The 140,899-nt window shown below is 39.6% G+C and overlaps 12 protein-coding genes and 1 long non-coding RNA gene across 21 annotated transcripts in view; 4 read left to right on the top strand and 9 right to left on the bottom strand.

Annotated features, from left to right (window-relative positions):
• The window catches only part of LOC106675993 (uncharacterized), a 3,149-nt gene extending 1,389 nt beyond the window's left edge, over positions 1 to 1,760 (bottom strand). Inside the window, exon 1 of the long non-coding RNA XR_003024197.2 lies at positions 711 to 1,760. This is a non-coding gene — a long non-coding RNA (uncharacterized LOC106675993). The remainder of the gene's footprint in view (positions 1 to 710) is intronic.
• Positions 1,761 to 5,075: 3,315 nt separating this feature from the next.
• Positions 5,076 to 11,149, top strand: sult5a1 (sulfotransferase family 5A, member 1). Of its 3 annotated transcripts, none has more exons than XM_076883466.1 (7): positions 5,076 to 5,383; positions 7,329 to 7,647; positions 7,919 to 8,130; positions 9,278 to 9,404; positions 9,501 to 9,592; positions 9,810 to 9,990; positions 10,800 to 11,149. In XM_076883466.1, exons 2-7 carry the CDS (start codon positions 7,509 to 7,511, stop codon positions 10,910 to 10,912), a joined length of 864 nt encoding a protein of 287 aa, XP_076739581.1. In that variant the 5' UTR covers positions 5,076 to 5,383; positions 7,329 to 7,508; the 3' UTR covers positions 10,913 to 11,149. The 3 variants fall into 3 exon arrangements, with proteins under 3 accessions (XP_076739581.1, XP_076739577.1, XP_004543335.2); XM_076883462.1 differs by lacking the exon at positions 5,076 to 5,383 and adding an exon at positions 6,897 to 7,034; XM_004543278.5 differs by lacking the exon at positions 5,076 to 5,383 and adding an exon at positions 6,914 to 7,034 and having other exon boundaries at positions 7,236 to 7,647.
• A 13,332-nt stretch (positions 11,150 to 24,481) lies between these two features.
• Positions 24,482 to 30,483, bottom strand: hp (haptoglobin). The gene is made up of 4 exons (XM_004543277.3): positions 30,389 to 30,483; positions 30,026 to 30,114; positions 25,826 to 26,109; positions 24,482 to 25,303 (listed from the first exon to the last, which is right to left on the bottom strand). The coding sequence occupies exons 1-4, from the start codon at positions 30,454 to 30,456 to the stop codon at positions 24,743 to 24,745; spliced, it is 1,002 nt and encodes a 333-aa protein (XP_004543334.3). The 5' UTR covers positions 30,457 to 30,483; the 3' UTR covers positions 24,482 to 24,742.
• Positions 30,484 to 34,095: 3,612 nt separating this feature from the next.
• Positions 34,096 to 52,227, top strand: LOC101482767 (trace amine-associated receptor 13c). The gene is made up of 3 exons (XM_004543529.2): positions 34,096 to 34,398; positions 46,464 to 46,831; positions 48,314 to 52,227. Exons 2-3 carry the CDS (start codon positions 46,549 to 46,551, stop codon positions 49,204 to 49,206), a joined length of 1,176 nt encoding a protein of 391 aa, XP_004543586.1. The 5' UTR covers positions 34,096 to 34,398; positions 46,464 to 46,548; the 3' UTR covers positions 49,207 to 52,227.
• A 12,578-nt stretch (positions 52,228 to 64,805) lies between these two features.
• dhodh (dihydroorotate dehydrogenase) lies at positions 64,806 to 72,155 on the bottom strand. Its single transcript, XM_004543275.3, has 9 exons — positions 72,029 to 72,155; positions 71,292 to 71,504; positions 71,010 to 71,209; positions 68,618 to 68,700; positions 68,100 to 68,287; positions 66,988 to 67,101; positions 66,485 to 66,638; positions 66,248 to 66,407; positions 64,806 to 65,301 (listed from the first exon to the last, which is right to left on the bottom strand). The coding sequence occupies exons 1-9, from the start codon at positions 72,092 to 72,094 to the stop codon at positions 65,241 to 65,243; spliced, it is 1,239 nt and encodes a 412-aa protein (XP_004543332.1). The 5' UTR covers positions 72,095 to 72,155; the 3' UTR covers positions 64,806 to 65,240.
• A 2,068-nt stretch (positions 72,156 to 74,223) lies between these two features.
• pkd1l3 (polycystic kidney disease 1-like 3) lies at positions 74,224 to 89,250 on the top strand. The gene is made up of 23 exons (XM_076883445.1): positions 74,224 to 74,602; positions 76,239 to 76,328; positions 76,427 to 76,452; positions 76,547 to 76,580; positions 76,723 to 76,832; positions 76,960 to 77,022; positions 77,672 to 77,830; positions 77,920 to 78,026; positions 78,106 to 78,229; positions 78,319 to 78,441; positions 79,445 to 79,664; positions 79,810 to 79,991; positions 80,095 to 80,325; positions 80,427 to 80,528; positions 83,434 to 83,612; positions 84,185 to 84,331; positions 84,417 to 84,619; positions 85,216 to 85,403; positions 85,600 to 85,732; positions 86,338 to 86,533; positions 86,646 to 86,874; positions 87,083 to 87,167; positions 88,311 to 89,250. The coding sequence occupies exons 1-23, from the start codon at positions 74,272 to 74,274 to the stop codon at positions 88,355 to 88,357; spliced, it is 3,309 nt and encodes a 1,102-aa protein (XP_076739560.1). The 5' UTR covers positions 74,224 to 74,271; the 3' UTR covers positions 88,358 to 89,250.
• Positions 89,251 to 91,440: 2,190 nt separating this feature from the next.
• ist1 (IST1 factor associated with ESCRT-III) lies at positions 91,441 to 96,500 on the bottom strand. Its single transcript, XM_004543272.5, has 10 exons — positions 96,346 to 96,500; positions 95,682 to 95,782; positions 95,395 to 95,575; positions 95,230 to 95,317; positions 95,039 to 95,122; positions 94,825 to 94,935; positions 94,553 to 94,732; positions 93,618 to 93,719; positions 93,080 to 93,125; positions 91,441 to 92,563 (listed from the first exon to the last, which is right to left on the bottom strand). Exons 2-10 carry the CDS (start codon positions 95,767 to 95,769, stop codon positions 92,397 to 92,399), a joined length of 1,047 nt encoding a protein of 348 aa, XP_004543329.1. The 5' UTR covers positions 95,770 to 95,782; positions 96,346 to 96,500; the 3' UTR covers positions 91,441 to 92,396.
• A 3,781-nt stretch (positions 96,501 to 100,281) lies between these two features.
• On the bottom strand, positions 100,282 to 107,854 carry mphosph10 (M-phase phosphoprotein 10 (U3 small nucleolar ribonucleoprotein)). Its single transcript, XM_004543270.5, has 11 exons — positions 107,671 to 107,854; positions 105,265 to 105,928; positions 104,999 to 105,171; positions 104,750 to 104,915; positions 103,502 to 103,643; positions 103,313 to 103,380; positions 103,079 to 103,216; positions 102,870 to 102,980; positions 102,550 to 102,657; positions 102,240 to 102,470; positions 100,282 to 100,555 (listed from the first exon to the last, which is right to left on the bottom strand). The coding sequence occupies exons 1-11, from the start codon at positions 107,754 to 107,756 to the stop codon at positions 100,403 to 100,405; spliced, it is 2,040 nt and encodes a 679-aa protein (XP_004543327.2). The 5' UTR covers positions 107,757 to 107,854; the 3' UTR covers positions 100,282 to 100,402.
• Positions 107,741 to 111,239, top strand: mcee (methylmalonyl CoA epimerase). The gene is made up of 3 exons (XM_004543271.3): positions 107,741 to 107,877; positions 109,605 to 109,945; positions 110,945 to 111,239. Exons 1-3 carry the CDS (start codon positions 107,850 to 107,852, stop codon positions 111,095 to 111,097), a joined length of 522 nt encoding a protein of 173 aa, XP_004543328.1. The 5' UTR covers positions 107,741 to 107,849; the 3' UTR covers positions 111,098 to 111,239.
• Positions 111,240 to 113,705: 2,466 nt separating this feature from the next.
• fth1a (ferritin, heavy polypeptide 1a) lies at positions 113,706 to 116,605 on the bottom strand. The gene is made up of 5 exons (XM_004543268.5): positions 116,331 to 116,605; positions 115,550 to 115,655; positions 114,851 to 114,997; positions 114,416 to 114,541; positions 113,706 to 114,124 (listed from the first exon to the last, which is right to left on the bottom strand). Exons 2-5 carry the CDS (start codon positions 115,649 to 115,651, stop codon positions 113,966 to 113,968), a joined length of 534 nt encoding a protein of 177 aa, XP_004543325.1. The 5' UTR covers positions 115,652 to 115,655; positions 116,331 to 116,605; the 3' UTR covers positions 113,706 to 113,965.
• A 3,081-nt stretch (positions 116,606 to 119,686) lies between these two features.
• Positions 119,687 to 124,038, bottom strand: rplp2b (ribosomal protein, large P2b). The gene is made up of 5 exons (XM_004543267.2): positions 123,884 to 124,038; positions 122,940 to 123,063; positions 122,772 to 122,820; positions 120,226 to 120,321; positions 119,687 to 119,799 (listed from the first exon to the last, which is right to left on the bottom strand). Exons 2-5 carry the CDS (start codon positions 123,060 to 123,062, stop codon positions 119,723 to 119,725), a joined length of 345 nt encoding a protein of 114 aa, XP_004543324.1. The 5' UTR covers position 123,063; positions 123,884 to 124,038; the 3' UTR covers positions 119,687 to 119,722.
• A 4,920-nt stretch (positions 124,039 to 128,958) lies between these two features.
• lin7c (lin-7 homolog C (C. elegans)) lies at positions 128,959 to 137,513 on the bottom strand. Its single transcript, XM_004543266.4, has 5 exons — positions 137,312 to 137,513; positions 136,350 to 136,468; positions 135,393 to 135,464; positions 135,034 to 135,243; positions 128,959 to 133,822 (listed from the first exon to the last, which is right to left on the bottom strand). The coding sequence occupies exons 1-5, from the start codon at positions 137,346 to 137,348 to the stop codon at positions 133,655 to 133,657; spliced, it is 606 nt and encodes a 201-aa protein (XP_004543323.1). The 5' UTR covers positions 137,349 to 137,513; the 3' UTR covers positions 128,959 to 133,654.
• A 2,925-nt stretch (positions 137,514 to 140,438) lies between these two features.
• The window catches only part of bdnf (brain-derived neurotrophic factor), a 14,700-nt gene continuing 14,239 nt past the window's right edge, over positions 140,439 to 140,899 (bottom strand). For all 7 annotated transcript variants that reach the window (XM_012916935.3, XM_076883421.1, XM_004543257.3 and 4 more), the window contains one exon: positions 140,439 to 140,899. This exon is cut by the window's right edge and continues 591 nt beyond it. In XM_012916935.3, coding sequence (XP_012772389.1) covers positions 140,660 to 140,899 — 240 coding nt within the window. In that variant the 3' untranslated portion in view covers positions 140,439 to 140,659.

The raw sequence follows: 140,899 nt of genomic DNA, 5'->3' as shown, positions 1-140,899 counted from the left end.
TAACATGACATACACATCCTTATAAAAAGCTAGTACTATAATTTGATTTAGGTTTACCAAACAGTCTACAGACCAGCCATTAGCGACTAAGTTTGGCATAGGGTCAATTTAATGCTGTTAAAATTAAAATTTCTTCAGAAAATGCACATTTTTCCGAGCCGCGCCTGAAAGTCAATTGAAGGAATTAGTCTTATGTCATTGATCTTATATGCTGGCGTGTTATTTCTGTCTCTAAATCATGCACATTAATAATTATCTTTTGCGCTCGGTGTACACACACATAACACACAGATATTTATATGAAGAGAGACAGAGACAAACGTGCGCGCACAAACACAAGCTTGTGTCTAGAAACCGCGCGCTCACCAGAAAAATTCAAACGAAGCGGAGCACGGAGTTATACTATGAATGTTATGAACTATGAACTTATGCTAGCTAGCTGTATCCACCACCGATGCATCGTGGTAACGCTAGCTAGTTAGTATACTGGTAAAAAACGGCTTTTTGCCTAACTTGCATTCCTGACTGTGATGGTCGGTTTCTGGTAACCAGTTCTAACGTCGCGCCGGATAGCTAGCTAGCTTGTAGCTAGCAGCTACAATCATGCAAAAATTAGGGGTGGCTGTCGACCCAGCTTAAATGGGGTTATTTTCTGCAATTTTGGCAATACAAATTATAAAAGCTTTTGTAACACACTTGGCTTTACTTACGTTTATTTTCAGATGAAATTAATCAAAGATGTGACACGATGTTTCCAGCAGCCATGCAGAATAAAAATGGGTCCCGGTCTATTTCTGGTGGGCGTGTTCAAGTGCAAATCACTTTGACTCAAATTAAAGATATTATCTGTTCAACATGAAAAGAAATATATGTTTTGAGAGAAATCAAAAACTTTGCGTTGTGTCCTTTGTACAGATATTTAGTTTCATCCAAATCAAAAGTGGTATTTTAAAATGCAAAAAGAAAGGGTTTCACAATCAAATCAATGATTTTATTCTGTTTTGAATGGCACTTATTAGATTGAATGAATGACTGCATGTTAGACTTTTTTCAGTGCAGCATCGCAATTCCATTACTTTACCTTGGTGTGGTTTGCAAAGTGCTTCAGAAAGATGAGGAAATCTGTTTCTTGCACCCATCCTGATTTATTTCCACTACCAGTACTTCCTACTGGTCCATCTCTGACACAGTGGTCTGCATAATGTATGTGTGGGAACACAAACAGTGGAGGAATTGTGTTGCCAATGGCATTAACCGCATGTACAAATGAAACCAGTGAACCTCTCTCTGCTGATGTCGTTGCCCCAACTTGTTTAATATAAGTTAAAGTAATAGTGCGGTAAGTTGTAACATCTGCATTATTGTTACAACTAACCCATACTGTTGCTGTTACAACTGACCCAGACTCCTATAGCCATGAACTAGCTAACATTACAGCCAACGGCTAAAACATTAGCACTAAAGACCTACACAGAATATATCCCCACAGACATACAAATAACACAATTTAAGTTTGATGAGTTTAACTGAAAAGCAAATAATGCTATTAGAAATTGAAATAAAGTAGAAAAACTTACTTTTTGCCATACAAATTACTTTTTTTCGTGTTAAATTGTCTGTGTTTGACAAAATGTGCTGATTTTTCACATGTGATAGCAGAACTGAGTTGGGCATGCACAGGATGAGTCACATCATTTGAAACTTAGCCCTGATTGGAGAAATTGGAAGTGTTACAACTGACCCACGTTACAACTATCCCCGGTCTCCCCTACTTCAAATGCATACTCCAAATGCGCCGTCGATTTCCCCAAATATCAAGCGTGGTCCGGTGCACGCTTCGTGGTCCCATATATCCCACAATTCATAGCGCGGTGGTGGGTGTGGATAATTTTTCCGCAAAATACGGCAGAAGGGAGCAGCCGAAGAGGGTTTTTTTTTCTCCAAACTTTATTGAACTTATAAAGCGAACAGTCAATCATTCCAGTTCAGTTTGTACAGTAGACATACAAGGCAAATAAGAGTAACAATATACAGTACAATGAAATAAGAAGGATAAATAAATAAAGGATAAAAAAAGAAAAAAGAAAAAAAAGGGGGGGGGAGGATGTGACAGACTTCATAACAACTTTTGACAGCTCATTCGTTAAACATTTCTGAATGAATTTCAATCAATGATAAACCTTTTATATTGGAAGTTAATTTAAGAGAGTTTAAGTAATATTCAATTTCAATCAAAACCAAATTAAATGATGGGGTTGAGTCTTGAAATTGACATTTATGTATATGGAATTAATAAGATGGAGCGGCCGAAGAGTGAACTGTCAAAAGTACTGAATATGACGTCACTTATTTATGTGCGAATGTTTAATAATTAAAGTCAGTCATATATCCACAAACACAACAAGCTGAAAGTCAGATATATATATATATATATATAGGGGTGGGAGTTAAAAAGCTTGTCTTCATCCCACTCCTTTTCGAGCTAAACTTGTTTTTTCTTTTTTTGTGTAATTGTACATTACAATAACCTTATTATTTGGTTGCTCGAATAAAAGACATTCATTCATTCATTCATATATATATATATATATATATATATATATATATATATAAACACCCAGCACGCCCCTGCGGGCGGTTTATCCTTCAAGCTCGGGTCCTCTACCAGAGGCCTGGGAGCTTGAGGGTCCTGCGCAGTATCTTAGCTGTTCCCAGGACTGCGCTCTTCTGGACAGAGATCTCCGATGTTGTTCCCGGGATCTGCTGGAGCCACTCGCCTAGCTTGGGAGTCACCGCACCTAGTGCTCCAATTACCACGGGGACCACCGTTACCTTCACCCTCCACATCCTCTCGAGCTCTTCTCTAAGCCCTTGGTATTTCTCCAGCTTCTCGTGTTCCTTCTTCCTGATATTGCTGTCATTCGGAACCGCTACATCGATCACTACGGCCGTCTTCTTCTGTTTGTCTACCACCACTATGTCCGGTTGGTTAGCCACCACCATTTTGTCCGTCTGTATCTGGAAGTCCCACAGGATCTTAGCTCGGTCATTCTCCACCACCCTTGGGGGCATCTCCCATTTTGACCTCAGGACTTCCAGGTTATACTCGGCACAGATGTTCCTGTACACTATGCCGGCCACTTGGTTATGGCGTTCCATGTATGCCTTGCCTGCTAGCATCTTGCACCCTGCTGTTATGTGCTGGATTGTCTCTGGGGTATCTTTACACAGCCTGCACCTGGGGTCTTGCCTGGTGTGATAGACCCCAGCCTCTATGGATCTTGTGCTCAGAGCTTGTTCTTGTGCTGCCATGATTAGTGCCTCTGTGCTGTCTTTCAGTCCAGCTTTGTCCAGCCACTGGTAGGATTTCTGGATATCAGCCACCTCCTCTATCTGCCGGTGGTACATACCGTGCAGGGGCCTGTCCTTCCATGATGGTTCCTCGTCTCCCTCCTCTTTCTTGGGTTTCTGCTGCCTGAGGTATTCACTGAGCACTCGGTCAGTTGGGGCCATCTTCCCAATGTATTCTTGGATGTTCGTTGTCTCATCCTGGACTGTGGTGCTGACACTCACCAGTCCCCGGCCCCCTTCCTTCCGCTTAGCGTACAGCCTCAGGGTGCTGGACTTGGGGTGAAACCCTCCATGCATGGTAAGGAGCTTTCTTGTCTTTATGTCAGTGGCTTCTATCTCCTCCTTTGGCCAGCCTATTACCCCAGCAGGGTACCTGATCACGTGTTGATGGCCCGGATCTTGTTCTTACCATTCAGCTGACTCCTCAGGACTTGCCTGACCCTCTGCAGGTACTTGGTGGTTGCAGCTTTTCTAGCGGCCTCTTCATGGTTCCCATTCGCCTGCGGGATCCCCAAGTACTTGTAACTGTCCTCTATGTCTGCAATGTTGCCTTCTGGTAGTTCAATCCCCTCAGTTCTGACTACCTTCCCTCTCTTTGTTACCATCCGGCTACACTTCTCCAGTCCGAACGACATTCCAATGTCATTGCTGTATAGCCTGGTAGTGTGGATCAGTGAATCGATGTCTCGTTCACTCTTGGCATACAGCTTGATGTCATCCATGTACAGGAGGTGGCTGACAACTGCTCCGTTCCGTAGTCTGTATCCGTAGCCAGTCTTGTTAATGATCTCACTGAGGGGGTTCAGGCCTATGCAGAACAGCAGTGGGGACAGAGCATCTCCTTGGTAGATCCCGCACTTGATGGTGACTTGTGCTATGGGCTTGGAGTTGGCCTCTAGTGTTGTACGCCACATCCCCATTGAGTTCCTGATGAAGGCTCTTAGGGTCCCATTGATCTTGTACAATTCTAGGCATTCCAGTATCCAGCTGTGGGGCATTGAGTCATAGGCCTTCTTGTAATCAATCCAGGCAGTGCACAGGTTGGTCAGTCTGGTCTTGCAGTCTCGGCTGATTGTTCTGTCTACCAGTAGCTGGTGTTTTGCGCCTCTGGTATTCTTGCCAATTCCTTTCTGTGTCCCGCTCATGTATTGACCCATGTGCCTGTTCATCTTAGCCGATATGATGCCTGACAGGAGCTTCCATGTAGTACTGAGGCAGGTTATTGGTTATATATATATATATATATATATATATATATATATATATATATATATATATATATATATATATCATAAAATTCAAATTCAAATTTTTTTATTTGTCACGTACACAGTCATACACAGTACGATATGTAGTGAAATGCTTGGACAACTGCTCGTGACCTAAAGAAAACAAAAAAGGAAAAGGCTATGAATAAGATAGGAAATAAATATGAAAAATTACAAAGGGTAAATTTAACTAGGAAGGAATAAAATATAAATTATGGTTAAAAATGAAATAACTGTACAACACAAATTAGAATGAAGGGTAAATTTAACTGGGAAAGGATAAGATAAAATATATAAATTAAAGTTGAAAATAAAATAACTGTACAACAAAATACACAATATAGAATAATAATCTGACAATACTATAATATTGGCCTAGAGCTGGGCGATAGAACGATAACGATATGTATCGCGATATAACTTTTACGCGATAGAGAAATTAAGCTATCGCGATAGACCTCGCCGCTCTCGTCCTCTTAAAAAAAAAAAAAAAAAGGTCAGCCAATCTAAATTAAGTAGCGCAGAGCCGAACCAATCACAGCCGCAGCGTCACGTCGCGTGACTTGTTACGTACAGCACAAGTGCCAAGCCGCACGTGTTTGTTTGGGAAGCAGCCAGCGGGTAATGGAGCCAGCGCGTAATGGAGGAAATGAGTGTGCCGACTAGAAAAATCAACCGAGCGTGACCGAAGAGAAAACAGATGATGGTTCCAATGCCGGAGAGATTGTTGAACGGAAGAGCCATAGAAGTTCCGTAGCGTGAAGGTATTTCGGCTATTTCAAGTCTGACAAAAAACAGAGTAGCGTGCACTGTAAATTGTGCCGAAAGCAAGTCTGGAAATACAATAAACTGGTGCATGCGTCACACTGTGCGCCACGTTATTGTTTCGGTGAAATGAATTTCTACAATACTGTTTCTGTTAATTGTACTCTCTGCAGTGTTTAAATGCTTACATATATACACACAGTTACTGTCCCTCCACACATACGACTCGGTTCTGCTTTTATTAGTGATGGGTCGTTCGCGAACGAAATGGCTCTTAGATCCGGCTCTTTGACGTGAACGACGCGAGCCGGCTCCTTATCGCGAGCCGTCACGTGGGTTTTTTTTTTTTCTTTCTCTCAGCCTCTCTCTCGCACTTTTTTTCCGCTTCACTCTGCACGCGAGCCTTGTGCTTTACGCTGGGCAGAGGGGGGAGGGGCGGTAGTTACACTCAGTAGCACAGGAACAGAGCCAGAGAGAGAGAAAGAGAGGCAGGGACAACAACATTAGAAAGGTATAGTAATCATCCACAACTAGATGATAAAGGATTGAGAAAGTTTATTCATGCAGGTCCATATGACAGAGAATATGCATGTTCTTTTAGTTTTCATATTATAATTTATATTTAATTGTGTTGTGGTTTGCAGTGTTTTGTGTTCTTTTCATTTTAAATTTGTGAAAGGAAAAAGCTGAAAATTTAAATAGTTAAAACTTGAAATGTGAATAGTTGATTTTTGTATTATATGATTTATTTATTACATTTTATGTGGAGTGAATAAATAAAAGTATATTTACGGTGGCCCCTAGAGACAAAGCACATACAAACTTCAAATCACGTACGAACTCTGAAGCATGTACAAACTCCAAAACACGTAAAAACACGTACAAACTCCAAAACACGTAAAAACTCGTAAAAAACACGTACAAACTCCGAAGCACGTAAAAACTCAGAAGCATATAAAAACTCAGAAGCACATAAAAACTCAAAACACGTACAAAAGACAACAGAAGTGCTCCAGGATGCTGGGCGCAGTGTTGAGCCTTTGTTATCTTGTGGCTACACAAGCCAGCAAGTACCAACGACCGGATTTGGTGTGTGGTAATAACAGGTGAATGAACTTTTTTTTAAAATTATTTGAATATATATATGAGTGCCTGTGTATAAATACACAAACAATACACACATGCTTTCAATTGTGTAATTTAAGTGATCTAGTAGCTCTGCTTTGGAAGTTCAGTTCATGCTAGAAATGTGTTTTGGAGTTTGTACGTGTTTTGTCTCTAGGGGCCACCGCATATATTTATATATAAACATATATAAATAAAACCACTTGTTTTTATGTTAGTAATTCCTTTTGTGCATAATTTTATATTATTGTTAATAATAAATTAATTAAAGCAACAAAACAACCTGAAGAGCCGGTTCGGAGCCGAAAGAGCCGGATCTCTAAAAAGAGCTGGAAATCCCATCACTAGCTTCTATGCCCCAGCTTTGTTTACTTTGTTTACTTACACAAAGAGGGAGAGAGAGAGAGAGAGAGAGAGAGAGAGAGAGGAACAGAGAGGGAGAGAGAGGAACAGAGAGGGACAGAGAGAGAGAGAGACTGAAAGACTGGAGGCCATTGATAGCAGCTTATGGAGTGTTTTTCAGTGGTGAGTAATACTATATAGTCTTTTGTGTCCAAGTAGTTCATACATTTAAAGCTATAAAAGAAACCCATTGTACATTTTGAAAGCAGTCATTGAGAAAATGTACCACTTGTACTACTTTCTTCTTTTGTCCAGTCAGTCTCTGTTTTTTAACATGTACAGATTTTCCCACGTTGCTGACTTAGCTGTTATTTCCTCTTTCAGTGTGAATACCTGCATACGATATTTGGAAATTACTGCAAGTAACCCCCACTGTCTGTGTGACACGTTAATTAGCGTTTCCTCTTTCTGCTTCAGTCTGTGTGGTCATTGTCTGTGTGTTCTCAACAAGAAAGACACACAACAGGAGAGCATAGAGGCAGAGAGGCAGGCGGAGCTACAGACAGACAGAGCTACAGAGCAGATCACAAAAAGGAGATTAGAGCAGAGGCAGCTGAAAGGATATCAAAAGCAGTAAATAGTTTGTTGAAGGTGGATATGGCCAGGTTAGATGTCACAGAGATGTTTCATGGCATTTCGTTTCCTGGACACCTGCACACTCAGGATTCCTTGAAATATGCTGTCAGCTTTCCATTTCTGGATACGGATATTCTCATAGTGTCTTATCCAAAGTCAGGTAAGAGAGAACAAACTTCCAAAGATACACACACACACACACACACACACACACACACACACACACACACACCAGTCTAACCAGATGAGCATGTTAAGCAACTCAGTGAAAACATGGTGACATAGATTGTGGTGAGTTTAGCAATTTACATAATAACTTCTTACTTTTCATTTTAAGCATTTCGCTGAGTTTGAGTAACTTTCTATGGTTTATATGACTGAATTTCATCAATGTGGGCTCATCAATGCCTCTCACTCATTCCTCTTAACAGGTACCACATGGCTACAGGAAGTTGTGACTCTCATACGCACCAGAGGGAACCCAGGGTTGTCCCAGACTGTTGAAAACTGGAAAAGAGCTCCTTGGTTGGAGCACTATTATAGCTCTGCTCTGCTGGAGGCCTTACCTACTACAGCTCGAGTCATCACTACACACTTGCCTCATCACCTGCTGGGCCCTGCCCTCCAGCACTCCAAAACCAAGGTCATTAAAGTGCACATTTAATTGATAGATTTATTCTAAACATTCGCCAATGTTGGAGGCTGTTACCCACTGAGCCCATGCCTGCTCTCTGCAGCCTGGCTGACGTTAGCAGTTTGCCACACCAAACTAGTCTAATAAGGGGATTTATAAAACTACCGACTCTACTGACTATTTAAGACCTAATACTGAAAGCATAACGTGCCGGCATCAGATCTTTAAAATGTGCATGTGTATTTTTAACACAATGAGACAAGTTAATACATTTATCAAGCCAAATAATGTCCAATTTGTAATATCATGCATTCATTTAAAAATAATTCCTACAGGACATTATTAATTATTTTGTGGTAGATCCGAACAACAAACAACACTTCTTTATCTGATCAGGCAGAGTGTCCAGTTGACTGTAGTGTGGAAGCTTAACTTAACTCCACTGGTTTGGCTGGTTTATATACTGATTTGACAGATACCCTATACTGATGTACACAGTAAGCTGAGTTTTGACTTTTATTTGTTGTTGTTGTTGTTTTTACTAGTTATGGTATTATTTACACTTTGTCTGTCAGATAACACAACTAGTTGATTTTTCTGCTGTAAATCTCATTATTAAGCTGTATCTCAGTAATTGTGTATTTTTTCTTTTAAAGCAAAAACACAAATCACAGAGAAACATTTCAAGATTGACAGCTTTTTCTGAGAAAGCACTGTCATCCAGACTTGACAGACTTTTAGGTGCCATGAATTTAACTGATAAATATTTGTGTTTTCTGTTTTTGTTTCCATTGTGGGAAAGCGTCTAATTCTACTTAACAATCTTGACTGCTGATAGAAGTCTAGGGATGATTTCTTGAGCGTAAAGGACAAAGCATAATTTCTTATTAAGTAAAGAGACCACACCCAGCTATGACACTGTGGGTCAGTTGTCCAGTTAAATTAAAATCTCTGAAAATGGGGGACTATGTTTAAAGGTCTCTGAAATTTCTACAGTTATTGCAAAACTTTTGTGAAACTCCTGGAGTAAAAGCACATAGTCTGATTTAAAATCCTCTGTGGTTGTGCACAGAGGGAAAGATTACCACAAAAAGGATCAACTAAATATTTATGGACATAACTGTGAGTAAACTTAACAACACATGTCATGTCACAGGTCATCTATGTGAGCAGAAATCCTAAAGATGTGGTCGTGTCCTTTTACCACTTCCACAAAATGGCCAACTTCCTCCCTGAGCCTCATTCATTTCCAGATTTTTTGGACCGATTCCTGGATGAAACAGGTGAGGGTGACTGTTTTGCTTGTTGTATCATTGTGCAGCTACAAGTTTCAATCTGATCAGATGTGCAGTATTTCTTCACACGCTTGTTTGTTTCAGTTTCTTTCGGTTCCTGGTTTGACCACATTAAAGGCTGGACCAGTCAGATTAATAGCAATCTGCTTCACATCACCTATGAAGAAATGTCGCTGGTAAATTATTGCATCACAGCTAAGCACACTATCCCCTGTAAAATATTCATTTGCTTTGTTCCCTGGTCACAAAGTCAGACGCAGGTCTGAAAAGTGGAAGTACACTTCTTCAAACTGAACCCTATGGCTCATTACATAATTATTTAGCATTTCAAGGAGGTCTCTCCACATCAGTGAAGTGAGGAAATTTAAATTGCACTCTTCTTCCTGCTGCCAGGATCTGCACGGCACCATAAAGAAAATAAGCTCGTTCCTTCAGTGTCCCCTGGTGGAGGACGAGGTCAACAACTGCGTGAAACACTGCAGCTTCAGCAGCATGAAGGAAAACAAGATGATCAACTACACTCTCGTCCCTCAGCAAATAATGGACCACAGCAAGGGCTCCTTCATGAGAAAAGGCAAGTTCTGCTGAACTGTAAGCAGATTAGATGTCTGAGAGTGTCTTAATGTGACCAAAATAGTAGCTGCAAAAATGCAACTTGCTGATAATCTACTGACAGACTTTTGGTAACCTATGACACATTGAGAGCTCTCATCAGTGTGTCATAGGGCATGATAGACGAATCTTAGAGGTCTCAAGAAAATAAAAGGAAATGGAGGAAAATTTATGTTCTCAGTAGCTTTGCTTTTTGCATCATTTCATCTTCATGATAATTATCTTCAAAATAAGTAATGAGAGAAAAACTGTCTGTTTGGTTTAGCTGCACAGTTCACCGTTCCTGTTCACACTAAACGGTCTAAGTGTTTTTAATTTCCTTTCAACTGAATAACAACTTCACCCAGCCTAACCGCAACCTGTTCACAATACCGCCATCTAGAAGGAGATATACAGAAATATCACCTTTGGTCTTCTGGCTGTGAAACTATTCAATTAATATTTAATGACTCAATTATAGACATTTGAATTTTTGAAATTGTCCCTTTTTTAGTAGCATAAAATGACGAGGTAATTATTCAGTCTTCAATAGTCCTATTCAGTCTTGTCATACATAAAGGTTCAACTGAATGATAACTCTTTAATATAAAACACAGTACTACCCAGTAAACTATAACCAAATCCCTTTTTAAAATACATTTCTGATTTATATTTGAAAATCACGTCTTTGTTGGCCTTCAGACAACAGTTTTGATGGCTAAGGAACCAAACAGGACAAAAAAAAAAAGATCATTTTGACTTTTCTCTCTGTCTTTCCTTTTTGCAATGCAGGTAAAGTGGGAGACTGGAAAAACATGTTCACAGAGGAGGACAGTAGAAAATTTGAAACCGTCTTCACCTCAAAGATGATGGAGAACAGCACTTTAGAGTTTGTGTGGGAGTAGTGGTCCTACAGACCACGAGAGTATAGATCACATCAACTGATCCCTTTCAAACTAGTTAATCATTTATGTGTGGATTACAGTATATGTTAACCCTTCACTTGTTTTGTGATAATTATGTTTTGAATTCTTTAATTATGTTGTTCATGTGAAACCTACAGTGATGCTTTTGAGGTTGTCTTCTTCTTCTTTTTCTCCTTTTTAAGTTATAAATAGATTAATAAAGCTTATATGCTTGAATGTGTCATGTCATTTTTGTTTCCTTGGTTCAAAACAAGTGGCACTTTACACTTCAGGCTAAGAAGTTGACAGTTACGTAACCATGACAACAAAGAGCAGAGGGAGAAGTCCAGGTGACAGGGTTTAACATAAAGCTCTTTGTCCCCATGGCTGAGTCGTCCTTGTGTGTCTTTTTACTTCAAACACCTCACCTCTGTTTAAGCAGATTTATATGCATAAAAAAGTAATTTTATTCAAACATCAGGTATCTGTTTGATTTGGATTTGAATTTTTGAAGCACAACCACGCTTTAGACTTTTTAAGCAGTCTCTTTAGTCTGTATGTATTTATGTCTGTGTAACAAGTGTGTGATGTTGAAACTCACAGCACTTAACATGAGCAGCCACTGAGCGTGCTTTTTATTTCACAGGTGATTGTCTGTGCAGTTCATGTTGATGTCATGGTCCTGGGCCATGTTGGCCCAGTATTCTTAGTTTTTGTGTGTTTTGTGTTTTGTTCCCTATTTATGCCTTGGTTCCTAGGTTATTTAGTTAAGATGTTCCTTATTTGGTTACCTCCTGTGTGCCCCTGTGTATCTGTGAGCCCTCGTCTCTCCTTGTGTTTTATTCCATGTTTTCCCCAGCCCGTTATGTCTGTGTTCTCCCCGTGCTCTCTCTCCTCCTGTCTGAACCTCCGTGTACTTCCTGTTTTACTTTGACAGTCTCTCGTCAGTATGCGTCATGTTGTGTTCACTCCTGCCCTGTCTCGTTATGGTTATCTGTGTCAGCTGTGTTCCCCGTGTGTTCCCACTTCCCTCGTTAACCCTCTGTGTATTTATGTCTGCATCTCCCTCAGTTCGGTGTCGCGTTCTCCCTCATGCTGTGTGTGATTCTCCCTGTGTTTCTTGGGGCGCTTTATATTTAGTTTTTCCCAGTTTAGTTTTGTATTACCTGTGATCTGCCTTTCCAGCAATAAAGCTGTGTTCTCTGAGTTTATTCCTCGTGTCCCCGTGAGTGTGCGTTTGGGTCCTCTCCTGCCTGCCACACAGCCGAATCATGACAGTTAGTGTGCAAGAATCTGCGTTTTGGCTACTTCATTGAGTGCGTGCACCTTTAAATCGAGACGTCATCTGGCCTGATTTGAAAGAAACCATTCAAACTCAAGCTTGAAAAACCTTGAAGCTGTGAAAGCCCCCTAATGAAAGAATCATCACTTCTGAATGCAGTTAAGGTTTGTTGGAGGTTTATTGGAAAGTGAGCCAAATGAGAGAAAGAAAACTATGCTTAGGCCTTCTGCCTTTGATTGTGAGATAAATATGTCTTGCAGAACATTCAATAAATTTTGGATTGATTTATCTTTACCATTTATTAGGGATACACATTTCCCTCTGTTTATAAAAGACGCTGGCCTCTTCTTCGTCTTTCACCTTCTGTCACTGATTATTTCGATTTTTGTCACAACGTCCTGAATATTCAAATTGACAAGGGCACACATGTGCTGCTATATCAGCTGCTGATAAAGCCCCATACACAGCCCCACATGCAAACACCGGTGATTGAAGCGCTCGAGCTGTTGTTGTGCACACAGGCTCACACATTTTGGTCATGTGAGAATTCACTTCACACCTCTCGTACCCCTCTCTGACTCTGCTGAGGGCAAGGAGGTTGAAGGGTAAAGCTGCTGCCAGTGTTAAACGGTTTAAACACAGCAGGACTTTTGAAAAATTGGATTTTTCTTCATTTAGCCTCATATTAATCATTATCAATGATGATGGCAGAGTGTTTTGGCAAGGACAAGATGTTTGGCTGATACAAAGGTTGCTGTAAGCTGTAATTAGCCCACACATTCTGAGATTTATATTTTGTTCTTAGATCAAAGATTTTATAGACACATTTATAGACAATCTACTTATATACAAGATGTTTAACATGAGTTATGGCCTGCTCTGGATGTTATGAGATGGACCATCTGTTTTTGAGTAGTTTGCCTCCATTCCTGGAGGAGTGCAGCATGCGGCTGTGCAATGCTGGTCGGTTGTGGCTTTCTTTAAACATGTTGACGCTGCATCTCCCAGGCATGTTCAGTAGGAGGCTTACTGAGAGTAAATCCTGGCCAAGGAAGTATTTGGATGTGCTCCTGATCCAGAAAGGTCTGTACTACTCTGGCAGTGTGGAAGTGGGGATTCTGCCTCACATGTTGATGTGGTAAACTGAACCAAGTCTCAGATGTGCAGGTGAGTTACTTTGTGTTTGGTAAATAAACGACTTCCTGACCTCTTCCTGACTTATTCTTCCTATTACCAGTTTTAGTGTAGACTAAATTACTACATTGTTGTCATACTATGACAACAATGTAGTAATTTAGTCTAAATTACTACATTGTTGTCATAGTATGACAACAATGTAGTAATTTAGTCTACACTAAAACCGGTAATAGGAAGAATAAGTCAGGAAGAGGTCGTACTCTATGTGGTAATGAATGGATTGATGATCCTGATATTTAAAAATTCATTATTAGACTAAACAGGTTCTTGTTGTTAAGCATCATCTCATATTGATTCTCTATATTTCGCTGTTTAGCTACAGTATCCTATAGATTTTGTGGCTATTAAAGGAAACACATATTACATCACACTGATACAAACAACATGTGCATCCTCCAGTCTGATAAAAGAAATATTCTCCTTCTTGGTCCTATGTGAATATCTCCCTAAAACTTGAATAACTGGTTGTGCCACATGCAGCAAAAACTACAAAAAGACATTTGTTATAATTGGCAATTAATCTTTCATCATGGTGGAATTTTGGCCCACTCTTCTTTGTAGAATTGTTTCAGTTCAGCCACACTGGAGGGTTTTTGTGCATTAACTTGCTTAAGGTCACCCCAAAGGATCTTGAAGAGACCACTTGTTGTTGTCCTGCATAAGTCAAGTGTGTTTGAGCTTCAGGGTATAAACTAATGGCTGCACATTCTCCTTCAGGATTTTCTGGTAGAAGATGCAAACTTACTTTTTCACACAGGGTCAGGTAGGTTTTTCTCTTATTAAATTAAATAATCTTTTAAAGACTGGAGTTTGCATTCACTTGGGTTATTGTTATCTAATATTAACAATTCTTTGATGGTCTGAAACATGTGGTGCAGGTGAAGAAGCAGACTGTGTTTCTGAAGAGAACTTTAATTCTGGGAAACAAACCATTTGTTTGTATTATGGGTTTGGAGATCTTTGATTTTTAAATCAATTCTGTTAATATAATATTTAATCACTGAAATATGACCTTAAGACAATTAAACAACAATGGCTCCAAAATGTACCTGTTATACTGTGCACATATACAGTTTGAAAGGCACAGTCAAATCATATTTAGCGTTTTAGGGTGTCACAGACTGCAGATTTATATTTCACTGCACAACGACTTGTGAAACTGAGGAGGAAAAAGCACAGTGGCACAGTTTTATGACAGTGGCAGTGGCGTACAGCTACAATAGTCACTTTGTTGTAATTGGTTGCAGAAGGAAGTGTACATCTTTGAAGTTTTGCACTTAAATGCATGTTGTCTTTTTGTGGCATGCTGTTGTTTTTCAAAAAACAACGAGAAGTTGCTTAAGATTCTGCGCAGAGTAAACTTCTCCCTGTTACTATTATCCTCGCTCTGCAAGCCTCTGCTAAAACCCTCCCTCAGGAAAAAAAGTGTTCTCTAAACACATGTCTAAGCTTTATATATGATTTTCGGTCTACAATGACTTAGTATCAACTTATTATCCAAACTTCAAAGGCAATACACAGCTGAGTCATGACAACTGGTTGTACTCTGGGCAGGAAGGCGTGACAGTCCTGGCATTTGCATGGCATTTAATACCCATTAGGTCCATCATCCCTCCCCATTGTGTCAGAACCTGAGAAGGCACAGCTGCAGAGGACTCAGAGTATTTCAGTTCCTCTCTAAACCACACAGTATTTTAAAGAAGAACATACTGGTTCCCGTCAAGAAGTAGAGTGTAAGTAAAAACAAAAATAACGGTGTGATGTGAAAGACTTTAGGCACCAGTGATTTGCATGGAGCCTTAAATACTTTTGTCTGGCCTAACCTATCTCTCTAACTTGAGCTCAAGCAGGCCTGTGGTTACAGCAGTTGCCCAATGATTTCTTCTTTTTCGCCCCTTGCACTGATAGTTGATGTTGCGTCTTTAATATTGGGCCACAGTCTTGCGCAAAGATGCTTTATCATGTGCAAGGGCCAGAAATCAAACTGCCAACCCTGCAAACAGTGAACAAATCACTTTACCCTTACATAACATTACTTTAGAGTGTTTTTCTTTATTTTACTATCATTAGTAGCAGTTTTTCAAAGATAACTGTATTGTTTAGCCTGTTTCCTAAATGCTTTTACATGAGAGCAATCCATATGTCACCAGTGACATAATGCCAGGACTGTTGATATTATTTAATAATTTGTTTATTTTATGATTTAAAAATGTTAGCTGTATGACCTTTAACCTATGGTACATTGTTATCTGGATTATTACATTCAAAATGGCATATGTTTAAACATAAATACATACAAGCATGAATAAATGTCACAATATTTGACTACAGTACCTGAGTGAAAATATGTAGTTACTTTCCTCCACTCAATAGAGGCATCATCAACGCATTAAAAAAGGGGCTACCCATGGTAATTTGATCTCTATAGCACAATTAAAAGCAACAAGGTTGACTACAAAGCAATAGAGTTTTAAGACAGAGTTTAAAAGACTGTAGAGACTTTTCAGTATGAATATTGAGCGGAAGGTTGTTCCACAGTCTCGTGGCTGTAACTGCAAAAGCCGGATCCCCTCCGCGCTTAATTTGAGACCTCAGCTCTATTAAGAGATTCAGGCTAGATGACATCACTCCAGCACTAAAATATCTATTTGATGAATTCAGTCGAGGTGTCAGTAAAGCATGATAATTATCACGTATAAGAATATATGTAAAAACTGAATACAGACATGGATACTCTTTAATGGATTTTAATGATTCTGAAAAAAAGAGAAATCAGGAGGATAGATACTGGCATTTCAGCACAAAGACTGGTTTATATTTTAATCTTACAGTTGTTTTGATGGCTGACTCTATTATTTCCTGATAAAATCTGAAGGGAAGTGTCCAAGCAAGCACGTCTACCACGAATAAGGCTATCTATGATTAACAAATGACAGGAAAAAAAATCCTGCTCTATTATTGCCTTATCGAAAAACGTGCAGTGCAGTGAATATGGCAATGGTCAGTGAAGCCTAAAAGGATTCTGTTTCCCAGTTACCCACGACAACAGAGTACACAAACCAGCAGCTGAGTACACAACGCACTTCTAACTGACTGACTGACTTAGAAAATAGCTTTATTTTGCAGAACTGGTGTCACAAAGACCCATTCGTTCCCATGAAGATTAAATTTACAGAGTAAATTTGCCTTGAAACTGAGTTCCTGTTTGTTGTGACAAATAAGCAGGACGGGAACTACAGGAACAGGGCTGTGTTGGGAAGTCTGAATAAAGAGCTTGAATAAAAATGACTAGACGACAACAATAATGACTTTCTGTCAAGATGAACCCATATGAGTTCAGGACCTGCTAAAACTTTGAACTGAATTTTACGTGTGACACCTCTTTTCGTTTGGCCTCATGCCCCACAGTTCATCAGATGTGACATATAAACCTCCAAAATCTTGTCTCATCTTTAAAAGTTTGGTGTTTTTACAGAACTTGGGTAACAAATATTCAGTAAAGTGGCAGTTGAGAGCAGTGAATATTTTAACATGAATGATAGTCTACTTCTGCTGTAGATGCAGTTAAAAAAACTGAATTCAGTTTAAGAACTAATGCATATGATTGTATAAACTAAACAAAAATGTAAGTATGCATTTAAAAAAAATGTCCATGTTAATTCTACAGCTGTGACCTATGCTGGTGCTTTCAGGGGTGATGGAGTCAGACAGAGCACTCCCTGACACTGGTAGAGAGTAATGGTGTTTGACAGGGATATTAATATTTTAACAGCCATGGAGAAGAACTCCTTGCACTCTGCTGCAGATCAGATTAAAAAAAAAAGTACTTTTTAACTCTCTGGATTTTTATTTCAGCTAAAAAAAGGTCAAAGCATTAAATGATTTTGCGCACACTTCAGCGAGCAGCTTAAGGGGTAGAACTTCTTTTTCTATTGTTCCTGCCCAGGACTGTCAGCATGCCAGACAAGTGAGCTGTTATAAGATCGTGAAGTGATTTACAGACGTGGAATTAGTATAAAAACAGTCAGACCACCAAAGAAAGGACTGTAAATTCATGTTTTCTTCTCTTAATCGTGAGCTTTCAAGGGAAAGTCCTGGCCATGGGAAGCTCCTTACATTTGTGGTACGATGAATGGTAGGTGTCAGTAATAAGGATAAATATCTTTGATGTCTCGTTTCAGGGGCAGTATGTTGGTACAGTGAGGCAGTTTGGTTTAAACCTCCTATCACCTGCAGTCTTTTAGAGCAGAGGTACCAAAGAGTTTGAGTTCTCTCCTGGTACCACGTCTTCACCTCCTACAGAATCAGAATCAGAATCAGAATGGGGTTTATTGCCAAATGTTGAGCAGGTTTACAACATTAGGAAATTGCTGCGGTGCTTCAGTGCAAACATAGTGTCATAAATAGCACTTAAATAGACATGGAAAAAAATAAAAGTAGGGATAAGAATTAAAAGTGCTACGTGGAAAGATATGTGCATGAGATATATACATGAGAATAAGAATTAAGAGTGCTACGTTGAAAGATATATACATGAGTGCAGGTGGTGATCAGTGCCAAACATGGAATGATGCAGTGACACAGCGTAGGGTCATGTGTTAGTGGCGGGTACAGTCATATGGTTAATGTTCATGTGTCCAACAGCAGAGGGGAAGAAACTGTTCTTATGGCGAGAGGTTCTGGTGCGAATGGACCGGAGCCTCCTGCCTGAGGGGAGCAGGTCAAACAGACTGTGTCCAGGGTAGAGATGGACCGATCCGATATTACGTATCGGTATCGGTCCGATACTGACCTAAATTACTGGATCGGATATCGGAGAAAAATAAAAAATGTAATCGATCCATTAAATATCACGAAAGCAGCTCACAAAACTTGCAACACGCCGTAACTCACCTCAGAACGTTAGCACGTCGGAGCAGTATGCATCACGTGATAGAGCGGCTGTGGCATGCGGGACCTGTCGGTGGTCTGGATAGCATTTGGAGCTTCGCTAGCAACCTGGCATTTCATCTCCGACAAAGTTATCCCCGAGAGAAGTAAAGCAAGTGTGTAAGTCCATCTCTGAATGTTTGTAAAGCATTCCTGCGTTAAGCTTAACAAGCGACTGCCTCTCCTGCTGCTACTTCAATCATGAAACTGCTTAACGATCAGCTGATCGGCTTTTCTGTCGCGAGTCCGTGTCTCTAGTTTGTTTTTGGCCCACTTTGCACCAGAAAGAGGAAACCAGCGGCTGAACAACAGCAGCACGTTTAAGCTTGATCAGCTGTTGTTAGAATTTATTTAATATTACTTTCTACTCCAGGATCTTTTTCTACGTAGCTGACGCTGGTAACTGTGCAGGGGCGGATCTAGCAAAGTTTAGCCAGGGGGGCCGATAGGGCATTAACAGGGAAAAGGGGGCACAAAGACATACTTTTCTTTCTTATTCTCATTTAAAATGTCTAGCTTTTAATGAATAATTATCCGAATCTTTCACCCAAAGTTTTAATTTAATGTAAAATGAATAGAAGTCAATTACTGTATATAGTAACTATTAAGTCTAATATATATATATATACCCTAGTAAGCTATAGTACTTTTTCCTTTGGGAAGGTACCATCTGTGCAGTCTGCAATTTTGTTGAAGAAAGATGTTGAATCTATTTAATATTTCTTGAAAAATAATTGATTTCTGTGCATTTTTTTTTCACACTGCATCAAATTAAGGTTGATTACGTCGATTAAGCATCATGAGGTGGAGCGTGAGGGGTGGTTCCCTATTTTTTATTTATTTATTTTTGTTGTTGCTGGGAGTTGGAACCCTATTAGTTAGGTTGCTTAATATTTATGCTAAGTACTCTTTAAAATACCAGAATAGGGAGGATGGTGTAGGTTTAAGTTTATTAGATTGATCAGTATTGCTGAACTATGAAATATTTTTTTTGCATACAGGTATAACAGAATAGCTTTAGTGTAGTTGTTGTTTTAAACTTGAGTATGAACTTATACAAAATGCAGCAAGATATTTAAAAAACAGTTTTGTTGATTAAAAAACACTATATCGGATTCATATCGGTATCGGCAGATATCCAAATTTATGATATCGGTATCGGACATAAAAAAGTGGTATCGTGCCATCTCTAGTCCAGGGTGAGAAGGGTCAGCTGAGATCCGAGCTGCACGCCGCAGTGTCCTGGAGGTGTACAGGTCCTGCAAAGATGGGAGTCTGCAGCCAATCACCTTCTCAGCAGAGCGCACAACACGCTGCAGTCTCTGTTTGTCCCTGATAGTGGCTCCAGCGTACCACACGGTGATGGAGGAGGTGAGGATGGACTCGATGATTGCAGTGTAGAACTGCATCATCGTCCGTGTTGGCAGGTTGAATTTCTTCAGCTGCCTCAGGAAGTACATCCTCTGCTGGGCTTTCTTGATGACGGAGGTGATGGTGGGCTCCCACTTCAGGTCCTGGGTGATGGTGGTACCCAGGAAGCGGAATGAGTCCACAGAGGTGATGGGGGTGTCAGTCAGGATGATGGGGGGGAGTGGGGCTGTGTGCTTCCTGAAGTCCACAATAATCTCCACTGTCTTCTGGGCATTCAGCACCAGGTTGTTGTGGCTGCACCAGGACACCAGACGTTCAACCTCCCTCCTGTAGGCAGACTCGTCCCCGTCCGAGATGAGTCCAATAACGGTGGTGTCATCTGCAAACTTGATTAGCTTGACAGACTGGTGGGTGGAGGTGCAGCAGTTGGTGTACAGGGAGAAGAGCAGAGGAGAAAGAACACAGCCCTGAGGGGAGCCGGTGCTGATGGTCCGGGACTCCGAGACATTCTTTCCCAGCCTCACATGCTGCTTCCTGTCTGTCAGGAAGTCAGTGATCCACCGGCAGATGGGATCAGGCACATTCATCTGGGAAAGCTTGTCTCGGAGATGGTCTGGAAGGATGGTGTTGAAGGCAGAGCTGAAGTCCACAAACAGGATCCTGGCGTAGGTTCCTGGGGAGTCCAGATGCTGCAGGATGAAGTGTAGGGCCATGTTGATGGCGTCGTCTACAGACCTGTTGGCTCTGTATGCAAACTGCAGGGGGTCCAGGAGGGGGGCCGTGAGGGTCCTGAGATGGGAGAGAACTAGGCGCTCAAAAGACTTCATGACCACAGATGTCAGAGCCACGGGTCTGTAGTCATTTAGTCCAGTGATCCTAGGTTTCTTGGGGACAGGGATTATGGTGGAGGACTTGAAGCAGGCAGGCACATGACATGCCTGCAGTGAGGAGTTGAAAATGCCAGAAAACACTGGGGCCAGCTCGTTTGCACAGTGTCTGAGGGTGGCAGGAGACACACCGTCTGGGCCGGGAGCTTTCCGAGCATTCAGGTTCTTAAACTGCTTCCTCACATCTGCTTCATGAATATGAAGAGTTGTGGTGGGAGGAGGTGGTGTGAAATCCTCTTTTGTGTGGGGTGAGGAGGGGGGTGTTGTAGGTGAACGGTTTGAAGGTGGTGATGGCTCTATGGAGGGGGGAGAGGTGGGGGAATTAGTGTCCAAAGTGCCTCTATTGTTGGGGCCGTTGGAGGTGTGAAGGCTGCCTGATGGCTCGTCAAAACGGCAGTAGAAGTCGTTAAGGGTATTGGCTAAGAGCAAGTCATCAGTGGAGTGGGGGGTTTTAGGCTTGTAGTTTGTGATATTCCTAAAACCTTTCCACACAGAGGCCGAGTCATTCTCTGAGATCTGCTGCTGCATCTTCTCAGAGTGCTGATGTTTAGCGATGTCCACTTCTTTAGTGAACCTGTACTTGGCCTCTCTGTAGCAGTCCCTGTCTCTGCTTCTGAACGCCTTTCTCTTTTCCAGCCACAGCTTTTTGAGTTTAGGAGTAAACCAGGGTTTGTCATTGTTATAACTCACCCTGGTGCGTGATGGCACAATGCTGTCCTCACAGAAGTGGATATAGGAGGTGACAGTGTCCGTAAACTCGTCCAAGCTGTTAGAAGCAGCCTTCAATGTGTCCCAGTCTGTGGTCTCCAAACACGTGCGAAGCTCCTCCACAGCCTCGTTGCTCCACAGTTTTTTAGTCCTCACGACAGGTTTGGAGAGCTTCAGCCTCTGTCTGTACGCGGGGATTAGGTGGATCATGACGTGGTCAGAAAGTCAAGCTCGGGGCACCGCGCGATAGGCCCCGCTGATCGTGCTGTAACAGTGGTCTAATGTCCTCTCCTCTCTGGTCGGGCATTTAATATACTGCTTATATTTTGGAAGCTCATGGCTCAGATTGGCTTTGTTAAAGTCCCCAAGAGCAATGATGAGAGAGTCCGGGAATGTCCGCTCCGTGTGGAGAATCTGCTCCGCGAGTGCGCACTGAGCTGCCTGCGCATCTGCGTCTGGCGGGATGTAAACAGCGGCCAGGATGAATGAAGCAAACTCCCGCGGAGAATAAAACGGTTTGCAGTGGATAAAAAGATATTCCAGAGAGGAAGAGCAGTGCTGAGCAATCACTGTCACATCTGTGCACCCAAAACATAAGAGTTAGTTTAGTTGTTGCTTTGATTTCAAACTGTTTAGACATCAAAGTGTTCAGCAGAAAAGGCCCCAAATGGATTTGTTAAATGAAAACGCATAGCTTGATGGGGAACTCAACAAAAAACAGAAGCAAACAGAGGGCTTAAAAACATGGGAGGATATAAGGGCAGTGTGGCAACACATGTATGTATTGGTATATTAGATGACAGGCTATCAAAATAAAACAGGAAGTAACAAACAAGGTAAAAAAAACATGGAGATTAGACTGACTTTTGCATCACTTCACGCTTCCTGGATGCCTCTATTGGAAATGTTGGAGAGAATATGATTTTTGACTGTCTTGGGTTGATTTATAAGTTTTTCTTTTCTTTTTTTTCCTGGTAAAATCCTGCTCTCCTCCTTTTTTAAGATAAAGTAACTAAAGAAAATCACCATAATTAGAAATGCATGGAGGAAGAAATGAGAAGAAGGAAGAGAATCACAGTATTTCATTTCTTGAGCAATTTTATAAAAGCCAGCAGCAGTTTCCATCGTGGAGGCTGGGGACTATGGCAAGCAGATGAAATGACTCACTTATATATTTGAGATGATAGTAATAAAGACCATCAGTCTCATTATGCCTGTCTCCTTGACCTAAACTTGTTTGTCTTTACAATACAATGAAAAAGATTCCAAGGTATAAAATCAATCATCTCTCCTCCACACTTTGATTTTTCCTTCTGTTTTATCTTTGCTATCACATTGAATCAACTAGACAGGCGGCTGTCGTCATATCACTGTTCAGGGCATTTGTTGTTGAGACAGTTCGTGATTTGTGGCAGAGTGAACACACCTGCCAGACAAAAATATCTTTGAAGTCTTGCTGCTCTAGGTGAAAGAAAAAAAATGTGGAGGCAACACTTAAAGTCCTCAAATTCTGAATTGGGTTATTTTCTTTTGATTTATTGTTAACTTTTGCTTTCACGCTGATGACTGCACATGATGAAATGTAGTCTCAACCTTTGAAGCTCTTAAGTCTCTTTTCAGAATGGGCAACAGGGAAACTTCACGTCTGCGCAGAGCAGTTCCTCATGAGGACACATTATTAATCTGACACCTGTATCAGCAATGATGTCTCACATCATTGTGTTTAAGGAAAGTAGACAAAATAAAATTCAGTTTTTGAAAGTCAGTAAAAGATGATACGGAGCAGTCTGAATACAACATAATTTTTCTTTCATAAGTTATGGCCCTTTTAGAAACATCAAGGAGGACAATAAAAGGTTATTGGTTTCACAAACAAATCTGACCCATGCTCATAATTTCTTTTTTTAAGAAGCTGAGATGGATCAGCAGGACTTGGTGGCTACATCCATATTTGCATAGTCACTGGTCCAAAGGTTGTGCACCCATTTGTCCTTTTACATCATTTCATAACTAGTTGATATTGGCAACATCTATTCACCACATAACCAGCCAAAAGTCTCAGACTGACAGCTTAGCTAAAAGGAAGCAGTTTTACCATTTTAGAGCTGTAATAGCAGCAGCATTCTCTTCCTTGACAGAACTCCTCACCAGTGTTGTGGAGTTGTGTTTCGCTTGCAAGTGTTAGTTCAAAATGTAAAATTGAGCCAAATGGGAACCTCCAAGGCTAAAAAATTATGCCAATGCCAATGTTTCTCAAATGGCCACTTGCAGCTCCAAAAGTAGGTCAGCCTTCTTTAAACTACCCACAGCCAGCTACAATATGCATGTGTATCAGTGGATGTATGGCCATTAATTAGAGTTACTGAGTAACTTGTGCTTTTGGAGGACTTAATATGATTAGCCTTCTAGTAGTATTGGTTATTGCCAAATACAAGAAATCCCATTTAAGAATAAGTTTATGCTTACATTTTGATGAATGAAGGTCTAGAGTCTCTTTCTTAACACTAACTAGCCAATAACTGAGCACAACACTCATCCAAATATGGTCCCAAAATAAAGAGTCAGATAGCAGTGGGTAATATTAATGTCACATCTTTATTATACCGTCTTTGAGTAGAGCTCCATAGCAGCTGATGGATTTCTGTTATAACCTTGGCACAACATAACGTGAACACTTCCATAATTTGATAACTGAGCTGTTGTATTTTATTAGACCTCACATCATCAGAGCTTTCTTTGTTAATGTATTAAATGAATTATTAACAATTTTTTCAAATTTTACATCGCACATGTTGGACAAAGTGGTTAGCAAGATGAAACTCCTTTGTTTACGATGCTATATCACTGAAGCTTGTTTACTTGCTAATGGTCATTGTGTTTCCATATGAAGCAGCAATCATAACTGATCCCAGAGCAGTAAAAGCTGAGACACTGGCAGCTTGCTTTGTATACTGGTCTTTCCTTAGTTAACGGTGAAATACTAGTGCTTTATCCACAAGGAACATGTGCAAACCACCAGAAAAAAAATCTGCTAGCATTTTAGCTTTAGCTCGAGTCTTAACGGGAGATAAACACACTGGTTTGACAGAGAAAGGTGCAGTTTCCTATGAGCATGAAACAAGCGCAACTTTCAGCGAGTTGCAAGAAGGCAGTATGTAAATGATGGATACACATATTAATTGACAGTTGAGATGATGATGATGATGAGATAGCCTTTATTTGAGGAGCTTTATGACATCACTGTCCAAGATGAAAGGAGAGAGATTGCTTTTACTGTGGTACATTTTAATGTCTGTTCCTTCTTCTTTTAAAAAAAAAAATATTCAGTGTATTTTTCCCTCTCTTCACAGATTTAAATGATACAAAACAACAGGTGTTACTTCACAAGCACTTTAAAAAAACAAAAACAAATCACAGATTAAACACCTCCTCAACACTTAAAGGACAGCCGAATTACTACTGCCTTTTGTACATCGCAGACATCGCTTCAAAGCGCACAGCAGTTGATGTGTCTGTATCTCCTCTCATAATGCTGTGGATCCAGGGCAAATACGAGGAAAGCTTCATATACACTGCATGCTTGTACCTAGTGCAGGATTTATCATAGGAAAGGATCCCTGCAGCATATATGTCCCCAGTTTCAGGGTCTGTGACAGCCAGAGCGCCACCTGCATCCCCAAAACAGACATTCTCCTGATATTCTGTGGCAGCAGTGCAGATCATGTCATCATCTACAGTTGGCGTGAGTGCAAGACTTTCATATTCAGCCCTACATTCAGAGTGATTGGCCAGTGGGACTACGATGTGTTTGAGAAAGGGAGAAGGGGTGAGAAGGGGTCCCCAGCCCCATCCAGTGATAATTCCTGACCCACGCACGGCCTTGGCCAGGTCCTGGCCTCTCTCTGGTAATGGGATGGGGGTCACTTTATCATTTATAACGACAGGCTGCTTCAGCTGGATCAGAGCCAGGTCGTTGTTCCAGTCAGACTGATTCTGAAAGCCTGGATGGAGAACAACCTGCAGGAGGGAAATGCAAAAGTTTGTTCTTAAGTTTGATGTTGCATTTAGCTTTGTATTTTTTTTTCACTTTCAAGCAGTGCTTCCTAACACAGAATAAATGTGTAATGAAGTATGAAGTAAGAGCCATTAAAATGATGACAAATTTCCCGTTGATAATAAATTTTAAGGTCTAAAGACACGTAAGTATGCCAGATTTCAAAGAAGTTCATAAAAAGTGATATATTTTCACATGAATCATTTGGTCTCATTCAGTAGAATTCACATCACTCACCCTGAAGGTTTGAACAAATTTCTTTAAGCTCAGAAATGCTAGCAACTATGTGGTGTTAAAAAGCAACCCTTTCATGACTTAACTTTGACTTTAATGAAAAAGATATCCACATACTTGATTATTTTATAAACTTGTGGAACCTTAAAAACATGGTGTGTATAGAAATGACAGAACAAGAAAACAAAAGAAAAACAAACATATAGTAAAATAATATAATTCTTGACTCTACAACAGTTTCCTTTCCTCACCTTCTCAACAGCAACCTCATTGGAAGATTTAGCATAATCCTTTTTTGTAATTCCCAGGTACACTTTAGGGATGACAGGCTCCTGTCCCTGAATGTCCTCCCGACTCTTCCTAACAAAAAGGTTTCTTCCAGCCGTCAACACCCAGCGGTCAGAGATGAGAGCACCGCCTGCATAACCTCCATCCAGCATGCTCTCAGCAATGTAGACCATGGCCTGCCAGGGCACATGAGGAGCCAGTTTCCCACCAACCATTCGCCTGGAGCGGACAGATGCTGTCCTGGAGGCTGGGAAGTTAACGCAGACATTCTTATTTATAATCCTGTCGATCCTGTCAAATATTGTCTTGGCCTACAGTTCAAGTTTACACAATTTAGTTCATCACAAAAAAGCTTCGCCATCCACATTTTACAAAAACTATTGACCTCTGGAGACCATTTATCCACATACTGGGACATTAGACGTTATACTCGACCGGCACCTCATACTTTAATTCTGCTCAGTAAAGTGTTTAAACTCATTATCAACCTCTTTAAAATACTTTGTGTTAAAAAAGGATACATTTTTTACCTGTGATGTCCGACTATAAGGCACTCTCAAAAATCGACAGTGCACCTTATAATCCCGTGTGCCTTATGTATGAATTCTGGTTGTGCTTACTGACCTCAAACCGATTTTATGTGGTACACGGCGCTCAGCAATCTGTCAAATGTTTTAGTACGACTTTGCTAAGCTACGAACCCGCAATGCTTGATGGACTGTTGGAGCATTACGGCTACCGTAGTCAGGAGCCTCCCGGAGTGATACGTACTGTGCTTCAACATAATATTACTGTATTGTGTGTGTATAAGGACCCCAAAATGGCACCTGTTAAGAGACATGCGTATTAAGCGGATTTTAAACTCAAGGCGTCACGCAGTACAACTTGGGAACAGAGCAGCTGCGAGAAAATTCAGCATTAATGAGTCAATGGTGCAGAAGTGGAGGAAGCAAGAAGAATGAGTTGAATAAAGTTAGACTGCTTTATTTTTGCTTAATGCGCCTTATAATCCCGTGCACCTTATGATCTGAAAAATACGTATTTGACTTATTTATTTGGCACACTGCAGTTTCATGTTGCAAAGCACCTCTTTTTAACTTTTGTGGATATTATACATGGTTATGCTCAGGATATGTCCATATATTCCACTGCAAATGCCTTTTGGTTAAACTGTCAGCAAGGCATTTGCACTGTTACATTTTTATATAGCTTTAATGCACATAAAAAACTGCTTGTTTAAGTGAAAATACATTGATGGAGGGTTTTTGCACTGTAAACTATTTTGTCTCGCATCAGTTACATCGTCAGTTATATCGTCATCGCAAATTTTCAAATATATCCATCCATTCAAATTGGTTGAAATTAAACATTTAAAGTAAACTACTGTGCTTTGCTGCAACTCTTAGCCCTACATAATTTGCACAAAAAACAACATTTATGCCCATAATGCTGACTTTAAGTAATGTGATCACATGTACATTTTCCATGTAATTTTGTCACATAAACACAATGTAAACCATTCAATTCAATGGCATCTGGTCAAATGCAAGTACAGAGTATAGATTTGTTGTCCTGTAGTATCTTTGTTTTCATTCATTTTATAGTATAAAGTGCTTTGAGATGACTTTTATTGTCATCTTAATTATTATCTTTTTTAATGAAGCACAAATTTTTTGGTATTCCCATAAATTCTAATTCATTTGTTGTTGTTGTTGTTGTTGTTGTTTTAAAAAACAGCTTGCAATTTTTTCATTGCCTGAAACTGTCACAAATGTTATGTTTGACTCGCTCATCCTGTTTTGCTGCTTTCTAATTTGTTCTCTCTCTGTCTTAATGAGACCTCCTGCATAAACGGATATTTAGAACATGTTTGTTTTAGGCGTAGACCTTAAGGACACTTTGTCAGTTTGAGCATTTCGGCTTTGTTAACAGCACTTTTGCTCTTTCCCATTTTCCCTCAAGTAGAACTTAAACCTAATTAATAAAACATGACCTGCTTGATGTCAGGCTTGTCACGTTTTACTTTGTGCCCTTCAGTCATTAAAGAATATTGTTATCTCTTCCTGCTTTTTCAGCAGAGCTTTTCCATCTGAATACGACACTTTCTTGCTCTAAAAAGCCTTTTCAAAAACAACAGACTTTAAATAATGTATCATGGAGCAAAATATGGAATCTGTTCTCTGTGCTTTTCATCCACTAGTCTTTTGTGTGGCTGAGATAATCATGAAGACCGCTTTGACTAATGTATTGATAGCTCCGTACAGCACTGAAAGACTATCATCAATTTTCTTCTAATTTTACATCCTTCTGGCAGAATTAATATACCAAGAATGAGTTCCAATATTTTGTTCATTTATTGTATTAAGTACAGCACATAATGTATTACAAGAAATGAACAACTTATTATTTTAACACATCACAGCAACAATGAATGGATTTAGTATCTGTGCTACATTTCTTGTTTTCTTTGTCTCATTATGTTAATATTTTTAGTAAACAATAGCATCCTTTGTCTTATTAAAAATGTCTTTTTCATCACGTCTCCAGTGGGTTCAGTTATCTTTCACTAAAAACTGATTGTTTGGATTATTGTAAAGTTTTTATCAGCTGTTTGGGGAGAAGCAGGGAAGCAGAAGATTTCCCTTTCAAAGGCAGTAGCCTCAGAGCCAAATGAAGGGAAAAAAAGTCACCAGTCCTCAGATCCCTCAGGAAAGCACGTGTCATTTAATGCAGGAGTTATCTGTCTGAACAGCAGCTGCAGAGGAGGTTTCGTTATAACCCAAGGGTGTCAAAGTCATTTTAGTTCAAGGAATACATGAAGCCCAATTTCATCTCAAGTGGGTTTGACCACTAAACTCATATTTAATAACCTGATATTTATAAATTCTTCCCTTTTAGTTTAAAGAAGTATAAGAGCTTTATTGCAGTAATCAAATTGAATGGTATACCCATTTACAGAACTGATGAACAGCCTGCATTTAAAAAAAGCAACTTTGGCAGCTCTCACACCACACTGTGGTATGCAAATGTGTTAGGTTGCAAAAATAGACCAACAATATAGGAAAAAAGTCTAAAAACAACAAACAATTTTTTGCAGCTGTTACTGTAATTTGCAAGCCCCCCCAACTGGCATAATTTGGAGCCCTTTCACAGCCCACTTCTACGTTTGACACAGCTGGGGAAAACTGTTTTTTTCACAGCTTTGAACTTTGTGGGTGGTTGAAGTGAAAAAGCGGCTGCTGCTGCTGATACTGAAGGAAGTGCAGTGGTAAATGTCACAGTAATCTGAGAGTATGGCAGTAAGTCAAAATACGGTTTGTTCCACACTCATTTATCGGAACAAAGCTGGAATGGATTACCATAAAATTTCATGTACACAACAATATCACAGGGGTATTCCCTGTATATTGTCATTTTGTTTTAGTTACGTTTCCGAATTTACAAAATCAGTTCAGTTAGTTACAGTTAATTATTTTTAAAAGTCATGTTTATATGTAATTAACAAAAATGTCTTTTGACATATAGTTGTAGTTTTTAGTTTAGTTTTGGTTAAACTTTACTGAACTTTACTGAGACCCATATTTAAACTGCAAGCGTTTTGATTTTGATTTTTTTAACTTGTGGTTTTTAGAAGCGATGAAATGCTTCTCCAACTGAAAACGCAACATTGAGATAAGAGAATCAGCTTTCAGGGTAACTTGATGATGCTTGAATACTTTTAACTATCCTTGTTTGAATTATTTGACTTTATGCTGTTATTTCTTATTTCGAGGCCAACTGAGCCTACTATACTGGCTGACTGATCTTTAGCTGTGATAACCTCTGATTATTCTGCTGACATTCAAAACAAGTTACTACAATCTGCAAAATGAATGACTTCTTTTTGTAGTAAGTGCTAATTAATGTCAATTGTTAGAATGCTTACATGGATATTTACATCACTGGCTTACTTATAAAGCAAGATATGACATGATAAACATATCTGTTAAATATCAGCTGTCACGGTGAGCCAGTTAGCGTGCTGACGTCTCAGTTTGACTGCATTGCTTTTTAAGGCTGTTTTTTAAATGCTTGGCTGGTCAAATACTATACCATGCAGAAACCTTTTTGTTACATGAAATATTGAAGTAAAAAGCTTATTTCGAATTAAGAGTATGTGTTACCTAACACAGAGGCTTTCATCCTTTCTTCAGCATGAGCCACATCTGCCAGGCAGGCCCACGCAGCCAGGACGACCACAGTCAGAGAAAACCTTCACACGACAACAAGAGAGAGAAATGATGAATAAAAATTAAATGCCTCTGCTTCTGTGGGTCGGTGGAGCTGGGAGCAGATAAAAAAATAGAATGAGAAACTGTAAGGAGTCAGTTATTTAATTACTGAGATCGATATATCAGCATTGGATTTACAGCATGTAGGAAATGATAGATGACGAATGGAAAACCTTTCATGGTAAAACAATGCTTTGATTTATGGATTGTAATTATTAAGAGATTTGATGAAAACCAAAAAATAATCCAACTTACGCCATTCTGTGGATCATATTCATCTTCTTCAACAATGCTAAGTCTCTTCTGTCGAGTGTGTTGTGCATTTTTCTGCTGGGAGTATTTATATCTGCTCAGAGGCAACACCTCTGCTCTGGAAATTTCTGTTTAGAACAAAAGCATCGATTCCTGAAATCTAAAATAAATAATTGTGCAATCTGACTTTTATTCCTCTATTCAGACGCTCTCTAAAGACTAGAGTCAGGGTGCATACAATCTGGGGCATATCCATCTTTTGTTAATATATATGATATATTTTGTTGTATAATAAACTGAATTAAATTAAGTATAAAAATGCACAATGGCAAAATACCACAGCACAGTGGTAAAACGTGTTAATTTCTGCTGGTTTAGTCTATTTTTTTATTTTTTGTATTTTAACACTTTAGCTCAGCAGTGGATCTAATGAACTGCAGGTTTTGTAATTCTGTGTTTTTTAATTTTGCAAAGTATAACAGTTTGTACTTTGGTCATAGATTTACTTCATAGTTTACTAAAGATAAACAGTGCTGACGGATTCTGACACACTGCTATCACTTGTGGATGAGAAGTATTTTGCAACACTGTGTTCTGTTTATTTTGTTATTACACAAAACGAGGTTCAGATGAATGGGTTTGTCTGTAGGGAACAAAAACGCAGCATTTCATCAGATTCATGGAAGTAAATAGTTACCTTGTGCTGGAACAATTTAGATGTGTTTCATGGTGGGAAGTCCAGAATTGAGGCTTTGGGCATTTATTTAACAGAGGCTGTGTAGAGGTTACTCAGACGTGCGATTAAAACACGTCTGTGTTCACTACAATGTTCTTATTAGTGATTATAACTTTATTTCGCATTGGGAGTGGTCTAACCAAGGTTGAAACTATCAAGAGGAAGAATCATACAGCCTTAATGCCTAAAATGTTGCGATGCGGTGTAAAATGAAATCAGAGTTTTTCAGAAGTAAAGATGGGCAAAGGGCCCAATAAGATAAAAAGACTCAGAGAGAAATCTCTCTGCACAAGAGACAAGGCCGAAAATCGATACTGAACGCCTATGATCTCTGGGCCCTCAGGCAGCACGGTATTATAAATAGTCATGGTTCTGTCATGGAAATCATTGCATGTGCTCAGGAACACAGTTAACTATGCTAGCCACAGACGCAGGTTAAAGCTCTATGACACAAGGAATAAGACATATGTGAACATATGTTTTAATTGCCACGATCTTCACTGGGCCAAAGCGCATCTAAAATGGACTGAATTGAAGTGGAAAAGTGTTCAGTGGTCAGATAAAACAAAATTCGTATTTATTTTTGGAAAACATGGAAGATGTGACCCTCTAAAGGGACTAACAGTGCTAGGTTCAAAAGCCTGCATCACTGATGGTATGGGGCTGTATTAGTTTGGAATTGGCAGTATTGGCACATGTGAAAAAGGCACCATCAGTATTGAAATGTATATACAGGTTTTACAGCAACATATGCTCTCACTATTTATTTTTAAGGGAAAGCGTTGCATATTTCAGCAAGACAATGGTAAACCACATACTGCATCTATTACAACAGCATGACCTGCGTGCAGTCCAGACCTTTCACCAGCTGAAAACAATTTGGAGCATCATCAAACAAAAATATGGCAAAGAAGGCCCAGGACTAGAATCCTATATCAGACGAGGCTGTCCTCAATTTCCTGACATTTATGGGCTGCTGTTAAAAGAAGAGGGAATGCTGCACAGTGGTAAACAGGCCCGGTCCCAAGTTTTTTGAGACATGTCAATGACATCAAATTCAAATTAGACTCAATATTTTCCTTAAAATGACACTTTTTAAAAAAAAAAAGTTTGATATGTAAATAAAATATGAGATTTGCATTGGATTCCGCTTTTATTTACATGCCACACAGAATTAGTCTTGTATGTTATAGTGTTTGCAACACGTATTGAGGATTTTTGGACCACTGCGATAGATCATCAAAAGACCAACTGAGGGAACTGCTTATGGACAAATCGTATTCTTCCCTCCAGTAAAGTTCAGACTTGCAGAATCAATGCCAAACTGAAGGGAAGCTGTTTTGGCAGCTTGTGCTGGCCTGACACATTTTATTTTGTGTTCATTTTTTTATGAGTACTGACAGAAAATGTGTGGAGGCCATTATGCTCTCATTCTCAGTCATGCATTAAAAACTATCAGTAACTGACTAGATAGATTTAATATTCATGCTCTGTACTTAAAATATAGTCTAATTGGGTGTGAAGATTTGACTTCTAGGGAGCCCTGAGAAACATTTTCTAAGGGTAATCAGTTTAAGAACATAACTTGGTAGCAAAACCCTAAAACTCTAACACTAATGTCAGGGTAAGTCACTTTATGGCGGCGGTGCTAAGGAGATGACACTCAGGCGAGTGCACTTTTAATTGGGTCAGACACAGAGCTGTTCATTTAGGAAGCCCTTCTGTTCTCTGAAAGTCCACATTTCAACCTCATCACCGTGTCAGTGGGTGCAAACTACTCAGATCATGCAAATATTTTTCTGGGACAGAAAATGTCACAAATGTTTGTTCTTTACCCAGCTTTGTTAGCGGCATTGCTCTGGAAGGCAAGGTTGAGTAAAGTTGCTATGAATCAATCCAGTATGTGGGAATGGCAGGAAAAATGTACACAGACAGAAGTTAAACCTGCATTCTTTATGATGACCAACAGAGGGCGACTCCTCTGATTGTGGAAACAAAGTAAAAAAGAAGGAAAGGAAGGGTTGACAAATCACTAACACATGTGTTGTCCCTGATCTTATAGGAACTTCATTCAGGTTAATACTGCATGTTTTATGTTGGATTATTCACAGTGTGACTCCCACCAGAGCTTGAGCCATTCAGTTTGTCTGCAGGCTTCACACAGCAATAGATACAGTATGTATAGCTGACAGTGCTGTACCATCAAAAGACCTGTCACTCAGGTTGGTAGGCCTCCAAATGTAATCAACCAGAACAGAAACCAGGCTATAGCTCCCTGACTATAACATGGGATATGTCCTATTTATTTGGCAGATTTACAAACCCCTTGAGGATTAAGTTACATAAAGCTGCTCAGCACGTACACAGCCGAATGCTTCAATTTCCATTTCAATCTCAGTGCATTTGCTGTTGAATGACTTCAGCCCGTCTCGTGGAGATTTTGTTAAGGCAAGAACAAATCAGTGCTGTGTACTTAAACCTGATGTTCAGTGTTTCCAATCATATTTGAAGGTAGGAGGTCTCACTTGAAAGCTGTAGTCTTTTCTCCCTGAGGAAAACAACAGAGGATGGATGTGACCCTCAAGCTAGACAAGCTTTGCACATGGGCCCAGACCACTAGGGGCAAACGATGGGTGCCATTGAAATGGAGCTAGAGATGATTTTCAGCAGCACAGGCATGTGAAAAGTTCAAAAGTGAAAGCATGTAAGAAAGCTACAATAAGCTTGAGGACAAAGAGTCTATGCAGATAATGAGGCGTGGACTGAAAGTGAGAATTCAACAGCAACAGAAGCTCTGAGACACAACAGCATGACAGATGTTCAGAGCACCGAGGACCAAAGAGAGAAGATGAGAGAGGGTGGGGGGAGACACATGAGAGGCCAAACATGGGAGGGAAACAAAAAGAGAAAGGGAGCAAAGTGCTGCTGTGGACTTTACCTTGAAGCTCTGGGAAAGACCGTGTGCATGTGATAAGCTGTAGAGAGGGGAAACAGTGAAGTAGTGGGGACTGGAGATTAAGCGCTCAATGCAAGGAGAGAGAGTGGGAGGAAGGAGAGGGGAGAGGCTGAATCACATGGACAGAGAGCCGGAGTGTGTGAGAGGCTTTGTGCTTAATGTGTGCTTCTCGGGAGAATGAATGATGAGGACTACAGCTCCACTTTCTTCTCCACTGGACGGTGTTTAACAGGAATTTATTTCCACTAAGTCAGCATCTAAATACTGGATTTTGTTCCTGCTCTCAACCTCTGTCTTGCCAAGTGCTCTGAGGAAATGCCGGTAAGATTGTCTCATTAGATTTCTTGTAAATTGTGTTTTGATTAAATGACAGCAGCTCTTTTATTTTGACACAATTTCTTGATAATATAAGGCTAAATCCCCACGCTGTATGCATTTAGCTCTGAATATTAACTCATAATTACTCACTTAACAGAATTAAATTGTAATGTGTAACATTCAGAAAAATACTATAATTATTTGAAGCATAAGACTTATATTTTCACTTTAAGTTTACCAAAATATTTATATTTTAAATAGTCCCATTGCATTTTTCTTTGCTGGTTGTTATTGGACACAAACATTGAGTAGTCTCTGCGGCCACACAGATACGTGTCTCGTTCAATTTCAATGATATTTTTCACAACAGTTGTTTTTAGTGTTTTTATTTTCTTCTGTTTTATTAAACAAGAAAATTTCTTCAGTTGGAAGCTTTTTAAGAAATCTTAATCAGTGTAAGCTAGCAGTGTCAGCCTAATCAAACCTTCAGTGCTTTGTATTGGGGAAAACGCTTCATACTAACCTGCTAATCTGTCAGGTGTATCATGCTTGGTGTCTGACCGTTCAGGCATGCAGCAGCTGTTGGCTGAGTCCAGAGGTGGGTGTGATGTCTGTTAGCTGTGCATAATTTCGATAGGGACAGACAGGATGTAAAGACATATAAGGACAAGTCCAGAAACACATGCTCTGATGTAAAAAGTTCATCATCTTGTGGGTGAATGGGACTTTTCAAATGTATTTAGTTCATTATTAAATACCATTACTGGGAAACAAGGCAATAGCAATCCTTGAGAACCATGATATCACTGACAGAAACAGCTTTTAGAAATTGTAGTGTAATTTTAAAGAAACATAGGTTTTAATTTATAAATTATTGATTTCTATTTTTTTCTCCCGGGAAACAAACCTGAGAAGAAGGGTGTAAATGTAAAAGCGTAAACTGGACATTTGTCAAATGTTTGATATGTTTTTACAGTTAAATATCAGAATGTCAAGTCTGTGATGCACAGTTTCTTTTATTCAGTTTGTTTGGGATCATTTAAAAATCCTATTAAACTATTTTTGTTCTTCTTGTTGTTCTTGTACTCTCTAAGTATTCATTTGTTACCCTAAATGCACAGCAAAGACCACACACAGAAAAAGAAAAACCTAATTTAAGTGGTTTAAAAAGGGTTGAGGGACTTCCAGAGTATTTCCAGATGTTGCAGTCCATAAAAAAGGGGGGTACACCCTGAATGTCTTATATGATCTCTCCATATAGGGTATCTTTATATGTTAAAAAGGGGCTTTTTCAGTGTTCAGATCATCATTTTAAGTGTAATGTTAAGAAATTTTAAGCAATGGAATAAAAAGAAGAAAAGCTAGAATGAGAAACTACTGAAGTGACAACAAACACTGCCAGAGATTTGTTTTTTCAGACAGAACAAGAGCAAAAATATTCCCAATGATGTCAAAAACACACGAACAAAGGCAAAAATGTGAACTCATTTAAAAAAAAATTCAATGCTTTATAAACTGCATACAACTATATAACTGAACTGCAGTGATTTGATCATTCAGACTCTAAAGTTAAATGAAAATAGTACAAGGATAATTGTTTTATTTTGTTTTTTGAACACTTGCTTTCATTTATTATGAAAGCAACATGTTTAAAAATGTTGGGACACGACCATGTTTACCACACGTTTCATCACCTCCTTGTTTTTCAATTTGGGAACTGAGGATACTGACTGCTGTAACTCTAGAGATAAACACCTTTCCTTTTATTAGTTGATATTTTAGTTACTAAACAATCCAGGGCTTCCTTTCTCACATTTTTTCATCATTTCATAATGTGCAATTTTAAGTTGGGGACGACTCTGGACTGAAGGCAGACTCTTTGTGATGAGCCATGGTGCTGTAATACATGCAGAAGGCGATTTGGCATTGTGTGTGTGAAATTAGGAGTCCTTCCCTGAAAGATTTTGTAAAATGGCATCATGCATTACTCCAAAGTCTGCAACATCATTTAGCAATAATGGTGCCTACACAGATGAGCCCATGCACTGCAGAAGCTCAGACCATCCCAGGTGTGGATGGGAAATTAGATGCTTACAGCTTAAATAGATTAGTCTGAGGACAGCAGCTCATACTCTGGCAAAAGGATATGAGATGGATCTTTGTCAATTTTATAAATGAATCACTTTTTTTTTTTTCATATTTTGACTGGAGAGACTGGCACTGGTTTCCTAGAATGGTCAGGAGGGTGGTCAGCTCAACCAGGTGAGCCACAGCAGTGCCTTCACCTGGTGTTCTTTAAATGCTCTTTAAATCCTTTGAACCCTAACCCTGTGATGTTCCTGTCCATCCAATTTTTGGACGTTGCTGGCATCATATTCAACAAAACTTCTGCGTTCAAACATTAGAAATATTAGTCTTGTACTATTTTAAATAAAGTAAAACCTTTAATAAGGTTCTCACATTTTATAGTGTCCCCACTTCTTTTTTTATAACCCTGTTTTTGTGAACAGGGTTATAAAACAACCCTTTTTAAATGTGTGCCTGTATGTGTTTGCTGTACACAGTGAAACAAACACAGACAGAATGACAGGCCAAGATCTGAAGACAAAATTGTATTTCTGCTCATGTGCTGTGGCAGTCGGCCTCAGGCGACTCTGACTCACTTATTACTGCAGATGACCCCTGTGTGCGTTAGGCGACCTGGCTCGAGAGCCCTGACCGGGCCCCCACGGTCTTCCTACATTATCTGTCACTCAGAGACACAGCCCTGTCAAAGAAGGTTCACTGCATGCAAGAACAACAACCTAAATGCAGCTATTCCACCACAAAGGACTCCATATAGCACAGCATTGTTACTGGAGCTTCTTTCGGGTAGTTTTATCTGTGCATGTGTTTAGAAACCAATAATGAACACTTAATCGAATAAATAATTAGAAATGACTTATTAAGTCAGAGTTATTTAGTCAGAAAAAAGTTTTTCCAGAAAAAACTAAAGACGTTAGATGTAGCAAAAACTATCCAATTAATACTCACACATGCAAACGCAAACTTTTTTTTAATCTGTCGGAAATGTCAATAAATTAAAAAATTAGAGTGTCTGGCAATTATTTCATGGTTCAGGCTTTACAGGGTTCAGAGGCATCTTTATTTCCAAAATTATTTATTCTAATGGCCATCATCTTCACTGTTATTCCTCATATCGGTTTGCACTGTTGTCAACACTACATTCCTGTAGAAAAAGACCTGATAACAAGTCTTGTAAATGGCTGTTAACTCAACAATTTATTTCTTGAGTAAAAAAATTAATAAATAAAATCGGGGAAGATCTGAAGACCAAAAGAGGTGAGAAACAGGAGAATTTCACTCGAATACACACAAAGAACTGATACTGTAGCTTATATATTTACTACTTTCATACCTCAGAAACATGACGCACATTGAATTTTTTGAAAATATTTTTTTAAAACATACTACACAGTAGACAGCCCTGCAAAGTCTATATCAATTAAAGAAGTGTTGACAGAGACTGAGCATGACTAATCGTCATTATGTGAAGACTTATTTGTTATTTGCTATGTGCTAAAATGTGGACATAGCAGAGTGCCTATCAGCCACTGCAACTACTTTTGCAGTTAATATGATGTAATTAATGATAAGATTCATTAAAACTGGAGATGAAATAAACATATATCTATGTAACGAATCACAACCAACATAGTATTAGCAAAAGAAACAAACCAAAAGACAGTGACGCCGTTCTCATTCACAAAAACCTGAGAAAACTGTTCAAAATACAGTCACCTGCTCAACTGATCATTACAGTTTTTCTCAGTCGATTTGGCAGTTACTGAATTTTACATAGTACCTGAGTCAGCTGCAACAATCAAAACCCCATTCACATTTTTCAAAACTTGAATAGTTCACCACTCTTTAAAGTCTGAGTCATCAAAACCTTCCTGACTAAAGAGTTCTGCAAACAATGTAGAGTAAGAAATGTTCAGAAGCAAAAATGAAATGTGAAGGATTTTTTTATATAAAATGGAGAAAAGTAAAAACATACTCGTGAAATTGTGTGCATCAGAAAATATCGAGTTCTTTGAGTGAAAATGGCTTGTAGATGCCAGAGGTTAGAGGAGAATGACCAGACTGCTCCAAAATGATAGGAAGGCATCAGTAACTCAAATAACCACTTGTTGCAACCAAGGTATGCAGAAAGGCATCTCTGAATGCTTGATAGGTCAAATATTGAAGCAGATGACCTTCAGCAGCACACCGGCTGCCTTTCCTGTCTGCTGAAAACAGTAAACTAAGAGTAAAGTTTCCATGGGTCAACCAAAATTGGACAACAGAAGATAGAAAAATGTTGTCTGAGAAGTCTCAACTTCTGCTGCAAACCAGGTAGTAGGGTGAGAAGTGACAGGCTGGTATTGTAATGGTGTGGGGATATTCTCTTGCCACTCTTTGGGCCCCTTGGTAACAACTAAGCATTATTGTATATTGAGCAACTGTGTGATGCTATCTTGTCAATATGAACCAAAATCACTGAGCAAGGTTTCCAGCACCTTGTTGAATCTGTGCCATGACAAGACAGGGAACAGAGGAACTTCAGGAACGATTCTAACTCCCCCCTAAAGACTGCTATAGATACCTGAATCATAAAGAAAAAGATTAATAAAACTCCTAACAGCATAGAAGAATACTTTATTAATATTATGGAAAAACATCTCCCAGCTAAGAAACACGTTTCTCATATTTACAAAAGGATTATAAAGGAGTCATGCCAAAACACAGGCTATATTAAGGAGAGATGGGAACTAGAATTAAATGTTATAATCACAGATAATATATGAGAAGAGTTGTGCAAAACCTGTCAAGAGGGAATAAGAAGTCAATTGTAGAGAGAATTTGATTGGAAATTTAAAATCAGACTTTTCAGTACACCTCTTGTTATCTCCTCAAACTATAAAGAACCTAATATAGAACTATGTTGGAGAAAATGTGGGGAAATAGCAGCAAAGTGCACCTAATAAAGTATCCAGTAAATCTGTGGTGGGTAACAGAAAAGGTGTACAAAGCCTCTCTCGATGGCGGCCATCTTTGAGCTGTAAACATCCACACCAATCCCATGCAGGAATCTGCACACTCTAATTATTACACTCTTACTCAGATTTAAGACACAGCAATGGAGGGCTTTTTATAAAAGGAAAGAAAAGCACATCAGTCGCACAAGACGACAAAAACAGCAGTCGTAACGCCCACAAACAAATGCGCAGGGTAACTGTTGATAGTTAAGCAGTTTAGATGTTGGATCTTTGGTCCAGAACTGATTTCTACTGAGACATAAAAAATAAATGACCTTTGTCTTGAGGACTTGAAATTTCAAGTTGTGAAAAAGCTCGTATGTAAATCATCATGCAGCCTATTTTGTTGTGTGCGTGCGTGCGTGCGTGCGTGCGTGCGTGCGTGCGTGCGTGCGTGCGTGCGTGTGTGTGTGTGTGTGTGTGTGTGTGCGGTCTTTGCTGTCAGCTGCTTGTCTCACTGTGCCTGAGGTCTTGCCACAGGGAAGGCTTCCACTTGTCATCTTCACTCAAGGTAAGGGCAAAAAGCCCCTTAATGAGGTTCATCTCCCATCCTCCCTTAAATAATTTTCCTTTTGTTTTACCACCAGCACCATCAGGAAATTTAAAGTAAAATAATTACTCTGACTTGAAAGCAGTTGTCTAATCCTGTTGATTTTAAGAGCATATAATTTAGACTAGAATCAGTTTTTTTAAACACCCCTATGACACTGTATCTTTCACAGACAAAAGAATGCACTCATAAAAAGACGAAACACAGTCAAAGGCTGAACTATGCTTGACGTCATAATTCCTCACCATTCGCTGCTACCCATTTTAAGAATTTTAGATTTTCAAGAGCTGCTTTCATAAATTGTAAAATGAAAACAGTCTTCTTTAAACACTCTCTTGGCCTTGTTCAGGCTGAGTTATCATTGTGCCTGCAGCTCAGTGTTACCGACACAGAGGGGGAGCAAATATCAAGCTTTAGAGAAAATCAAAAGGGCAGATGGATTTTCTCACAATCTGAATTTTGCTGAACTGAATAACAGATAACGATTCTTCGAAGCTCAGAATTGATTTTCAACATATCTGGCTAATAAAATGAATGCCTTTGGCCACTGCAGCACTGAAATGACAGGGATATTAAGTTTTTGGTCTGAGACTTATAAACTATAATCTAGTATAATCTGTAAAAGAGGAAAAATCTGTTTAAGAAAAGAACAAAACATAGAAATATTCTGGCCGCTGATAAAGTCATAAAAATACAGAAAAATAATTGTTTATAGCTTTAAATGTCATATTTTGTGTTAAATAAAACTAATTTACAAGGGTGGAAGCAATGAAATGAGATCTTTCTTTTGGCACGATACAGCATAGACTACAGAGCACTGTGAAAACGTCTCAAGTTTCTTTATACGTGGCTTGGAAAATGAGTTAGTACATTTTTAACAAGCTTGAAAATCAGTATTTATTCTACAACACTTCCCTGGGTAAGTGTTCTTGTAATTTCTTGAAGTAGTCTTCAGGAATAGTTCTCCAGGCTTCTTGAAGAACATTCAAAGCCCTTCCTTGGATGTTGGCTGCCTTGTTCTGTTTTGGTTCAATAATACTGAGGTCCAGGCTCTTAGGAGGCCAATCTGATCATCCTAAATGATGTGTTTTTCTGCCCAAGCATATTTTTCCTGCACTAGCAGTGTGTTTTTGATCGTAGTCAATCAGATGCTTTCCAGATAGTATTGCATGTTGGATACAAATCCAACAATACGTTCCATCAATTTTGACAAGATCTCCAACACCACTGCCTGAAGTGCAGCCTCAAACCGTGACAGAGCCTCCACTGTGTTTACAGATGGCTCACTGTAACACTCACAGTTTTACCTCTCTGAGCTCCTCTGCATATATTAATGACACTGTGAACAAAAGTTTAAAATTAACAAAGTGCATAAAGACACAATTTAAAATAGGTTCAGTTGTCTGTTTTGTGTAAACACAACACTGGTTCATCACTTGAGTAAGGTGCCTTTTTTATTTGAATGATCGATACTGTAGCTCAGTGTTAAGTGTGCAAAACAACAACAACAAAAAGCAGAAAAATGATAAAAGCATCCATCGACTGCTTATTTCTGCTCTAAAGTGTAATCTTATCATGGCAGGTCTGGGAGGACTGATTTCCTTTAAGGAGCTGCAGTTAATGACACTTCTCCATTGTCCTAATTTTAAAACCCTGGAAGTTGCCCCTTGGTTTTTGCTGTGAACCGCAGCTGAAAGAGACTTGACTCCAACTAAATGACAGTTTGGGTTTCACTGACGACAACTTTCCATTGTTAGCTTTCAGATGCACCACAGTGGGGCTTGTGAGACGGCAAGGATGTAAAATTCATTTTAACAGAACTCCACAGAGAGCCACAGCTGTGCATTTTCCTAAGCATGCTTGAGCAGCAGAGGGGTCTTTGGGAAACTCAGGAACATGATACCAAAAAACAAACATTACAGATATGCACCGGATGTGTCTGCTGTTATTTATGTGCAGCTAATTTGTAACAACAATAATGTTTTCATGGAGACATATGGGGCCAACCAGATTATGTTTCTGTTAGGATAAAGACAAACAATGTTAATATTGAAGTATTCAACATACTTTTAAGCTTGTGTTGAGACACTGTCAGCACACATCAGACTGCACTCTAGTTTTATGCAGAAAGAGACTGAACAATACAACAATACCACCCTGACCGAGTTGGTATTGTTGCCCAAAATTAATCACAGACAGGAGTGTGCTCGCTCTTCACACTTTGGACTCACATGTCTATCCTTTGCATTCATATGACTGCTGCTGTGGCCAGGACGTATAAATGTAGAACATCGTTCGCTCTGAAAAAATGTCTCTAAACAATCCAAGCAGCAATTGCATTTCTCAGCACAACATAACCATGAAAACGAAAGATTCGTAATTGTCTTTTGAGGCAGGGTTGACATGAAAGAGATGAGCTCAGAGGAAGAAATATCAGAAGTGACGAGAGCTTGACAGGAAAGCCTTGCTTTGAAAGTACAAGAAGACAAATAAAGCTCTTTCTCTTTATTTTACAATGCGAAAAGGTGAGAAAACCACGAAAGCTCATTTGTACCTATGAGGAACAGCATGCCCCGTTGTTTCATAAGCATACGCAAACGATGGGTAAACATGAAAAGTAATCACATACTTAGGATTTCTAGTATTTTGAAAAGCAAATGAGATAAAGCAGCCAATACAGAACATAACAAATTAAAATTAAGGCGTTAGGAGTGATCCAAAATCTTTTTGTCACATGAAAATGTCATGGTCCTGGGCCATGTTGGCCCAGCGTTCTTAGTTTCCTTGTATGTTTGTATTTTATTCCATGCTTCCCCTGCCCATTATGTCTAAGTTCTCCCCGTGCTCTCTCTTCCCCCTGTGTACCCTCTATGTATTTATGAGCCCTCGTCCCCTTTCGTGTTTATTCCATGTCTCCCCTGCCTGTTACGTTGGGGTTCTACTCGTGCTCTCTCTCCTCCTGTACTTCCTGTTTCACCTCTCCCGTCAGTGTTCAGTTCACCCCGCCCTGTCTCGTTATGATTATCAGTGTCACCTGTGTTCCCCGTGTGTTCCCACTTCCCTCGTTAACCCTCTGTGTATTTCTGTCTGCGTCTCCCTCTGTTCAGTGTGACGTCGTCCCTCATGTTGTGTGGATCTTCCTGTGTCTACCTGCGAGTGTTAGTTTACTTTTTCCCAGTTTAGTTTTGTATTTCCTATGTTCTACCTAGTGATGGGCAGATGAAGCCCCATGAAGCACTGGAGCTTTTCATCCAATTGGTTCACCCCAACGCGAAGCTTCATGAAGCTTCATTTGCTCTAGCAGGACACCTACTGGACGTAAAAATAATAGCTGGCATGAATTTGAAGAGTGTGGCATTTTGCACACAGCCTGTAAATGTCAACAACAAAAGGAGTGTGTAAAACATGTATATTGTAGTGATGGCAGTATACTGTGTATATTTATGCTGGCAGTATGGAAAATGATTATTTGCGGCAAAGTTCGAACCGCTTCATGAACCAGTCACGTGGTACAGCCGGGCAGCGAGGCTTCGGACGTCATCATTTTCAGCTCCTCCCATAAATGAAGCAAGCCTCGATACGCGCTTCGCGGAAACGCCCCCTCCATTACTCGACACACGCTCCGAAGCCTCGATACAGAACGTCCCATCACTAGTTCTACCTCTTCGGCAATAAAGCTGCCTTTTGAGTTTATTCCCTCGTGCCTGTGAGTCCTGCATTTTGGGCCCTACTCCTGCCTGCCACACAGCCGAGCCGTGACAGAAAAACAGAAATGTCAGACAACCAAATGTCTTTTTTTCGTTTCAAGATAACCAGGGATGGAAAACCTCCAATAATGAGAACACTGTTTATAATTTACTCAGATGATAAGTGTGAACACACCACTGACATCTAGACATTTGCAATCTGACAGGCCTTATCAACATTAGCAGGAAGTAAAAGTGTTTCCAGCAAGTAAACGATTGACCCACACATGCTGGAGGCTGAATCAGAATCAGAATCAGAATCAGAAAGGGGTTTATTGCCAAATGTTGAGCAGGTTTACAACATTAGGAAATTGCTGCGGTGCTTCAGTGCAAACATAGTGTCATAAATAGCACTTAAATAGACATGAAAAAATAAAAGTAGGGATAAGAATTAAAAGTGCTACGTAGAAAGATATGTGCATGAGATATACATGAGATATATACATGAGAATAAGAATTAAGAGTGCTACGTTGAAAGATATATACATGAGTGCAGGTGGTGATCAGTGCCAAACATGGAATGATGCAGTGACACAGCATAGGGTCATGTGTTAGTAGCGGGAACAGTCATATGGTTATTGTTCATGTGTCCAACAGCAGAGGGGAAGAAACTGTTCTTATGGCGAGAGGTTCTGGTGCGAATGGACCGGAGCCTCCTGCCTGAGGGGAGCAGGTCAAACAGACTGTGTCCAGGGTGAGAAGGGTCAGCTGAGATCCGAGCTGCACGCCGCAATGTCCTGGAGGTGTACAGGTCCTGCAAAGATGGGAGTCTGCAGCCAATCACCTTCTCAGCAGAGCGCACAACACGCTGCAGTCTCTGTTTGTCCCTGATAGTGGCTCCAGCGTACCACACGGTGATGGAGGAGGTGAGGATGGACTCGATGATTGCAGTGTAGAACTGCATCATCGTCCGTGTTGGCAGGTTGAATTTCTTCAGCTGCCTCAGGAAGTACATCCTCTGCTGGGCTTTCTTGATGACGGAGGTGATGGTGGGCTCCCACTTCAGGTCCTGGGTGATGGTGGTACCCAGGAAGCGGAATGAGTCCACAGAGGTGATGGGGGTGTCAGTCAGGATGATGGGGGGGAGTGGGGCTGTGTGCTTCCTGAAGTCCACAATAATCTCCACTGTCTTCTGGGCATTCAGCACCAGGTTGTTGTGGCTGCACCAGGACACCAGACGTTCAACCACTTGTACCAAAGTCACTTGTACCAAAGGTGCATCTGTGTAATCTAATTTATTGTTTGTAAAATCTTACATCTCAGTAAGAGTCACTTAATTAAAACAAATAACAAAGTGACCAAAATTTCAAAATGATGAAATTTCTTATCAGCTTTATAAATATAAATTTATTTTTCTGTTCATAAAGCTACGTTCAGCTGATCCCTTATTCACGAAGGGTCACCACGTGTTTCGTTTAGCAGATATTTAGCGTGATATCGTTTCCGTGATATCATATAATTTTTTTTGTCTCCACCCAGGATCAAACCCACTTCACTAAATTGCTAATAACAAGTAAAACGTCAGGTTGTTTTATATCTGGCCCTTGTTTCCAGACAAGCTTTGAGGGTCTTTCATATCTGATCTTAATTCAACCCTGAACCATGAGCCAGTCACAGAAAAAATACACAAGTGTTTCCCTTGCTTCTCAAGAACCTCTAATTCCCTGCTGATATTAGTGAAAGGACTTCAGCCACAGCTGTGATGTTTTGTTGACCATGTTTCTGCACACAAAGCTGCACAGCAAATGCAGGCTTTGATTTGGTTTTGCTCTGGTCTGAATATGTCCACTCCTGTTACCTTTTGTTTCGTCCTCTGTGCGTACCTTCCTGCTCTCTGGCCCAGTGAACAGCATAAATGATTGAAGGACTCGTGTATTTAGTTGTCAGCTGAGACAGACATTTGGTACTGAACTCAGAGTTTCAGCATGGGAACTGACAGCATCGAGGTGCTTCCAACAGTGTTAGGGCACAGAAACAGCACGTAGCTGGTACACACAAGTAATAAATTCAGTGCCAATACTCTCCAGCTGGAGAAAAAGAAGACTACCTATGATTTGTAAGGCTATATTTTATTCAGCCTTTAGTGTAACATATCTGTACTGCAACATAAGCACAACCTCTCTACCCTACACATGTCATATACTACAGACTTTTAGCACTTCAAACCCTTTGAGTCAAGCATATTATTGGATTACATGCTTCAATTTATATTAAAAGCTATGTTTGTAAGAACTGTTTTAATGCCACTGTTTGAATGGCAGCAAAGATATAGAGTATACACACTTATGTCTTATGGTGGCTTTCAGAGGTTAAAATCAAACATCCCTAAATTTGCAGATGATACATATATATTAAAAGGTTTGCTACTGACTGCAGTAACCGATTCAAAGCTTTAAATGATGTGATTTTGAGTGCTGCAAAAGTGCTATTGTGTCTGGTATGAACGACCTAAAATTATCTGACATTTGTTAAAAAATAAAATTTCTATTGAAATCATGAGAAATAACAAATTTAATGCGATTTTTAACAACTGCATTTAGAAAATCTTTTTAGAAATAGAGAATTAGAAAAAAAAACATTGGTTCAATTCGGCCATCAAAAAGAGAAATACCATGACTGTTAACTGTTGGACATAATGTGCTTATTATGTGATATAAGGTTTTCAATGCTTACCTATTTTTTTCCCATTAGGAGAGTTTCCCAGTCCAGGACATGGTCTCCTGAGTGGTCCCGCCACCACTGCATCACAAGCCTTAAAACCAGTCTAACCTGGGACATGACTGCTCTGCTTCCCAACGTCAGTGTTCCTGGGAGTACGGCAGCTTTGCTGGTGACCACTGACTGTCCGTTTAACCTGACTGCAGCTGCTCAGGCAGGACTGGGGTCAGGCCATTCACTGGCCCCACTATGTACCGTGTGTTGCTGTGGGGTTCTCAATCGCACCTTGGCAGTGGCATTCATGGTCAGCCTAGCATTTGCCATCGTGGTTGGGAACGTGGTCACACTTACAGTGTTTGTGCAGACCAGACAGTCGAGAACACCACAGGGATACCTGAAAGGTAAATGTTGTGAACTGTGTGTTGAGACAACTTTTGTTGTAATTTTGTGCTATATAAATAACATTTATTGAATTGAATTAAAAAATAATAATTGAACTGCTTTATCACCACATCTTAACATGTACATCTAGAGTGTAAATCAAGTTTCATGGATTGATTCCAGTAGAGCCCGACCAACATCAGATATTTACCGATATTTGATATGAAATCTGATATCAGCTGATATATTTTTTTCTTTCAGGCACAGGAAACATAAACAGATTTACCTGACATTGGTCATGTGCAGTTATTTATAACTCCTTACTAATATAATATAACGATTCTGTTCATATTGCTACATTAAGTCATAGATCACTGGTTTACATTTCTTGTATCTGCTGGCTGTTGTGTTTGTGTGGTTCCAAACACATGCAGGAACGTTGTAGAGTGCCCTCTGGTGGACAAACTATGCAACCTTAATACTAACAACAAGATTATAAGAGTTTGTTCCACCTCTTCTTTCCTTTTGTATTTTAATTTATCCTCTGGTATATCACATAGATATTACTGGGCAATATATCGTCCCTCAACATTATATTGGTAGGGCTCTAATTTCAAGAAACGCAAAAAACAATTCCTTAGTAAAATTTAATTTCCTGTTTGTAAAATGCAGTAATATTAAAGAAGACTTTTTTTTCAGTCTAGAGAGATATAAAAGAATCTTTAATTTTAAGCAATAAATATATTGTAAATTGTATTATATGTATAATGTATAAGTATTGCATTCCTTTCACAAGGTGGCAGTGACCAGAAGGGATTATAAAGTATTATAAATCAACTTCAAATTCAAATTCAAATTTTATTTGTCACGTACACAGTCGTACACAGTCATACACAGTACGATATGTAGTGAAATGCTTAGACAACTGCTCGTGACCTAAAAAAAAAAAAAAAAAAAAAAGGCTATGAATAAGATAGGAAATAAATATGAAAAATTAAAAAGGGTAAATTTAACTAGGAAGGAATAAAATATAAATTAAGGTTAAAAATGAAATAACTGTACAACACAATTTAGAATGAAGGGTAAATTTAACTGGGAAAGAATAAGATAAAATATATAAATTAAAGTTGAAAATAAAATAACTGTACAACAAAATACACAATACACAGTATAGAACTATATAAGAATGTATGAAGAAATATAAATAAATAAATAAATAAATATATACACAATAACAGCAGCTGTACAAGTATTAACTGGAAATGAAGAATATAGTGACCAGTGTTGTGCAATCCACATTATGTCTTATATTAAATAGTTTCATTCAGCACAACCGATTCATTTAAATTTATGGAAAACCTAAATCAGAAAGGTTGTTTTTTAAATTCTGCAAATAAAGCAGTTCTTGTGATTAATGGTAAAATGCTAAGTAAATGATAATAAGGAAAACTAAATACAGCTATCCAACATGACATCTTCCTCTTCTTTCTTCTCTGTGACAGTGTCTCTGGCCATAGCAGATATGATGGTCGGTGTCCTCGTGGTTCCTTTTTCCATCTACACTGAAATCTCTCTGATGGTAACCACCACGCCCCCTGTTTGGTATCAGGGTACTTCTACTTCCCCTGCCAACTCCTCTTCTCGTGGTGGACTAGTAAGCCCATGGCAGCCCTGCATGCTGATTGGTCCAGTGTTTGCTGGATGCACATTTGTTTCCATCAGCACCATTTTCCTAATGACTTTGGAGCGCAGTGTGGCCATCCTGTGGCCACTCCAAAAGGACGCCTTGGTGACCCGAAGACGAACTCTGTTCCTCATCCTGTTCTCCTGGGCTTCCAGCTTTCTGCTGGCTTTAGCGCCTCTCATCTTCAGCAGAAACTTCACTTTGGAGTACAATGAGTGCAGTCGCATGTGTAACTACACCCCACTCATGCTTGGAGGCCATCTCCCGCCAGATGCCAACATCTTGTTGTTATTCCCAGCGTTCGATTTCACACTGCTCGGTGGCACATTGGCTGTTAATATCGTGTCTTTCACTAGCATTCGGCGGTACTCCCAAAAACGCAAACTACTCTCAGAGGGGAGTCTGAGCGATGGAGGAGGAGGAGGTGGAGGATGCCCTCACAGGCCCTCTTTTTCAGACATCAAAGCAGCCAAAACAATTGGCATATTAACATTTGCCTTTACAGCATCCTTCACGCCCATTGCAGTGTTTGTGCTCGGGAACGTGGTGGGATACACCTGGTGTAATTTCTCCTTTTTTGCCTTCTGGATTCTGACAGGAAACAGTTGCTGTAATGTTATTATTTACAGCGTCAGGGACCACCGCTTCAGGAAGGGTGTGACCCTGCTGTTTCAACGAGATCAATCCCCCCCGCATGGCGAGAAGAACTAAGAGACGCGTAAATCTGTGTTGTGGCTGTGACCCAAAGTATGACTTGGAATAGTTTAAAAAGTAGAGAAAGGTGAAGAATGGGTTTATTCGCTTACTCTGTGAAAAGATTGTCATCCCTTTCCTGTTTTCAAAGAGAGGAAAAAAGGAACCCTGCCTATTTCAACTTGTGGTCCTTAATATGCCATCAATAATCTCTCTTGCTAAAGCATTATGTTAAAAACATATGAATTTCATCCATTAAAAAAGCAGCAACGTTATTCCATATTATGACCTATAAAGGCTGTGATTATTTTACATGTGCAATGCACTCTGGATTGATGATGGAAACGAGTTCGACTCATTACATCAGTCTCACAACCAAGTACATAATGTATGAACGCTACGAAATGTCTAAAGGAAACAAGAAAAGAGATATTAATCTACACAGTTTTCTCATCCATAGCAAGAGAAAGGGAAATGATCGGGCACATGCGGATGAAGACAACTTCCAAAAGACCCCGAGCTGTGTTCTTGACACTTCTGTACTAACACATTTGATTAATTTAGAGCTCACAAACACTTTTTGTTGTTGGTGGTGAGAAGCAGAAGCTAAGACCAAAAGCTGCACCTATAATTTGTCTCCCCAAAAATGCAGACAGCAAGTGAAAGTGAAAATAACTTTAAGATAGCCTGGGAACAGAAAGTATTAAATGTAAAGATGCTCTGCAGGCAGCAAAATATAACTTATGGCAGGTGCTGCCTTTGAAAGTGCACCAAAGTGTGTTTAAGAGTCTATAAACATAAAGTGTCTTGAGGAGAGATTGACTACATTGAAAAGGTGGATGGTAGGCTGAAATTACAGGTTAGGAAAGACATTTTATCATAACCTGATACACTCCCCTTTCACACCTCTCAAGTGGCTGCACAGAAAAGGATTTTGTCCCATGCTTGCTTCTTCAGCTCTGTGATCGTCTTCATTGTTGGGGTTTTTTAGTGAAGAGGAAACAGAAAGCAGGAAGAGAGAGTGGTGGAAGACACTCCACAAAGGGCCACGGTTCAAAGTCAAATCTGGTTAAATGCATTTAGCCTTTCAGCACATGGTTGCCTGCTCAACCTGGGAGAAGGTCATCCTCGTTTTTTGTTTTTTAATTCTGAGTTATGCCAACAGTCTTTTCATGTTCAGTTATGTCATTCTCAGATTTTAGTTGAATGGGATGTGCTATCTAGCCCAGCGGTTCCCAACCCCTGGGCCTCGGACCGGTACCGGTCCGTGAGTCGTTTGGTACCGGGCCGCGAGAGTTGAGGCTCAGGTGTGAAATGTATAGTTTTCAGGGTTTTTATCGGTTTTCAGCGTTATTTTGTTATCGTTTTTATCGTTTACTCGGTTTTCCTTGGTCTTTTCACGTGTGTTATGAATAAATCTTCTTTTTTTCGCTACCGGTACTAGTTTTATTTTGTTGTATTTATCTGCGACACCTTAAAGGCCGGTCCATGAAAATATTGTCGGGCATAAACCGGTCCGTGGCGCAAAAAGGGTTGGGGACCGCTGATCTAGCCTACCTGCACCATAAATAACAATGGTGGCCTATTATTTGTTTTATTAAAAAAAAACTAAATATCTACATTACATCATGTTTAAGTTGTTGTGGTGTTGTGGGCATAATAAGTCATGTCTTTGTAGTCGCTTTTTTTTTACAGGTAGTAAACATATTTATTTCTGCTAAGATGTTGACCATTTTACCACTGACTTGCTTTTTAAATCAGCCTCAAGTGGTCATTTGAAGAACTGCAGTTTTTGGCATTAAGCATTACCTTCATTATTAAGCCCCATATGTTGTCTCTTGGACTGGGTTTATACAAACATGATGAAATCTGCCTATAAACACATAGAAAGTTTCCTTACCTTTCTTTTTTTTTTTAATGTGAGTTTCTGTGGTTCATGTCCAGGGTAAAAAATAAATCAACAAATAAACAGTTGCCAAGTAACCACTCTAGACGATTATTGGTGTCAACAAAGAAACAATTTAGTAACACCTTTGTGAGGTTTAGAGGTGCTGGTAGGCGGAGAGTTTTGTTTTTGTATCCAGTTTTTAGACCAAGCCATTTCCTGGTTTAAGCTAATTTGAGGTGTTTTCATCACCTAACACGTTTCCAAAAAAGCCGAGGCTCAAGAGTTCCCATAAGTCAAATGTAAATGCCATTCAAATGGAAACACATAAAACTTTAAATGAAAAAGTTCTGAAAAAGTTAAAAAACGCTTTCAGGTTTGTCCACATATTATGGATCGTGACTGAAAAGGTCATTAACTGCACAACAGCAAGTCCTTGCAGTGAGTCTACTGCCACAACAAATCCATATCCTCTCCCCGGGTGTCCTTGTTTCCTCTCTCCAAATCTAAACCTTGCTTTCAAAGGGCTTTAATGAGCCTTTCACAAATTTCAGAGAAAAAAGTATGTCAAGGAGCCACAACAGCCACAACTGCATAATGAGTAGTTTATTTGTAACTTTTTTTTAATCTTTTGTTTGTTTTTGTGTTGTTTTTTAATGACAGCAGTGTTTTTGTCACCTGTTAATTTATAATGGGGTTTGTTTGTAATTAGAAATCATGTTACAGCCTCCTCATAGGAAACAGTTAAGGTTACTTTTAAAATCCATTAATTCAGTTTATTTTGATAACAGTCTGCCTCAAGTATCAGAAATGCACTTTATCAGTTGCTATATGAGCCATTTCCATTGTGCCAGGTGTCGGACACAAATATTATTTTGGACAGATTTTTATTTTTAGCTTTGTATTTTGTCTGCATATTAAAGAATGATCTGTGTATTTATTAACCCTTGTGTGGTGTTCGTATTTTTGTTACTCAGCCAGTGTTCATGGGTCTGGTGGACCCGCTAGAGTTTTGGCTTTCCAAATTAACACTATCAAACAATTTTATGTTAAATTACTCAACAGATGTTTACTTCATCCCAATTACAAGACATATGAACAGCAAACATGGTTAATTTTTTCCCTTTACCTTTGTTAGATCACATTTATGAATTAATGTGCTTCTCGTTTTTCTTTTATATAAAATGTTATAAATAAATCAGTTATAATCAAGTGGAGTGAGTGGAAAGACACAACACATTTACACGTGAAAAAATAATTAATTGTTTAATTTTTCTTTTGAAAAAAACTGAACACGGGTCTCACAGACCCGAACACCATACAAGGGTTAAATCAGTACTGACTAAATGAATGGGACTCCAGCCACTTGAGATGTAGAATAAAAACATTATGATATATAGCGGACCCTCGGTCTATCTTTTCAGGGTATAACATACAATGTATAACATGAAATAATGTGTTTCTTGTGTACTTATTTTAATTCTGTATTGTACGAATTAATTATATTTATAAATAATGAGAATTTTGAAGTATAAAATGTCATTAATTTATTTCTTGACAGAATAGCTTAATTTGAGCTATTCTGTCACAACTGAGATCCCTTTGAATGCAGGGAGGAGGTTATTCTTGCCATTGCTGCTGTAAGCAGTTTACAGATTATTCTGTGAATCCATAAACAGCAACCCAACAGTTCGATTGACATAAGAGTGAAAACATTTTTTGTAACTTACCATGAAGTGATTGTTTGACATTTGGAAAGTACATTTATTAGCTCACTGGTCACCTTTACCACAGCAACGAAATTTAAAAGAAATTGGTATTCCACACACAAGTACCTTGGTTTTTAATGTCAAATATGCTGACATATGGTACATGGAAGTTTGTTTTTGGCAATATTAAGAAACATTTGATTGATGCTAATGTGTTTTAAATGGACACTCGCATTGTAATGGCTGATAGGCAAGTTAGATTTTAGAGGTAAGTCTGAAAACAAGTTCTAAAATACACTACATAATAAATCAGCCTCCCAAATCAGGGAACTGGAGGAATCTGTGGAGCTTGTGATTGCATATTTGGATAAAAGATTTAAAACTGCAAAAAAGACAAAAGGATAAGCCAATCATGTAGCTGGGAAAATATTAGAAAACGACGACGTAAGATAAAATAAGAATTTACCTGCCAGCAAATATAAAGCTCACAATTAATATGTTTTATTTATTTAACCCTTTCACGCATAGTGGTCGCTACAGTGAGCAGCTATTCAAAGACTGTTTTCTTGTATTTGTGTCAGTGTTGATGGTATACTTGCACATAGACCACTACGTTGGACACTGATGTGTCACTCCATACCCTGCCACCCTCTGGTCGTTTAATGTTACTATAGATGTATGCCGTGTTTCATTGTAAATATTGTTATTTAACCCTGTCATGGATGAATTATGACAACCTCAATCAGGATTTTTTCTTACGTATTTTTATTCATCTTTTCATGCCTAAAGATGAATAAAAACACTTAAAAAAAAGTCCTGATTGAGGTTGTCATAATTCATGCATGACAGGGTTAAACCATAAAAAATGAAATCAAAGACACTTTATTTTTATTTATTTACACCAAACACCATTAAACACCATAGACATGCAATTGTATATATTATAAAACATTTACAGTCGCACAAATTTTAAAAACTTGCCCAAAATTTGTACATAATTTTTAGGATGAGCTTTATTGGGGCTGGAAGGATTGTGTTACCTTTGGACAGACCAGTTTAGCAGTTTGCCCCGCCGTCCAGTGTTTGTGTTAAACCAAATTGCGGGATTTTTACCTTTCTCAGTTCTCAGTAAGAAGATTAATAATGTACTTACCAAACTGTCAAACTAACCATCCATCCAGCCATCCATCCATCCCTCTCGCCCTAAGACAGCTGGGATAGGCTCCAGCACCCCCCGCAACCCTGAAAAGGATAAGCGGAATGGATGGATGGATGCAAACTGTCAAACTACTCATTTAAATCATAGATCTCACAGAATGGATGAATGAATGAAAAACATTTTCCAGGAAAAACTATCATTATCTTCTAGTTTAAAAATTTGTCACAGCAAGGTTTCAAATCAAAAGCATTTCAATCATCTTGGGCTCAGTGTAAAGGTCAAATTGTCTACTACTACTGCACTACTGAGACTATAAACTTGTATGAGTAGTGCATAATTCCTCAGTGGTGACTGCGTCAGATTTGGTAACAATAAATGTGTTTGTGAACACATCATTTGTGACTTTAATAGGTTTCAGTGTGACAGTAATGCACTCAGTTTACTGCGATGATATTCACAACCTCCACAGTTACTCTTGAGTATTGAAGGGCTGTCACATTATGTAATGTGAAGAAGAAGGAGTGGCAGTGACGCTATGGGACACCTGGATACTTAGCATGGAGGACTCTTTGACTGTGTACAGGAGAGAAAGCAGAATTAGGTAGACCGAGTTCGCATCTTTACATCTAGAGAAGAGGATCCTAAAACCGAGTGACCTAAATTGTATTTTGCGTGTGTGTGCATTTGGGTAGATGGGGACAGAGTTTATATTTTACATTTACACGGTTAAAGCGCAATCTTGTAATGTGGGAAGACATTTGGGTGGAGACGGAAGTGTAGAGCAGTAGACTTCTATCAGTAGTGACATGATAGAAGTCTACTCCACCACCAGTCCCACCACAAGATAAATGAGCTGACATTTGGTTGCTCATGTAATTGAGTTCAACGATGAAAAACGCAAAGCTGTCCGACAGATATCGGGAGAATGGGTAGAAACAATAAAGAGAGAGAACAAATCATGTACTCTGGAATGGCATCTAGCAGCCAGTAGCCTCATATGTCATTTATAATCAGTACAATAAATGAATCTGATCTGTATTTCTGCTGTGGACTCATTAATCAGTACATTGTACCCTCACAACAGTCCTGTGAATCATGTTCATTGTGCAGAGCACTGACTCACTGCATCATTCATGCATGCTTTCATACTTGCTGCAGGTGGATTAATGGTGGGTTTGTTATAGTTGTTGTTGTTGTTTTTTATATTTTGTGAGTCACACTTTTGCAAAGCACGAGGCATGTTTAAAGCTGCATCTGGCATTTTGAGACATATTTGAACTATTGCAGCTTGTCAAGTCAATCTTACAGACATAAATCAGTGCCGTGGAGTATTTGCCTTCATGATTTATTTTTTTTTTTTTTTGCATACTTCAGCTCATGAAACAAATGTTAATATTAGACAAAGATTACTTGAGTAAAAACAAAATTCCCTTTTTAAATGATGATTTCATTTAGTGAGATGAAAAAGCTATCCAAAGTAACTGCTCTCCCAACCTTGGCAGCAATGAGCCTTTCACATCGCTGTGGAGGAATTTTGCCCCATTCTTGATGGTAAATGGTAAATGGCCTGTATTTATATAGCGCTTTACTAGTCCCTAAGGACCCCAAAGCACTTTACATATCCAGTCATCCACACATTCACACACATTCTTCTGTGCAGCACTGTTTTAATTCAGCCACACTCGAGGATTTTTTCACGTTTAACTCATTCCCAGACAGAGTTTCTGGTAGACAGCAGAATTCATGATCCCATCAGTTACGGCAAGTCCACATCTTGAAGCGGCAAAGCAGCTGCAGACCATCATACTACCACCACTATGATTGACACATGACTGTTTGTGTGATGTTATTTTTATGAAATGCTGTTTTTAATTACATGTCTGATTTAATGGGACTCAAACCTTCTAAATTGTTTACATTGCTTCCCAAAACTCATAAAATTTCAGTGGGCCGGCCACTCCTGGGCAGGTTCCCCACAGTTCCAAGTTTTCACCTTTTGTGGACACAAGCTTTGTGTAGTCCAAAAGCCAGTCTGTAACCCTGTCCAGATTGATAGATGTCAGTGACTTCATTTGTCACCTGTTTCTTCAGATTGTGACATGTGTGAAGCAGAAGTGTGCAGGAGGAAAAAGTCACGTTTCATGTTTTGTTTTGTTTTTCTTTCTATTCACCTGTCGTTCAGAATCTTTGTAAGACAAGTAATCACATGATAGAACTGCAGTGTGAATTTATCTGGATCTGAATTTAGTACATTACTGTTATTTATAAGTCAACAAGGAGCGGGAGGCTGAGGGACGGTTATTTTTCAAACAGGGCTCGGTAGGTTTGGATAATTAAAATTTGTTTAATGATGTGAAATGTGTAAGTGTGACAAATATGAAAAAAAAAAAAAACCCATAAGCACTGGAGAAGAGGGGTAAATACTTTTTTTTTACAGTACCATAAGTTTATATCATTTTAATTTTCAACAGCAATGAAAAGACTTGTTACCTGAATATGTTTTCTATTTCTTTTCTTCATATAGTAAAATCGTCCCTGACAAAAGATTTTATGCTATAACGTCTGCTGCTTACTTGTTCTTTTTCCACTGTCTTTGCTGGACCTTCACAGTCCTGAGTGTTTGTGTGTTCATGCAAATAAAAAGGAAACTAGATCTTTCAAAACATCATGCTAGTAGGCTTAAAAGTCCACATGATGTCTTTAACACACTGTACACAGTAATTATGCTTCTTAAAAAACAAATAAAAGTACATTGGTCTTATTTCTACTTGATTACTTACAAAAGACTATGGAAGCCCTTCAAGACTCACTAGCTTGATAATCACCACTCATGGAGGAATAGGTTTAAAGGTGTTGTGTGTTATAACAAGGATACGTCAAGGAGAAAAACAAATTCAGTTCCTTATTAAAAAAAAAGCTATAGAGTGACAGTAAAGGCTAATTTGCAAGTAAAAGAAAAAAACATGAGGGAAATATTTGTTATTCAGAATCATTTAAATGTGTTCAAATGTCTGACGATAGTGTACTTGAGACATAATCCCCACCTTTGTTTTGATGGACTGAAGAAGTGAGAAACGAACTGCTTAAACACAGAAGAGACTTTAATCAACGGCTTGAAACAACAAAGTAGAGATTAAAGAAAATGTCCGTTTCCCCCGTGACTCTAAGGGCAGCACCAGGGCAACCTTCTTTTTTGTTTTAGACAAGCGCTGTATCTCTATAGTTACACTACAACGAAACCACACACAGACGTGCACAATAATACCGCCAGCGAGACATATTGTAAATGGTAGGTCAGAGATCTTTAGAGCCACAGCAAGGTTATATATTTTTGTTTGTCCCGTTTCTTTTATTTATTTATTTTTGCCCCCTCTCTCGTTTCAGTGTCCTAATGAATTTTTAATTGTCTCTCTAAGCTCTTAGGGCAAGAGATGTGTGTCAGAACCAATAAAGCACAGAGACCACCTGTGGCTGGTGTCTGTTTTTGGCTCAACAGAGGAAAGGGCAAAGGCAGAGATGGCTGAGAGGGGTGACATGGAAGGGGGGCGTGGGAGCGGTGCTTAATCCAGCAGGGGCAACAGCAAGCCACTGTCCACTCTGGGTTCACATGAATTAAACTAATCTGTAAGATGATACAAAACAACTGGGACTGCCCTCATCTCTGTATCCCTCTATGCTTTGCAGCAGTTAAAGTCATGTGAGAAAGTTTCCTGCAGCAAGGTGTTCAATGCACCACTGTCTGTCAGCGTGTCCCTGACCTGGTCTGTTAATATTCTGAAGACCTGGCTGTACACTTATCATGGAGACTGCTATAGTGACGTTTGGGAGTTCAACTATTCACTCAGCTGCAGAGAGATAATTGGTCCTTATCCCGATCATCTCTCATATGTAATTTACATACTCTGGAAAGTGAACAGCTTCCCTGTTTACTGGTTTATTGGTGATGTTTGTGAAGTGCTGCATACAGCTTGAAGGGAGAATTGGAAAAGTGTAAGGTTGGCATTATTAAAGTAATCATTCATGCAGGGTCAAAAAGAGCAAAATATCCTTTAAGAGCCCAAACAAAACCCCAGCGCCATCACCACCCATCCATGCTGCTCAGTCACACATCATGCTGATATGTCAGCTAGATTATTCATCCATAATCACAGCGTGGCCCCGGTGAGCTGACCTGCCAGCGCACGTATGCACAGACCTTTAGTCTTCCTGGACTCCCCGCTTATGTTGTCAGCTATAAATACACAAACCTGCACAGTTCATCCAGTCTCCTCAGTGAGCTCACTAGTGCACTTAACTTGAGTGTTCCTGTCACTGCAGCCTGTCCTCGTGCAGAGAGGGTGCCCTGTAATATTTAACACAGAGATTTTACCCTGTTTGAAAAAGGTGCGATGAAAAGACAACATCTGCTGCTCATGACGTGATCAGTTTTCAAGTGAAAAGTACACTATGAACTTCAAAAGTTTCATGCCTTTTAAATATTAATCATTGTTCGCATCTGCTTAAAAATAGAAATTTTATTAGTTACACTGCAATAAAACACTGCCGTTAGTTTCTCTATCTCTCACTTTGATTGATTCCAGTGCACCTAGTGTGCGTATTTACTGAATGGCAGTTATCTCTGATGCCTTTCAGCCAGCTTGTTTTATGCTGTCCTGGGCTAATGAGAACTGAAGTCCCATATGGCTATACAGCATGGCTGAGAGAGAGTGGCTGTTTACTTACTGTTTTGGAAGTGGGAGTTATGTAAACCAACTGTAGGACAAGATTAAAAATAGAAGCAGAAAAGTCACACAAGCTAGGAAAAATTGGAACAGGGTCATTTGCTCTTTTGCCTAATACTTTCAATATTCTGTGTGTATTGAACCAGTCATTAATAGGAAATGTAAACAAATTAACTCTATTTAGATTGCAGCAATATATGTACTGTATTGCAGCAGGATTATCTGAATTCACCTTTTGCAGCTATAACCATATCAAGGTTTAGGAGTGTGTTTCTGGGAATTTCTGACCATTCTTCCAGAAGCACATTCATGAGGTCAGTAATTTATGTTGAAAGAGAAGGTCTGGCTCACAATTTCTGCTCTAATTCCTCCCAAAGGTGTTCTGTTTGGTTGAGTTGGGGATCCCCAACTCAACCAAACAGCATACCAAAACATTTTGGAAAATGTTTTGGTATGCTGAAGCATTAAGAGTTTCAGTGTAACTAAGAGGCCGAGCCCAGCTCCTGGAAAACACCCCAACACCATAATCTCCCCTCCACCAAACACAGTCAGACAAGTTCTCCTGGCATCTACCAAGCCCTGGGAGCTTGAGGGTGCTGCACAGTATCTTAGCTGTTCCTAGGACTGTGCTCTTCTGGACAGAGATCTCCGATGTTGTTCATGGGATCTGCTGAAGCCATTTGCCTAGCTTGGGAGTCACTGCACCTAGTGCTCCAATTACCACAGGGACCACTGTTGCCGGATTGCGGGGCAAGCTGTGTGTAAATTATTAAAGCACCCAGGATGCAGACATTATTGAAGTGAGGGAGCTTTATTAATGGAGGGTGAATATACAAAAAGGCGAGGGTGGCATAAACAGAACTCAGTAAAACCTAAACTGGGAAAAACTAAGCATGGAAAACAAACCAGAAACCTAGAGACACACACGTAGATACACGTAGATACACGTAGATACACGTAGATACACGGAGATGCAGGGAGATGCAGGGAGAGACAACGGAAGAAGATACGCAGATGAACCAGCAACCCACACAAGAAAACACAGGGCTTAAATACACACAGGGCAATCAGGGAATGGGAAACAGGAGGGAGGCACGGCTGGGAATAATTGGACATAATGAGAGAAGGGAAGTGAAACTAGAAACACTGATGAGAGACACAGACTTACAAAATAAAACAGGAACTCACACATGCAAAGACAGACTAAGAAATGCGGACATGGCACAGGAATACACAGGCAGAAAAGACTAAACACTAAACTGACGAAGAACAGAACCAAAACCCAGAGAAATAGAAAACCAGAACCAAAATACATCACAATAATAGAAAACACAAAACACTGGGTCAAAAGTCCCAGAATCATTACAATATACAGGGTGGGCCATTTATATGGAAACACCGTAATAACATGGGAATGGTTGGTGCTATTAAAGTTGTGGCACAGATAATATATATATATATATATATATATATATATATATATATATATATATATACACACACACACATATATATACAGAGGGGGTGGCTGATATCCAGAAATCCTACCAGTGGCTGGACAAAGCTGGACTGAAAGACAGCACAGAGGCACTAATCATGGCAGCACAAGAACAAGCTCTGAGTACAAGATCCATAGAGGCTGGGGTCTATCACACCAGGCAAGACCCCAGGTGCAGGCTGTGTAAAGATGCCCCTGAAACAATCCAGCACATAACAGCAGGGTGCAAGATGCTAGCAGGCAAGGCATACATGGAACGCCATAAACAAGTGGCCGGCATAGTATAGAGAAACATCTGTACTAAATATGGCCTGGAAGTACCAAGGTCAAAATGGGAGACGCCCCAAAGGGTGATGGAGAATGACCGAGCTAAGATCCTGTGGGACTTCCACATACAGACGGACAAAATCGTGGTGGCTAACCAACCGGACATAGTGGTGGTAGACAAACAGAAGAAGACCGCCGTAGTGATCGATGTAGCGGTTCCCAATGACAGCATCATCAGAAAGAAGGAACACGAGAAGCTTGAGAAATACCAAGGGCTCAGAGAAGAGCTCGAGAGGATGTGGAGGGTGAAGGTAACGGTGGTCCCAGTGGTAATCAGAGCACTAGGTGCGGTGACTCCCAAGCTAGGCGAGTGGCTCCAGCAGATCCCGGGAACAACATCTGAGATCTCTGTCCAGAAGAGCGCAGTCCTGGGAACAGCTAAGATACTGCGCAGCACCCTGAAGCTCCCAGGCCTCTGGTAAAGGACCCAAGCTTAAAGGAGAGACCGCCCGCAGGGGCGAGTGGGGATTTTGTATATATGTGTATATATATATATATATATATATATATATATATATATATATATATATATATATAGGCATATATAGGCATATATAGGCATATATAGGCATATATTGGCATGATAACACTTTCAAGTCGAACTGCTGCTGATTGCAAGCTATTGTAAGGCATTTTCCAGGCTATAATATTTATATAAAAATACTAAACCTGTGTCAAAATAACTTTGGTAGTACAAAGCAAAGAGCACCCATATAACATACATTTCATGCAAATTAGATCATCTAACAGGGCTGTATCTCCCTCCTGCCTCTCTAGGGTTGTTTTTTTTTTTTTTTTGTATGTATAGACACCCTCCCATCAGCTGTAATCGGTTTGGGCAGGGTGGTGTGTGATTTATAGCTCTCTCTGCCTCCACCACACCTGTGACTTCCTGTAGCCAGAGGCTTCACCAGCTTTCATAACAGCCATCTGCAGAAGGACACTTGTCTTTATTCTTCAGTCACGCTGCAGTGCGAACATGGAGCATTCAAGTTCAAAATGAACAAAGTTCTTAAAGTGCTCACGCCACCATCTTCCTTTTCCACCCTTCTTTTAATACATGTGTTTTGTATCCAATTACACTAAATTGGAATTCTTATCTCCATCACCTTGCAGATGTTCCTCAGCAGTGTCTGATTGTTCATTTATTTGGTATTTATATGCATTTTCTCCTGTGGCACACCATAAAAACAAAAAAAGTAAAAATCCTGGAAACAATCTTTCTACAAAGCTCTTGTTTGCATGAAATGCAATGATGTATGAAAGACGAGGAGGGTGTGGTAATGCTGGTGCCCACTGTGGACATCAAAAAAGATGTTTCCTATACCGAGAACTGCGTAATGAATAAATACTGCGGATAACATAGGTCAGAGACTTTTCCTGAATCAGACACCATCCTACAACATACTAATACTCATTTTTAATATTTATATTAAGATTAAAGGCACTCATTTCAATTCAGTCGGTGGATGTGGATAAAATCAGCAATGATTTTAACTCTACTTTTTCTCTAAAACATAAATGACTGGTACTATAAGTGCTAATTTGGTCTCTGTTCATTTGAAAGATATATATTCTAGAAAATACTCTTGTGACTGGGTTGACTACCAATGTAACAACACGCGCATGATTTAACAAGGTAATAAACTAGCCAAAAGATAATAAACAACTAATATCTATAAAATGTGTAAACCTTCAGTGAATCTTTCAGCAAATGTAACTTTGATAAGTCACGCTCAGCTTAAAAATATGTCAATACAAATATCCAACTGAGATTACATCACCAGCAGGATTTGAGAAGAACATGTTCCTTATTTGTTGACCATGTTTATTCCTTTATGTGTATTCAACATTAGATGGCCACTTCCAGAAGGATAAAACACCATGTCACCAAGCTCAAATCACTTCAAACTGGTTTCTTTAACATGACTATGAGTTCACTTCACTCAAATGACCTCCAAAGTCACCAGATCTCAGTCCAATAAAGCAAATTTGGGATGTTATGCCATGGCAGACTTGTATCACTGATATGCCGCTAACAGATCTGCAGCAACTGTGTGATCCAGTCACACCAGTGTGGAACAAAATCTCTGAGGGAGCTTGTTGAATCTATGTAACGAAGCATTACAGCAGATCTGAGCAACTCTGAGCACACAGATGTTAATGACAATCAGCCCGATGTGTAGAAGTTGAATGTTTACTACACTTGAGACATTTACCAAAACGTCACAATGATGCTGGAGAAATAGTGATAAAAGCCGGCACCATCATCTTTGGGGACCATTCCAACCTGTACAAAAGTTTCAAGCAACTCGTTTAACAGTTCATAAAACATTTTTTGTAATGACATTTTTTTCTCGTGTGACATTTAGCCATTTTACACACAGCTAGCTGCTTTTGGGTTTGATCAAATCATGTAAAACAGCCAATTTGTGAAAACTACTTTGTGCTCTGGAGCATTTTTCATAATTATCTGACATTTAGGCACTTCATTCAAAAACAATGATTTGCTTTCTACACCAGTGAAAAAAAGCTGCAACCCTGAAATTTCACAAAATTATAAACCTTGGAACTCTTCTTCCACGCTTCCTACCGCATTAGCAGAGCTTTAAACGTTTTTGCAGACAGATTTTAAGACTGAATGAGCGCTTTGTGCTAATTGACTGTTTTTTCATTCAGCAATTTTCTTTTTTCCCTCGCTGTCCTATTACAAGGACATGCCCTCCACGGAGAATAGTACGATCCATGCAGTATTGAGTAGAAGAAAAAAATGCTTCCGCTCTACATCCACATATTGGCCTTGTGTACAACACTATCTACAAAAGACAATATTTGGTTAATCCTTGCTGAAGATGATGTACCTGGCCTTTCCTATTAGTGTTCAGATTTAAAAAAAACGCAGCACAAACACCATCTCAGGGACAGATAAGTGCTGCCTCCTGGCTACAATCAAAGTTATAAGAGTACATGTAAGTGGCCCTCAGTTTTAGTTTTGCTTGTCTGGAGGCTAGGATTCGCCTCTCCTGCCCCTCTAACACCACACATGGGATAAAACCCAGTCTGGACCTAGAGTAGCCTCAGGAAAGGAAGGAGGTGGCGCTTGGCAGCTCACAGCTGATCCTCACAGATTCTCTGGCTTCACTGGTTGTACCTAATGACCGCCGTCTATTCTGGGATTAACAGGCAGTACTGTGACGGGATAGAAAGGCGTCTCAAAGTGTCAATAAGTGAGAAATCCAATAATAACTATAAAAGCAGCAGCCGACACCAATGGGAGGCCATGATGCAACACCGCTAATAGAACAGAGAGGAGTGGGAGTCCAGCTGAGAGGAGCATGACTTAAGGGCTTCATGCGTTGCTGTCAAGAACACAGAAAACTCAGAGTCCTTTCATGTCTGAAACTACTTCAATCACAAGAAACACTTCATGTATGGATCTATAATAGAACATATATGCACAGTTCCTCCTAGAGTGAACCTTTTATGTTGTTGCTGCACCTTCATTTTTTTCTACTCCACATGAATTATTCCATTATTAAGACCTTTATATCTCCACATTTATATAAAACATGCCAAAACAATTTATTAAGTCAGTTCCAATCCCCATCACTCACACACACACACACACACACACACACACACACACACACACACACACACACACACACACACACACACACACACACACACACAGCAAAATGTAGTGATGTATTTAATCTACTTGAAGGCTAAAGGCAGGCTGTTAAAGGAAACTGAAAGATGTTTATTCTTTGAGGAGCATCACAGCACTGAAAACAGATTCTAAGATGACGTAAAACTTCATTTTTGTTAGCATGAGAAGTCAACACATTCAGCTTATTGAATCCTCTGGATAGTGATAAACATGGGCTTTCAGTAGTGGTTACCTTTCAGAACACAAGTTGGGTTTTGATCTTTGAAGTGAAAAAGGTACGTTTTACACACTGAATCAGAAATAAGTCTAGAATCTTTCTAATGCGTCACCTGCAAACGTTTCAAAGCACATATTCAGAATACACCAGAACAAAACAAGCGCTCTGAAAATTTATCAGCCCAGCAATTCCTGAATACTGGCCTTTGTGGCTCATTGGTTACTGAATATTTTAGTTTTGCACTTAGAAGTAAAATCACGACATTCTCTGAGCAGGGAAATGAATAACAAAACTATCCGTTTTACTTGGTGCATGTTGTCAGGTTCAGGGCATTCTTCTTTGTAACTTGAAGCTCCACCATGAAACAGTTCAAGTCCTTCAAGGATGCTCCTGTGATGTTTCAGAGCAAAATAAATGACTTGATGGTATCTGAGCCTTTAAAGTCTTTGATTTTATTTTCACACAATACCATTACAAATATGTTTCAAGGTCATATACTCTGCATCACAAACAATGATTTTCTTCACACTGAAGAAAAGTTTGCATCATTAAAAATCAGTTGTGGGGCTTGAAAGGTTTAGGCCTGCATGTGAGAAACACCAACTGCTGTTACACTGTAACAAAGTCTGAATGTCTGAAATCAAGGTACAGATCTCAGGTTCTTAATACTTACGACAACATAAAACACTGATCATTACTCACTTACTGGTTTTTACTGTGATTTCAGACCATAATGTGTACTCCACCCTGGAAATTAAGATGGACGGATAATAAATACTCCGGATTCACCCCAGTTCAGGAGCCACGGCTGGCTACGTTAGCAATCCCCCATCTCCCGATGTGGGCTCTGCTTAGGAGTCGACTCATCTGCTCTGCCTGTGATCAGCTCCAACTGCCTCGGACACACTGCTGAAACCCTGATCTCTGTGGAAGCAGACACAGCAGCGTAGGTTATAAGTATTTGTCCTGAGAAGCAAAAGGACCGGAATAAACTGATGGAAGCTTGTGCTCCAAATTTGTATCCCGTAATAACATAAGATTTTAGGCACAGCTGTTTCATGCCTTGCTGAGGTGTGCCAACAAAGGTACTGATAAAACTGAGGAGTGATACAGTCTGGTTAAATGGTTGCTGTATGCATGTACAAAAGTTCTTCTGAAAATGCAATGAAAGGGAAGTTTTTGGGGGCTGGTGATTGCTGCTGTCTCAGACTTTAAACAATCATATATAAATAAGGATCCTCCGACCTAGCAGCTAAATATCGGTATATCACATCAGCCTGGCTACATAGTAGAGTAGTTAGTGGGCAAAAAAAGATGTCATCTACTGGCTGCTGTATGTCTGTTATCATGTTAACACACCTTTACACTGGCTTTAAAAAAGGGGGGGGATGAAGAGGTTTTAAAACACACAGGGAGGAGTGAACGATAAAGTATCGCCAAACTCTTATTTCAACATGGATATTGGCTAAAGAGTTTAAACCTTTAGCAAAACTTATAGTATGAATACAATCTTCATTGGTGTTAATACAGAACACACAAGTTTGTGTTTCTTCATACTACAACCATTCCTGGAGCTTTAACATCTTCAGATTTTTTATTTTTCCTTCTATGTTCACCTTCAAACTAAGTGAAGTTGTACTTGAAGCCTCTATTCTGTTTCTACAAGCTTGCATATCAGCCCAGACAGTCACAATTCTTGTGTCCCTACACTAAAATTAAAATTTATAAACAGTAGGAACAACATCCAATAGTTCTAAGAAAAATGTGTCCTAAACAAGAACAACTCTTAAAATAAACTATTAAAAACACCAGAAAAATTCTTAAACCTTTCACTTGAGAACTCGGCCTTAATGGTTATTTTCATACTCACTTAAGAAGCTGTTCCAGTTCTCGCTTTATCTTTATCACTACAGGTGGACCCTGATAGGTCAAAGCAGTGTAGAGCTGAACCAATGATGCACCAGCACGGATCTTATCCATTGCATCCTGCCCACTAGCAACACCGCCAATCCCAATAATTGGTATTTTACCTACAATAATAACAACATACAGGAAATTTACTTTATATGCACAGTCGATACTGAGGGAGATGGACATAACTCCGTACCTTTGGTGAGGTTGTACATCTCTCTGACAGTTGTAGTAGAGAGGTCTCTGAGAGGTTCTCCACTCAGCCCTCCAACCTCAGACTTATTTGGGTCCTGAAGTGTCTCTGGCCTTGACACAGTGGTGTTAGACACCATTAAACCATCCACTCCCAGCTGGAAACACAGAGCATAAGCGGAGATAGAAAGTAGGTGTCACAGGTGGCGGCACCTACAGCAGCAGAACTGATGTATGTATGCGAGTGACCTCTGATGTGAAATACTCAGTGACAAAGAAAGAGACAAAGTGTGATTCGCTTTCTGTTCCGTCCTCAATGTCACATCTACTAAAGTGCAACTCCTCACCGCTCCAATGAGCACAAAAACCTACTGAAGTAGTGACAAGGTTACCCGAGCACAGAGGAGGAAGGGAGCCATGTGAAGCTTTACGCAGAGTTAAGGCTGTTTTTTTTTTTTAGTTTTTAGATAAAGCATGTTTTACTTTAGACATAACAATGATTCCCACCTCAGTGACGACATCAGCAATGTCTTGTTTGTCTTGGGCAGTTAGGTCAGGAGCAATCTTCACCAGGACGGGAGGTTTACGCTGTTCCTGCAGGGCATCACGTTCTTTCTGCACCTGAGCAGATAGTGCAAGTGATGAGGTAGAGAGACTAGTTAGAAAGATGGTTTACTGTGGCATAAGATCTAAAGCCTTGGAAATAGGAAGGGCTAAAAATACAGCCTATGGTTCAAGAACTGATGTACAGAAAAGAGACTTTGGAGCTACAGATTTTATTACATTGAATACCTAACATATACCCATCAAATCCACTTGAATGGCTTTCTAATTATTTTCAGTCAACCTAACGGGGAGTTTATAAAAATGCCTTTTTTTAAATTCCATTATTACCCATCACTACCCAATCTGAACCAGTAAAGCCAATGAGTACTCAAATTGGTGCTGATGGGGCATGAAGCTTTTATCACAGATGTCGCAGTTCTGTGACATTCATTAACCCTGTCCTTGACTTATTTTCCCCTTTTGCTGCAAGGGAAAACAACATTTGCTTCTCACTGGAGGGGTGTGGGTGGAGGAGGGTGGTGGTGGGTGTGGGGGGGAAATACTACAGCTGGGGAAGCTGTAGAAGTTAAAGCAAAACCAACACGGGAGAAATACTATCGATTATACAAATATCAGCTGAACAAATCACTGTTGAAACCATTTTTCAGTACACAAAGGCAAAATTAGCACATGGCTACAGGTCAGATTCAAAGCATTGTGTTCAAGTTACAAAAAACTACAAACTGTTACGTCAAAAGAGCAGCACATATGACCTAGTGGCATCTAGCAGTGAGGTTGTGGATTATAACTTCAGCCTTGAATAGCATCCTCATCGTCACTTTTCAAGAGTGTAGTCTACAGGTTAGTAAAGATAGACAGGTTATGTTGAAGAATAGAGGTGATCATACCAAATTATCAACTTCAGGCTTGTTAGAACTGCTTCTTACAAATGTTATTGTCTTATAAACTGTATTACATGGCATGCGTCCATTAATCACTGCACCAATATGCCGGTGAGGATTTGTTTGTGCTTCTCAGTGTTTGCAATTCAATTATCACTTCTGTAGTCCTACTGTGTGCAGAAGCTGGCGAAGCTCAGCCTTGCCCTGTAGATCCCGGAGACCTGGTGTATTAGGGCTGCTAACGTTGACCACCAGGTAGTCGGCCAGCGGGCCCAGCACTTTCACGCCCTCCAGATAATCTGTCCCCGCATCCTGTGACAGCTTGTTCTTCCCCAGGTTGATGCCGAGGGGAAGGCCAGCTATAAACAAACATGCACACACACACAAACAGGAAAGTTCAGAAAACACAGACACAGGTTGCATCATCAGGCACATGACTCAACTGGGGCACAAGCTGCTGACGTGCTAAATGAGATTTAAGTAAGTATGCAGGCGTGATTAAAATACAAGATGAGGAAAGGTCAAGATCATTAAAAACATATTTAACCTTATACATAATTTAATGCTGACATCCCACATCTCAAGCCACCAAAAAAACAAAAGTATGTAAGATCTAAATGAAAGTGAACTATGTAATCTCTGGTGCCACATTTACAGTACTTCAGAGAATACAAAGAGAATCTGCTAACCTTTACTTCGCCCTTGCTGCCTTTCTTCTCTGGCCTTCAGCCTCGTGTGTACTTCTGCCAGACCACAGCTGTTGAATCCATATCTACACACAGAGGGGGTAAAAAAAACCCTGTTAAAACATTGGCTTAAACTCTATGCACGTACCAACAGACAAACTGAAGCTTAACCCTCTCAGGCCCAAATTAAGTTTTTTGTTGCTAATGCACAACCAAGTCCTGCAGTGGTACTTCTGAGTAAAAGAAACTCATAAAATAAGTATGTGGGGTAATCAGGTTGTCAGTTCTTAACTGTTGCAAATCTGCAACGTCTGCCTGGAGAGGGTTAAAATCATGTCTGTCCACACACACACACACACACACACACACACACACACACACACACACACACACACACACACACACACACACACACACACACCACACACCCTGTTTAGTAAAGAATGTAATTAACTGACCAAATGTCACATACAGTCAAAAAACTATAGGTTTGTTATGGCACGTAATTTTGTACAAGACATGATAATGTGACAGTCAAGCTGACCTTTGACATTTCGACATCATATTAAACATCTTTGAAATCATGAGTGCATGAAATCTCTACCTATGTAAGAAAAACCTATAATCATCTCAGAAACATGTAATTTAATGCAAAAAAATCCAGTGATGAATTACTAATGCTTGTTTGTTGTATATGCTCAGACCTGCAAACATCCAGTGCAAGTATCAGTATAACTAATATCTGGCTTACTTTTTGACATCATTCTACCTTTCTAGTATTTTCTACAAGCAAACATCCTCTGCTTCCGGATTAGGCTGGCAAATGCACTAAAGCAGCGGTCCTCAACCCCTGGGCCTCGGACCGGTACCGGTCAGTGAGTCGTTTGGCACCGGGCCGCGAGAGTTGAGGCTCGGGTGTGAAATGCATGGTTTTCAGGGTTTTTATCGGTTTTCAGCATTATTTTGTTATCGTTTTTATTGTTAACTCGGTTTTCCTGGGTCTTTTCACATGTGTTATGAATAAATCTTCTTTTTTTCGGTACCGGTACTAGTTTTATTTTGTTGTATTTATCCGAGACACCTTAAAGGCCGGTCCGTGAAAATATTGTCGGGCATAAACCGGTCTGTGGCGCAAAAAAGGTTGGGGACCGCTGCACTAAAGGATATGAACAGCAGATGTGGCAAAAGTACAGACTTTCTTCGCTTAATTCATTCAGTGAATTAATGTAAGTATCCTCATTGTAAATGCAATTTAATCTCTGCTATGTAACCTAAATGTGAGCATGAGCACCACTGTGGCCCAGTCCAACACAGACCTTTAATTCACCAAATTACTGCAAAACACATCAAATACAGATCCAATATGTGATTCAAATTACACATAAGCTGTAAGTTGTCTGAAAAATAAATACTCAAGTACAGTACAGGTACCTGAAAATTCTACTTAAGTATTTGCACTTTGTTACTTCCCACCTCTGATGTCAGTGTGATGTGCATTTACATAAGAGTTCGACAGGTTACTTACAAGCCAGTGATATTATTTATATTGGCGCTGAGTGTCCTATACTTGCTGCTGTATCGTCCTGAATGACAGGTGTCACTACACAGACAAAACCTCAGCATCAGCACTAATGTAAGTCAAAAAAGCAGAGAAAAGATTTTCTCTTTCCTAGCTGTTGCATCATTGCCCTCTGAATAATTTGGGAAACTCACTGACATGACGGTAAAAACCAACATGAGCATACACTCGTGTCTTCGACATGGCTGTGGTGAGGTACACGACTGGCCAAAAACAGCATCAAAAACACAACACCTGTTGTCGTCATCATTGTCGTAAGCGCACGCCAAAAGTGACGTCACACACCAACACTGATGCTGCGGTTTTGGACAATTTACGACACCTACCATTCAGGAGAATACTGCCCACAACCTCAGTGGCAGTGTTGTCTGTGTTTAAACAGTTGCAAATGATCTCTCATATCGCTCATGAACGACATGTTGTCATTTCGAACAACAAAGGACATTTCTGTCACAAGATAAAAGCTGCAATCAGTGCTCGGCAAAGAGATTTAATATATTCTTTATTTATTAAGTCTCACTGAGATTTAAAATCTCTTTTTCAAGAGCAATCCAGCCAAAAGGGCATCAGGAATGACAACAAATAGAACTTAACAAACTTAACAGTTCTACAAAGATGTTCATCCAAAAAATTGTAAAACTCCTTCATAAATCCTGTCGATTACAGACTATTTACAACTAAAGATAAGGTTATTAGACATAAAACACACACAGAACCATGAGCCATCACTTTTTACTTTCAGCTAAGTATGTCAACCTAAAGACATAAAACAGGCCTTTTAAAGCACCAACTGTGGTGCAGCACTTCCAACCTCACCTGTTGATTATTGCATTATCTGCAGTGAGGCGAAACACGCGTGGCTTCGGGTTCCCCTCCTGAGGTTTGGGAGTAACTGTCCCCACCTCAACAAAGCCAAAGCCCAGTTTGTACAAGCCATCAACGGCTTCTCCGTGCTTGTCGAAGCCGGCCGCAATCCCAATCGGGTTTTTGAACTTTAACCCAAGGACGTTGACTTCCTGCAGACAAACAGAACAAACCCTTAGAGAAGTCCAGAAGCGCATGCAACCCACTGAGGAGACAGCCCTGTGACATGCTTACCAATGACGCAGGGTCCTGGTAACGGTTCAGAGGTACCAGACCCAAACCTATCATCTTCACTGCCAGCACATGGGCTGTCTCAGGCCCCACAATCCTCTGCAGCAGGGGCATTAGCTGGTTGGCATAGAAACGCTCATCTCCAGTCACAGTGAGGTAGGAAGCGAACAGGAGGCTACCTGAGCTGATGACCTTCACGGCTTCTTTTAACTTTTTCTGTTGAACGGTGATAAACATCATGTGACCAGACTGCTAAGAGTTCAATACGACTACTCACTCTGTTTACAATGACACAATCTGGGGTTGAATAAACAGACACAATACAAATAAAAGTATGTGTGGTATCAAACACATACCTCACTCATGTGTGTTTTAATACGAAAATGCATTTCAAATGGACAAAAAATAAAGTATTATTAGTAAAAAATAAAAAAATAAAAAAATTAGTTTTACTTTTTGAGGTCAGGTTTGGTCCCTGTCAGTAGTAGATGCAAGATACGCATTAAAAAACTTAAACAGCAGACTTTGTTCAGCTTTCTTAGAGTAAATGCAAATAAACCCAATAACAACTCATTCATTGCATGCTTGTGTTTACGCAGTAAAACGAGAAGAGACGTTACTGTTTTACAGTAATATTACTTTCAGGCAGAGAAAACGAGCTAGCAAACAGGAGCACAAGTATCGCTGCGACGCTGAAACCCTGCCAGACAAACTCTGTTGTCCACGGTCTCTGACGTTACCTTCAATCCCGCCATAGACGCAGTTTTGCCTTCGCAATAAAGGGCATTGAATGTATTTCCTAACATGTTACACAAACCCACGCGGTGTTAACTTCCGGCACATCATCTCGCGATATTTCAATCATGGGCGGGCGGACAGTGACATTCTCAGATACCACGGGTGATTAAAGTTGACGTGCATTACACTACATTACGTGTGTATTAGATTTAATACAGGTTTTTTTTGGTAATTATTTTTTTAATAGCCTCTATTTTTTATTCAGTCTAGTGTCAGTTGGTTTCCAGAGTGGATTTTCTCATTTCAGTTTAGTTTTTATTGTTGTGAAAAAGTTTAGTATTATTTTTTTTAATCTTATTTAATTTTTATGCTTTATTATTGTATGGAGAGCATATGTTGGGGACAAGACTTAGGAAAAGCAGTACAATAAAAACACAGAATTTCTTGAAAGTAGTTCAAGTCTGTTGTACACAAAGTCTTAATAAACATGTTCATCTAAGCCTCATTAGGTGTACTGTAATAAAATTAATACCAGACTAACATGAAATAAAACTCAGGATATTTCCTCATTTTAATTTAATTGAATTGAATTTTAGTTTTCCAAATTCATCAAACTCTTTTGATTTTATATATTTTTTTCAAAAGTCAAATTTTTATTTTTATTTAATTAAGTAATTTTTTTAGTTTAGTATTAGTTAACTATAATGCCTTAGACAGGGAATAGGCAGGGAATTTAAGAAGAGAGACCTGATTAAGTATTAACCTCTTAACCCCTAGTGTATCATATTTGATACATACAGTTTTTGTCAGACTTCTACACCATCAGTGTGATTTTTTTTCCACTGAAAAAAACACAAAAAATTGCACAAAGTCCTCAGGAACTTCTACAGATGTACACTGTTCAGGAAAGCATGTGGTAAAAAAACTGCACAGTACATCACTTTACAGTAGCAGGGTTGTTAAGACAATACTCACCCACAACACAGCCTGTTCACACATTTGCCCTCAGGTAAACTGTACAGAAGGCTGAAATGAATGATTAAAAGACTCTCACTTCTATCCACAGGCCATCAGACTCCTGAATATGTCAGCACAACCCTCTCCCACCCCATCACTACTGTTCACTGCTACTGTAATTATTATATTATATACCACTGAACGACACAGGAAATCATTCCTGCCTGTGGCCATCTCCCTGTACAACGCATCCACTTAACACACTGTTTGCTGCTACAACTACACATGTTTCTTTTCCAAATATTTATTTATAAGTGACTTATGTATGTATGTATGTATATATATGTATATATTGTACTATTCTTAGTTAGCGTATTGTCTGTCTTGTCTTAATGTTGGTTTAAAATGGAGCACTGTAACAAAAAATAATTTCCCCCAGGGATCAATAAAGTATTCTGATTCTGATTCTGATTCTGATATTCTGCTGTTGCTGGGACAGATATATTTCCAGACTAGCTCAAGGCATTTCTTTAAACTCATTTAATTTTTTTTGCATATTTATTACTTATAAGCATAAGTAATAAATTATTTAATAGTAATAAATAATAATAAATCATTAATTAATTAATCATTATCATAAGTAATAAATCATTTTCCTTTGTAAATTTCTTGGATCTTTATTGTTATTTTATTAGAATGCTATAATTGTTTTGTGTGAAGGGAGACTGACAAAATAAGAATTTCACTGTACATTGTAAACCATTGTGTTTATCTCCACTGTGCATATGAGAATGAAACTTCATAACTTCTGGTAACAACAGGGTAATACTGAACAACAGTAGACTACAGGGATCATAACAATGGACAGCTAAAGCAAAAAGAAGACAAAGAAAGAAAAGAAAATGCAAACGACTAATAAGAAGATGCTTCTCACAAAAAGTCAACACGAAGACAGGCAAGTGTTGATTCAAGAATTATTTTGGGGGAAAAATGTCATTGTAATGGAATAAAGTGTTTTTACTGTTAACTGCAAATCAAACAATGGAATTGTCCTTACTCTTAGAAGGTCAGCCTGATTGGCCTTTAATGACACTGAGTGATTCCTTCAGTTTGCATCTTGTTTGAGTGTCTCGGGTAATTTTCCTAATGTATTAAGAACATATGCAGGGTTTCTCTGGAGAAAGCTCCCTGATTTTCATGTGATGGATTGAAGTGACCTTGCTCAGTATCTGTTCCAGCCACAGTTCGAGCAGCACTAAGCGCTCGTGCTCTCCACAGAACAATAACAATGGATACGGTACTCCGGACAGCTGTCTTTGTGTGGATTTCAGCTGGATTTCTGTGTGTAGCTGAAAGAACCGAGAACTGTCCAGGAAACAACTTCACGGCAAACTGTGAATTTGTTTTCAGAAATGTATGTTTCGAGTTTGTTGGAGAACCGAAAACCTATTCCCAGGCTAGGAGCAGCTGTGAAAAGCAAGGAGGAGAGCTCCTGAAGGTGATGAACAACCCAACCAAAATCTTCTTGTACAACATAACTCAAGACTGGAACACCAACTTCAATCACACATGGTGGCTTGAAAAGACAGTTGGAGAGGATAACTGGAAATCCACCGATAGTAAGTAAAATACACAAACACAACATGCATTTTGGTGCCGTAATTTTATTTTCTGTTGCACAGGTTATTGTGCTTTTGTGGCCTGTGAGTTTTCAAGTGAAGGCATGTCTGACAGACGTTGGGAAAGAAGAAAAGAAAAAAGTAATACTTGTCTGTTTGAATTGATCAATCACCAGTGCTTTGGGTTTTTTTGGTTTTTGGGGGGGTTTTTTGGAGGGGGGGGGGGTTGCTAATGGTTTAATCACAATAGTTTTGTTGGCAAGCAATAAGATACTGAATGTCGATTGTCAGTTTAGCCCACTCTGTGAGCAAGTAAGTCCTTCTCTCTCTCACTCAACTTCCCTGTCTGTCTTCACTGCTCCACTATCTAAAAAATCAAAATGCCATAAAAATAATCTTAAAAAAGAGACTGAATGTCTTGTTTGCTTTAAACAACCCTCAAATCTCTTCACTAACTGTGGCAGTGTCATCATGAGTCTCTCACTGAAATACTGCCATTTTCAAATCAACCAGGACCTGAAAGTAAGTTCAGGTCACTATATCGTTAAGAAGAAATAATTATACATTACAATAAATTGACATAAATGTAAGAGAGGTTGATGACGTTTGTGTGCTGAGAAAAGGCTGGGTTTCATTTGAATTTTTGTCATGTCACCAGCACCAATTGAATTTAAATATTTTTGAATATGTTCCCTTGGGTGTGTAAATATTTTGTTTTGTTTTTGTTTTGTTTTGCTTTTTAAAGAAGATTCATGTCATAAAATAAGACAAACTTGCAGATCACAATAAATAAATTACCCAATAAGATTTCCAACACTATTTGCTTCCTGTGAGGGATTAGGTTAAGGTTTTTTTTTACTTTGCGTCTTTATGCGAGGCCTGCTTTGGAGGGTGAGACGAGTCAGGCTTGGTAGAGCCTGAATAAAGCTCGATGAGCTAACCGCAGGTCTTCTGCAGAGGGTTCGAGGATAGCCTGGTTGCATATTGTCCAGCTGTGGGAGAGCGCATATTCTCTTGTCTAGAAGTGAAAGTAGATGTAGACAAGGAATGAAGGTATAAGGAAATCTCTGTGAAATGAAATCCTTCAAAACTAAATGAACACCTGTGCTGATAACTCTTCTCCTTGATTATATATTTTATGCTTTACACCCATGTCTCCAGAATATGGAAATTTGTTTCCACATCTGTAACAAAGAAAACTTTTTGTGTTTCTCAAGCGTTGAGAAAACAGCTTGAAATTTCAAGTTATTAGGTCAAAATGTTTAGATAATAATACAAAATTTTAACTTATGGTGGCAGAAATAAGTTTCCGTACCTGAAGGATTATCTCTACGATGAGATGTTTGCCTCACAAGATTCCCACAACACTACCAGGATCAAAAAGGAAAATCTGCTCCATCCACCTGTGTTATGATCATTCAAATGTGTGTTTTTAATTACATAAAGCAAGAAATGAGAAGACTTTACACATGGCTTTATGTGGCTTCTGGGATCATCTGTTTACATTTTACCTATAGATTATTGATTTGTAAATAATTAACCGTGTATTGACAGTTGCAGCCCTGTTAGTTGTTGTCTCGTTGTTAAACCTTTGTCTCAAAAACTAACCTTTCCTAATGCCATTTCTTTTCAACAGAAAACACCTCATGTACATACATGAAGCTGAATCCTCTCCAGCTCGTAACGTCTGACTGTAAAAAGAAAAGAGGCTTCCTCTGCACCCACAGTACGTGAAGCTTTCTGATCCGAGCTTTAACCTAACCAGATTTGTTTTCATTCTTCATTTGTGCTCTTTCATTCATAACATAACTTTGTGTTTTAAAGGTTTACAGTCTCCCTCAAACACAAAGGTAAGACAAATAAATTTCACAGGCAGTAATAAGCCATGCAAGCCTCCAAGACTCAGCTTTCATATTGTCCACCTTGTTCATGTTTTCTTTGTAGTGTACCGAAATTTCCAGCCATGCAACCAAACTTCGTAAGTTAGAATGCACTTTATTTGTGTCTTCTTATTCAACACCCTAAATGACATAAATCTAGTGTTGTATCGCTTATTTTTTCCCTTTTCTTTTCTTTTTTTTACTGGACCTTGTTAAACATCACATACTCTTTGATTCCAGGGCACAAAAGGGGTCTACTTTCAGATTTAATTCAAAACCTTGACGATCCAACGATCCAAACAATCCTTAAAAAAGCTTTGGATACCTTAAACATTAACGTATTTCTCAAGGTGAGACAAATCATTTTACATATCAACATTTTTTTTTATAAATTATGAGGAGCTTTGAATTACAATTTTTTTTTTTTTTATAAAAAAGCACCCCAGAGTTAAAAGCTGTCCCTTGTTTCTGAGACAGGATGCAGACAGAGTACTAAATACGATGGACGTGACACCAGGGGAACCGACAAATAGCAACAGGGTGGGTACCTTTATTTACGAAAGCAAGAACACTTTCATCATTACTGTTTTTAGTTTTGTACTGTTATTTTTTTTAATTGACATTTAGGAATCACTGTACCATACCATCAACTTTAGCAATTTGTTACTACATCCTCCTCCCTTTTTCTGTATTTAAACAACTAAAATATCGATACAAAAAGAATGAAAGAAGAAGAAAGAAAAGAAAGAAAAAAGAAAAAGAAGCAAAACAGAAAAATAAATAAAAAATACAAAGGAAAAAAAAGGCATGTAGGGAGTGTGTTTCTGTTTCCATTAATATAACTTATATTTCCTCTAGTCTTCAAAGGTAAATATCTTCCAAATGTCTCTTGTATTTCTGCATGTATTCCCTTCCAATAAGTTTTAATAACATGACAGTCCCAGAAAATATGATAGTGATTTGCATTTGTATTTCCACAATTTCTCCAGCAAGTGAGAGGGTTACCTTCATAGTGAGATTTTTGGTGAGGTGTAATAAAATATCTTATCAGGTTTTCCACCCAAATTCCCTCCAGCTCTGTGAGCTGCTACATTTCCATTGATATGCCCATATTGTCATCATTACTGTTTTATTCTCATGTTTTTATATTCATGCTGTGCTAAATTCTCCCTCCTTTTTCTTCCAAAAGGAAGCATTCGTGAGTAATTTGTTGAAAAGTGTTGCGTTACTGAACGTCTCATTTGCTTTGAACAACACCGAGACACTCAATCACATCCTCAACTGCAGCAGTGCCATCCTGAGTCTGTCACTGAAAAACTGCGATCTTAAAAACAACCCAAACCCTAAAGTAAGTTCACGTAACTACATCACCAGCAACATAAATGTCTCTGTTATTGTTTCAGCTCTCACACTGGAATGATGTTTTTTCTTCTCCAGGATTTGTTTGGAGATGTCTTTAAGATTTTTGCGAAAGTTGCTAACCTGCTATCAGGAGAGAACGAATTTGTCATGCAATACCCAATGGGCACCATTTATCAGAAAACGTGGGTATTTTGCTTTAAAATGTCACTTGCCTCTGCTTTAAAAACTTTTACATATAAAATTAATTTTCCCCTCCATCAGACAAAAACCTGCTGACATTGGCAATTCAGTGCTGGGTTCAGAAAAAGTTGGCAATTCCGCTAAGCTCCCTTCAAATTCAGTGCTTGGACCAGTGCTTAATAAGTACAACAACATCATCTCTCAGGTCTGAGTATGTGTGTGTGTTATCATCATTAGTGTTTTTATCTTTGCTGACATCCACAGCCTGTTTAACTGAGCATTTGTCACTATTAGATGACTACGTTCAATGAAAATCCCTATCCATCTGAAGACAACATAACAGGGAGTGTGTGCAGCCTTTCACTTAGTGATGGAACGCAGGACATTAAGGTGGCAAACCTGACAGAGATGGTGGAGGTACAGCCAACTTACTGCTTACTGTATGAGAACAGCTCAGTCGACATTATTCATTATACAGTGGACATTTTGACATTGCAGTGTCTTGCAGTTGTAGTAGAAAAAGACAGAAAAACAAAAATAAATACACAATTAGACAAAACATAATAAACATGCTGAGATGCTTACGCAGACAATGAAGCCACAAAACAAAACAAACAACATAAAAACGGTTCAAAATAATCACATACAAAGTCCAAAAATTCATAATGTTTAGTCATTTAACTTACATACTGTTTTTCAAGCCTTCATCCTCAGTGTACTCCAAACATGCTGTCTTCCTGAACTCCTCTTTGCCAACACACCTGCCAATATCAAATTTCTCCGCACAGTCAATACACCCAATGCAATTACAAAAGTGACATCACAGCTATAGAAAAATTAAGAAAAAAAATCTAATCGCAAATCTTGTTTTATTGTCAGTTTTGAAAATATCAGTACCGGGAGGTATGAAAGTGCACAATAACCTACTGGAAGCACAAAGGCACAATTACTTAGATGAGATCAATTATATGCGTATGCATCAATAACATGACGTTAATAATTAACTGTTTAAACATCGTGATTAGTGTCAATTATCTTTACTAAAATAACATGATTTAAGGTCATAGTTTTACTTTTTTGTTTTATTTAATTTTTGAATAAGGAATACCAGCAGTTCCTTCATTTGCTAATTGTTTCAAATGTCAGTTGTCACAGGAGGTGACTTTTACATTCTTAGTGTAGCTACAGTTAGAAGAATGGAGGTGTAAGTACAGTAAAGCTTTCAGTGATGCCTGGTTTATAGTTTTAATCGTTTCTAATATGTAACTAGTAAATAACCGATTAAATATGAATCAAGATGGGTCGGTTAATACTAGGAAGCTTGCTTTAAAACAAAAACATCTGAATATTTAATTTTAAAACCCAGACTGAAATAAGATGTTTTTCTTCATGCCACAAATTCTTTCCTTCCTTTCACCAGATCTTTTTGGCTCGTCCAAATGCTGCAGCTCTGATCAACACTACTGTCGTGTTAGAGAAAAGCTCAAAATCGGTGACTACACTCAATGTCTCAGACCCTAATGTGACGATCTTCTTCGGCGTGGAGCCCAATGTGAATGTGTCACTGGTTCTCCTCTTGTCTCATGGGTTGCCTCCTAATAACACAAACTACAGCAACAGAACTGTACTGAACCGCACAGGTAGCTGTCAGCAAAGTCAAATTAGGTCACTAGAATGGCCACACCTCGCTCTGGTATTATTTATATGTACTGATCATAGCAAAAACACTTATTTATGCAGTATATTTAAGTTTTGTTTTCGGGGGGTTTTGCTTTTTTGCTTTAGAGGGATTTCGCTGGATGATAACACCAGAGATGTTACAAAAGACTCCTGGGATTTGGTATATTGATACAAGAGTTTCTGATTCTGAATGGCAGCCAGACATGAACCTGAAGATCACCACTTTTACGAGCAAGTGCCTGTACTGGAACACAGACGCAAAGAAATGGAGCACTGAAGGCTGTATGGTATGTTTTCCCCTGGATAAAATCTGATCATTTGGCTCTGCATGCACTATAATATTCTAGCATAGGTGAGTACCAGTCAGTCATGTGTTGTGTTTTTCCTCAGGTGGGGAAAGAAAGCACTCCGCACCGAACGCAGTGTCTCTGTAATCACCTCACTATCTTTGGGAGCTCCTTCTTTGTGATGCCAAACTACGTCGACATATCCCGCACTGCAGAGCTGTTTGCCACTGTGAATCAGAACTATGTGGTGCTGGCCCTGCTGTGTGCATTTTTCGGACTCTACCTGATGACACTGCTGTGGGCCTGCTATGCTGACCGGAGGGCACGCACAAGGGTCAGCCTGTCTCCCGCCAGTTTTCATAAATCCAGCCTTTTTTTGCATGTATATTTTCATGTTATTTAACATCACAATGTTGTACGTTTTTGAACCATCAGAGAAAGATGACACTCTTGGAGGACAATCACCCAGCTGCACAGTACAGCTACCTGATCGGCATCCAAACTGGACGCCGCAGAAATGCTGGGACCAGTGCCAATGTAAGTCTTTTTTCCACTGACAGCAGAGATGGGCAGATCAATCAAAATATCATTTCAACTCAGTTTTATTTATATAGTGCCAAATCACAACAACAGTCATCTCAAGGCGCTTAGTATCAATAATACTAATACAAGTGCTGGTATTAGTATTATTGATACTATCACAATAGGATTGATACTTTGCTTGTATCCTCTAAGTTCAGTATGTAGTCCACTGAACTGTGTTAAATATTCTTTTAATGAAAAATATACCTCAAACATGCTCTATTAAAAATCTCTGAAGCCTTTCGTGTTGATGGTCACGTCTTTATTTGTAGCTGATGGCACAATATAGCTTTAGAGACACATCAACATTCCAGGTCGCAGTTTCAAAATACACAAAAAGCTGCGAAGCATTGCTTTGTTGCATTAACTAAGTTTTGTGAAAAGTACAAATCACAGTTTTTAGTGGTCATTAAAATGTGTTTAGAATTTGCAAATTGATGATGACTCATCTGATACATCATGACCCATTGCTTTCCCCTGCAAAGTGTCGATCTTCACAATACTGGCCCTGTATTTACACGGTATCAGATTGATACCAAAATTTGCAGTATCATGCAGCACTGACAATCACTACCTTACAGACAGGCAGTGGATTCAGTTCAGTTTATAGTGGGAATTTAGTTGATAAAGAACATTTACATTTAAAACAAGTCAATATATTTGTTAAAAAGAAAAAAAAAGCTCCATTTAGGCAAACAAGAAGCAAACACGGCCATCGGAAAAAGGACTATGTAAATATGGGCGCCTCCCTAAAGGATAGGCTCATTTAAATTTTACTACATGTAGAAGACTATAAACCACAATCACTGCGGATAAGAGATGATTACAGAAAACAAACCCGATTCAACGCTCAGACAGGCATCTTAGTGTTGTTTTCAGACAGGATGACATACCTGTCTTTAATGAATAAGACTATTTTACAGCCAACTCACAACTTCCCACTGACACTGGATTACTGGATAGGTTGACAGAGTCACTCACTATAACAACAATACTATGATAACTATAAATGAAGAAGTATGAAAGAAATTCCTAAGGACTACATGTCAAAGAATATTGTTAACTTGTGTTTTCCTAACATTATTTTGTCAAGCACTAATATTATATCTACAAGAAGAGGGAAGGTACTTAAATTAATGGAAGCCGGTTTGAAATTACATATGAAATCCCTCTAGAAACCTCGGTCACCGGTTATGTCAAGTCTTCACAGTTTGTTGCACAAGGCCAAAAATAGTGCGGTCCTTCAAGTACAGGGAGTGCAGAATTATTAGGCAAGTTGTATTTTTGAGGAATAATGTTATTATTGAACAACAACCATGTTCTCAATGAACCCAAAAAACTCATTAATATCAAAGCTGAATGTTTTTGGAAGTAGTTTTTAGTTTGTTTTTAGTTTTAGCTATTTTAGGGGGATATCTGTGTGTGCAGGTGACTATTACTGTCCATAATTATTAGGCAACTTAACAAAAAACAAATATATACCCATTTCAATTATTTATTTTTACCAGTGAAACCAATATAACATCTCCACATTCATAAATATACATTTCTGACATTCAAAAACAAAACAAAAACAAATCAGCGACCAATATAGCCACCTTTCTTTGCAAGGACACTCAAAAGCCTGCCATCCATGGATCCTGTCAGTGTTTTGATCTGTTCACCATCAACATTACGTGCAGCAGCAACCACAGCCTCCCAGACACTGTTCAGAGAGGTGTACTGTTTTCCCTCCTTGTAAATCTCACATTTGATGATGGACCACAGGTTCTCAATGGGGTTCAGATCAGGTGAACAAGGAGGCCATGTCATTAGTTTTTCTTCTTTTATACCCTTTCTTGCCAGCCACGCTGTGGAGTACTTGGACGCGTGTGATGGAGCATTGTCCTGCATGAAAATCATGTTTTTCTTGAAGGATGCAGACTTCTTCATGTACCACTGCTTGAAGAAGGTGTCTTCCAGAAACTGGCAGTAGGACTGGGAGTTGAGCTTGACTCCATCCTCAACCCGAAAAGGCCCCACAAGCTCATCTTTGATGATACCAGCCCAAACCAGTACTCCACCTCCACCTTGCTGGCGTCTGAGTCGGACTGGAGCTCTCTGCCCTTTACCAATCCAGCCACGGGCCCATCCATCTGGCCCATCAAGACTCACTCTCATTTCATCAGTCCATAAAACCTTAGAAAAACCAGTCTTGAGATATTTCTTGGCCCAGTCTTGACGTTTCAGCTTGTGTGTCTTGTTCAGTGGTGGTCGTCTTTCAGCCTTTCTTACCTTGGCCATGTCTCTGAGTATTGCACACCTTGTGCTTTTGGGCACTCCAGTGATGTTGCAGCTCTGAAATATGGCCAAACTGGTGGCAAGTGGCACCTTGGCAACTGCACGCTTGACTTTTCTCAGTTCATGGGCAGTTATTTTGCGCCTTGGTTTTTCCACAGGCTTCTTGCGACCCTGTTGACTATTTTGAATGAAACGCTTGATTGTTCGATGATCACGCTTCAGAAGCTTTGCAATTTTGAGACTGCTGCATCCCTCTGCAAGATATCTCACTATTTTTGACTTTTCTGAGCCTGTCAAGTCCTTCTTTTGACCCATTTTGCCAAAGGAAAGGACATTGCCTAATAATTATGCACACCTGATATAGGGTGTTGATGTCATTAGACCACACCCCTTCTCATTACAGAGATGCACATCACCTAATATGCTTAATTGGTAGTAGGCTTTCGAGCCTATACAGCTTGCAGTAAGACAACATGCATGAAGAGGATGATGTGGACAAAATACTCATTTGCCTAATAATTCTGCACTCCCTGTATATACAGTCTGGGTCACTTCACCGGTACGCTGTGCTCTCCCGCAGGTCACAGTGAAGCTGATTGGCTCAGAAGCAGAGAGTAACGTACACACTCTCACAGACCCAGAGAAGCCAGTGTTTGAGAGAGGATCTGTTGATTATTTCGTGCTGACCACACCCTTCCCACTGGGTGAAGTGCAGACCATCAGGCTGCAGCACGACAACTCTGGAGGTCATCCATCGTGGTAAGGACATGAGCAGCAAAAAGTAGATCGTTTGGCGTTACGTCAGATCAGGATGAAGTGCTTTTCATCAGAAATGAGAATGTTTTCTCTCATACGTGTTGAAAAGTTGGCAACTATTTAAAGACTACTATACTACACAGACAGCTGTGTGTTTTTTTTATACTTGGATTGATTTGGTATTATACAGGTAAGGGACTAGTCAAAAGGGACTAGTGCATTAAGGTGCTTAAAAATGCCTTTAAATACCTTCCTGATGGGTTTATTTATTCGTTTCAAGTCTCCTTTAATGCAATATAATGCTCATTTTGTTAACTGTGACTCTATTTAGAGTAAAATAGATGATAAAGCAAGGTATGATTTACAGTGTGGCTATGAATATATAGATTTGGGTTCTACTAATGACGTCTGGTGAGTGTTTCTTTCACATGGTATGGCGAGTTAAATAACTGAATTCTTTTTTTTCTGTTTTGGTGCTCCTAGTTTGCAATGTTGCTTTTTATTTCCATGATTTTAATTCCTTAGGTAAATGTTAAATGTGTCATCTTTCATTTCTGTATATTTTTTCTTTAAAGGTACATAAACAAAATGACTGTACAGGACCTCCAAACGCGACACATGTGGCACTTCTTTTGTGAATGCTGGCTGAGTTCTGAGCGCGGAGACGGCATGACCAAAAAAACCTTCAATGCTGCAAAAGTCAACGAGGTTGCCAGCTTCAGGTTAGAGTCCCTTTACACTGCTGAAAATAAATTGCTCATCACATCGCTTAAATTAAGTGATTATTTATTCTCCGTCCTCTCTCAGGAACATTTTCCAGACCAGGACATCGACTGGTTTTAGAGACGAACACATCTGGGTGTCCATCGTGGATCCTCCCTCACGCAGCCCGTTCACACGTGCCCAGAGGGTTTCTTGCTGCATGTGCCTTCTGCTCTGTACCATGGCCATCAACATCGCCTTCTGGAACATCCCTGTGGATCCAAACTCAACAGTACTCTTTTCAATTGGTGATTACAAAGTCTTAGATTATTGTTTGATTACTGATTACATCTGTTTCTTAGCATCAAACAACAAAGTTTAATTCAGGAGGGGAACCTGCTCTTTGTGCTAATATTAGCAGTGTTTGGATAAGGATTACTGCTCACAAGCGATTGTATCTAGGAGCAAGGCTGCATGCCGAAGGTGAACATGACTGGTTCTTAATAATTACCTACAACACATTTGCATCCAGATGTGCACCAAACTCAGAACCTTACTAACTCCACCTGGCCAAACACTGTTAAAACTGGTGCTTTCTTAGCAGATCTACGTGTTATTGAGTTTTTACATTCTGCACTTGGATCTTCTGTTGATGTGACCTTTAGTCACACCTTTCTATTGTATGGATAGATATTCAATATTCAAACTGAAATAATGTAAAGTTGATTCCACGAGGTCAGAGAGCAAACAGTCGCACACAGCTTTCTGTTAAAATCAACTGAGAAAGAACCCTGCAGTAAAACATTGCATTACTGTTTGCAGCTGTTTATTTGGGTGTTATTAGCTGGAGCTGTATTAGTTGCTTCACATCATCATCACCGTGTCCTTTGTTGTGTCTGTCCAGGTTCAATAAAGATGACCTGGCAGGACCTCATGGTGGGCGTGCAGTGCGGTCTCCTCATGTTCCCAATCAACATCCTCATCATCACAATCTTTCGAAGCATCAAACCTCGCATAGTTCCAAAATCTAAAAAAGCTGACCCTGAGGAGAACGTGAAACCCCCCATACTCAACATACCGACTGTGCTGAGGGTGCGTTACATGTTTATATTTGTCAGATGACCCGTACTCATCACAGAACCTGCAAGCCTGAGATGTTTTTTGAATATAGTCCATGTCATAGTCCGTGTAGCTCTGGTTTCTCCTTTACTATTACATACTTATCTATGCAGTGAAACAGTGCACCGCTCATGTATAATTTAGTACTTGTTGTTCTTCCCTGCAACAGGATGTAGAGCAGATCATTTCTTTGGCGAGCAAGAGCCCAAGAAACAAGATGTTAGAGATGCACAGACTGGAGTCCGTTGTTGATCTCTTCTCGGCCTTGGACAGGTTGAATGAATTAATTCAGCACATGCAAGGTAGTTTTATTTCATTCACTTTAATCTCAGCAAAAGAAAGAAAAAAGAGACAGATAAAATGTTTATAATATACTCAAATTAACATGAATACACATAAGCAACATACTATTAGTGATCTTAAACTAATAAAAGAGTACATAAGATGCATAAGCTTATGAATACAGCAGTTTGTTGCTACTCTGAGAAGAACCAATAAGACGGCTAGTGAACGCTTATTTCCTTGCTCTCACCCCATCAACAGTTATTTCAAACAATCTAAAAACTATCTCAAAGACCTATCTCAAAGAAACAACAGTGCTGAGAAACATGACGCTTGTATTTAAGGCTTATTTTCTTTTTTTTTTATGTTGTCAGGAAAAAAACATCAATACCATCAGACGTGTCTTTTAAAGATTTCCATGTAGCACACTGCTAGGACCTATTTCTTTCTATTCAAATTGAGTTTTAGGCAAATAACTTCTCCTCTGTCTGATCAGGCCAAGCAGCAGCACTTTTCTGCCTTGTGTAGTGTGACAGTAGTGTTACCTTTCTTCTCAGAAAGAGGTAACTTCAAGAGAAATGTAACTACCTTCTTATGTATATGTTTGAATATAAATCTTTCTCAGGAGAGAGTGAGAGCGACCATCACTTGGTGTACTGCAGCAAGTTTCTCCTAGCTAGTCTCTGTCATCTCCTGATGTGCCTGGAGAAACTGGATTTCAGATACTTTGCGACTCTAGACCAGTACCAGCAGGCCCTCAACTACACCAACGCACTGGTTCACAAGACTGAGATGGTCTTCAGCAGCCACTTGGCCTACTGGTCAGTACTCCAACTGCCAGTGAGACAAAAATATTTGCAGAGCTATTTGTGCTATTATACTGAACTGGTACGTCATGCGTGTGTTTTTTCTGTCCATCTCGTCCCAACCCAGCCCACCTCCTGCGAAGAAGCCAAAGAAGAAGGCAACGACCATCCTGGGCTGTTGGCTGCCATGGTGGTTTGTGTTTGTAGGCTGGTTCCTGTTGCTGTCCATCAGCGGCATTTCAACTTTCTTCACCTTGTTGTATGGCTTTCAGTACGGCAAGGAGAAGTCCATCAAGTGGGTCATGTCTCTGGGCCTCTCCCTTTTCGAAAGCATCTTTATTCTGCAGCCTCTAAAGGTGGGTAAAATAAATCCTTTTTTTTTTAAAGTCAATTTGCTTGGCTGATAATCTGAAGTGTTTCCTGCATGTCACACTCTGAGATGATGTATGTATTTGAAGATACTTGGGTTTCTACAGAATGTTATAGTTTGTTTCTGTTTTTGAAATTTCTGCAAACGTGTATGCAACACTATTCGTTTCTTGTGCGGTCTGCTTTTTCTCACAGGTGATAGGCGTTGCTGTGATTTTCGCCCTGCTGCTCAAACCTGTAGCTGTAGACGAGAGTGAAGAAGTTGAGCAAGTCCTGTTAGGTAAGAAAACTTGTTCTGTAGTCTCTGTGCAGCCAGAACAGGTCAGTGCAAAGCTTTAAGTATATACTGTGATGTGATGTTTTTGTTGAATAATTTTTTTATATTTACAAAAAAGTACCCATTTTTTCTCTTTTATAAATATTTTTATAATATTTTATAGATATTTACTATAGATATTAAAATTAAATAAACATTTTTTTCTTTGATAATAATCATTAGTAGTATTAGTAATAACAAGTCACTTTTGTTACTCTCTTTAATGACCTCTTTGTGCTACTTGTGACGTTTTTCTCAGCAGCGTATAATCAGTATCTTTTCTTTTTGGAGTACTTTTTTTAAAATAAAAAAAATTAGAAAGCCTTATTGTCACCGTACTAAAATATAATGATGTTAGGAGAGCTGCTATTGTTTAGTGCATTAAAGTTCTTAACATATTGTCCACTATAACACTATGCATCTGTGTATGTATCAGTCTTATACAACTGAATGTAAACAATTAGATTCATGAATATATATAAAAATTAGTAGATGCAACAAGGATGCATTTGTTGCAAAAAGCAAAATTGTGGTGGACTGATTTCATTTTACATGTTTGCACTGACTTAGAGTCCAAATGGCCTTGGCATTATGATTCCTGTGGCCTGTAGCTCCTGTCAGAGGACAATGGGTCAGATAGGTGGTCACCAGGCTGTCCTAAAATCAAAAAATATGAAGTTTTCATTAATTCACAGAAAATGAAACAGGTTGGATGAACCTATTTTGCGTGTACATGTAAAAATAATCATTCATATTTCAAATTAGAAGAATTTATTTACCAACATGCAAAGATTATATGGATTCATATTAACCTGAGATAGTGTCTAAATATTATTCAACACACAGGAAAGATTTACTGCAACCGTCTCATTCATATTTCACGAAGCAGACCAAGGAAGCCTTTTCCCCTTTTTTCAGCTTGGCTGCCGAGAGCTCTGATGTAATCATGCAGATCACACACACCCAAAATTTTGTTGACTGCGATAAAGGACTGACCCTTTTCTTTTCCTGTTACCTTTCTCTCGTGCATCTGTGTATCCATGTACCCTTTGCGGAGCTTAAGATAAGTGCTTTGAGTCTTACAGTTGTGTCTTCTCCATTTAACAGAGCAACAGGAAAAGTGCAGACAGTACAGCGGCAGGGACACAATGTGAGGTTACTGCATTTGACGACATGAGCTGACTCCTCTGACATGCACAGCTGCGACACATGCCCCCCCGCTTCTTAGGAAATCTTTTGCACTTATTGTAAGTTTTACTTTCTGGATATAGAGTTGCATTACACGTCATGGTGTTTTGTATGTGTACAGAGGTTCCAGTGCCTATGAGAATCTTTTTGAAGTTGTGAGTCATAATAATGGGCAATTAAATAACTGTTCTTGTATGTGAAATTCACCAGGATTACATATGAGAAAAAGAGATTTTTTTTCCTTTTTAAAAAAACTGTTGATACATTCATTTAATGCTAGTGCAAAACACATATACAGATTCAGACATATGTAAACACGTTAAGAACTATTATCATCGAGTGTGAAAAAAGCTGTCTTTTATCCAATAAAGTAGTGATCCAGGAGAAATAGAAGAGAAATTTCAACAGAAAAAAACCTGCAAAGTAACTTTAACACAGCTTTCTGTTTAAATGCTTCCCTATGATTCTAACGGTTAATAGCTGTAAATGAAGTTGTGTGAAATAGTGCGAAGGTGCTTTTATGTTGCTGCCCATCTGGGAGCTAATGATTAATTGATTACATTTTTCATTTCACTCCTGTCACTGTAATTGATTCTGAAAGTGTGTTTCATGCCTCTTTATCACTCTTGGCTGCATTTTTGAGATTCATTCAGTCCTCAGTTTAAAAGGCTTATGTAACAGATCTCATTCAAGTTTGTGCTTTTGGTTTGGGAATACAAGCTGTTCTTCAGACAGCTGATTGTCCTGTCTTAGATCTTCTGTGCTTAATCACAAATGATTTAAACTATTTATTCACTGGTGTCATACAGTAGTATTATATGTGTGAATTTCAATAAACAGCTCTCTGGTAAAATCTGCAGTTGCTTAGTTGATGTTTAATGTTTAAATGATTTATAAAATTGAACTCAGGTCAAAAAGAGATGTGCTGATCTGTGTATGCATCCCTAGTGAATCCCAGAGATGACCAGCAGCTTACATAACAATTAACAGTCATTGCATTAGTAAAATAATCAGTGCACAAAGACTATCACACCAGATTATCCTGGAAAGCGGAACCAAAAGGTGGTATTTGAGACCTTTGCATGATTACTGCTAAACCTCTTGCAAATTTTGTATGTATGATTTTATAAGTTCAATATAAAAAAAAGAAATTAACTACCTCCCAGCTTTAGTACTTCCCACACACGTTCATCCACATTTTCCCTGGCTGAGGCTCAGGAGGTGGAGCAGATTGTCCACTAAAGGTTGGGAGTTCAGTGGCTGGCTGCTCCAGTCTACATGCCAAAGTATCGTGGGCCAAAACATTGACCCCCAGGTTGCTTCTGATGCGTTCGTCAGAGTGTGAATTGTGAAGTGCTATATAAGAAGCAGTCCACTTACTATTTACAAACACACTCCCGCATTTAGTTTGTTGGGATCTACTCATCTCAACAGCATCCCAACCCTTGGAAACAGAACTCTCGAGTCTTTTTTGGACACCAGTTTAAAAAACAGTCGGCTCAATCACACAGAAAAACACAAATATTATCACAAGTGTGTAAAACGGTGTGACCACAGACTACAAGACTCAAGAAATTCATCTCATACCAATTCAAAACTACAGCAACCTCAAGGCATTTTATATTGTAAAGTAAAGATCCTACAATATTAGATAGAAAACCAACAAGCAGCCTATAATTAGGACTAGGCAACAGTGGGGAGGAAGAACTCCCTTTCAACAGGAAGAAACATCCAGGATAACCAGGCTCAGGGAGGGAAAAGAGAAAAGGAAAAAAGGAGATGATAGGGAGACACAGATAAAACAAACTATGAAAGAGAAAACATGAGCTTTAGGAAAAAGTAAAATTTTAAGCCTAATCTCTCTCCCAAATCCAAACTGAGAGCTGGAGTGAGGCCTGATACCTGAAGGCTCTGCCTCTCATCCTACTTTTAGAAACTCAAAGAAAGAACAAAGAGGAGACTGTCCAAAGCCAAATGATCACTAAAACTTAACAGGATGAGTTTTCACATGATTGAGCCGCTCTTAACTCACACCTGTATTGATCACAAGTGTCAAACAGAAAATGAGTCAACTATGACTTGATGCAAGACTATGTTGCGATAACTGAAAGGATCCATTATGTAAAGAGGTTAGTTTCACATTAACTTAAATCACAGTATGTTTTACATAATTGAAAAAATTATTTCCCTTTCAGAGCTTTCCCTTAATGTTAGCGACCTCTGCTGGTTACCATTGAGCATTACAGGTTGTTTTTAAAAAGAAAAACTGATGGAAAATTATGTGCAGACCTTACAAGCTTTCCAGTTCCAAATAGTCTTTTATTAAATTGTTATTGTAGTATACATTGTTTGGGGGGAGGGGAACTATTTTTTGCAACAAGACACTATTTTGTGTCTTAAAGTTTAACATGAAAGAACAATCGAACATAGAAAAGACAGTGAGCAGATCACAGTTCTGTAGGGTTAATTATCTCTCCGTTTTTTCCCAGCTCATGTAAAACTATTAATTAACTGCACGTATAACCCAGTGGGGAAGCTTTTCAAAGCGCTGAGTCATATTATTCAAGGCCACCGTCTATTTGCCATGCAAGCAGAGCCCGGTGTAGTCAGGTTACAGGAACAATAACAAAAACCTCTCACTACATTTATTACAATAATTAGAAACATCTACCTCTAATGCCTGTACAGATTTTTTTTAATCTATCAAGCCAATTAAAACTCAGAATCTGTGGAGTGTAACGCAAATAAGGTCAATTAGAAACTGAAAAACGCATTATGTGTCCAGTCTTGGTGGATAACAGATGCTTAATCCTAAAACAGACTGGCAAGGCCTCAGATGAGAGGTGAAAGGTAAGGCAAATGGAGTGGTGAACATACAGTACAAGACCCATGCACAAGATCACAATGGCACGAACTTTTTCCTCTGCTCTCAAACTTTACATCTAATCAAATCAGTTTGCTGGCTGGCTGCTTTCGCCTGCCAGGATTTTAATTGCAAATTTGTTTGTTCAGTCATAAAAAAAAGTGCAGGTATTTTGTAAAACTGAAATTCAAAAGGGCAAAAAGAAAACTTTATTTGGAGATAGTGTATATAAAACAGATTTGTCAAATATTGAACAACTCCCGGTTGCCAAACTCCTTTTCCTATACAGTTAAATCATTCATGTACATAAGTCTACCTATATTGCTGTAAGTGTATTAAATTACAGATTTCCATACATGTTGTCATTTTACATCTGTGTCCCATCGCCCTCAAACGGAAAAGGTTTGAAACCATACTATTTTTCTGATACAAATACACCTTGAAGTTTGAGAACCTCGGTAATAATGAGTATTTAACAATCCCACAGTGAGAAAAACTGCGTAACACACTGAAAATATGGCTTCTATGTGTCCCGGTACAGCTGAGAAAAACCTCACTACTGTTGGAGCCTCACTTTGGAAACTAAATGGAGATTTTAATGCGTAAAAGCTTGTTCGCCACAGAGGTGGCGCAGCCCGCTATACCTGTCAAACTGGTCTGAGACGGGACTGAGCGACACAGTGGCAAAGACCACAGCGACAGTGTGTCCAAAGTAGAATAAAGGCATGTACTATAAATATCAATCAAACCCAAAACCTTCAGAAAAATCAACACTTAAGATCTAAATGTGAACATATTAATTACCACACAGACAAATGGAAAAGGTTAAACTTCAGTGCGATTTTAAATAAGGAGCGAGAAGGGGTGAATACCCGCATGATTGTTTAAGATTTTATCCAACGTGCCAAATAGAAGAAATGAAAACATGTGGCGCTAAAAAGTACTCTCTCTCATTAGCTGGTCACAGCTATATAAATGAGGTAATAGATTACATGTATGTTTAATATTTGTGTAAAATTACTTCACCAAGAAAGAGGGAGGAGAGCTACCCAAATCTGATTCAGAGCCTTGAACAATTCCTATTTCCTGTTCTGAGCTGTGTAGGTGACACAGGCCTGTTTATGTATATCAGGTTAAAGCATTTAGGTCTTCTTCTTCAGCTCCTCAAAGCGCCGCGTCAAATCATCAAAGTCAATGTCATCCGAGGTGGTGTTGCTTCTGCCCAAGGAGGATGTTGGGAGTGTGTCAGGAACAGATGGGAGTTCTGGAAGAGCGTTGTTGTCATAAATCTGAGCCGAAGGAGCGGGACCTGGAGAGTAACAGGCATTAATTATTTAGGAAAATGTTTGGCAGGTGAGCATTTTAAGGATAACTTAAGTCCTACCCTACTTTATTTTCCCACCTTGTTAAAATCTACTGCAAACAAGACAGATTAAAATAAATAAACAAACGAGGTCTGTTCCACAGACCTCCCCCACCTGTGAGCTGCACTCTGTAACCTTTGCTTTCATTAGTATGAGCCTCACCATCCTTCTGCAGCAAATACACATCAAAGCAGCAAATCTGCTTCCAACAAGCACACTGGCATGCTAATAATGCTCAATTTGCACAATAAATTACAAGATAATTTTGTCAAAGAGTTACGTATATATATGAAATGTTTTAAAAAATTATTTCATGTGGGTAGAGTTAAAAGATTTAAATGCTATTCAAGACTAACTGGCACAATGTGGGTTATAGTTATTTCAGTTGATTCGTTGACAATAAGAAAACAAACTATTCCCCTCTCATCATTTAAGTGCTGCTGATTGTTGACAGAACTCACCTACGCCCTGGGAAGGAACAGAAGGTTTTTCAGTTAGGTCGTCAATCTGAAACAAACAAATGTGTTCGTGATGAACTCATCCCCATATTTAAAAACAAAAACAAATATATACATATATTTGTTAGTATTAATAAGATTTTGATTAATACTTCATTTATAAAAGGCAGATGCAAAAACAAACCAAAAAACAAAAAAGAAAAGAAAAATGGAAACCATCACCTTTAGTGTGCAACACTAAACATGATTTTTGGTAAAGGGCCTCAGTTATCGCTTCTTTCAGTCCCGCTAAGAAAAGCTGATCAGGTCATAGTTAGTAGGTTAAAGTTGGCCAATTTCAAGCTACCTACATCCGTGCAGATGAACCTGAATCTGGGCCTACTCTGAGAAATAATGTTAAAGTATGGAGGACAGGCAGAACTGTAAGCAAGCCGAATAAACAGTTCTTCCCTGAGTGGTTCCCTGCCCTGTCCGTCTGTCCATCTTTGGAAACATGAAGGGGGCATGGATGGAGGGGAAGGGTTCAGTCGTACAGACTTACAGACTCGTATGTAGGGGGAGAAGTGGGCAACTGAGGTGGCTGCCCTCCTCCCATGGGGGGCTGGAAGCTGTTGTAGGTTCCAACGGGTGCATGAAACGGTTCCTGGGGGTAAGCAAAAAAAAAAAAAAAGAAAAAAAAAAAGAAAAAAGTCAAACAAGTTTGAGGAAGGTAGTACATATTACACTACAAGGTCAAAAGTATTGGGCCATACCCCTTTTGTGAACATTTATGAATGAATGGGTCATTCACTGTCACTGAACAGGTACTGTAATACAATGTTACCAGGTTAACAAGTCAGGCTGTTAAATGAGTCACTAAGACTGCTGACTCAATAACTATAGAGTTCTAACATCTGGCATTAACATCAGCCCAAAAACTGCGTGCCAGGAGCTTCATGATATGGGTCTTGATTGATTCCAATAGGTGTAGGTAGCCCAGTACTTTTATCAATATAGTGTATAGTTCTCATACAGAGTAAATACAACAAACTAGAATCTATTTCATCCTGGTGATCTTACTGCCATTAAATTGTCCTCAAAACAACATGCTTCAAAAGTCAGAAGCAGCTGTGAAGGACTTTTCATACTGTTAAAATGTAACAAAATATACTTTTTTTTAGAACAAGTGCTGTAAATGCTCCATGCCATCTATGCCTTTCAGAAATGGATGAAAAGCTGAGGGGTCACTGCCAGTAGTAACAATTTGCTAATTTCTTTAGATGTTCTGAGAACCAAAAACAAAATTCCATCCAGATACACATGTAGCAATATCCTGAAAATGAGCATAACATTATCTGCATGTCATTACAAGGCAAAGTTAAAAAAAGTGTTTTTGTTTTAATATCAGTGAAATGTTCACGTTAAATCTGTAACAGAAAGTAAAAAGCAACACAATATTATTCAACTAAATCATCGTCTTTAAAAGGAAACTCTTACAGCTCCATTGGGAGGTGGATAGTTGAAAGCTGTTGGCATTGGCATAGCCATAGGCATGGGCATAGGCATATGGATTCCAGGAGCTAGAGGAGCTGTGAATCCTCCACCACCTCCTCCTCCAAACTTCCTGTCATTGTCGACATCAATCAGGTCTGCCTCCTCCCCAGTACACACCTCGGGCTATCCGGAGAAGTAGCGGATGGTAAATAAACAAACAGAGGGCAAAATTTCCAACTTTCACATTGAGTAACAACAGATTCTTTGCTGCTTACCCGGACCATGGCGTCAGGTTCATAGGGGACATTGTAGTTCTTTGCGATCTCTATCAAGTAGCGCTCGACCAAGATCTTGGGAGGAGCCTCAACACTCAGTTTGTGCATCAGCTGAAATCAGATATTTGATTAGATGTCGCTAAGAGCACACTAGACAAAAGGTTCATACATTCCTATACAAGCTTGTGGACAGTCACTGGGGAAAAAAAATTACCCTGTCGTTGACTGTGCCAATCTGGTTTGTCCTGCATAGCTTGCCGTACTCCTTGCTATATTTTGCACACAGCTGTTCAGACACCTGAAAGAAGATTTTAGAAACAAGATTGTCAATACTGACTTGAAAGGAATAGATGTAAATACCAAGTGTTTATTATCACTGGAGACAAATTTTTAGATAGAACTTACAATTTTTAGCTCAGACACCTCTGACTGCAGACGAGGAGCTGCCCAGATGAGAGTGGACACTGCTTCCTGTAAGCCTGGATCTAGTTCTCTAATAATGGATAAACAGCAACCGTGTTAACGAGGACGGACACTGAAGGTAAGGAATTTACAATGCTCAGTACTCACTTCATGGACTGAATGAGGCCAAAGCGAGTCAACAGCAGGTCACAGTAAAGCTCTAAGATCTCCATGGCTTCAACCAGATAGTCCTCTCTGATGATGTGCTCCACACGGATCCGTGCCCGCTCATCCTTACCTGATGACAGGTAATCTGCAATCTCTTTCCTGGCCTTCTGAGCAAGCTCAGCTTTATATTAAATTTGGCAATATGGGAAAAGGAAAAAAAAAAACATTAGAACTACTTTACAAATAAAGAGCCACTTCAGCTATTGGAGAGCAGCACAGTGACTCACTTTTCTTTTTCTCAAGGAGTTTGAGTCGGTTGATGACCAGTCGGAGATTGACTCTCAGCCTCTCTGATTTGAAACCTCCTCCCAGCATGATGACGGACAGCCTTTGGACAGGAGAGAGGAGAGGGGAAATAAGTGAAGACGACCTATGGAGCCCATCTAACTTACCATCTCTGATCCAGTGAGTCACTCAATCATGTGAGCATGACCAACCCATCGTAACACAATGACTCCGCACATTCACGCGAAACACAACACAAACACACACACGTAAACAAGGTCAGGAATAAACATAAGTTAGTTACCAACACAAAGTATTAAACTACCAACGACTCAAAACATTAGCTTTAGCTTGACGCCGAGAACAGGTAACAAGAAGGCCAACCATGCTACTTTAAACGATACCGTCTTATCGTGTCCAGTACCGTTTTATCCATTAACATTACAATCATTCATTTTTTAAAAACCCGAGCCGGTGCTTGTGTGAACAAATCTGCTAGCTACAGCCTTTGCTTTGTTAGCAGTCTTCTGTTATCGTTTGTGCTAGCTACCGACCTAGCTCCGTCGTTTAACGTCAACAAAACCAAGTCAAATACACTGAAAGACTTTAAGAATTCAGATAGTTTCGAAATAGTTTAACAGGTTAAAAAAAAAGCCAGAAGCTTACCTGTAAATACGAGTCGAGCGCACACACCAACTTATTTGAGTCTTGTTTCGTCGCTCACTTCACTTCCGTGATTATCTCCAGTGACGTCATGGGGAATAACCCAGGGGCGGGGTTGCTGTCCGAATCAAAGGAGCGTCAATCACAGGTGCAGGTGTGACCCAGTTGTCAGCCGATGACGTTACTTTTTCCTTTTTTTTTTTTTTTTTTTTTTTTTTTTTTTTTTTAAATATGGCCCTAATACTTCTTCTTATAGATAAATAAAACAGTTTGTATGCTATTTTAGAAATACCGCAGCTGTCCACAGTACAGGGTAAACCAATCAGTTTAAATGCTACCTAACACAGAAAACTCCAAAAGTTAATAGTTAACAGAGGTTAAGTTAGGTGGAGGCTAATTACAATGTTTGTTTGTTTTTTTCCTTTGCTTGAAATAATTTAATTGTGGGATAACCCAGTTGATAAAATTAGGGGGGACAAAGGTGGGTTTGGGGACTAGGGGGTATGAATATATTATCAAGATGAAGCAGTCTGTTTCAAATCTGTGGTTTATCACAGCATAAATTAAATGAAATAAACCTCAAAATTAAGTATCCAAGTAAACATTGTACCATAGATTTAAATGAAATAACTGGGAAGCCGAAACAACTACAAACATGTTAAAAATACACAGACTAATCTACAGACATGATTGGTTAATAATTAAAATGATCAATATACAGGGAGTGCAGAATTATTAGGCAAATGAGTATTTTGTGCTGGAAAGGAGAGTTCGTCCGTTAGTCGAACCTCGGATACAGGAGGAACAATGCGGTTTTCGTCCTGGTCGCGGAACACTGGACCAGCTCTTTATCCTCTCCAGGATACTTGAGGGTGCATGGGAGTTTGCCCAACCAGTCTACATGTGTTTTGTGGACTTGGAGAAGGCATTCGACCGTGTCCCTCGGGGTGTCCTGTGGGAGGTGTTGCGGGAGTATGGGGTGTCTGGCCCATTCGATCCCTATACAACCGTTGCAAGAGCTTGGTTCGCATTGCCGGCAATAAGTCGGACTCGTTCCCGGTGGGTGATGGGCTCCGCCAGGGCTGCCCTTTGTCTCCGGTTCTGTTCATAATTTTTATGGACAGGATTTCTAGGCGCAGCCAAGTGGCGGAGGGCTTTCGCTTTGGTGGCCTCAGAATCTCATCTCTGATTTTTGCAGATGATGTGGTTCTGTTGGCTTCATCGGGTGAGGGCCTCCAGCTCGCACTGGAACGGTTCGCAGCCGAGTGTTTAGCAGCGGGAATGAGGATCAGCACCTCCAAATCTGAGGCCATGGTTCTCAGCCGGAAAAGGGTGGAGTGCCCACTCCGGGTCGGGGATGAGTTCCTGCCCCAAGTGGAGGAGTTCAAGTATCTCGGGGTCTTGTTCGCGAGTGATGGGAGAAGGGAGCCGGAGATCGACAGACGGATTGGGGCTGCAGCTGCAGTAATGCGGACGCTGCACCGGTCCGTCGTGGTGAAGAGGGAGCTGAGTGTAAAAGCGAAGCTCTCAATTTACCGGTCGATCTACGTCCCTACCCTCACCTATGGCCACGAGCTGTGGGTAGTGACCGAAAGAACGAGATCGCGGATACAAGCGGCAGAAATGAGCTTCCTCCGAAGGGTGGCTGGCCTCTCCCTTAGAGATAGGGTGAGAAGTTCGGCCATCCGGGAGGGGCTCAGAGTAGAGCAGCTGCTGCTCCACATCGAAAGGAGCCAGCTGAGGTGGTTCGGGCATCTGACAAGGATGCCCCCTGGGCGCCTCCTGGGTGAGGTGTTCCAGGCATGTCCCACCGGGAGGAGGCCCCGGGGCAGACCCAGGACACGCTGGAGAGATTATATCTCTCGGCTGGCCTGGGAACGCCTTGGTGTTTCCCCCGGATAAGCTGGAGGAGGTGGCTGGGGAGAGGGAGGTCTGGGCCTCTTTGCTTAGGCTGCTGCCCCCGCGACCCGGCCCCGGACAAAGCGGATGAGGATGGATGGATGGATGAGTATTTTGTCCACATCATCCTCTTCATGCATGTTGTCTTACTCCAAGCTGTATAGGCTCGAAAGCCTACTACCAATTAAGCATATTAGGTGATGTGCATCTCTGTAATGAGAAGGGGTGTGGTCTAATGACATCAACACCCTATATCAGGTGTGCATAATTATTAGGTAACGTCCTTTCCTTTGGCAAAATGGGTCAAAAGAAGGACTTGACAGGCTCAGAAAAGTCAAAAATAGTGAGATATCTTGCAGAGGGATGCAGCAGTCTCAAAATTGCAAAGCTTCTGAAGCGTGATCATCGAACAATCAAGCGTTTCATTCAAAATAGTCAACAGGGTCGCAAGAAGCGTGTGGAAAAACCAAGGCGCCAAATAACTGCCCATGAACCGAGAAAAGTCAAGCCTGCAGCTGCCAAGATGCCACTTGCCACCAGTTTGGCCATATTTCAGAGCTGCAACATCACTGGAGTGCCCAAAAGCACAAGGTGTGCAATACTCAGAGACATGGCCAAGGTAAGAAAGGCTGAAAGACGACCACCACTGAACAAGACACACAAGCTGAAACCAAGACTGGGCCAAGAAATATCTCAAGACTGATTTTTATAAGGTTTATGGACTGATGAAATGAGAGTGAGTCTTGATGGGCCAGATGGATGGGCCCGTGGCTGGATTGGTAAAGGGCAGAGAGCTCCAGTCCGACTCAGACGCCAGCAAGGTGGAGGTGGAGTACTGGTTTGGGCTGGTATCATCAAAGATGAGCTTGTGGGGCCTTTTCGGGTTGAGGATGGAGCCAAGCTCAACTCCCAGTCCTACTGCCAGTTTCTGGAAGACACCTTCTTCAAGCAGTGGTACAGGAAGAAGTCTGCCTCCTTCAAGAAAAACATGATTTTCATGCAGGATTTTCAGCTCCATCACACGCGTCCAAGTACTCCACAGCGTGGCTGGCAAGAAAGGGTATAAAAGAAGAGAAACTAATGACATGGCCACCTTGTTCACCTGATCTGAGCCCCATTGAGAACCTGTGGTCCATCATCAAATGTGAGATTTACAAGGAGGGAAAACAGTACACCTCTCTGAACAGTGTCTGGGAGGCTGTGGTTGCTGCTGCACGCAATGTTGATGGTGAACAGATCAAAACACTGACAGAATCCATGGATGGCAGGCTTTTGAGTGTCCTTGCAAAGAAAGGTGGCTATATTGGTCGCTGATTTGTTTTTGTTTTTGAATGTCAGAAATGTATATTTGTGAATGTGGAGATGTTATATTGGTGTCACTGGTAAAAATAAATAATTGAAATGGGTATATATTTGTTTTTTGTTAAGTTGCCTAATAATTATGCACAGTAATAGTCACCTGCACACACAGATATCCCCCTAAAATAGCTAAAACTAAAAACTACTTCCAAAAACATTCAGCTTTGATATTAATGAGTTTTTTGGGTTCATTGAGAACATGGTTGTTGTTCAATAATAAAATTATTCCTCAAAAATACAACTTGCCTAATAATTCTGCACTCCCTGTACTTGAATTCCACTTTTGAAATAAAATAAAATGAAGAGCTGCTTTTCACTGTGAAATTGATCGTTTCCAGTCTGGGAAATTACATGTCTTTGATCTATAAATACAGTCTTTACAAAAAGATATCAATTAATATGCATTAGTGAGAGAAGTACCTACTTTATTCAAGGTTTAGAGGCTATTTTATATTATTTGCATAGTTCCCACACTACAGAGTGAGTACAATACCCAGTTGTTGTCTGCCCAGAATGATTCAGAGGATCACTAGCTTACATTTTATAAGAGTGTAAAGAGATAAGACTCCCTTAGAAAATGGCTTAATATTCAGAGGACCGTCTAAAGCCATGTGGTGGAGTCTCTATTCATACAGAGGGATATGGGAAATGAGCAAAAACCAAACAGAGCACCAGCACATCTGTAATCCTGATTATTTTTAATCAAAATGTTACAAGAATTTCAGACATAACATTTATTTTGCATTTTCATAAAAATATATACAATAAATCATTGCTAATCCCTAACAAACCATCACAGCTATTATAACTTGAGTTTGCTAACAGAAACCTCTTTGTTTTTCTTCTTCTTCTTTGAAGGCTGGTCCTTTGCGCTTTTGATCTGACTTTTGACCTGGTCCTGCAGCTGAGAGAAGAACGCTTGAGAGGACCGCAGAGCCTTGTCCTTCCCCTCGTCCTGAAACAGGAACACTTGGTTAGTAAAGTCACCTCAGGAACATCTGCAGCATAAAGTAGGAATTTGTGTAATGTTTACAACAAAAGCCTTCCTTAAAGGTGTGGTGTGTCTGAGAAGTGGAAAAGGCTGACTAATTGTTTGCTAAAAATAGATTACCCAGTCTGTGATGGCACTACATAGTTAAAACATGAGTTAATTCATAGAGCACAACCTGCTGAAGTTCAAACTGTGCATCAGAATGAGGAACACCGGTGACTTTGAACGTGACACAGTCGTTGACTCTGAGAATATTCTGAAGCTGCTGATCTACTGGGATTTTCCCCAAACAATGTCTAGTATTACAGAGAATGGTCCGAATAAGATCAAAATATCCAGTCAGCAGTAGTTCCATGTGTGAAAATGGCATGTTGATGTAAGAGGATAACGAACTGGTAGGAAGGCAACAGTAACTCACAGAACTGCTCGCTACCACTAAAGCCCCGTTTCCACTGGTAGCTACTCAGATCGACTCGCAACAGTTCGCCACAGTTTAAGTGTGACGTCGTCAGACTACATGCCACTGATTGGCCTGTCAGGGGGTCACTCCATGAGTCATTAGATTATCTCATTCATGAAAATCAAAACTGCCATTTTTTAAACCCAGCTAGGAGGGAAATGGCTACAAATAATGCCGGTGCCTCCCGAGTCTGACGGAAAGCCATAGACCGAGTAGCAGGTATATTCTTGCCTCGACATCCACCTTTGTTGTAGGGTTCACGTCTCAAACTAATCACGGGATGCTTGGCCATGTTGCTATGACAATGACCACACACATTAGGTGGTACTCTATTGTATTGGAAAACCAGTCGATCCCAATCAAGTCGTGGCGAACAGTGGCAAGTCGATCCATGTAGATACTAATGGAAAAAGGGGCTTAAGGTATGCAGAAGAGCATCTCTGAACGCACAACTCGTTGAACTTTGAAGCAGCAGAAGATCACACTGGGTGCTGCTCCGGTACGGACATGAAACTGAGGCTGCAGTTTTCAGAGGCTCAAGAAAATTGAACCACAGAACATTGTAAAAATGTTGTCTCGTCTGATGAGTCTTGATTTCTGCTGCATCACACAGATGGTTGCGTGGCTGGTTATAAACAACATGAAACAGGGCTGTAGAGTGTGACCAATTTGGTCGCAAATGTGACCTAATTTCTCAATGGTGTGACTAAAAAAAACATCCTAGGTCGCACCGGTGCGACCAGGCGTTCGAGTTACTAAAAAAAAAAAAAAAAAAAAAAAGTCTCCACATCTCTGAAAGTCTCTGTGTGGCCAACAGCAGACAACATTGAGCCCAAATCATGGTCTAAACCAATCTGAGGTAGTCAAGGGTAGAACCTCTCAGATGATGTCAGCGAAGCACCTTAAGCACAATAACTTTTTCAGTACCGTATTTTTCTGACTAGAAGGCACACTTAAAATCCTTTAATTTCCTTTGTTTAAAAAAAAAAAAAAAAAAAAAAAAAAGCATCACATTGGTGTTTAGTGATATTTAGACTTAGTTGTATCATATGAATAATGATTACTTTCTCCTGTGTGCATCTTTAAAGCACTTCCAAACATTTATAACGTTGATCTGACAGAACTCTGAGCAGGTTGATGACGACTTCCTACCGAGAGCAGCAGAGTGAAGCGAGATCAGGCACTCACCTTGAGTATCGTCGCTTTGCCTCCTTTTGTGACTTTCTTGAGGGTTTCTGTCACTTGAGCCTTCGATGGCTTTTTGTTCTCCTCTGTTTTATTGGCCTCTTTAAGTTTCTGTTTCTTTTCCTTCTCTTTGATCTTCAATCGCTTAACCTTCTTTTTGTTGCGCCTCTCACGTTTCTTGTCTGTTGATGTCTTCTCTGTCGCTCCCAGCAAATCTCCCGCTTTGTTCTTCTCCTTTGGTTGGAGGAGAGGATTGTTAGACAAAATCCTCATATGAAAATAATGGACTTCTGTACATGGATTGAAGACTAACCTTGATTTCTTCTGGTGCGAGTAGCGTAGCATCACTAGTGCTGACAGGAGCCACCTCCTCCATTGTAATGGATGGCAAATTAGACACCACTTTGACCTCAGGAACGGGCTATGGACAAAAGCAAACATGAATACAAAATGAATCAGAAACCTTTTACCTTTCACAGTACAGCACTGTGTAAATATACATTCAGTTTATCCAACGATAATTACAGCTTAAATTAAAGACTACAATCACGTTGGGACAGGTTTTTAAAGAACCATGCACCTGAGAAACTGCAGAGTATCTAGTTTTAGTCACTGCTAGCAGGAAAAACTCACCGGCTTAGGTGTGAAGTGGAAGTTGGAAAGAGCATCTAACTTTAGGAAGAGTGTGTCCATAAGCTTCTGAATTTCTACATGGGCTGGGTTCTCCTCCTCCTCCGTTTTTTGCTGAAATTACAAAAGATGATAATAATAATACAATGAATATTTGAGGAAATGCTTCATATGTGTCAAAGTTCTAATGAAAACAAGAAAAAAAGTCAAACCTGATTCTGCTTGAGATATTCTTGCTCATAGATTTCTGCTAAACTCTGCTTGCTCTTCTCATGGTCCAACGTGAGCCTCTTCTTGTACTCAAACACCTCCTCCTTAGGCTTCTCTTTGCGAACCACGTCATCGAAAGCCTTCCAGAAACACAAGTATAAGTAACTAGGTTATTCATTATAATAATATAAAAAATGAATAATAATAATAAAAAAATACTGGTTACTGTTACTAACTTGGTCTTTAATTCTCTGTTTGATGATGTCTTCCAGCTGTAGTGTAGTTTCTTCTGTGATTGCAGGGGCTGAAAAAACAAATGAGAAATTTTACTCTATGATTTGACATAATAAGGCTGCTATTAATTATTCAAACTAAAGCATGCACAAACAGAGTGGGAGTTTGGGAGGTGCTGGGTGGTCACTAACCCGTCCTGGACGTCTGCTCAAACGCCACGTCTTCCTCCAGCATGCTGTTTTCAGGACGGGTCTGTGCAGTTACTTCTCCGGACAGCTGCCAGGGTTTCTCTGCTAAAGCTGCTTTCTCTAGCTCTTCAATCTTCTGGGACATCTGCAGGTTACAGCAAATGCAGGATTGCACAGTCACCAACAGTGAACTAAAAATCAGCCCTGTTGGGTCAATGTTGGGTACCCATGATCTGTGCTCCTTCAGGTACAGGTGAGACATTCAATCGAAGGAGGCAGGTAAGGAGTTAAACTAATCTCCACTCTGAAGCAACTACCAACAAGAGTGAAGGACGCCGTTCACTAATGTGATACGTTGGGAAATTTACACTATAGGATCACCTATAGTGCAAGAATCTGAAATTTATGATTTCAAAACAAATAAACAAACAAACAAAAAGTGGTATTAGCACTCCGGCAGATTTAAAGAGTGTACTCACACAAAGCAATCAGTATCATGCCTGAACCCCCAAATTCTAGTTCATTCGTCAAGTGTGATCGCTGCTCCCCACTGTTTAGTTCAACTCAGGCCTGATACAGATGGATGCAACTACTACATCATCATTCACTGGTTTCTGAACTCCTGATACCTCGAAATGAGAGTTTTCACCCTTGCCATCTCGGTGTTTTAAAACCAGATGAGATGAGGGGTGGATCTGACTGTGAAACCACAAGTAAATCGCCTAATAAGCTGTCAATCACAAGCCAATGAGCATAACCTGGATAATTCTCCTTTCTGACAAACACAATGACCAAAATTAATCAGCAAAGTGTTTACAGAGGTTCATTTACTTGTAGACTTGAATAGGATTTTAAGTCTTTCTGCAACCACAACTATGCCACCTGGGGGCCATTCAAAAGAATGCAAGTTTAATGGGGCCTTTTAAATACATCTATAACACATGTGAGAGGACACATGCATCCTAGAATTATGAACTGTGCTCTACAAGAGCACTTTTAAGAGTTTTACGTGCATGAAAGAGCAAGCACGATACAAGACAACCACACTTAGTGTGAGCACACCCTCAGTCCTCTTGTGATTTAACACTTTATTTTGCTTTTTATTATTCTGGAGGGCTTACAGCTGCATCCTCTTAAGTCAAACAGGGATAAATTGGAATCAAATTAAAAAACTTGCTCCAACTTGCTGTGTTGGATATGTTAATCAAACCAGAGACATCTAAAACCTCGTTTCAGTTGCATTTCATTTACCTTTTCTTGCCGTTTCTCAAACGATGATTTTGCTTCAGACTTGGCTGAGCCTTTGGCTTTTCCTCCCAAAATGTCCTCCACATCCTCTCCCTCGCTGTCTTCATCATCCGAGAGATTAAAGGTCACTTTCTTATGAGACGACCTAGACTGACCCCTCTCCTCTTCCCTGCCAAAGTGCAGACACGAACATGGTGAAATTGACTTCTCCCACACATAACTGCACGTTTTATAATTTTTGATTGCACTTACTCATCATCACCCTCCTCTTCGCCATCATAGTCGTCATCTATTACTTCTTCACCTTCCTCCTGGCTTTCATCCACGCTGTCATCCTCTCCATCTGACGGGTCGTCTGTTTTAGCGGGTTCGCTGTCCACGGCGTCAAAGAAGTCCTTGTACTTGAGATTCCTGGAGCTCTTCACCTGTCGGTATAAAGAACAATCAACATATTTGCTGTAGTTTGAACTATTGGGAGGCAAAAAAAATGAGTGGAAAATGTGTGATAAGTTACATACAGTATTTTTCTTTTGCTTTTTGGTGGAAATGATTTGCTCTAGGTCAAGATCATCATCCTCATCTGAGGGCAGATCCTGAAAATAGTCTACGTCATCTTCATCCTCCTTTCCCTCGCGCTTGTCCATATCATCCAAAAATGCCTCCATCTCTGACAGTTTAAAGAACTTATCATCAACCTCAGAGGGCACCACTTTTGCTTTGGATGCCTTCCTTCCTGTATCCTTCTTCTGTTTCTCTTTTTTCTCCAGAGCATCCACATCAAAATCCAAATCAGAGTCATCCTCTGTGTTATCGTCTTCCTCCACAGCCATTTTCTTTGTCCGTCTCGGTGGTTCCAATTCTTGTTCCTCCTCCTCTTCTTCTTCATCGTCATCATTATCTGCTGATGCTCCTTCTTCTTCTTGACCACTCTCTTCCTGCTCCTCTTCCTCCAGCACAGTTAACGTCTCATCTGCTAAAGCTTCGTCTATGGTGTTTTTAAAGTGTTTCAGTACGGCTTTGTTCTGCAGCTCTAGCTCCTGCCAAATCTGTTCTTCATCAAAATTTTCCACAACCAGCTGAGCTAGCGGGCTTCCTGTATAATGTCCAGGTTCCTGAGCTTTGTGGAGGTCATACAGAGTCTTAGTGATGGAGGTAAAGTCTGTTGCCACTTCATCTTGAAGGCTGCAAAGATGAAAAGACACAGAATTAGTCGGGTATGTCTTATGATGCGATACTGGGGGGGAAATTTGTTGTTGTTGTTTTTATTAAATAACTGAATTGGATGAAAGTCTGTGGTTTATTTGTTAATGTGTTGGTACAAAAACAAAACCACTACATTTCATCCATACATCTTCTACCGCTTATCTGGGTTCAGGTCGCAGGGGCAGCAGTCTAATCAGAGAAGACTTCCCTCACCACCTCTTGCAGCTTATCCAGATGGGTGCAATCACATCCGTGACCTCGTTCTTTCGGTCACTGCCCAGAGCTCGTGACCATAAGTGAGGGCAGGAATGTAAATCGATCGGTAATCCAAACTTCATTTTTAGGCTCAGCTCTCTCTTCACCACAACAAACCGACAGACTATCCGCATCACTGCTGATGCCGCTTCAATCCATCTGCCAGTCTCCTCCTCCCCTCATTCATGCTTAAACTCTTCCACTTGGGGCAGCAACTTGCCCCATGGGACTGTTTCATCCTTCAAATTATTGATTTAGTTGCCATGGGATGATGTGGCCTGTGGTTTTGGGCTGGCTCTAAGATCACTACTATACCACATACAGTCTAGAAGTGCACGTTTTGCCACTTTTCAGCAATTTTCTTCTCTTGTTTCAGTAGCTCAGAATGAAGTGAAAATTTGATACAGAAAATCATATTTTTATGACTGCAGCAGTAGCATTCGACATAAATTACTACAGTTGCCACTCCAAAAAGCAATGAAATGCCACAATTTGGGATTGATTAACAATTTTCCTGTATTACGCCGACTTTTGGGCTCCTCAAGAAAAAGCTGTGCTGTGTGTGTGTGTGTGTGTGTGTGTGTGTGTGTGTGTGTGTGTGTGAGTGATCCAGGCCTCCCACACCAAAACAGCATTGTGCTTATTTGTTAAACTGCTTAAGCAGCTCCAGCACCAAGAGCTCAGGCCTTTTTTGACTACTGGGCTTTGAGATGTGCCGTCTATGGCAAACCTGTGGAATCAGTCCTGTTCTGTTGGGAAAAACTTCCCTGTCTGATTGTGGAAATTCAGTAGGGCTTCTCCACCATTTTATTCATACAAGTTGTCTCCCGTTTGGTGAGGGGTCTTAACCCCCATTTGAAATACGGTAACACAGACTTGTGTGCACAAATGCATATACCGTACTAGATATTTACTTCATTCAAGACATTTGAAGTTTTACATTTTCTAACAGGTGTGGACTTTCTGAGTCTAAATCAGGATTGACAAACATGATATGCAATGAATAAACATCTGGTGTGTCACAGCAGTTGGTAGTCTAACACACGTCAGTTATTACAAGCACATCATCTTTGTTTTCTTTTCTTTATTTTTTTTTACGTAGCTCTACAGACAGCTTACAGTAATGACCTAACTTTTATTTTATGAGCATAAATGTTACTGCAGTTGGATACGCTCATACCATGAAGATCTGTTTAAAGGTGTAGCAATCCCCAAATGCGTGAGCCAGCTGATTTTAGGAACATAAAGCGACTAAATGTTTCTACATGAAGCAAAAAGGAGAAACTCGCCTAATCATTTATATCTTACCAAAACCTCGACGTATAAACGTGTTGTCAGGTAAATGTGTTAATGCTGTGCTAACGCTACAGTTAGCTTCAGCTAGCTGGAGCGAATTTATAAAAATATTTAACAGCTTCTTCAAAAGATTTAAAAAAAATTACTCAACGCAAACAACAAACACTTACCCGAGGAAGTTTTCTGGCTGTGCTGTGTTGGCATTTATTTTCTTTACACACTCTTCCAGAACACCGAGCACATCTCCACTAGCCATGATTGTCCCCACATGTGTGGCTGTCTGTGTCGCACGTAAACAGGCTCACCGAGAAACCGCTCTGTACCTGCCACTTGGTTCCGGGGAACGAACATGGCGTCCGCCGTGCTGAAGGTTGCAGGTCTGTGTCAACAATTATTCAGCTTCGAAATTTTCGCTATTAAGTTCACTGTTCTGCAAACGATAAACGATGATACTAAGCTTCGTTATAGTGAGCTGTAATTTTTTTCGGAAGCTCAAACGAGCCCGCAAAGTTGACGAACATAAACAATGTTTACGTAACATCATGAACCAGAAGCACTCAAAAAGCGCAAACCTCCGCCAAGGCAGCTCACTCTGTATACAGTATTTACTTTTAAGGGAGTAGTATTGTATTTTCTCTATATTCAGTTATTTTCTTTGTTCTTTTCAAATATACTTTAGGAAGTTTGTAGTGCAGCAAAAAGGCTTTTGTTATTTGCCGCCTTGAAACCCATTTGAATATAGTTGGCATAATTTTGAGTATCATTTTTTATGTGGATATAGTACATGTGTAGCATTTATTTCAGTGGTTCCTAAAATGTTTAGCAATACACGTCAGGTGAAAAAAGTCTTTGATCAAACTAGTTTTTACTTTTGTTTTCCAATAAAATAGCTCCACATAGCGTTGTTATCACCTCTCAATCAATTCAGTCTATCAGGCTATCAATTGATCAATCAATTGACCTTGAAGGTGACACATTTGAAATCTTTACAATCTGCTTTCTCCATGTTTACAATACACAGGACAATCATAAGAATTATAGTTTCTAAGTTACAAAGCTTTTTGTGAATTTGTGACCAATAAATCATTACGCTGACCTTGGTGGATGTAAGCCAAGTTAACATGACCCCACGCTACACCCCTACAAAGTTTTATCATTCACTTCAAGCTGTTGCGTTTACAGACAGAGATGCTTAGCCAAGGTACCTATTAACTTCCTAACTACTAACTTAAGCCAAAGCCATACCATGAAGTAACTTCACACTGGAGCATTTTATTCCAAGATTTTTGTATGGCAAGGAGATGTGTGTAAAATTATATGGGTACTGTTATTTACTCTCTGAAACACAGGGTTGACCTAATAACCTAATTATATGTATATGTTCAGTACATAAACAGCAGGTTTCCCAGACAGGGATTAAGCCTTGTCTGAGACTAGGAGAAGAATTCAAAGATGACCTCCAATGAAGGCAAAAACAAGATTATGGCCTGGGAAACAAAAGATTGCTCTTATAGTAATAAAACAAAGATTATTGATATGTTCTCCTGATACTTCAGCTTTAAAATAAAAAACTAAGTATCATCAGTAAAAAACTATGTCTTCATAAGGAGATGGTAGGTTTATTTTACAACATAACTCAATAAAGTCATTTGAAAGTATGAAACACTTTATTGAGTTGAATGAATGGTAAGGTGCAGAAAAGCCAAAATGAGGGTATTATTTTATGCTCAGTATGAGCACTTTACTTTAAAAAGTCGTCTTTAAGGAATTGCCCTGTCGATTGGTCGTAGGAGGAAGGGAAGCCTAATCATTTTAATTTGAAAAGTCTTTCTTTCACAAATTAGTGTTATTCATGTTTACATTAAGTCAGCAAGCATCAAACAGAACACCAAACGGTAAAGATTGGTCTATTTATTATTTATATGATCTAAAACCAACAGTCAGTCACACAAAGGAGAACAGATTTGGGAGTGCAGGAAGCATAGGATTTAAATATCATTAATGTAACTCGGGACTTGGTCCAGAATATACAGCATACATCAAAGCTACTCGAGTAGAAACAACAAACACAGCTGATCTCTTTGTATTTTAATTTCATATTTAGCGGCGGGTGTTTCCAGATGCTCTCGCGTCGCGCTCTGGAGGGCACATTCAACAACGGTGCCCCTCCATCAGGGTGTTCCCGCGTCTCTGTGGAAGCTGGGCAGGCTTAACCACATCGCCATCGCTGTCCCCGACATGGAGAAGGCCACGGCGCTGTATCGGGACGTGCTGGGGGCCACGGTGAGTGAGAAGGTGCCCCTGCCCGATCATGGTGTCTACACTGTGTTCGTGGAGCTCGGCAACACCAAGCTGGAGCTGCTCCATCCTCTCGGAGAGAAGAGCCCCATCTCGGGCTTCTTGTTGAAAAACAAGTCAGGAGGAATGCATCACATTTGTATCGAGGTGAGACGGCGATGACAGGGGAGAGCTTTTATTACATTTTTGCATGGCTCTGCTTCATTTATCTGTTCACGTGACCCCAAATTCACGAGACTGAATTCAGAATTTGTTCATTTTCGTACTTCCTCTTGTCTACGTCTACTGTGACGTGTATATAATGAATGAGTGTACTGGTTTAAAGCATTAGTTGCACTAGTGTTTTATGAGACAATCCTTGCCTTCTGGTTCATATTCATTTTCCTTTTGCTCTGAGGATGTGCTGCAGCAAAATCTTTCTCTCGTGTTTTATGAGGATTGTGAGTCAGAATGGCCCAAAGAAAACATGCTTTCCTTCAGACTGTGACATGGTATTTATAAGAAACTGTTGTGTTGCATTTGTTGTGTTGTGAACCGGTGTAGTAGTATGGCTATTTGGTACATATAAATACATATGATATGACCTGGGATGACCACACGATTATCTTTGCTTGTGTTTTTATTTTAAGATCTACTCTGAATTTACAAATACCCATCATAAGGTAATAATTTAAAAGACGGAAACTAACAAATTAATCTAAAAATGAACATCTTCAAACACTAAAAACTGAAAAATAATTGTCATCACTGACCATGAGAATGGCCTAATGTAATATTATGAATTTACTAAATTACATAAAGTAAAATAACTTTTTTTTAAAAAAAAAGCAGTTCAGCTTTTGCAGAAATCATAATTACTACGTGTATCGAAGCTTAAAAAGTATTTAGGAATAATTATCTAGGGCCTGTGTGAGTGTAGTAGAGTTTGTTGTTAGTGTTATGTGTTCATGTCAGACAACAAATGTCAGTGTTGTTGTTGGTCCTATAAATCCAGTAACAGCTTGTCCCAAATTATGTGACTCAGCACGGGGGGCCTGTGCGTTAGTTTGCAGTGTTATGAGAGTTGACACTCAGTTGTGATCATTTTTAACCCTAATGATAACAAGTGAATTGAACAATAATGTTTTGTTCCCCCTATGACTGCAGGTAGACGACATTAGCGCTGTGATAGCCGACCTAAAAACCAAGAACATCAGAATGCTTTCGGCGGAGCCGCGGATAGGTGCTCACGGCAAACCGGTCATGTTTCTCCATCCTAAAGACTGTGACGGTGTGCTGGTGGAGCTTGAAGAAGCGTGAAACATCACATCCTGCTGTTGACTGAGAGTTTTCCAGGCAGTTTGATGATCAGAGTGATAGCGGGGATTGTTCCTTATAGCACTTCTGCTTTTGGAAAAACAGTTCTTCTTTGTATGGAATAAAGTTTTATGTGGTACATTAACATGTGATGTATTAGTATGCGGTGTGTTGTTCTAACAGCTTCCCCTAAAGTGTTTGTGATAGAAATTTGATATTTCCCATATCTGCTAATTTGTGACATACAGTAAATGGTGGCTTTCTTAGATACAGCACTGGGTTGGACTTCCTCTTGGGTTCAGAGCATGAATTCAACAAGGTGCTGGAATCATTCGTCACAGATTTTGGTCCATATTGACATGATAGCATTTTTTGTCAGCTCATCCACAACGTCAATCTCTCATTCCACCACATCCAAAAGGTGCTCTGTTGGACTGAGATCTGGATGGTGACTCTGGAGGCCATTTGAGTACAGTCAGCTCACTGTCATGTTCAAGAAAACAATTTGCGATAATTTGAGCTTCGCGACATGTAAGATATCCTGCTGTAAGCAGCCATCAGACGATGGCACACTGGTGTTTAAAAGATGCTCAATTGGTAAAAAGAGTCCCAATAAAATCTCTCCATCACTGTTACAAAACCAGCAGTCTGAACAACTAATACTGACCCTACCATCTAAATACTGAAGCAGAAATTGAAAGGCAATGTTTTTCCAGTTTTGGTGAGCCTGTGAATTGCAGCCTTAGCACTCTGGTCATTCTTCTTTGAACTCTTGCATTAGGACTTTTTTCACCCACAGAAAATTCTTAAAGCATTCATAGTTAAAGGATTTGTTGTAATGTAAATATCCAGACTTTACTTAACTTCACTAGTAGACAGAAGTGCATTTACAAAGTATGTAAGAGGAAAACGCTAAGATAAAATTAGCACCTAAATAAATAGAGAACACAGACTATCAATATCAACGTCTATGAAGACAATTATGCTTTTAAAGAAAAGAGAGCTTGAGAGAAAATTGAGTAGATCAACTCCTGAAAATCTCAGACCACCACATCTAACACCAACAACCATATTATGTTTAAAGTCACTGACGCTCAGTTTGAACCTCAGGTCATTTTGACGATGTCTACATAAGTTGCTGCCACGTGATTGGCTGGTAAGATTTACAGTAGGAAGCAGCTGAACAGGTTTTCCTGATAAATTGCACAATGGGTGCATATAAAGTAGGATAGCTTCAGGTGGGAGTAAGTTTGATTTTCTCACTAACATGAATTCACTTTTGCATTTTGACTGACATGGTTTAAATTGGACTACTCTGATGCATTGATTACTGTTTAATCCCTTTAAATTTTGAACTAGTTCTGAATAAAATATGTTGATAATATATTTTTAAATGCAAATCAAGCCAGGCAGCACGGTGGCACGGTGGTTAGCACTGTTGCCGCACAGCAAGAAGGTCCTGAGTTCAATTCCACCATCAGGCTGGGATCTTTCTGTGTGGAGTTTGCATGTTCTCCCCGTGTTTGCGTGGGTTCTCTCCGGGTACTCCGGCTTCCTCCCGCCGTCCAAAGACATGCAGCTTGTGGGGATAGGTTAATTGATTAATCCAAATTGTCACTAGGTGTGAATGTGCGAGTGAATGTGAGTGTGAATGGTTGTCTGTCCCTGTGTGTTAGCCCTGCGACAGACTGGCGACCTGTCCAGGGTGTACCCTGCCTCTCGCCCTATGACAGCTGGGATAGGCTCCAGCGCCCCCCGCGACCCTGAAAAGGATAAGCAGAAGCGAATGGATGGATGCAAATCAAGCCATAAAAAAAATAAATCTTAAGTTTGTTTTAGGTGAAGCCCAAATACGTTCATTTCATTTAGGCTAATTAACACATTTCCCTGGCATACATTATCCTGCATTTAGTAACTTGCAGTTTTTTTCCATTATGGCGGCTTGTAAGGCATTCTTCCGCCTTGCTGACACCTTTACTCTTGCCACCAACGCTGTTGTTAGTCTTGCTGGCTGTAACTCACCACTGGAGGGAGTCACAATTAATACCAGAGCGCACAGTCTGTATCCTTGGAAGAAAACATGTATGCGACTGCAAAACAGAGGGAACTGCTGATGACGCAGATAGACTCTCGGACATTTCATCTTGATTTCCTGTACAAGCTTTGCTCAAGCTGGAAATCCCCAGATTAGTTTCGTAAACTTTGAGGGATAAAATAAAATACTGAGGGAGCTTGAGAACGTAAATTTGAAAAACTTGGACAACAAACTGCCAATTAGTATAACATCAAGGTGCTTATTTGGGATTTCTGGTGGGTACGTTTCAGGAGAATTGAGGCTTTCTGAAAACTGTTTACGTTCAGCTAAACTGACTATTTTGCTTGTTTATGCTAAAACAAGAATTGCTGCCAGACTTTAAACTACCAGTTGCTGAAAAATTTAAACGGACCTGACATTTGTGCCATTTAGCTCCAACGTGTGTGAATTTTTTATCTGAAGGCAATCAGCTGCAGTTTATTTTCTCTGGAGAAGGAACTGAAACAGATTGATGTTTGGTGTAGGCAGGTTTTTTTGCACTTTTACCATCACAGAAACATGAAAGACAAAAAACTGTTCAGAATCCAGAGGGTTGGTTTATTTGGTCTGAGTAACACCTCCAGGCTTTAAAATACAGCAAATATGTAGCAATGACGAGCATTTCTAATTGTAGAGAGACATGCAAGATATAGGGAGGGTTTGAACAAACTCACAGGGGCTTCTAATAATAACATGAGTAATAACTTTAAAGGTCTAACCAGCAACATGCAGATGGCTTTTCATTTTGAAGCAAGATACAAATACACATAAGCTGTAGTAAATGTGGTGTGAGAGATTTAGCTGCTCTCTTTGCCAAGAGTGTGTTTGTCAAACAGGTACTCCGCCATGCCATTCTGGGGAGCGCCCATGCGGCGCAGATTAGTCACCCAGTCAGCCAGCTCTTTGATGGACTTCACCTGCTCATCCAGGTAGTGATTCTCAATGAAGTCGCACATCTGAAAGAGACAGTTTGGTTTAATAAGACGACACCAAAACAAAAAAAACCAAACAAAAAAACCAAGAAAGGAGAGACATCTCCTGCATTATACGTACACTTTAAAAATAAATGTCATACAGGCCACATCAGAGTCACCTATGTTTTTATATTACACAAAAAATAAAATGGATTTCCAGATTTGCAGGTGTACAACCAATCAGCATGCCTTACGTGTGTTCACAATTTAATTTTGGTGTTCCTTCTCACTGCACTTTGCTGTGTATCATACACATCATATTTTAGTACTCACATGTGGGTCATTGTGTTCAGAGCAGAGTTTGTGCAAATCCAGCAGTGACTGGTTCACGCTCTTCTCGAGCTGCAGGGCACATTCAAGAGCCTCGACACCGCTGCCCCACTCATCCCTGTCTGGCTTCTGCAATTAAAGCATCATAAAAAAACAAAACCCAAAAACAAGTGAGACATTTATTAATGAAAGATAAACGTTCACCAACCTGACCTAAAAAACAAGCTTCCTGAATATGTAAAGCAGATTTGCGGTTTAACGTTTCACTCGAGTTCTGGCGGTCATGTTTGCATGCCCGAAAGCGATAAGAGACTCTGCACGCCCACGCCCTTGGTATCTCTCTGTCCCTATGTGAAGCTTAAGATAGCCCAGAACAATCTCACACTCAGCCAGAAGTTAACATAAGTTACAGTCCATTTGTTTTCACAAATCTCATACCTTGACGTCTTGGAGGAAGATCCTTCCACCCCTCTGGTTCTGCAGTTTCATTAGCTTCTCAGCGTGCTCACGCTCCTCATGCGACTGATGATGGAAAAACTTGGCAAAGTTGTGCAATGCCTGGTCATCACGATCAAAGTAGTAGGACTGTAAGGAAGAAAGTTTGTAAACTTTAGGTAAGGTTTTTAAAATCTACCTGCCAAAACCATTACAAACAAAAAGGACTTGTCATACAGAGGACAGAAACCATAGTTGCCTGCCTGTTCTTTATACATACTCAAAGGAACTTCAACTTTTTTTAATTCAATACCTAAACATTAATATCCCCTCAGTTTAAAAACCTCCCTTATATTTGACTAATCCTGTTTAAAAAGCAGCTTGCTCTGATAGTGGGTTATTTATTTATCCATTTTAAATGGCAGTAGGCTGCTTCAACACCTCCGAAACCACTTCCCCTGCCTTTTTCTCAGCTCAATGGCTGTACCTGGACTGAAACCAAGCACAGCACTTATACCACATAGCAGCCTAGTTAAAAGGAATTAAAATCACTTCTTGATTATAAATAAAATCTACTCACACTTCCCTTTTCTCTGAGCACGATTACCCAAATGTCACCAGATGTTACAGACTGGTACTTTCCACTGAGCTGTCCTTCAATAACCCTTTTTAATCTGACCGTGCACCATGGATTGCTCTTACCATAGACAAGTAGACGTAGGAGGCATACAGCTCCAGGTTGATCTGCCTGTTGACTGCAGCCTCGCAGTCCTGGTGGAAGTTCTGTCTGACCTGGGAACTCATGGTTCTGAAACATAAAAATCACAATTATATCAGTAACTAATTGCAAAGGTGATTAGAGTAGGACGAGTTCAAGAGCAGTGAAAAGGTTCTGATTAATTTTTTTTTTTTTTTTTTTTTTTTTTTTAAATAGGCTCCTTTTACTGTGTTTAAATACATTTCTGGGGTTTGGCCCACGAACCTCAGACAATAGCTCGACTTATAAGTGTCACACCTCATAACAGCTGCGTAATACTGATTGTGTTGCTCAGTATTTTTGATGTTTGACGAACGTTATTCTTTCATCAAACAGTATCACTGGGCTAGGCCATGTACCTTACGTAAGGCAAAAATCAGGGGAAAAAAAGTTTCATGAAAACATTTGCTAAACTTTGCACTCTTTACCATTAAAACAGGCCTTAACAATTACATAAGTCACAACGTAAAGTATGAATCTGGTTAAAGCTCGACTTGTTTAAATAAAGTAAATATTTATTTAGTACGATGTGTTTGAAGGAAGCCACACATGGCGCTGAAAACACTGCGCAAAGCTTGGGCAGCCAAATGCGTACAGGCCCACACTGACTGCGACCTGAAGCGGATAAATCGAACCAGTATTATCAAACTACAAAGCCAATGGCAGCCTGGAATCTATAATCAAACATAACGATAAGAAAAGAAAACATAGGGAACGTTTCCTTACCAAATTTCAGTGGCAGGTCTTGTTGAGAGGAGGTCGAAGCAGTGCGTTGTTAGCAAAACAAAGAGTTAGCTTCCGAGCTAGGTGGTTTTCAAGGCTGACTAAGCTAGCTAATGTTTCAAGTTTAAATTCACTCGATGTATCGGAGCGACTGGTCCCGTGCTGTGCTGTATAAAGACAGTTGAAAGGTTGCCGTTCAAGCACTGTTGAAGCAGGTAACCTTCACTGTCCGATAACGAGAGACACGACTGAATGTTTCGACTCAGGCGCCTGTAGATTAGCACTTAGTGACGTCACCTGGCGGGGGTGTGGGAGGGGCCAAGAGGCAGAACATCAGAGCACGTACCCCAGTGTTAGTGAGCCTATTTGACTTTATTTTGTTTAATTTCAAAACATCCTTTTCATCATTTTCATTCACATGTGAACAAAGTCAACTTATAATACTAACTAGTTCATACGTCTTTGGTCCTGTTTGTGGTTTGTAACAAGATCTGCTGACTCACCTTTGATCACGTGGAATGATTCATCTATTTTTTTTTTACTATGTCATTAAAACATTCCAGAAAATTGGAGGTTAAGAAACAGTCTCATGATCACTTACCAGAACATGACTAACAAGTTCATTATGACATCCTGCACAGGAGTTGCCTTGGTAAAAATCCATAGCGTAGGCTTGTTGTGTCATTACCAAGGCAAGGTTTCCCAAAGGGGCAACCAGCTCTCCCTAGGGTTGTTTTTGTTTGTTTCTTCACTTTTTGTTTTTAATGAGAGAAAAAAATAAACACTACTTGCACATACTAAGTATTGTATTTGTTGGAGCATTGTGTGTAGTTTTCCTCACTTAGATGCCAACAAACTGGGATCTAGAGTACACTCACAATTTCTAGTACAAGTTTGGACCAGCTAAACTCTTCATTGCCTAGATTTAACAAGGTGCTATAAACACTCCTCAGAGATTTTGGTTCATATTGATGTGACAGCATCACACACTCGCTCCATGATGTACATTTCCTGACCCACCACACCCCAAAGGTGCTCTACTGGATTGAGATCTAGTGTCCATGGAGATCATTTGTGTAGTGAACTTATTGTCATCTTCAAAAAAACAGTTTGGGATGATTCAAGCTTTGTGATATGGCACATTATTCTGCTGGAAGTAGCTATCCACAAATAAGTGCATTGTAGTCACAAATGGATGGACATGGTCAATAACAGTACTCAGGTGGGCTGTGGTGTTTAAATAATGCCCAGTTGATATTAAGGGGCTCAAAGCATGGTGAAAAATATCCCCACATCTTTTCACCACTACCGCTAGTCTGAACCACTGATCCAAGACAGTATGGATCAGTATTTTCATCTTGTTTACACCAAATTCTGATCAGGATTCTGAATGTGGGAGCAGAAATTTAGACTCATGAGATCAACATTTATCCAGTCTTTTGTTGTACAATTTTGGTGAGTTTGTGTGAATTGTAGCCTCCGTTTCCCATTCTTTGCAGACAAGAGTAGCACACAGTGTGGTCGTCCGCTGTGTAACTGCTTCAGGTTTTGTGTATCCAGTGTTATGCTCTTCTGCACACCTTTGTTGTAATGAGTGGTTATTTCGGTAACTGTTGTTTTCCAGAGTTTGAAGCAAGTCTGGCAATTCTCCTCTGACATCAACAAGGCTTTTCATCCAGAGAAACTGCATAATTTCTCTTTTTCATACTCCGTAAACCCTAGAAATGTTTGTGTGGGAAAATCCCAATAGATCAGCAGTTTCTGAAACACTCAGACCAGCCTATCTGACACCAGCAACCACGTTCAGAGTCACTTGAATCATCTTTCTTCCCCCATTGTGATGATAGCTTGGTTTGAACTGGTTTGAACTAGCAAGTCATTGTGACCATCCTTAAAAACCTACTTGCACTGAGCCGCTGCGGTGTGATTGGCTGATTTTAGGTATTTACATTATCAAGCTGTTGAACAGGTGCACCCAACAAATTGTCCACTGAGTGTATGTTTGCTTGGAACCCATTTCTAAAGTTTGGAGGTTGTTTGAATTTTTTTTTAATGTATCTAACTTGAAAAGTAAACACGGACAAGGTGTTTCGGTTAAAATTTTGGCACAGATCATAAAAAAGAACAAATGTGCTGTAATTGTTTTTAAATTAAAATGTTAAAGCTTTTTACAAGGAAGCAAATATTTCAGCATTTGATCTTTAGTTTTCAGTAGGAACGAATCCATATTTGAGCCACATCTTTCTAGGGAGCTATCTGTCTCTTTTAAACAAGAGCCAAATATAGAGCAATGTCCTAATATGTGGGACAAGGGTTCAAGGTATAAAAATGCTGTTAAGCTCCACGTGAAGCAGGACACCTTGTCACCCTAGATACTTGGAAGAGGCATTCAGTAGAACTCCCAGTCAATAAAAACAACATGTGATGTTTGGTCCCATATAATGAGAGAAAATCGCTCTTGATACTGGACGCCTGCGCGGTTTATACTGTGGTGAATAATTTACATTCTGGGTGTTGACCTTTACACGCTGATAATATATGCTTTCAGGAGAGTGTTTGTTTTAATTTTATTATTGCTTATTACACCTGAGCTGTTTTGTAAAACCGTTTGTTCCCTGCTAAAATCTAATGAATTAACCATAAAAGTATCATTTCTAGACCAACGTTCGAATTTTACATACATGTAGTTTTACGTTTTACTCACATCAAGCACTGCAAAACAGTCTTCTTACTTGTTAAATATGTATTTTATAAAACATTAAGATGTATGCGAATAGATATTTACTAATGTGTAAAGTTGTCATAGCGACAGGCTGCCGACACTCAATCGGCGAAGCGTTTATCGTTTACACAACTGTCTTATTTACCTTTACGCTATGCAATTGAAGCAGCAGCATCCTTTCTTTTCCTCAAAACTAATACTTCTTTTTTTGCAACTTTGCTTTTCCCCCTCTGAGGCTCACTGCTGCTGACGCACAGAGGACTACGTGCAGCTTCAGCCGTGCCGGCAGCAGTTCGCCGTCACGTGACACTTTGTCCCTAGCTGTTAATAATTTAAGTGTTAGCCTCACAGGTGTCAAGTGTGGATATCTGCGTCTAAGCTCGTGGATAATTCAAACCGCTGAACAAAAGCCCAAAAATGAAGGATTTGGTGTCGTCTGCTTTAGCGCTCAAAGGCTCCACAGCGCCATCTACTGAACACTGGGCTCAATCTCATCAGCCAGAGCCTTTTCAGTTTTTTTTTCTCCATTAAACTGAATAAGATCACATACCCGAACAAAGAATAGGCCCGATCAGGTCAAATTACACAACCCCCCCACACACAAGTTTTAAAGTAAAGAGAAAAGCTGCATAAGAGGGATTTTGTAAAAACTTTATTGATCAGTTCAAGGAGTTTAATCGAAAAGGCCGAATCCCATGTCGTCATCGGACTCCTCAGACTCTTCCTTCTTCTCCTCTTTCTTCTCCTCAGCTGAAAAACAAAAAGCACTTGACATCACGTCCTGCTGTCATCACCATGACACAGCAACCTGCTCACGTGGTTGCCTAATATAACGGTTGTTTTAAAATATATTTAAATGCAACTGATTTTTATTTTGGAATTTCCCAGTTTTTGTTGAGCGTTTCTTACACGCTGCTGTATTAATATAAAAACAAAAAAAGCCTCTTTTCTAAAACCATTCAACTTAAAACCGTAGAATAAATTTAAATGCCTGCACTGTATTTACCCAGTATAGTGCGGATTTTGTGTAGATTAACTTGTGTAGATGCATCTTTCATGTCAACAGATCATTATTTGGCTCCATGTAGTCGTACAAGCATACAAGGTGAAGGCAAAATCACAAAGTGGCAAATATGATTGATGGTGCCAAACAAGGTGCTAAGCTGCAATGCTCACCTGCAGCAGGAGCTGCGGCTCCGCCCGAGCCAGCAGCTGCAGAGCTGGCAACGGCTACGGCACCACCTGCTGGCATGCTGGCCAGCTTACCGTAACCTGAGGAGACACGAGTTGGCAGACATGAAGCACAAGTGATAACATCGACACTCAGCAGTCAGAAACAAGACAGAGGTCAGAAACGGTCCGTTATCATTACATGTGGTCTGACTTTACACATCTGATTAAATACAACTTTTTTCTTATCTTATATTCAAATCGATTCACTTTGTCCAGTGAGATATCATGCCCTGCGGGTTTATAGAAACTATGGCAAGAAAACTCATTATCACAGCAAATGCACCATGACACACTCAGGAAATATTTTATTTCAGCCCACAAATAGGGTGCAAGATCAGCTATCACGAAGACCCAAATAAGAAAATCAAATATTGATGTTTTGCAACTTGCACTCACACCATCCCAACTAGAGCTGGGCGATAGAACGATAACGATATGTATCGCGATATAACTTTTACTCGATAGAGAAATTAAGCTATCGCGATAGACCTCGCCGCTCTTGTCCTCTTAAAAAAAAAAAGGTCAGCCGATCCAAATTCAGTAGCGCAGAGCTGAACCAATCACAGCCGCAGCGTCACGTCGCGTGACTTGTTACATACAGCACAAGTGCCAAGCCGCACGTGGGTTTGTTTGGGAAGCAGCCAGCGGGTAATGGAGCCAGCGCATAATGGAGGAAATGAGTGTGCCGACTAGAAAAATCAACCGAGCGTGACCGAAGAGAAAACAGATGATGGTTCCAATGCCGGAGAGATTGTCGAACGGAAGAGCCAAAGAAGTTCCGTAGTGTGAAGGTATTTCGGCTATTTCAAGTCTGACAAAAAACAGAGTAGCGTGCACTGTAAATTGTGCCGAAAGCAAGTCTGGAAATACAATAAACTGGTGCATGCGTCACACTGTGCGCCACGTTATTGTTTCGGTGAAATGAATTTCTACAATACTGTTACTGTTAATTCTACTCTCTGCAGTGTTTAAATGCTTACATATACACACAGTTACTGTCCCTCCACACATACGACTCGGTTCTGCTTCTATGCCCCAGCTTTGTTTACTTTTTCCCACCGAGGCTTCTAGACTTCTGATTGGCCAACATTTCTGCACGGTTAGGAATCTAGCGCCACCTGCTGCTTTGGCATGTTCATAGCAGCGTTTTCCTTCATTTCTGCCTTTATGTGTGGACGGGATTATTTTTTAAAACGAAAACGGAAAATCTCCGTTTTCAAAAATACCCGTGTACCCGTGGACGTAGCCTCAGTCTCTGACTGGAAGCGCTAATTCGTCATTCGGCTTTTGTCAGACTAAAGTAACTGTTAAAACTGTTTGAAAAGCTCAGCTATACAACAAGGAGAGATTGAGAATTTCCTTTTAGTTCTCAGTTTATTTGATTTTGACAAAAGTTAGTCAGTTTTGTCTGTTCTTCTGTAAAACAAACTAAGATTTATTTTTAGAATTAATATTTTGTTTCTAAGTGGAATTGACAATTTAGTCTGTTTCGTTTGTTCTATTTTGAAACTTAAACGCTTTAGCGGCTGCCTTTTGTGTAGTTTGCAATATTTGCCTTTATTTATCTGAAAAAGTCTCATGTTCCTTAAGTACATCTACCCTGTTGAACTCATTATGGGAAATAAATATTTAAATAAAAACAAGCTGCTGATTATTTCACATTTTACTTGTGAGCAACGGCACATTTAAATCTTACAAATATAGTTATTTGGCTTATATCGTGATAGATATCGTTATCGCCTGAAATGAAAAAAACATATCGTGATATGAAAAAATCTCATATCGCCCAGCTCTAATCCCAACTGTATTTTAGGATTGTTTTTGCATTACAAGTATCACTTGCTGCATGCACCAGTAGCACTGATATTAACCCTTTAACACTGTGCCACTTTTCTGCCCATCTGCAGTACTCTACATTATGACGTTTATATTTCATTCTGTTGTTCTTCGCTGTATCTTTTTTAGTAGTAGTTTAGTAATGAGTTCTTTTTTTAGTCTTTTAAACTTGCTACTGGGTTTCTGTTTTTTACTCCTATTGCACTGAGTGTGTAAGATGACTAATAAAAATTAATTAAGAAGTATAATTTGTGCATACAATAAGTAATTTGTCTATACACAATACCCTTATGAACCATTTTCAATGAACAAATTCTCCAGTATAACTGTGGTCCATACACAGTGTGCCATCCTCCATTACGGAGGAATCCAGCATTGAGAGCTTAGTTCACTCATATTTTTAATAACTCTTTTTTTTTTTTTACCCTTAAATCTGTTTTCCCTGTGCGTCAAATGAGTTTATCACTAGTCACAGTATCCAACATCATAAACTAGTTCAGACCCCTGCAGGGAGTCCATGTCAGTATTAAAATACTGCCTGAAGCCATTTAATTCTAAACTTTCAGACCTAACAACATTTCAGCCAAACAAAATTGTAAACCAAAATTAATCATGGTCTCACACACACATAAATGAAACTGTGGGAAACTCACCTGTGGTAATAACGTCATTCACGTTCTTGCCCTTCAGCTCACTGATAACCTGTTGAGAGAGAAAGATAGACGCAATTATAAACATAACCTAAAGGTAGGAACCAGCTGCCGGGAAAAACTGAAGCCACAACAGTAATAAAACACAAACAGGAGCAGGTGGCTGTGTACCTTGTCGAGGCGTGTGTCATCGGTTTCAATGCCAACGCTCTCCAGGATCTTCTTGATGTCCTTGGCATCAGGGTTTTCATTGCCACCGAGGGCAGCCAGCAGGTAAGCAGCAACGTAACGCATCCTGAAACACCAAGTTTACTGGAAACATTAGTAACCATGCGGGATGTTTTTATGGACACAGGAAAATGAGTTATGTCTAAAGTTCAGACAATCTGTTTTTGCATTAACAAAAGTGGAAACACAACAACTCATACAACATGTTAATTTTTCTTCATTATCAGCATATGCTAAATTTTTATATAAAAATCAAAGCCTGGAGAAAGTTATGGTATGCCTCAAAAGCTCAATCTCTGATTTTTATGTGAAAATGTTACAGTTTATAAGAAATATATGGCTTCACCACAGCAGGGGAATATTAAATGCTGTCCTTGTTAGTGCATCATTTAACAAAAAAACCCCCAAACAAACAAAAAACATCAAAAGACGTAGGGTCGACCCCTTTAGGGGTCCGTTTTTTCCTGGGTTTAGACAGCTACAGGACTGTGATCCCAACGCATTTCTGAGTTATTACGGCGATTTTCAGTAAAACAGAAGTTCGCTGCTTTACTTTACAGCCGATACCCATCGTCCACTCATCTAAAAACTACATATTTTCGAATATTGAATATGCTTCTACTAAAATACTGTTTTCTCTACCTCTATAAATCCTCAAAAATGCGACAATGTGGGAAAACACGGCATAATTTTAACACCCATGCGGCTCTCCGCTACCATTAGCCAACCTAGCGTAAGCTCCGGGAGCCAAAGAAAGGAATTAATGTTGGCTAAACGCTCTTTAATATTCTTAAAATGCCTGGGCTGAAAGTGTACATGCTTATCTGGGTGGCTCAGTTATTTTCTCAGTGTTTAATACGTTATTTACGTTTTAAAACCAAACTTACTTGAGCTAGATAGGAGAGCGCGTGTTCACTCTGAGGTTAGCAGGGACAGAAAGGAAGTTACGTCACCGGAAAAAAGCAAAGTAGCCTTTCTTCTTCGTAAAAGCATTAAAAGTAAGCAGGAACCGAGGCGAGGCCTGCTGCTCAGGAGTGTGTTTGCAACCTCGGTGTAAAAACTTTACCTAACGCGAAATATTACACAAAAAATACATTCTTCTTCTTCTTCTTCTTGGATTGGATTTGATCTTGGATTCACCTTGGATTGAATATCTGCCTTAATTTCACTTTATGTCTTGCATCCTCCTCTGGTATACCAATCCTCTCCATGTCCTCCATCTCTCACTCTATGAATCAGTTTTGTGGTCTTACTCTTTTGCTCCTAACTGGCATCTCCATATTCAACATCCTTTGTCTCTCTAACTTTGCTTTCAAACCGTTCAAACTAAGCTGTCCCTCTGATGTACTCATATCCTGTATAAAAGATTTGGAGCTTGTAACTACATGCTTTATTGATATGAAGCGCTGGATGAAATGTCACTTTTACAATAATCAAGGTTACTTTAATGTCGCTGTGTAAAAAAAAAAAGTGACACTACACTTCCTTGAAAATTAATTTCTCAGGAGTTCTCAGGAAACAGTCTATGTTGTACTTTTTGTGACGAGGCAGTGTGTGTTGTGTGTCTGTGTGAGGCCCCTGAAACTTGACACTCTCTCCAACCCTTTTCCATATATGTGTTGTGAACAAATATGAAAAAAAGACAGAAATCAGGAAGAGGGCAAATACTTTTTCACAGCACTGTATACATAAGGGCGTCTAGAGAGTCTCCGGTTTCAGGGACCTCACATGGACACACAACACGCACCGCCTCATTAAATAAGCATAACACAGACTGTTTCCTGAGAACAGCACTGTATGTTCAGTGGTAAGTGGCCATTCTGACTTCTCCTGAAATCAATTATCAGCTCTCTGGTCCTGTTGGTATTTAGAACCAACTTGTTTTTAGCACATCAGCCTGTCATCTTCTGAACCTCTGCAGGCAGAGTCATCTCCTCCACTGATCAGCCCCGCCATGGCATTGTCTGTGGACTCAGTGTTGGGTTTTGTGTTACAACGCAGTGTGCAGTCATATGCATACAGAGTATGTAGAGTAAAGAGAAGGGCTCCAGCCGCAACCTTGAGAGGCTCCTGTACTGAGTATATGAGTGGTTTGGCTGTGGACACTTGGAGGCCTAGAGTGGACATCCTGTGGACATTTTTCTTTGATTATAAATTATTATATATGAAACTTGACCAACTGTGAATAAATGTAAAAGTTTACAAGTTGTGGGCCGAGTTTCTTTGGAACTAACTTCCAGTGAGCCAGGGTTACAATATGGACAAATCAATGTCGCAAAACACAGCTGTTTTTTGTTAACATAGTGCCTAATATAATGCATAATAGTAATCAATTGCTAATTAACTAATAATACAGTATTAGAGACGTTTGTAAAGCCTAATCATAACCCTGTTAGATAGTGAGGAACTAAACAAGAAGAAAAGCAGTAAAGACATTTATGTAGATGTATTATTTTAATCTTGTGATTTTTCAAGATGGGTGGGAACGAACCTCTGAGATTTATTTCAGCATAGTGCAACATTAAATTATAGTTCGCTTGTTTTTTAATTTGCACTCTGTCCAGTTAAACAGGAAAAGTAAATAAAATCTTAAATGATCCACAAAGGTTACTGGGAATCCATATTTGTATCTCATCCAGGAGACTTTTATCAGCCTTCTTCTGGTGCTGTTTGCAGAAGTCCATCCCCACCTCATTATTTGGGTCAATACTCATGTATAAGATAAGATAATAATCAGATAATATCTATAAATCATCTGCATCTTTTTGCACATGAAGCTTTGTGCTTTCGTGACTCTGCAGCAGCTCTCCTCTAACCATTTCAGTGTGTGTTACACTGTATATGAACATGAATCAGCTTCTTCCTCCTTGTCTGCTGCTACTGCTCACTTGGCTCCTGGTCCGGTTTGGCTTCCTGCCTCTTCTTCTGTCCCCGCTGCTGCTGCGTTTGGTCCTGGGTGTGATTGATTTCAGTTGCCAGAAGAGACGAAGTGAACCATCCACACATGAGAGCCTGCGACGGATGGCGTCAATGCCATGAGAAGGCAGCAGCTGTGCTGTGCTCTCAAGCTGTAGTGTGAACAACCAGCTCTAATGAATTGCTGTCACGTGCGCTGCTTGGTTCCAGGAGAACAGGCCCGAGCTCTTGTTACAGACCTCCTTCCTCTCAGACATATACAGTCTGGATGGGGTGCAAAGACTACTTAATACTGACAAGAGCAGCAAACTTGCAGGAGTTACCTGAGGGATACTTGTCAGATAGGCAGACTGTTGTCTTAAACGATCTTGGATGTATAACATTTAGTGAGTAAGCATTTATTTCTGGATTTCATCATTCATGGCGATTTGTACCTCAAAGCTACCTGTGCACAGTCTTCATGTTGATGTTAATGCCAGAGGTTTGGAGCGCTGCAGTTTCTGAGTCTGCAGAGTGTTGGTGGCTTAGGTGCTTTTTACTACAAGCCCCAATAGAACCTTTTAATGTTTACTTTTAAAATTTCAAAGATTAAGAAGTGTGGCCCAATACCTTTGTCTGTATAGTGTATTATTAGCCTTGATATTTGTGAATGTTAACAATTTATCTTTGCATTGAAAAAACCTTAGGAAATACTTGTTTTATGGATTTGTACTTTATCTTTCCTTTTTTGTGGAAGGAGCCAACAGAAAATATCTCTGGATATCAATGAGTGTCAGCTCCTCCGCCCTCTGGAGCAATCAGCCCACAGAGATGACTCATATTGAATATGTTTCGAATATAAAGGAAAACGATGGACACAAAAGAACTGCTGACCTTCACGCAGTCATGTCATTCGTTCCTTTACTTTGTTCCCCTCTGTTATCCTATGCATTTCGCTCTACCCCTGATGGCCGTGTCTCTCTTTGTGTGATTGTGTGACGTCAGAAATTAATTTCAACCTGCCACATAGTATGTCTATATGTTTGTGGCATAGAGCCATAGTTGGTTATATTAGAGAAGTCAAAATAGCTGCTGTGAAAAAGGCTTATGAATCACATTCACACGAAAGCCGTTTATTCAGACAACGAATTTCCAGTTTCTATGCTACTTGATTTTTCTATATGCATCTAATGATTAATACAGTTTTAAATGGAATTCTGAACTTACTCATGATTGTCATGGTTGTGATTTTATTTTTATGTTCTACTTTCACATCCATTTGGGTATTTCCATAATGCTCCGACCACGTTTCCTTACCTTTTAGTTTTGGTGATGATCTGGAAGTATGTGAAAGCAAATATTTGACCATTTCCTCTATGCCATAACAAGTAGTGCTACATGTTTCAAAAAATAATTAAACATCCTGGAGTGAAAGAAAAGAGAGAAATAACAACAACTATGCAATAAAAAAAACATAAATATTGCCAGGGTCCATAAAGATCACCAGGCCAATATTTGTTTTGTTGAGCTGGGAAATCACAGCTGCTTCCTCCACTGATAGTTCAGTTCTCCACACTGACTCATGCTGGTTGATTAGTGTCTCTTCTTTTTAGCTGATAGAAAGGCCAGTGCTTTTCTATTTACAGTTTTTTTGCTTATGCAATGGACATTTTTCCATCTAGTGAACAAGTAAGCAGACGAGGTTTAATTTCCAAATTAAAAATACCTCAAATACTTAGTTTTATCAACTAAAAATGCTTAATGAGACCAGTGTAACTGCATTAGTTCAGTTGAGTTTGAAAACCTAGGGGCCATCCGAAGCAACGGACAGGGCCTCTTTTCCACAGTGTGTTTTTTGTCCTGTCTTCCTCCCCTCACCCTCCACTGGAGACTGTAGATGGCCGTCCTTATGTTAGCCTGGTTCTGCCGGAGGTTTCTTATTGTTAAAAGGGAGTTTTTCCTTCCCACTGTCACCAAAGTGCCTGCTCATAGGGGGGTTATGATTACTGTGGTTTTCTCTCTAGCTATCATTGTAGAATCTTTACTTTACAGCGCCTCAAGGCAACTGTTGTTGGGATTTGGTGCTATATAAATAAAATTTAATTAAATTGATTTTAATCGCACAAGAGATGTGAAGAGGAGAGTGCAGGCAGGGTGTAGAAAAGGGGTGAGTGTGAGAGAAGGACAGCAGAAAAAGTGAAAGTTTATAAGATGAGACCTGCTGTGATGTATGGTTTGGTTTGGAGATGGTGGCACTGACAATAAAACAGCAGGGTAAGCTGGAGGTGGCAGAGTTAAAAAGACGGGAGTGACCATAATGGAAAGGATAAGAAATGACAGAGGATGTTTAAGATGGAGCTACCAGGAAAGGAGGATTGTTCATGGATGCAGTGAAGAAGGACACACAGTGGACTGGAGGATGTTTGATAGGGTGAGATGGAGGCGGACCCCTGAAGAGAGCAACGGAAAGAAGATGTTATTTTTGCTTCATTATTTTTGTACTATTTTGCATGCAGGGTTAGCAGAACACAAGCAGCTAAAACCTGCTGAGACTGCACCTCTTCTGACAGCAGGAACCATCAGTTCATCTTCCAGAGTTTTCCTTATTCCCTGTGTCTTTGCTCTTAGAAAGTATCCGCATTGCAGAAATCATTTGCAGATGAGATGAACAGATTTCTACGTGGAGCTTGCACATTCTCTTTGTGCCTTCCAGCTCCAAAGACATGCATGTTAGGTTAACTGATGACTAAATTGGCCCAAAGTTTAAATGGGAGTGTGAATGGCTGTCTTTCTCTCTCTGCTAGGCCTGCAATAGACTAGCAACTGGCTCCAGCACCCTCAACAGCACTTTCAAATTTGCCTTGTGAATTCCCTGAAGGGTCCATGTTACCATTTCTGATCACATGACCCACCTTTTTCATGCTGCGCTGCTGCCATACTACTCTTTTCTTTATAGATTTACCTTTTTGACACCTACCTTGTACCACAAGAGTGACAGAGATGTGTCTTTCTTTCTAAAAATGAATGTAACGTGTAACAGATAGTGGAAAAACACGTTTAAAAGTCATAAACTTAAGCACGGTTTATTGAGCCTCCTGTCCAACTATTATGTTCTACATCACAACATTTTACATTCCACATCAATGTAACACAGTAAATTAGATAAACAGACTAGAGAACATAAAATAACACAACACTATCTACAGGCAATCATAAATAAGCAACGACTAAAACAGTATCAACATTTTAAGTTTGGTCTCGGTCCTAGAAAGAAAGGAGAGATCAGTGCAGAGCTCAGAAAAGAGGAGCTGATCTGTGACAGTTAATCTGTCCCACATCTGCCCCGCTTTTCAGAGACGCTGCGCTGATATGGCCCTGGTACACAGTCAAAATGGAAGTACCAATCATTCCTGGTATCTGATTTTTTTTTAGGAAAATCACTTATAAAAATTGAGAAAAATATCAAAAAAAGAAAACCATTATAAAAAAATACTCTATTGACCAATACACAATGAAAACGGGTAGAAAGTTGAAGGTTTACCTCACCAAAGGTTTGTAACTAAAATCAGACTATAGTCAGTGACATTCAGTGGAGAGTGTGCAATATCAATACCAAGTCTCATTACATTTTTTTCCTGATTTACTATACATGTTTGTATGTGCGTGAGAAGTGAATCTAGCTAGCTAATGTTAGTTAAAGCACAATCAAGGGACAAACTATACATCATATTAAGTCTTTTATGTACACCCCGACTGCTGTGCTAAATGTTCTGCCTCCAAACAAAAGCATAATCAATGTAGTTTAAATAAACTGTTACGTGAAACTATTCAGGAACGCTTATTTAAATCCCACTATTTAGCATTTTAGTGTGTACAGCAGTGTACAAGTAACCAACAAACCCACACTATACTGTAGTTGTAAGGACACGTAAGAACATTTCTAATGTTTTTAAATATTTTTATTCTATTGCCTGTCACAATTTGAGAATACATCACATTGATGACAACTTTTAGTTTACAACTACATTATAGCCTGTTAACTACTGCTTATGAATGTTTAATAGAGAGCCATCTCCCAAAGTTTTGCCAATTGCCTTCTTTGACTCCTTCATGGTAATCAGTATGTTACATCAAAAAAACAAACAAAAAACCTCCCAAAATTTGTAAACATCTCATAGGATCATCCAATTACATGCAACTCTTCTCAAAATCCTGCTGAATGTCATATTTCATTAGACATTCGTCTACACAGCCTTATTGTTGTAAGTTTAATAACATTCTGGAGGAAAATGACAACTATTTTGCACCAACAAAGGTTTTTTTTTAAAGACCTTGCATAGATAATTGATGTGCATTCCATATTTGCAGCGTGTTTTACTTGAGACTTTGACCTTCAACTCAGCTGTCTTCATAAAGATAAATGGATTACAGGGGATTCACCCACCAAATTTTACCTGTACTCGTCATGTGTCGTCATTTCTTGTGATATTTAAAGCATTATTTAAGTACCATACGATCAGATGAGAGTCGATGACCCCTTTCACTGACTTACAAAAACCTGCTAATCAAAGCAACAGCTGAGCAAGTTGATGTGAGGGAAACGTGCAGAGACATTCAAATCATCAACACTAGCACGCCACTTTCAACTAATAAAAGGTACTGCTTTTTAACCAGTGATTCATTTCAACGGATTTAATCTACAGTAATCTTTTTACGAGTCTTTTAAAACTTAAAGGATCGATTACCAAAAGCTCAGAAGCCGGATTTTAGATTTTATCCTCCCAAAAACAGTACCGATGGACCTCTGAACATCCCATTTATGATTTGTTAGTAACTTGGGGAACATCAGAGTACGCCAGGAGACGGTGGATAAAGTAATAAAAGAAACAGATGGAAATACAAACAGCTGTGGAGCAGCTAACCAGGCAAACGGAAACTCAAAGTGACCTCATTTCAGATGACATGGTCACAAGAACCAGACAGCACACATCTATCGTGCCCGCACACGCCAATCAGCGGCATGCTCATAAGACTCCCTCTCGATAAAACGGTTCGCTTCTGAAGAACAGTTTGGCATCGGATGGTTAATCTACACCGATAGGAATCACTACCGTTACGTTACTACCTTCCTGTCTCAATAATGCCAGGTGTTGATCCTGAGACTGGACAATAGTATGGCTTAGTCAGCAAAAGCCTGGTTTCCATAATTCTGTACACATATTATTAGAACTACCCTGCAAACAAAAAACCTCTAGGAATAAATCTTTGAAGTTAAATCTGTCCTGTAGACATTTTGCCAAAAAAGGTGGATGATTAGACATCTAGTGAGTTGATTTTTTTAATTTAAACAATACATTTTATTTTTAAGAGAAAACCAAGACTTGTGGACTTGTTTGACTGAGATGCTGAATGAAGATTTCCCTAAGATGACTATCAACACAGTAGCTAAACATGCAGCCACTTCATAACTATAAAATGTGGAACATGAATAAGTGTAACTGTGGCAGCCTACACATTAAAATATACAGTAGACAATTAAGACTGTTTTGTGATTTGCCTGCTTAACAATTCACATCAGAACAAACTTGATTGTTTGGCAGTATTTGGTAATAAAGTGTTTCTCATTTTTATGATATGCATTTTGTATATTATATATGAGTACATTTGTGCCCAACCCACCTAAAAAAGAAAAAAGAAAAAAACTTATTTGCGCAAAGATGAATGGAAAATGAATTGGTAATAACATGCAGGCAAGACCAAGTTTGAAATTATTGCTGTAAATTATTGAAATATGGGCTTTACTAACATTTTATTAACATTTTACAAGCATCAAAAAATGGTTTTTTTAAAAGTAGCTGTCGATAGATCTTACCCAAGCACCTGTATCGTCTTTTGTTCTTTAACATGAATGCGATATGTGAATAAAAAAACGTCAGGTTAAGCGAATGTTTGATTTACGACTCCCTTGCTAGATGTTAAGTTACAAAATGTAATAAAAAAAACTGATGAAAGATTACAAATAGATATATGTCACTGCAGCACATTTACAGCATAATACACCAAACACTGTAGAGGTTATATACAGTATGTGTACTAACATTTCATTCATTGAACAAGTGATCAAAACTCACATGCTGCATTAATGTGACTGAAGTTTTGGTCACACGGGCTTAGAGGCTGGTTGGCAACCCCTTGGTGTCCTCTGGTTGCTAGGGGGAAAACGTGTATTCCTTGACTAGTTGGTGATTGCTTGCAAGCAGGGGGAAATGAGCTCCGAAGAGGGCGCTGCACCAAAAATCTCAGACACTCGCCAATTACTCGCTGAGCGATAGTGAAACTTGAGGGAGTGCAAGTTTGGAGAACTTTCACCTTCAAAGTAAAAGTTGTGTCTTACTATTGCTGTCAACATGTTTTAAAAGGCGCAAATGGATCAGCTTCTGGTTTGTGTCACAGTTTTTGAAATTTCACTCAGTGAACAGTTGGCGAGTATTTGGAGCTAAGTTGGTATTATCCATGCAAACTGTAAGTAACCACAGCAATAAGCTAGCAACCAAACCTCTTTGTTAATCATTTCACGTAGTCGCTGGCAGCAACTACTTGCCAGCCGGTTGGGGAGCACACTTATTTTAACAAGCCTCTGAGCCTTTGTGACTGAGGCTGTAGCAGTCGATTTCACAGATAGCCAGCAATCTCCAGCAAACAATCTCCAATCGGCTGGATAATATACATTTTTCCCTAATGATCGGTGGTTGCCAGGGGGTCACAGCTTGGTTTCTAGGCTTGCATGACCAGGGCCTTACAGAGACTGTAGGCATCTGACTAGCTGAATTTTACAAATGCCTAATTTTATCTTATTCTGATGGTCACTGGATAACTGACTTCTTATCAAGTTCTGTCACTGGCAGAGTAAAAATGTGACACAGTACATTCCTCATTTATGTCAAAACAAAATAACTGACTTTCATCTCATGTCATACTGACTCCAGAGTTTCGAGGGTTTATTTTTTTTTTGATAAATGTGCGAGTCTTTGTGGTGTCAGCTATTTAGTTCACAAGTTGCTGAGACCCCATTACATCACTTACTGGAGCTTTTTATAGCGTGGCATGATGTTAAAGTCTTGCAGGGTAAGCCTAGAGAACGCTCAAACATAATCCAGCACTTTTGCTACTTTTTGTAGGGTAGCCATAATACCAATCTAACAACTTATCACTTTTTAACTAATTTAGACTGTCGTCAGCACCTCTAAAGCTACGGTCTCTGAGAAAACAGGTGAAAAGCATGAATTAATTCCTGCCACAATAGTTTAATTTCCAGAAATTTAAACGGCTAAAGAAAGAAGAGAAACGAAAAAACAGTACATAAGATAAATGTGTTTGCCCTGAGGCACTTGGTAGTGGCTCTGATAAATCACTGAAAAACACTACCTTTTCAGTCAAAGCAGTTGTATAGTTTGTCTCAGAAGTTGCATTCAAATTGTCAATTCAAAAATAATGCACATGGTGTGACACACACTGACAATCGTGATCTTCCTAGTGTTCGTCTAGAGTTGTAGTGTCTAGTACAATACACGATGCTGAATATCAAAATGCTAAAGAAAAGGGCAGAAGCGCAATATACAGTATGTATGAGCTAAAACTAAACATGAGCGTGTTCTTTTTTTGTTCTTTTTTCAGGGGCGGGGAGATGAGAAAGGGATCAGAACAGATGGCCAGAAGGCTAAAGAAGGAGAGACACGGGAGCTGGGCATCAACATGGGAAAATCCTACTTGGGAAAGTTGTTCTGTTGCCGGCGCTTCGCCGACCTCATTTTCTCAAAGCGTGACTCCATTTCCTCTAGGACTTTGGGGGTGTACCTTACTACCAGCTTCACTGTGCCCTGAGCTGCTTTGAGGAGTTCCACAGCTTTCTCATGGTGCTCTCCTTCCACACTCTGAAGGCAAAAGAAACAGAAATTGAGTTTACGATTTCACCAGGAACAGATAAAAGTCCATGATCTCTACAGATTAACCTACTGGGTCCAATTATTAAACACAAGAGCAACGAGGTATGTGGCCACTTTTGGAGTAAACAAGAGTTTTATATGTACTGGAGTGAATGTAGTTCCAACATAAGCTCTAGCAGCTGTTCACATAAAACAGCCTGCAATTTGGAAATTTTAATGAGGGAACAAGCTGAGCAATAAACAAAGTCAACTGGATGATTGCTATTGGCTGAACTTTGAGATTTACACTTCCAGACAATAGCATGGCACGTTTACATTCAGTGTTCCATCAGTACTCACTGTGTCCATCTTTAAGCCATAATAAACATGTTGAACACATTAAGATTTCCAGAGCTTTACAAGAGGAACCTGACACCTTCATTATTTACATCAATGTACTATTACTACCATCATTATTATTATTATTATTATTATTATTATTATTATTTCTAAACGTACACAATTGACAGCTTCCTGTCACTGACATAAGGAAATGCTTTTCCATTGCGGCAAGAAGACACCAAAGACTCCACAGGGTTTCTGAGGTTTTTTTCTGACAGCTCACTGGTAATATGGATTACTGAAGAAGGTTTAGCTGGTAAATGGCCATCATTGTCAGACTCTATGGCTAACAATGAACCAACATGATGATGATAGTCTGAAAATAAAAAAGCACAGGTGAGCAAAGGGGATTTTATTGATTTTTTTGGTTTTCTTTGTTGATCCAAATTCCACTGATTGAATCCTGTCAGTCCCTATGATGGACAAACTGTTGCCAACAACTCCAAGCTACAAGCTGATATCTTCTTATAGCACTCCCCTGTTTATTAGGCTTTAATAAGCTTAATTTTAAGGCACTACTAGAAGAGTTTAACGAGCGGGAGAGTTGTTGACCTGCCTTAAAGTTCTCATTAATAAATTATGGTGTAACAAGTTAATAAACAACGATTTTACAAGTAGATGGGACCCAGATTTTTGCACGGTGATTGCAGTTCCTTTTTTTTAAAATCCTGAAACAAAATCTAGCTGTGCATTCGTTTTTTTTGAAGAATGTATTATTTCTAATATCTGTCTGTTTAAAAAATAAAATAAAATCTGAAATAGAGAATTTGCTCAGGCTCAGTCTAAAATGTAAACCATGCTGTGAATTACACACACACCACTCCATTCACTGAGAGAAGCTGGTCCCCTCTTTTCAGGCCTCCATGTCGGTCAGCGATGCCTCCTGGGATGATCCGTGAGATGTAAATTGGTGAGTTTTGCTCCTTTCCGCCCATTATATTGAAACCCAACCCTTCTTCTGTCTTGGGCAGTTCCACAACTCGTGGATGTGAGTGTCCCTCACTTGCTGCAAAAGCTGCCACTGTAGCCTACAAATAGGAAAGTGGTGTTTAGATATCTCGTCTGTATGTACTGCAGTCAAAGCACAAAATTACCCATTTTAAGAAATTAAATGTCTGAAATTAAGATTACAAAAAGACCAAATCTTGTATTCAGACAGTAACTGACAACTGTCTACCTTTGCTGTGGCATTGGCCCTGACCTCGGGGCTGCTGTTGATGTCCACCGTTTCATACACATGCTCATAGACCTGAGGAGATATTAGTGGACAGTATTTCAACCGGCGAACACAAAGAATTCAAACCAAACCAAAGGGTTAATCTTCTATAACCCATAAAAGCTGTGGGCAGCCAGCATATTTCTACTACTGTCACAAACACTTTTGGACACAGTATACTTTAAAAATTTGAATAAATCTGGGGGGAAAAAGAAATGGCTGTGCAATTTAAGTATTTTGCAATATTTTACATTTTATTTCACACTATGGCTGACGTACATCTGTAAACAGTGTCGGTTGTCAGTCCACTATTTACAGCATTCGATCACATCAATTTCGAGGAGGCTGCAAAACTTTGTAAAAGGGGACTTATATGATGTGAAAATGTTTATCAAAGGGAAATGTGATTGTTCAGACTCTCTAGCTTAATGTTATCTGGTATACACTAGCTTTTGTTCTTATAGCCGTCTGGCTATCAGCTGTCCCAAAGTGGCAGTACACTTTTAGTTATTTAGTTAGTTATATTATCGGGAACGAATAAGTATGTTTATGCATGTTTTATTATGTTAGAGTCTCAATTTCAGTTGCGGGGATGAGGCGTGAGGTGAGGAAAACGAGAATGAGTTGGAGGTTAGGGAGCAGAGAGGAGGGGTGGATGTGCCAGATGAAGAAGAGGAGGACAAAGAAGTAATGATAAAGAGATGTTGAAAACATAAATGTACAAATCTTAAATGGTCATATATAGCTGGACATTAAATTTAAACTAACTTTTTTACCAGACTTCCACTCTTTTTCTTAATTCTGGAGTATTCTATTGGGAATCCTATTGGGATGCAGAGGGTTAAGCTCCAAACTGTGAACTAATGTCTCTTAATTAAGTGTTTGATAAGTGAATGATACAAAACGAAAGAGACTCACTTCTCTGACAGCATTACAGAATTCACTCTGTAGGACCCTCTGCAGTGCCTGCAGCTTCTGGGGAGGCACTTCCCCTGTCCTCTGGAGTTTATCAAGCAATTCAATAGCACGGTTGATATCTGTCAACAAGAACATGTACATAACCATTACTGAGGCCTGCAAATGTAGATTTTAGCATTGGCAGTGAGAGTTTCCCACATCAGTGTCAGAGCACATTTACTTGCACTACATTTGTTCTGATTATAGATATGCTCCGGACAAGCTTGACTCCCACGGTCACCAGAACATACTACAATTAGTACAAATCGCTATAATGCAATAATAAAGCAACTCTCAGAGTAACATGAAGTAAATTCAAGGCACCAGGCATCACGTTTTTGTTTTGTTTATTTTGTTTTTGTGAATGTACAGCTTACGTTAATAGCAATGAATTCATAAGCATTTGTAATTTTATTAAATATTTCTAATCGTGAAGGTTTACGTGTGTATTTGTGTAACCCGTAAGTTTAAACTATCACACAAATCTGGGCTTCCTCTGCACATTTCAGCAACACACACCCAGAACTTGTTATTTACAGACAGGTCACAAAAATGAATATAATGATACAACCAGGGTAACTAAAATATTCTTTCTTTTATGGTAAGATACAGTGAACAAACCAGCCAGATTGACTAATCACTGTCTGTTGTCATTAATATTAGCTAGGTGGCTAATGTACTAAGTACAAAAATGTAGCCGTAATAGCTGTGGCTGCTTTAGCTGGGTGACTATATATACATAATCATACAAGAATTAACCGCAAGATGTCTATTCTATCGTTATCCCACCATAAAACAGAGTACACAGACAAAAAAATAAACCGCTTGCTTTAATGAGCTAATGCTAGCTAGGCTAGGTTTATGTCGCCCGCATATCACAACAAATATTTTTAAGCTAAAGCTAGCTAGCTAATTAACTTCACCTCTTTCCAATCGCACGGGCTCCCCAAGCGATGCCATTATTGAACTAGGAGGATGTTTGGCGTTAGGGAGATAGTTAGCTAAAAGGAAAAATACTGAAAACTAAATTTGGTAATCCTGGCTGGCGTTATGTGCGCTTAACTGAGACGATAAATCAGATTAGCCAAGTTAGCCGGCTAGGCTAGCTGCCAGTGTCGTGATGCATTCAGGGAAACCTCGTAAAACTGTGAACTCGGAATGTTCAGTCACATTCTAAAGTCACTGCGTGTGTATTTGTTACCCTATCCTTTTACTAGACGACTACTCGTGTAAAACTATGATATATCATACATACATAAGACACATAGCTTTACCAATATTCCACCTCGCTTTAGTGTACAAATGTCCTTTCTTTAATTCGTCCAAACGTACACCTTAGATAGCAGCTTCAAATGTTGTATATTAGTAATGCCATATTTAGTTTTAAGCACAGAGGTTTGATTTTATTATGTTTACTGCTGATGCTGACAATGAGAGTAGGGATATTTTTGTGCCATGCATATAGCCCACTGAAGGTCTCGTTGGCTAGAATCCAAACCTAGATTCCATATCACCATTTACCAACCTGAGGGGCGGAGAACTCTCCATTTAACAGCTTCTCTCAGCCTCCACAGACATAGCTCAAAGGACGATTACATTAATATGTACTGTCATAACAAGGGCCAGCCAGAGGAAACTTTATTTGGCTTTTTGTTGACGTCTGATATGAGCGCTCTCTCTGCCACCCCCTACTGGTGAGCTGCATCACATTTTGAGCCTCCATAAATGCAGAAAACTGCAGCTGCACTGCTTCTCTGTATCCTGAAAGTTTCGAGCATGATTCACTCCTGACCACACCCCAGTGGGCGATGAACGCAAATCTTTTGACAGGTGATGAAAAATACCTAACGTGACATCACAAATGTGGGCGTGGCATAAAGCAGACACACGGAAAGACTTGGTGAGCAGCAGCTTTTGTTCTTTTCTTAACACAGTAGACCCATTGTTTTCCTAAAATATTTTTTCTTCTTGTTTTTATTTCCTCAGCAACAGCAAAGTAATACCACATTATACTGTAGGATTCACTCATATGCCTGATTTATGGTCACACCGAAAAACACCATGGGCTTCACCCTGCCTCCCTTTATGCACTCTTTTATTAAATGTTGAATTGGCAGATTACTTTTTTGATCTTTGTAAAAAATAATAGCCTAAGGCTCATGCTCATGATAAACAAAACACATCCTTATCATCTTATCTAAAATGTTGAATGGCTGATTCATTGTCCTATGTGCTGAGGACGGGATAGTGTCATTCAGGTGGATTTTTCTGGAAGACCAGATCATTTATGATATTGTTCGTCTTCCCACTGTTTGTGTTGCAGAAGCCTCTGTATCTTTTTTTTAATTTATGATATTAACTCACAGCATCATCATCAGCCTTCTGTGAAGGGTCCAAGCAGGGCAGTGAAGAAGCTGGCCCATCCTTCCTTCAACATCTTCAGATCTGGCTGTCTTCGCACTTACCTTCAGGCTGATGGAGGCGTGGTAAAATGAGGTGATTGTGTTCATTCATAAGGGATCGCTGGTGTTTTGAAGAAATTTTGTATATTCATTTTCTTGTTGTTGTTTTTAATCTTTTTGCAGTATGTTCTAGAAATGTTTCATGTAACGAAGATGAGACGCTGAACATATTTTATTGTATTCCCACTAAAACCTTAAGCTATGGAATCCAGACTTGGCAGGCATGCATTGCAATGAGTTATTCGCTGCCTGAGGGAGAAAGTTGATTCTTTTAACCCAGGTGCCAAACCAGTTATGGAGATCGGCTTCTCCTTCTGATCGCAGTGACTTTAGAGCTAGAAAAAATCAGTGGTGATTGTCCTATTGTGGAGGAGTTAAAGCTGGGATTACAGCACACTAATAACAAAACACTGGGTGTACGTTTTTAATGTACACAAATGTATGGGTGGTTGAATCCATCACTGTCAAGCTCAGGCAGTGTACCCACTTGTACTAGTCTGCACTTGAACGTGTAGGCGCTTTTCTTGTGTTAATAGGGTCTCGTAATTGTGCGACATCACACATGCCGCTGGAGCAAAAGCTCTGAACACCTGTGTATGAACACTAAAGATCCAAAGCACATAAATGTGTTTTGAAAAAATGTGCTGGTGGAGAGCAGGAAGCGGTTTAGGGGCACCTCCTCTCTCCTTCTCCAGTTTCTTTTCCTTCCTGAAGTAGCTGAATGACACCAGGAGCTGCTTTCTGTACTCTAACACTTGTTATCTTTCAGTGACCCAAAGCAAGGTCTCGTTTTCTTCTCTTAAAACATCACTTCTTGTTGCTCAGGATTTGAATTTCTGCTCTTTCATGCTTCAGACGTGTGGCGGTTTGTGCGCATGCATGTGTGCATATGTGCCTCCTCCCTCCTTGCCTGCAGACTGTCCGTATAATAAAGTTTACTCTGCCTAAAAATGCACCGTTGAAACTTTATCGACATTGATTTTGTTTTTCAGTTGCCTATAGTCATTTTTATTTCTTCAAATATTTCAGTTTAATATTGCAAACAACTTCACAACATACAAAATGAATAATATTAACCCAGAAACATGTCAATGAATAAATTTTATATATATATATATATTTATATAATTTTTTATATATATATCTTGTCCTCTGGTGGGGATAAAAAAATAAACAGCAAAGCTTTGACAACAGCACCTTGACATAGTATGTAATTCCAACATTACCTTGAGAAGTTTAGAACAGTAAACAGATAAATTACTTGAGAGGAAATTGTTTTCTGCTGAATATGTAAACGGAATGTTTTTTTTAATAATTTTTTTTGGTCAGCATCATATCCTTTTTTTTCTGTAAGTGGAGAATTTATCGATTTACAATTGAAGCAGCATGCAAGCTTTTGAAGATGGAACTGTCCTCGCTCTCTCTCTGTCTCCCTCTTTGTCTCCCTCTCTGTCTCCCTCTTTGTCTCCCTCTTTGTCGCTCATTTCTTGCCTGTTAATTTTTTTTCCTTCCTTTTCTAATTCTTGGCAACGTAAACAAATCACAATGTCTTGAGGAATGTGATATAGTAATTTAAACTGGGCGCAAATGACTGATCAGATTTTTTTTAATTGTTTACAAGGTCATGAATATGTTCAATAAATAGACTGTAGTATCACTTTTACTGTATAAACTTCATCTTTTTTTACATGCAGTCCATAAAATTTTCATTTGACGGAATAATTTACCCTGTTATGTATATATACAAATAGATATTTTCTCTTTATTCTCTTTTTTAAACTCTTCAATAAAATCTATACATTTTATACACTATCTCCCTCTTTTAATGGTCAATGTGCATACACATGAAGTGTCTATCCTTATAAACCGCCAGCCAATCTTCTTTTTGCTATCCATGGTAAGCGCTCGCACGTAGGACTGGGTTGTCCTGCATTGGGAATTATAATGCCGCTTGTCTATTCCTCTGCAGCCCTCCTTTGTGTACCCCATGGGGTTGCATTTGGTCTCATAAAAGTATTGCTTCAGTTGGCCATTGGGGACAGGGACCTT

The sequence above is a fragment of the Maylandia zebra genome, linkage group LG1 (assembly GCF_041146795.1).
Source record: "Maylandia zebra isolate NMK-2024a linkage group LG1, Mzebra_GT3a, whole genome shotgun sequence".
Taxonomy (NCBI): Eukaryota; Metazoa; Chordata; class Actinopteri; order Cichliformes; family Cichlidae; genus Maylandia; species Maylandia zebra.
This window is presented reverse-complemented; position numbering and strand designations above follow the sequence as displayed.

What these genes read in the sequence shown, in the direction of transcription:
- mphosph10 (XM_004543270.5), bottom strand. Translation starts at nt 107,756, where the DNA reads ATGGCTAGTGGAGATGTGCTCGGTGTTCTGGAAGAGTGTGTAAAGAAA. An exon ending in AACAGAGAATTAAAGACCAA is followed by an intron (nt 103,217 to 103,312) that starts GTTAGTAACAGT and finishes TGTTTCTGGAAG; the next exon opens with GCTTTCGATGACGTGGTTCG. An exon ending in AATATCTCAAGCAGAATCAG is followed by an intron (nt 102,981 to 103,078) that starts GTTTGACTTTTT and finishes TTGTAATTTCAG; the next exon opens with CAAAAAACGGAGGAGGAGGA.
- pkd1l3 (XM_076883445.1), top strand. Translation starts at nt 74,272, where the DNA reads ATGGATACGGTACTCCGGACAGCTGTCTTTGTGTGGATTTCAGCTGGA. An exon ending in AACCGACAAATAGCAACAGG is followed by an intron (nt 77,023 to 77,671) that starts GTGGGTACCTTT and finishes TTCTTCCAAAAG; the next exon opens with GAAGCATTCGTGAGTAATTT. An exon ending in AACAGTACTCTTTTCAATTG is followed by an intron (nt 84,620 to 85,215) that starts GTGATTACAAAG and finishes GTGTCTGTCCAG; the next exon opens with GTTCAATAAAGATGACCTGG.
- mcee (XM_004543271.3), top strand. Translation starts at nt 107,850, where the DNA reads ATGGCGTCCGCCGTGCTGAAGGTTGCAG. An exon ending in CGCCGTGCTGAAGGTTGCAG is followed by an intron (nt 107,878 to 109,604) that starts GTCTGTGTCAAC and finishes TTTCATATTTAG; the next exon opens with CGGCGGGTGTTTCCAGATGC. An exon ending in TGCATCACATTTGTATCGAG is followed by an intron (nt 109,946 to 110,944) that starts GTGAGACGGCGA and finishes CTATGACTGCAG; the next exon opens with GTAGACGACATTAGCGCTGT.
- hp (XM_004543277.3), bottom strand. Translation starts at nt 30,456, where the DNA reads ATGCACAACACACTCGACAGAAGAGACTTAGCATTGTTGAAGAAGATG. An exon ending in AATATGATCCACAGAATGGC is followed by an intron (nt 30,115 to 30,388) that starts GTAAGTTGGATT and finishes TGTCGTGTGAAG; the next exon opens with GTTTTCTCTGACTGTGGTCG. An exon ending in ATGAGGTTGCTGTTGAGAAG is followed by an intron (nt 25,304 to 25,825) that starts GTGAGGAAAGGA and finishes TCCCTCCTGCAG; the next exon opens with GTTGTTCTCCATCCAGGCTT.
- lin7c (XM_004543266.4), bottom strand. Translation starts at nt 137,348, where the DNA reads ATGGCATCGCTTGGGGAGCCCGTGCGATTGGAAAGAG. An exon ending in GGGCCAATGCCACAGCAAAG is followed by an intron (nt 135,244 to 135,392) that starts GTAGACAGTTGT and finishes TCCTATTTGTAG; the next exon opens with GCTACAGTGGCAGCTTTTGC. An exon ending in TTCTCTCAGTGAATGGAGTG is followed by an intron (nt 133,823 to 135,033) that starts GTGTGTGTGTAA and finishes TTTTGCCTTCAG; the next exon opens with AGTGTGGAAGGAGAGCACCA.
- dhodh (XM_004543275.3), bottom strand. Translation starts at nt 72,094, where the DNA reads ATGTTAGGAAATACATTCAATGCCCTTTATTGCGAAGGCAAAACTGCG. An exon ending in CGTCTATGGCGGGATTGAAG is followed by an intron (nt 71,505 to 72,028) that starts GTAACGTCAGAG and finishes ACCGTTCAACAG; the next exon opens with AAAAAGTTAAAAGAAGCCGT. An exon ending in GATAATGCAATAATCAACAG is followed by an intron (nt 68,701 to 71,009) that starts GTGAGGTTGGAA and finishes CTCTGTGTGTAG; the next exon opens with ATATGGATTCAACAGCTGTG.
- LOC101482767 (XM_004543529.2), top strand. Translation starts at nt 46,549, where the DNA reads ATGACTGCTCTGCTTCCCAACGTCAGTGTTCCTGGGAGTACGGCAGCT. An exon ending in ACCACAGGGATACCTGAAAG is followed by an intron (nt 46,832 to 48,313) that starts GTAAATGTTGTG and finishes TCTCTGTGACAG; the next exon opens with TGTCTCTGGCCATAGCAGAT.
- rplp2b (XM_004543267.2), bottom strand. Translation starts at nt 123,062, where the DNA reads ATGCGTTACGTTGCTGCTTACCTGCTGGCTGCCCTCGGTGGCAATGAA. An exon ending in ATGACACACGCCTCGACAAG is followed by an intron (nt 122,821 to 122,939) that starts GTACACAGCCAC and finishes CTCTCTCAACAG; the next exon opens with GTTATCAGTGAGCTGAAGGG. An exon ending in GAATGACGTTATTACCACAG is followed by an intron (nt 120,322 to 122,771) that starts GTGAGTTTCCCA and finishes GTGTCTCCTCAG; the next exon opens with GTTACGGTAAGCTGGCCAGC.
- fth1a (XM_004543268.5), bottom strand. Translation starts at nt 115,651, where the DNA reads ATGAGTTCCCAGGTCAGACAGAACTTCCACCAGGACTGCGAGGCTGCA. An exon ending in TCTTCCTCCAAGACGTCAAG is followed by an intron (nt 114,542 to 114,850) that starts GTATGAGATTTG and finishes CTTTAATTGCAG; the next exon opens with AAGCCAGACAGGGATGAGTG. An exon ending in CTGAACACAATGACCCACAT is followed by an intron (nt 114,125 to 114,415) that starts GTGAGTACTAAA and finishes TGTCTCTTTCAG; the next exon opens with ATGTGCGACTTCATTGAGAA.
- ist1 (XM_004543272.5), bottom strand. Translation starts at nt 95,769, where the DNA reads ATGCTGGGAGGAGGTTTCAAATCAGAGAGGCTGAGAGTCAATCTCCGA. An exon ending in AGGTGTCTGAGCTAAAAATT is followed by an intron (nt 95,123 to 95,229) that starts GTAAGTTCTATC and finishes ATCTTCTTTCAG; the next exon opens with GTGTCTGAACAGCTGTGTGC. An exon ending in AACCTGACGCCATGGTCCGG is followed by an intron (nt 94,733 to 94,824) that starts GTAAGCAGCAAA and finishes TTCTCCGGATAG; the next exon opens with CCCGAGGTGTGTACTGGGGA.
- sult5a1 (XM_076883462.1), top strand. An exon ending in AGTGTCTTATCCAAAGTCAG is followed by an intron (nt 7,648 to 7,918) that starts GTAAGAGAGAAC and finishes TCCTCTTAACAG; the next exon opens with GTACCACATGGCTACAGGAA. An exon ending in TCCAGCACTCCAAAACCAAG is followed by an intron (nt 8,131 to 9,277) that starts GTCATTAAAGTG and finishes GTCATGTCACAG; the next exon opens with GTCATCTATGTGAGCAGAAA.